We start from the raw sequence: 144179 nt of genomic DNA, 5'->3' as shown, positions 1-144179 counted from the left end.
AGTGGAGCTGAATTTCAGATAAATTCAACATGTTCAATTTATATTATTACATGCATCTGCAAATTCAAATCGGTCAAATTTTTCAGAGTTTGATATTTTACATTTGACAAAGTGATGAAAATGTATGTAACTTGTAAGTTCTGGGAAATCATTTTGAAATCAAAAAAACATTTGTATAAATTGACTGAATAGCAGAACAAAAAGTCTGTGCAACACCCATTTTATTTAGTTTATACCATAAAATATCCCTTTGTATAGAAAATAAATATTTGACGACCTTAATGTAATCCTACATGTATCTTATTGTAACATTTCTTTTGGATATCATATTTTTGAACATGCATGAAATATTTCCCTCTGGATGTTAAGCAACCAACAACCAATCAATTAATTGGATATTTCTGAAAATATTTTGACCCAATAAGCACATAGAAGTTCAGACTTTGGATCCATATAAATTACTTTTTAACTGGTTTTAAATGAGGGTTTTAGTGAAAATTTGTACATGTATATAAGCTAAAACTTCAATTCAGTATCTCATGATTTCATTATACCATTACAACAACAACCATTTTGGCAGCTAACTAAACATTTGGACAATCTGACCTGAGCATAAATGTTATAATGATGAACCTCATGAAATTTTGGTTGTTCCTGTATATATGATACAGCTAGCTTAAGTCACTTTTCAAAAGTTGTTGCAAAAGATTCAAACAATTTTGGTAAAAAATGACTATGATAGAAATTAAGAACAACATCGACAAGTACTTTTTGTTAATTAATGGGGAAAAAAAAGTTTCAGGTTCACAATAATATATACACAATGTACTTGTATATATAATTTCTTTATAAAATTTTTTGAAATGGCATTGATTACATTTATATTTGATAGGTTCGCCAGAGGTCAAGAATTAACAATAATAAATGCAAGCTTTAAGTTCTGAGTTTGCAGTAATATATATATTAATAGTGATATTAAAGATCTGTCTGATGGTCATTTTGTTTTAAAATGTATGACACAAATTGCTAGACGAGAATCAGCTATGTAATATTTGGATTTAAAGAATCTGTCAAGTACTACTGGGCCCAGTTTTCAAGTTGGTCCAAATTGGGTTCCAAAATTAAACTTTGTTTGATTTAAAAAAAAATGAATCCTTGGCGTTCTTTGATCATTTGATAATCTGAATCTAAACATGTATTAAGATTTTGCTTATGGGGCCAGTTTTCAAGTTGGTCCAAATCGTGGTCCAAAATTAAACTTTGTTTGATTTCAACAAATATTGAATATAAAGGGTTCTTTGATATATATGCTGAATCTAACCATGTATTTAGAGTTTTGAAATTTGGGCCTGGTTATCAAATTGGTCCACATTGAGGTCTAAAGTGTCCAAAATTGAACTTTATTTGATTTCATCATAAATTAAATTTTCTTGGGGTTCTTTGATATGCAGAATCTAACCATGTATTTAGATTTTGGATATTGGACCATAATAGGTAAATGTCCAATTTAAAATTTTTAAGTTTAAGTTCTTAGACCACTTTCATTCTGTGTCAGAAACCTATGTTGTGTCAACTATTTAATCATAATCCAAATTCAGAGCTTGAATGTTGTGTCCATACCTGCCCCAACGGTTCAGGGTTCGAACTCTGCGGTTGTATAAAGCTGCACCCTGCAGAGCATCTGGTTTAAAGCATGTAACCTTAAACAGACATGACACATATATATTTTTTTTTTGCCTTTCGCAAAACATGAATATTTTTCATTGAAAATGTCACAATTTTCAAGTATATTACCTGCTGAATTGTTTTACAAACACCTGGTGGTTGGTCAGAAGTGAGCTTAGGACCATACAGATAACTTTAGTTTGCCATTTTGAATTTAAAAACAAATTGTTGCAATGGTAACTTTGGATGCTGACTATCCATGACCCTCAAGGGTAGTCAAGGTCATTAAAATTAAAACTTCATCGTCGTTGCTTTTACTTTGATTTTTATTTTGATCGGCATTTTACATTTTTTTCAGGTGCTGTTGAGAAGAACAACTGCACCAGTATATTCAAGACTCCAGAAGATGGATAAGTGTAGATAGAATAACAACAGCTCAATTCACAGCTGAAACCAGCCAGACTGGCTGAAAGTGGATAGCTACAATGTCAGATAATGGAATGCTTAGTTTATTTGATACTGATGGAGGCTTTCTTGAAGATTTGGCCACAGATAATGGTTTGGCAGGGACTGGATCGTTGTTGGATGCAGGTGGAATTTTGGGTCAAATGAACCCAGTAATGAATACTCAGCCACAACAGCCACAAATGTTTAATCAGCAGATGGGTGGCATGCAGACAAACCAATTCAACAACATGCAGATGCAGCCTCCAAATGTTGCTCAGCAAAATCAGTTCATGACAAATACTTTTAATCAACAACAGAATCAATTTAATACCACCAAACTACATCATTTTGGTGGTCAACAACAGCAGCCAGGAACTGCAGCTCATGTCATGGTTCTTCAACAAAACAACCAATCTATGGCACAACGGGCACCGATGCAGGTTATTCGCACGAACATGCAACCATCACCTGGATTTCAAAATTATGGAAGCATGACCACTGCTAACGGTCCACGGTTGCCAAACCCACATCAGCAACAAATTGGAATACAACAGAACATGCCAAGAATGTGGAACCCTAACCAGAACGGACCTAGTCAACAAGCTTATGTACAACAACTGCCAAATCAACAGCCCAGATTGCAAAACATACAGCAAATACCAGGGAATGGCTTACAGACAACCTACCTCACTCAACACAACTATGCCTTATCTAAAGATAATAATATCCCACAGAATCGATACCAAGACGGTATGCCCTCAACACCTAATGCAAATGTGTTTATGCAAGGAATGAAGTCCCCGACAGGTAACATGAGACCAAATGTGCCAATGTCCAGTCCAAACAATAATTTGATAAAAAATGTAACCAATATAAGTCAGAGTCCTAGGCCTCCTCAGCAGCAAATGATGATTAATAGGACTTCGACATTCCAGACCCAACAAAATATTAACTCTGTAAATATACCAAACTTCAGCTCTAGTCAACAACAAGTTCAACAGCCGTTCCAAAACAGTTTCAATCTACCAAATATTCAAAATGTAGGACAGATAAATGCAGGTAGTGTAAATGTTCCAAGTTCGTCTTTCCAGCAGTTCACATATCAACAGCCACAGCAGCAAATGCCAAATCAAAATACAATGGCAAGTGAAATGCAAATGTCTCAAAATATTAATGATAAATCGTCAAATATGATTCCATTCCAAAATACTAGTCCCAACCAGAATGTACAGTTCAGACCAACATACACAGTTGGTACACCTCAGAGGACAATAACGCCATCAGCTTCTCCTAGACCAACCCCTTCTCCAGCTCGCACGCCTGATTTGAATGCTCACACTTCTCCAAATTCTCAGGGAAATTTAAATCAACTTGTCTCACCTACGATGGTCTCTAGACCCAACACAACACCTGCATCTAGTCCGTTCCATGTACCAAACAGGTCTGATGCTAATATTGCAGTTAGTCAGGCACAGATTCTTACAAATTCGTTTGGAAATATAAGCAATACAAATACGGTATCTGTAAATAATCAGAGCAATACATTACCAAATCAGCTTGTGTCTGTGAGTGTAGGTCAAACTAATTTAAATAGTATGGGACAGATGAGTCCAAGTGTTGGACAAGTCAAAAATGTAAACGTAGAAATCTATCAGCTCCAGCAACAAATTCAACAGCTGCATAATCAGCCTCAGACACAACAAACTCAGCAACAAATGTTAGACTTGCAAGAACGTGTTAGGACATTACGAGCACAGCAAGAACTGAACAGTCAACGTCAAAAACAACAGGCCGCACAATCATTTCCAACTTATCAGATTCAAAATCAGCAAATGCAACCAAGTCCTCAGAGACCAGCTATAATTCAAGTTCAACAGCCCCAGTTGCAACCAAGACAACAAATTGTTCAGATTCAGCAGCCATTTCCAAACCAGCAGCAACCCATTCAACAACAACAAATGCAGCCTCAAGGACAGAGAATTCTGCTTGTATCCAATAACATGGCAGGTCAGCCTCAAAGATTCCTGCAAACCATGTCACAGGCTCCTGGTCAACAGTTTGTTCAACAACCACAACAAAAGGTTGTATTGATTCAGGTAATGACTTTACCCTGTGAGCATGTATTGTCTAATTTTCTTTTATAATGAAATGCCTTTTACTTTCAATTTTTTTTTTCTCCAGATAGTCAGTCTAGTTAAACTTAAAGACCATTATAGCATTTTTGTCCTAACTTAAAATTTACAGTTTTGTTGATCATCAGATTAGTATTCAAGCCAACATAATTATTTAAAAGGTTTATCCAATTTCCATTATAAATTGTGAGATTTGCTCATTGTTGAACCCTGAATGCACATAATGTTCTTGAAATGTTTAAAATGATAATTGGCATAGAGATAAATTGAAATGTTAAAGAAGGATATTGCATAGGTTATTATGTATTTTATGGTTGAGAAAGGCGACTGTTCAGTGATGTCTTTACATTATGTGAAATAAGAAAGTCTGTTAATAAAAGTCTTGATCTGTACTCGTAAGTGAGTGAATTTTAATCAAGAAAAGTATTGTCAATTGCTATTCATTTCAAACGTTTTTTTAGCAGCAACAAGCACAGCCTGGTCAGCAGATCAGATTGATTGCCCAAGGACAACCACAGAATCAGATGCCGCCATCATCTATGGCCATGGGAAGTGGTAATGTTCCAATGTCTGTTGTACAGATCCAGTTACCACAGAAAACAGACATCCTACCTAAACTTGAAGATGACGAAGAAGGGGGAGACAAATCAGTACAGAAAGTGAAAGCACAAGAGAAAGCAAATCAAATTGTGGCAGAAGCTGTGGCCAAAGCTCAGGCTGCCGGAAATACACAGATTCCAAAGGTGATGACGCCACCACCGATTCCCTCAACTGTTGGGGATGCTGAAGCACCTGGTAGTGAGGAGGATGGTAAGAAAAAGTCAGCAAAGAAAAGACCGAAGAAAAAAGGAAAAGCATCAAAGGATAAGAAAGAATTTGATGATGATGGTGAATCAAAGGAAAAGAAATCGAAAGTAGAGAGGCCAAAGTCTGTCAAGAAAAAGAAAAAGTGAGTACAAATTTTATTAGACACAAGGAGTGACATTCTTACAGTCTTCAGGCCGAACTGCTAAATCTACAGGCCCGCAGCTCAATTTTTGAAAATTTTTAGTTAGATTCTGTTGGCCTGTAGCTCTAATTTTTACAGGCCCGAGAGCAATTTTACCAGCCTGGGCTGCCTGGGCTGCCACTCGTCGTGAAGACTGTTCTTATTCTGTAAATCACCAAATCAAGCTTAGTAAATTATCTCTAAAAGCTATCTAAGCCTTAAACAGATAGTTTTAAAAAAGTCTTTATTGATGTGAAATCAGATGCTAGGCTTAAAATGTTTTAGTGTTTAATATCCCCTGTGGTGGGATCCCCAGAACGTAAATAGAAATGTACTCCTGCTTACCCAGCTGATCCCTCTATTTTATGGAGAGAAAAAACTATATATCAATGAGAAATCTGAACTTTGCACTGATTTTAACTTTACATTGTAACAATGCTCAGCTTGTTTAGTTGAAAGAACATTAACTACAGCCAAGTTAGTTTCTTGTCTGGGTCAGCATGTTAAAGACCTTTCAAATGTAACTGACCAAAGGAATACATTGTCCGACAAGGACCAGTGTTTCCCAAAGTCTTCTGAGTTACTGGACATTCAGTCCATATATTATATGCAAGCAAGGGCATCATCTGTGTGCTATGGACTCATTCCATTCGTCCCGCTTCTGGTTAAAGTTTTTGGTCAAGGTAGTTTTGATGAAGTTGAAGTCCAGTCAACTTGAAACTTAGCACACATATTCCCCATGATATGATCTTTCTAATTTTAATGCCAAATTATAGTTTTGACCCCAATTTCATGGTCCACTGAACATAGAAAATGAGAGTGCAAGTGGGGCATCCATGTACTATGGACACATTCTTGTTTTTAATGTAAACTACTAGTAATGCATACAGTCATATAGAAATTGGGGACCAAATTGATGATTCTTCAAATTTTTTAGAAAAGTATTACAAAATTAAAACAGAAATCACCAGGAATGAAAACAATGTAAACCATGTCTGATAAAGCAGATTGATTGATTTATTGCTGTTTGAATGTCCAGTGGCAACTATTTCATGAATATATATGTACAAAAGAGAGAGTATACACATGTTTGTTATATGTGTTATACATACTATAATTTAAGATTTCAGGTAGTTATATGAGCATGCCAAATTTGGTGTAAAATATGGAAAGTTCAAAATGATATTTCATGGTTCAATTATTCTGAATTTTGTTCTCTTTAAGCTGGTTTTGGGAAAAATTGTGCTAGTGTCTTACATTGATAAACATAGCTTTTAAGTCCCAATACTATTACTTAAACTTGTAATATAGGGTACTTTTGGTGTCAAACCCATATTTATATATATTTAGGGGGTATATTAGTGAAGAAAATCAATCTTGATATAACTGTGAAATAAAAATAAAAACTTAAAAAGACTAACAAGTAAATGAGAATTAGCATGAATTTAAATTCTGACAAAGATGAATTGATAAAAGTCATTTTACAAGTAAAACTGCCAGGTGTCTGTTTCCACATGTTCCAATTAAAAAATAATTGATGTCATATTAATAAAAATGTCAAAAACTGTTATATTTTGTAACAATTGTTTGGTTTTCTCTTAATTTTGTTGCTTAGTAAGCAGCCAATAGCAGTGTTTAATATGTAATATAAATACTATCTTACTAATTATAAACTTGACTGACAAGTTATTAAGACCTATAATGTGAAGAATAAATATTTCTCTGGTTGTTTATACAAGAATGATGTAGTGCATTCACTTTCCTATCCAGATGTAATATATTTTATAAACAAAGTGATCGTCCATTTATCATGCATGGTGTGAAGGAAAAGTTGTATAAAAGTTAGATTGGTCTGCAGATTATTTGTCATTTGCTATTTATTATCAATCTTCACGCTGAACCACAGACCCAGAAGCCCAGACTTGTAAAATTACTTTGGGCCTGTTAAAATCATCCCTACAGGCCAACAAAATCTAACAAAAATTTTCAAAAATTAAAATCTGGGGCTGAAGATTTAAAAGTTTATTGTGAAGACTGTATTATTGTCATTTGGAAAATTTTAACTATGTTTATAAGACTAAGTAAGGAGATTTCTTTTCTTTTCTTTTCACAATAGTTCTTGATGTTAGCACAGGTCTGACATGAAATGTCCTGTAAAATTATATATTCTGTCCTGTCAATTTTTGTTAATTTTGTAATACATTTCTAAGAAAAACTTGAAGAAGCATCAATTCAGTCCTGTAATTTACATGCTTAAAAAAAGGTAAGCGTTTTTCAAGTATGTAATAGTCTCTAAGGCCTAAATTAATATATTGTTTTTTTCCCAAATACCGAAACTGCCAAGCCAGGTGTGAGTTGGTAGGTGGGGAAATAATTTTATTTTTTTCCAAAAAGCTGGAACAATATTCATTGATAAGGCAAGCCTAAAATCAAAAAATGAATAAAATAATATTTGACTTAGTTTTGACAATCAATTTTTATGAGTCAGACTGTTTTTGCAGGGTCAGTGGGGATTGGGGAAACAAACGATATTTTATTTTAGGCCTAAAGAAATCCAACTAATATCTTTGCATTGACATTCTGCTTTAAACATATTAATGAAAGTGTATTGACTGTTTTAGTGTAATGTAATGATAAAATGTTAAATAATGTATGATACATGTATTCACCATGTAAATTATAAAACATCTTGTCACACCTGACTTATTAAAAAAAATACATGAATTGGTTTATATAAGTATATAGGTCATATATGTATCATACCTTTATTGACAGGTTTTTATACACCTGCTGAAAGCTATTGTCATACATGTGTCTTCTCATATTCAGACTTAAGGTCATTGCGTATAAATGTCTTCATGTTCAAGGTCATATGTAATTAGGATAAGTAAATGGGACAGGGGACTTTTAAAACTGGCTATGCTATGTTGGGTCTTGATCAATGTTCATTGTTGGAGAGCTTGCTATACAGAATTAATTGTAGTGTTGATTTGTTTGCAGGCAAAAATGGGTCTTGCTCATTGTTGTAAGCCAAAAGATGACATCTAAATTTTCCCCCAAGGATTATGAAAGATTTTGATTGGTTGGGGGAAATGCTTTTACTGGTGTAAAGATTGAACAGAAAAACAAGAAACTCTAAAATACTTTTACAAACCTTTCTTGGGTAATAAGAATTTCATAATAAATATTCATGACACATGCACACTCATCAGAATATGTTGCTAAAGCAGATCTTTACTGGGTAATGGAGTTGATGAGCATGAAAGATAATTATTTGAAATTTTAAAAGAATTGCTCATTCTCATGAATGAAATTGAGAATGGAAATGGGGAATGTGCCAAAGAGACGACAACCCGACAATAGAGCAGACAACAGCAAAAGGTCACCAAAAATAGTCTTTAGAAATTAATATATAGCATCACCACATAGTAAAATGTGCAATAAATGAAATTGTTGCAATTAAATTAAGGATTGTATTTTACTGGTGAATTTTTTAAATACCTCAAGACATCAGGATAATGATTCCTTTGATATCATTTATCTCTGTTAAAGGTTGTCCTTTTTGCACATATAAATTCCTTTCCTGATCTTATAACAGTGTCTTGACTGAAAAGAATATTACAAGGGCTGGAACATAAGTAAACAGTTAAGACATTTACTATTGCTACTTTTGTCATATCATCTTGGTCCTAATGTTAGAATTTAAAACATTTAAGCACAGTAAGAAGACAATATATCTACTTGTTGTTTTATTTTCAGACCACCAGCAACATTCTTGAAAAGCAAGAAAAGGAAACGAAATGGATCTTCAGATGGATCAGATGTTGAAATTAAAATTACACCGCCACCTTCACCTGAAAATGATGAAGATAGTGGTATACAGGTCAGTGATATTGTTTGCCTTAAAATAGTGGAGAATAAAGGCTTTTTCCCCTGGAGAAGAATCCCAATTTGAAAAAAAAATGGCTTAAAATTTTCCCAAATGTTGCAGTCTCAGTAGTAATTGTGCATGAATACAAACTGGAAAACACTCATTTACACAATATTTTGCATAAAAATGACTATATGTGCACATTTGAGGGTCTATTTATGTATCATCACTGAAAAAATGGGGTCTTATTTTAAAGCAGGGTTTGACTCTTGAAAATGGGTCTGTAAATTGAAGTTTCAGTCAAATTCAGGGTTTATTTTAAATTTCCCAATTTGATGAAAATGACACATATTTTCCCAATAAAAAAGGGTAGAGGTAGTTTTGAAAAAAGCCAACAATATCACTGCAGGTATAACTAATTTTTATGCTATGTCTAAGGTAGGAGAGGAGCAATTAGTTATCTAAAGTCCTGTTTGTCTGTTTATCCGTCCCATATTATGTTAAACTTTTTGGTTCATCATGGAAAATTATTAGTTTAGTTTAAACATATTTCTTTATAGTGGATTGGGAAACAAGTTTTGCAACTTATAGTAATCCCTTTCCACTTTGCGGGTGCGAGTGCTGCAGTGTAGCGGCATTAGCCTACTCTTTTTCGAAATCTACAAGGGTGTCTTTAACGTGCAAGAGATATGGCTCTCTCTTAACAATGGTCAGCCATTTATCGTCCCCTTCCGACGGACTATCATCGTTTCCTCAAGACCATACTCGCAGATGGTGTCAAGGGAGAGCCGAAAACTGAGTTCCTGAAATTTTCATCCCAAACGGGAATCGAACGAGGAACCTTTGTGTTAGTAGTCCGATGCACTAACCACTACACCACGGCTCTCTGGAAAATTATTACAGATGAATATTATAGATAACATGCCAAATAAAAATTTTCACTGTAATTTCATGGTTCAACTGAAATGAAAATGTGAAAGTGCAAGCTAGGAATTATGTATTATGTATTAGATACTTAAAGTATTGTGTTATTTATTATAAATTATTATTGCTGTTTTAAGCTGCCTTGTTGAGACAATAAGATGAGCAGTTTTAGATATACATAACTTTGTGACAAAATTGAAAACACAAGTAGAAATTAAGACATTAGAAAATGAATGTTAAAAGACCAATCAAGATTTGTGAGATTTCATAGAATGTTTTGATCTTTTGAAGAGCAATGCCATATCCATTTTCAGAAAAGAAGATCAGCTAGAAATACCAAGAGAAAGAAATATCTTGATGAAGTTGACCTGAACCTTTCAGATGATGATACTTTAGATGTAGATACTGAGGCGGCAGTTAGTGCTACTGTTAATGCCACAGGAGGAGCTGTAACTAAACCGGTACCGTTTCTGTCGTCTGTGGTAGGTGCATGCTGCATGTTTGTTGTCTAATTCACCGATTGATCTTTAAACATAAGATTAAAATATTCCCAATAAGGAGAGGGTTTTATGTGACATAAATTAAAGGCATTTTTGGCACTACTTTGTAATTCATTAAAAAGTATGCAAGAAATTAATAAACAAAATGCTATAGGACCTACAAGGTTACTTAATGATACGAGTACACAATTTTTAATTAATTTATTTATTAAAGAGAATGTTGTTATTCACTGCAACCTAGATGTTACCTTATAGAAAGAGCAGAAACTCAAAAAGATTAAAATGAAATTGGATTTTTTTACTATTTTTTTTAGAAATTTGTTTGTCTGTGCTTTTAAAGCTTTGAGATGACCTTGATTTCTGTCAGTTAAAAATGAAATTGCTGGCCAATGATATCATATCTATTTTGGGAATAAAGTATAAAATAGGTTTTGATTGACTAAAATTACCTTTTCCTTATCAAATGTTGAAATTTCAATTTATTAAGAGCTGAATTCTCGAAAGTTATTAATAGGTTGAGGAAATGTAAGTTGCTCTTCTAAGTTCAGATTTAGCAATTAGTATTATTGACTTTGTATGTGTAGCATATGATAAATCTTCTTATCTTATAGATCAAAATTGTAGAAATATTCATTTAAATTTCATCTCTACTTAGTACATGTGAATTGGAATTTTCGAAATTAACTTCTAATAATATATAAACATTCTGGTCATCATGTTTATGGTCAGTTTAGATGCAAATAGGTAAACTCAAATTTACAGTATTAAAAAAGTATTAACTTTAATTTTTGAACTAAAAATTATTGAAAATCTGTTAGGTTTGATCTTTGTTTTGAAGATTATCATTACCTCTACATTAAGTCAGTAGTCAAATAACACTTGCACATATGTATTTAGTTCAACACCAAGTCAGAATTATTTAACTATTTGATGTTGTTTAGATGTTGTAATAATTTGCATCCACATAACAAGTTAATGTTATCATATTGTAATGGCAAGAGAGTTGATATTGAAAGACAATTTTTTTTGGTGATTTTAGATGTCAGATTGAAGTGTTTAATATGATTATTTCCTAATCGTTGTGTGGGTCAATTTGACTTCGAATTAGATTTTTTTCATTCATGGACATTTAAAAATGTTTACTGTTATAGAGTAATACCCCTATACAAATGGAAAAAAATTGAAGAATTATTCATTTCCGTTCGCTAACTTGGGCCACGGTTTTTTAATTTGTTGGTTTACGGATTTTCTCCATGAAAAAGTCGGGTCGGTCGGTCGGGAAAAAAATAAAATAATATCTTTCAAGACAGAAGACTGATATGCAAAATAAATATATATTTCACCTTTCTAATAATATGTTTGTTATCCTATTTTGTCATCATTTTTTAAATTTTAGTTTAATGAAATATTATTGCTCAGTTGTAATAAAAATTGCATGACATTGCCTAATAATTTCCCGTAAAAAAGGCGGTGCACGGACAAAGACGTAATTAAATTTCATAAAGGAAGACAAATTCACATAGCTCTTAATCAATTCCAGAAAACTTGGTGAATAATGATCTTCAAGAACGAAAACTGATAAAGAAATAAATGTAAAAGCGTGGTAAGAAAATAATTTTCAACACACGCGTTAAAAACGTAATAGACTCGTCCACTGGAAAAAACGAGAATATCGGGTTAATCTGTTGTCACGCATTCCCGTTTTTATCCAAATGGACGAAAAAAAATTATTATCTATGAAACAAGAAAATTTTAAATGATCTGTTAATATTCAGTACTTTAACTTGATGTCCTGAACTTCCACCTGTCCACATTTGGACAAGTCTATTTCAATGAGAAGATGCATCTTACGGACTGTTGACAAATAAGAGAAACGAACTTATTGTGTAATTGGTTTTAAACACGGGTTTCGTTCCACAAAAATATTTGTCCAAACGACATGTCAAGGTCATTAATAATTGATTTATCTATTTTTAGAAACGTAAACTGGAAGTTTCATTTTTTCACAACAGAAAGTGTTATCAATTCTGTTAGTGATTAATGCATTTCATTTTATAAAAAAGGATAATTTATTTATTTTTCAGGGATAATGCATTTGTTAGGGTCGGCGGGAATGAAAAAGCATGAAAAGTCAATTTTATTTTTATTCTTGAAATAGGCAAAATCAGGTCTGTGGATCCGTAAACCAACAAATTAAAAAATCCTGGCCTTAGTTTAAGAATTTAAGAATTTCATTGCAAGTTTTCGAATAAACATTTGACTAGAATAGTAGTACATTTATTTTGAAATAGAAAAAAAACATGACTAATATGTTATATTTATTCCAGGAGACAACTGTTGCTGTACCTCTAGAAGAAGAATCAATGGTTGTTGAGAAAATTCTTGGCGCGAGGATGAGAAAGCTTGATAAAGATGTAAATACTATTTTGTTTTAAAGACTTTTGTGTTATTTGGGCTGTTCCAGAAAATACTATGTCCCTGCAGGGACGGCACTTTATTTAAACTCCCATCACCCATAGAAAAAAAAAATTAGAACAACACTCCATTTGTATTTTGCTATTTCAAATACAACAACCCACATAAAATTTTAAAAAAGCCTTCCTTTGGGGGGGGGCATACAATTATTTGGAACAGGCCTTAATTAGCTATCTTTTTATTCTTGTGAATTTCATAAAATGTAGCTGCTATTGAAATAACAGATACTGTTAACGAAATCATTCTATCAAATTCTTTATTCCAAGTTTCAGTCATTTCAAGGAATTTTGCAGTGATTTATTTTGGGTGATTTCAATTTTTCTGATGTATTTATATTAGGGAACATCAAAGTTTTAAAACAAACAAGTTCCTTTACAGTCAAAACAGAAATTATCCAATTGTTTGACTAAACCAAAGAAACAAACTTTGTAGTTTTATTAAATGGAATGTTGAACTTACACCACTATAGAAATTTGTATTCAGATATTCAGCTGCCTTAATTTTTGTAAACAAAAACACCAAATTCTGATACTTATGCTTGTAAACAATGGTAAATTAAAATTTTATTTTAGATTGATGTGGTCAATGATGATGAAGAAGCTCGACCAGAGGAAGAGGTGGAAGAATACTTTGTCAAATACAAAAACTTGTATGTCATTTTAAATTTAAAGTTTTGATTGTAAACTGATGGAATAGGAACAATTTTGATTTTTTTTTAATAAGTCTCTTACCAGAAATACATTACTGCTTCTGTAAAGATTTGCATGTCAAATGATAAGGTTCAATTGTGGATTCATTAATTTGTGGGATACCTATTTTCAAGGGTTGAGGTTAACCAAGATTTATAGTTCAATGAAGGGGGAATTGTATAGTGGATTGTATGCAGAATTTATAAAATCTAATGTCCTAGAAAAAAACTTTTTTACTCAATCCATGAAAAAATTAATGAGTCCACAGTACACTTCTTTAATTTTAACATATGTATGCAAGTAAAAAACAATAAATCAGTAAAAATTTTAAAACTGACTACCCTGCTACTCTAGCCAAGTTGTTGTCTCAAAAAAAAAAATTATGAGGAATTTTGTTTCTGAATAATATGATACTCAAAATTCATGTAATTGTTTGAAATTTTCAGTTTTGAGAATTGGTTTATTTGTAATTTCAGCTCATACTTGCATTGTGAATGGAAAACAATAACAGAACTAGAAAGAGACAAAAGAATTCACATGAAACTGAAAAGATTCAGGGCTAAAAGGGAGCATTTGGATCTTTTTGAAACGGTAAATTTTATTAAAAGTTTTAACTACTTCACTTCTTTCACTGAAACTTGTTATACTTAAGTGCTTGAGCCTTGAGGTCATAGGCTAGATTAAGACAAGGCTAAACAAAAGACTTTAGAATTGATAGTTTGATATTTTTAACTGACTGAGATGCATTTAGAAGGAAATCAAAGGACTACTGATATTGTATTTAGAACAGTTTGTCCAGGTATGATGACTTATCTCCCTTTAGACTGCACCTTTTGAGCTAACCCTAAATAAGTCAACTTTTTATGTTTGACTAGTAGAGACATGGTTATTTACATGATCTTTTGTATACTGTTAAAAAATTACACTCTAGGCATTAAAAACATTCAGCAATTAATTATAAAAGTGTTGTAGCTGTTTTGTCAATACAGGGTGCATGTGAAAAAAGGTAAAAATTTAAATTCTTCTGCAAATCGTTGTTTCCTATATAGTGTATAAATGAGCAACACATATTATCCCCAACCCTTATCTCCTTGTGGCTAACAGAAAGTGGTGGTAGTGGAATTAATCCTTTTCTGCAGGCAGTTCTAGTTTGTTTTTGTACGAGTGCAGGAATTATGTACTTTAAATATGCAGGATGCATTTGACTATGAAAAGACCCTCAGTTTTAAAAAAAAAAAAGGAAATATGACATGATCCCCAATGAGACAACTGTCCACCAATGTTCAAATGAAGTGGATGTAAGCAATTATTTGTTATGTAGAAATTTCTGTATGAATGTAAAGTTACAATGAAATATTACACATATTTCAGGTGGATGAGGATGAATTATTCAATCCAGATTATGTAGAGGTTGACCGTGTTATGGAAATCTCTGTAACGTCTGATCCAGTAACGGAGGAAGAGGTGACTCACTTCCTTGTAAAATGGCGAGGTCTGCCGTATGAGGACAGTACGTGGGAACTACAGCAAGATGTTGATCCAGAAAAAGTTAAATTGTTTTATAAATTCAGAGATCCTCCACCTGAGGAAGACCGAGAGGTAAATATATTGTTTTCAATCTTGTTTAATCTTGACATGGTAGGCCTGACGATTTATTATGTTTTATGATAAATGAGAACTATCACATAAAGAGTCGGATTGGTGCATAATATATTGTTTTCAATCTGGTTTAATCTTGACATGATCTGCCTGAGGATTTATTATGTTTTATGAATTGTGAGAACTTCCACATAAAGACCTGGACTGGTGTATAATCCCAGCTTAGTAGGTTAGAAAAATTTGTTAATCCTTTCACTGATGATTTCAAATCTGTCAAGACTGTACTTCTTAATATTTATGAATGCAAAGTATATATTTTTCATCCAAAAACATTGTCAAAATAACTATTGTTGTTGTTTGTACTCAGATGAAATACAAATAGCCATACCATTTGTTGAAAATGAAAAAAATGTGGATTGGAGATATGAATCCAGTGTTCTCAAGCATTTTTATAGGCTTTTGGCTGATTGCAGACATGATTTTCTTCCGCTTTAAAGTGGAATTCTGCTTTTGTCTTGTCCGATTCCGATTTTTTATTGAACTTTCTGTTTTTTTTTTTGTCAGATCCGTTTTTTACACAAGTCTGCTCCGTTTCCGGTTTAATATTTTACTTCAATCTGTAAAAAGCGATATGATTGGTTAAAATATAATAATGAGATACAATCTTTAGTTTGAATAAGTTTTTTGGCAATTTTTACACCAAAAGTAAAGAAATCTAAAATCATTTTATGTGAGAATAAGTTTGCAACAGAAGCAAAAATGTCTGATGTAAATAGAACAAAACCTGTTAATTTTTATTTCACACATAATTATCTTTACCATCAAGGAATGTGAGGAATGTATATATAAATTTGTGTGTTGTTGGGTTGTTGTTTCATCAAATTCATCCCATTTGTTTTTGCATTATTTATATTAAATAAGAATACATTTTGATATTTAGGTTCCTGCTAGACCTAGCAGAGATGAATGGGTACAAATTCCAGAAACTAAAACCTACAAAGGAGGTAACACTTTGAGGGAATATCAATTGGAAGGTGTAAATTGGTTGACATTCAACTGGTATAAACAGTAAGTTTACTGACAAATATTCAATTATTTCTTCAAGGATGGAAATTCTTTAAAATATAGTGTTTAAGAGATGTCATGATATAGAAAAGAAATGAAAAATTTGGTTTCTGAATATTATGTATGAGGTGTTGATTATTTATTTGACATATGCTATTCTTTTGTATATTGTTATCTGGTTCAAGCTGCAAGGTTCTAATTCAGTCAACCAAGAATGGAATGAATGTTTGGTGATGAATTTTATTAAAGATAAATCGATTTGGATAAAAACGGATCCAATTAATTAATGTGATTTTCATGTCCTTTTTTGATAGTTTGTTTTTCCCTATTTCAAAGTGCTTTCTCCTGGCACTTTGTATAAATATCATTGAAACTGCCCATATGAGAAATGCATTAAAAATTGTTTATAAATGTGTTTTTCAGTCAAAACTGTATATTAGCTGACGAGATGGGTCTGGGTAAGACCATCCAGAGTATAACATTCCTACATGAGATTGTGGAATATGGAATAAAGGGACCATTTCTAGTGGTTGTACCACTGTCAACTCTGGGTAACTGGCAGAGAGAATTCGAGACTTGGACTGATATGAATGCTATTGTATATCATGGAAGGTAAGTTGTTTAAACAACAGTATTTGACAGCAGTAATGGAGTATCAGAGGGGGGGAAGTTACAGGATTATTGTAAAAATATTTTTTGGAAGAGATTAATTTATGTTTTCCTGCAAAAGTTCTAAGAAGACCTATGGAAAACATTGACTGATTTTTATCCTTTATTTTTTTCTTAATAATTCTGGAAAAAAGGGCAATAACTCCTCCTAACAAGGCCGTATAAATTGTCTCAGATTCCAGGATTTTGCATCTCATTTTTCAAAATTTTCTTGCAGGGGAAGTTCAGGAAAAATAAAATTGATTCACTGAATGTTAACTTTTATCTAAAAAAAAAACCAATATATTTTCAAAACTCAAATGAACATTTGAGGTACTCAGATTGTAGGAAATTGCATCTTATTGTGTAAATTTTTCTTGGTAGTCCTGTGGACTACATATCAACTAATGTTAGTGTCCAACCCTGATTGATTCAAATTTTAAAATGATAACTTTGTGAACTGTTCAGAATTTTAATCATATAAGTTAAACGTCATGTTGCATGAACTAGAGAAGGAGAAAATGCTGAATGCCCTAAAAAAATGATCAACAACATGTTCAAGTTTGCCAAAAGGCCCTTATGAATATAAGAATAATTTGTAATGACATTACCATGATTACAAAAACTGAAAAGGTCAACATAATGAGGACAGTAACTGTAGACCGCAGCAATATGTGAATCAAGAAAAAGTATTTCAAGAGCATTCCAAAAACATTACAGCTAATTTCCTAATGCTTGTAAAGTAAAACTTTGGTTGGCTTGCTTGCTTTTTTGTATAAACGTTTACTCAAGCTTTGTAATCAAGATGGACATCTTCAAACAATTTATACAGGCATAATTAAACCTGTATATATATTATATTTAAATTTAATTACAATTTACAAACAAAGCAAGCAAGCTAACCAAAGTCTTGCTTTACATGCATTAGGTAATTAACTTTATAACGTTTTATTTCTGATTGTTTGAAGAAGAGAATTTTTGGTCTTCATTATTCAAATATTTCTTGTAAAACACAGAAATAATTAAAAAAATTTATGTCAGAGATAGATTTTATAAAACATTATATTTCCATTTTCAGTAACACCAGTAAATTTATGTTACAAGAATATGAAATGTTTTACAAAGATGAAGAAAGACAAAGAATACCAGACTTGACTAAATTCACTGTGTTAGTTACAACATTTGAGATTATTATATCTGACTGTGAATTATTAAGTTCTATAGACTGGCGATGTTTAATTATTGACGAAGCACACAGGCTGAAAAATAAAAAGTGTAAATTAATGGAAGGATTAAGATATGTGGATTGTGTAAGTACTTAGCAGTGCAAAACTGTGCAAAATATATTAGAAAAAGAACTGTATATTAGATTAATCTTGTAATGTTTTACTCTATGTTTTATAGACCTTTTTACGGCTTGAGTAGTGATACAGAAAATTTTATTGGTAGATGTTATAATTATCAGGACAGAAAGTAAAAGTTCTCTTGAAGATAAGTGTGGACACCGGATCTATTTTAATCAGATAGAAAAAAAATCAACATCAAGGAATTGGAAAAATCAATAGAACTTTTATTTTTTCAATTGATATTTACAGGGTGGTGAATAATATATTCTTTCTTATCTTTCAGGAACATCGAGTGTTACTGACAGGAACTCCCCTACAAAACAATGTTGAGGAATTATTCAGTTTACTCAACTTTCTAGAACCTGAACAATTTAATTCTTCACAAACATTCTTAGCAGAGTTTGGCAATTTAAGAACTGATGATCAAGTCGACAAGTTAAAAGCACTTCTGAAACCTATGATGCTTAGGCGATTAAAAGAAGATGTAGAAACCTCTCTAGCAGCAAAGGAAGAAACAATTATTGAAGTGGAATTGACTAACATACAAAAGAAATATTATCGTGCTATTCTTGAAAGGAATTTTACGTTTTTGTCTAAAGGTTCGACTACCTCTGCTAATGTACCAAATCTTCTAAATACAATGATGGAGTTGAGGAAGTGTTGTAATCATCCCTATCTAGTCAAAGGTTGGTAAAATTTCATCCTAGATCTAGCAAACAAACCACATAAAATATTACAACAGCTGCATCATGTTTGTAAATCCAAACAGGACTCATGAATATTGTCTTTATTTATTAACCCTTTCGCCGATGAGTCCCGGTTTACCGGGATTCACGCTTCAGACAGCTGACGATGAGTCCCGTTTTACCGGGATCGGAATACCTCTTTTATATTTCCCGCTCAAAACAGTGCAAACATGAGTTATCTTTCTTTGATGAATACCCGGATGAAAGTGTAAACATGACGCTTCCGTTTGTTGAAAACCGTGTCAAAATCAGACGAAATTTACGGAATTTACGAGAATTTGAAATGAGGGAACATTTTTTTGAAAGAATATGGAAGAATTGAAGCCAAGCTAGTATACTTTTTTGACATAAAATGTAGTTTTATGTACAAAACACTTGAATTGGACATCGTTCAGTGTGAGGAAATTGTACAGCCTCATAAAATTTTTCAAAATTTTGCTGTTTTGGGTTAAAAAATTACGATTTGGGGTCTTAGAGCAGAATTTTGAGAATTTCACCCGGATAATGCCGAAAATTTGAAAATTTGAATATTTTATGAAGAATAAATTATCAAAACATGAACAAAACTGTGAACATGGTGTTAGTGAATGAAATAAATACACAAATAACTACAAACAAGTTTTTATTGACATTTATTGTGAAGATCTCCAACTTGAGTAATAGTAGCCAGGGAAGCCATCGTCTCAGAGTAGCTTCTGTCTGGGCAGCAATCGGTGAAAGGGTTAAAGTTTGAAATGTGAGTTTGAAAATACAAAATGCAACAGTGTTTTGTTTAATGCATCAAAAACCAGTCTAAACCAAACCCTGCAAAAGCTGGAAAAAATTCTGTGTAAACTGAATTGTTGTGTCGAAATTTCAGTGAATAACTTCAGTAGAATAAAAAAAAAGTTATGTGAACAAAATCTGAAGTCATAAAAAGGTAAGGTTAAGACAGGGTGGTGGAGGGGGTATTAAATGTTACCCTTGTATGTCTCTCATATACATATGTCTTAGTTTCAGTTCTCAAACTTTAGTTTGCCTCAAATAAATGTTATGACAACATAGATCATGTTCTAATTTTGGTGGAGTCATTTTTATTGTTCTCAAGTTATGCCCCTTTAGTAATGGAAAAAAATTGCTGAATTTTCATTTCTGTTCTCTTACTTAAGTTTGCCTCAACCAAATGTTATGAAACTTAAACGCAATGCTTATTACCACAAAACACAGATCAAGTTCAAATTTTTATGCATCACTTTATCGTTCTCAAGTTATCTCCCTTTATATCATTATTTGCAAGTGGTGCATAATCTGAATCCCATGGAAACATTCTCTATTTATATGGTATTGAATATATACTGATACTAAAAGTTTGGAAGGCAGCCAGCTCTGTCTCATTATTGCTCAGAGAGGAGTTAAAAAAGTTTTCAGTAGCCATCATGTTTTAGTCGACATTATTATAGAAGTTTCAAAATATAACTTTACATGCTCTATACACCACCAGACAGGTGAATATCTTGAAAGAAGCTGATTTCTTGTGTCAAAGTTCTGTTCTTAATATCAAATTTTGAATACTACAGGTGCTGAAGACATGATCATAAGGGAAACTAAAGAAAAGGAAAATAAACCAGAATTGGATATGTTTGATATACATAGATTAATGGTGCAATCCTCTGGAAAACTTGTACTAATGGACAAACTTTTACCAAAGCTTAAACAAGGTGGACATAAAGTGCTGATATTCTCTCAAATGATAAAAGTGCTAGATATTTTAGAGGATTATTTGATTCAAAGAAGGTAAATGCTCTGATTCTTATCAAATTAATAGTAGGATCTGATGTTTGCTGTAGAATGCTACTACGGTAGCAATAAAAAGCTCAAAAGACAAATCGTGTTTGAGCATTACACTTCTTTCAATAGACAACGATTACATCTTCCTTGATTGTAGATGATAAAAATAGATTCTTGTTGGCCTTGACAGTAGTTTTTTAGTCCCTAACCGACTAACTTGAAGGGGACTAGGTTTGCAATTCATCTGTCCAAATGGCTGTCTGTCAGTGCAGTTGTCAGTCCAGCAAATCAGTTTTCCACACTTAAGTTCTTTATGATTGATGAGAATGATTTGACATTTTATATATAGTTTAAAGTGAACATTAACCATTGAATTTTGTTACAATCTGGTGATTATTTTGCAGAGTCTTTAAGTTAGCATTTTTAACCGGATTTTTGTGACAAAAATGTCGGTTATTGATTTGGGGATGTACGGCGGGCGGGCGGGCGGGCGGGCGGGCGGTTGTCCGTGCATTAACTCATGAACCGTTTAACCGAAGCTTTTAAAATTTTAATATGTTGTTACTGACAACTAAATGAAGGTCAAGTTCAATAATGGCGATTTTTACTTTTACCGTTCAGGAGTTATGGTTCTTGAAAGATTGAAAAATGGAGTTTCAAGTCGTGTACGTGCATAAACTCATGAACCGTTCAACCAAAGCTTTTAAAATTTTAATATGTTGTTACTGACAACTAAATGAAGGTCAAGTTCAATAATGGCGAGTTTGACTTTTACCGTTCAGGAGTTATGGTTCTTGAAAGATTAAAAAATGGAGTTTCCAGTCATGTCCATGCATTAACTCAGGAACCGTTCAACCAAAGCTTTTAAAATTTTAATATGTTGTTACTGACAACTAAATGAAGGTCAAGTTCAATAATGGCGATTTTGATTTTTACCGTTCAGGAGTTATGGTTCTTGAAAGATTGAAAAATGGTGTTTCGAGTCGTGTCCGTGCATTTTCTCATGAACCATTCAACCAAAGCTTTTGAAATTTATATATGTTGTTACTGATGACAAAATAGAGGTCAAGTTCAATAATGACGATTTTGACTTTTACCGTTCAGGAGTTATGGTTCTTGAAAGATCGTAAAATGGCGTTTCCATTCACGTTGTTGCATTTACTCATGAACCATTCAATCTAAGCTTTTCAAATTTTAATATGTTGATACTGATGACAAAATGGAGGTCAAATTTGATATTGACGATTTTAACTTCACATTCATCAGTAATGGTTCTTGTGATATTGCCAGGACACAAATAAATGTTAATAAATCCGGTTTGCTGTCGTTGTGACAGCCTCTTGTGTTTCAGTACAATGAATTTTTAACTGGTAAGGGACTATGTATTGCCATGCTATACTCTAGAATACTTGTTAATTCGAGGTTTTATGCAAACAAAACCCTAATGCTACTGACTTAATACCTATTTCTTCTTCCAGGGTTATAACAACTTTTATAGTTAAAACAACATACTCAGAGAGGTTAACATTCTTTAGATCCATCTGGCGAATGTCATGTGTCTTAATTATAATAAGTTATACTTAGAAGTTACAATGTTATTTGTATTTGAACCATCAAACTTGAAAAACCTGTTTTATAAAGTTTACATAAGTTGTGCATAGCATATAAATGTTGTGTGAAAAAAAGATCAACTTGCTCATTTAATATGAACAAAGGAAGATAACTCAAATTCAAAATATATATATAGATTGCTAAAATAAGTTTGTGTCATTGCTAAATGTCACATTGCCAAATAAAAACAATCTTTATCCTTCATTACTCACAAGCTGTTTGTTTTTCTAGTTTTCTTCAATATTTGAGACTTATAATCGAAAAGGTAGTTACAAAATCAGTAGAAGTCAAAATAAAAAATGTAAACGCAAATTGTTGCTGACAATGATAACATTCTTTTGTAGGTATTTATATGAAAGATTAGATGGTAGAATTACTGGTATAATGAGACAGGAAGCCATTGACAGATTCTCTAAGCCTGATTCAGATAGATTTGTATTCTTACTATGTACAAGAGCTGGTGGTTTAGGTATTAATCTGACTGCAGCCGATACTGTTATTATCTATGACTCGGACTGGAACCCACAGAATGACTTGCAGGTATATCTTTTGAACAGGGAACCCAAACTTCTATATCAGTTTTTATTTTAACCAAAAATGTTTTGTTCCGAAAAATGCTTGTATGAAGTTACTAGGAACGTTTGGATGTAAGAATAAAATGACATATTTAGTTACTTATTTTATATGGTAATTGACCAGAAATAAAGACATGAATGATCAAGTCATTGTTTTAAAATTAGTTTGTTACAGTCAGAATTGTATTATGATCTTGTTTTTATAGGCCCAAGCTAGATGTCACAGAATTGGACAGAGCAAAGCTGTGAAGGTGTACAGATTAATCACCAGGAATTCCTACGAGAGAGAAATGTTTGACAGAGCTTCTCTCAAGTTGGGTTTAGACAAGGCTGTATTGCAATCTATGGGAGGAGATAAGGCTGCCAATCCTGTAAGTTTGAACTGGACTTTATTGATTGGGTAAACGTTTTTTTTTTAATATGTTTGTTAAAGACCATTCAACTTCTGCTCTGATGACATTGTTAATGTGAAAAAGTCAGTAGTAGCAAATTGTTTTAAAAGTCGTAGTGTCAATAACTATTGATATTCAGACTCCAAAATTTCAACTAAATAGTTTGTGTTATAAAAGTAAGATGACAGAAAAGATTATTAATATCATGAATATAATGATGAAATTGATGATCTTTATTTTTGTTTTTAGAGGGAACAGTTAACAAAAAAAGAAATAGAAGAACTATTGAGAAAAGGAGCTTATGGTGCTTTAATGGATGATGACAAAGCTGGAGACGATTTCTGTGAGGAAGATATCGACCAGATTCTACAGAGGAGAACCCAGGTTATACAGATAGAATCAGAAGGCAAAGGATCCACTTTCTCCAAAGTAAGATAATGTTAATTGTAGTCAATGAGATATGCAGATTTTCAGTCTGGTTGTGATTAATATACTATGTGATAAGGGTTTTGCTTTTAGTGGTATTCTAAAATGAAATGTATAAAGTTAGTTCTGAAATAGTCCTTAGATAATTTTATGTGCAAACTTATCTCACATTATTGAAGAGAGTTGAATTGTTTTATAATGCCCGATTTATTATTCAATTGTAATGCCAAATTAAGAGTTTTGACCCCAATTGCACAGTCCACTGAACATAAGTAATGATAATGCGATTAGTGCATCCGTGTACTATGGACACAATCTGGTTTAAATTAAAAAAATATATAACTATATGTGTTTTAATAGGCAAGTTTTACCATGAGTGAGAACAGAGATGACATTGACATCAATGATCCAAACTTCTGGCAAAAATGGGCAAAGAAGGCAGATGTGAATGCAGATGAGGACAAGGTATTGTATTTATACAAGACGATGTGGTATCAGTGCCAATGAGACAACTCTCTATCCAAGTCTAAATTTGTTAAAGTAAACCATTATAGGTCAAAGTACAATCTTCAACACAGAGCCTTTGCTCACACCGAACAGCAAGCTATGAAAGGTCCCCAAAAATGATGTTAAACCATTCCTAAAAATCAACGGTCTAATCTATATATATATACATATAAAAACCGAGAAACAAGAAACACTAACCACATCAACAAACAACAACTACTGAACATCAGATTCCTGACTCTATCATACAGTGATGATTTCCTATGTTTGTGAAATTAAAAAGACAAATTCATATGCCAGACTTTTGATCATTTACAGAATCGTCTTGAGGTTGCATATTTTTTAACTTTTAAATATTAGTTTCAGACATATCAACTATCTGTCCATTGTTATATTTTTTAATTACAATACATTGATGTAATACTAAAAAAGAAAACCTTGTATTTTCTATTTTCTTCAGAATGAGCTGATAGTTGAGGTGCCAAGACAGAGGAAACAAACTGCTCGTTACGGAAATGATGAGGCAGCCCTGGAAATGTCTGAATTAGAATCCTCGTCAGATGATGAAGAGGGAGGAGGAAATGATGAAGATGGTGAAGGAAAGGGGCGTGGTAGAGGAAAGAAGGGCAAGAAAGGTCGGCGTGGTAGGGGCAGAGATTCAGATGATGATTTTGATGCTCGTGGTGCAGCAGGAGAGATGTATTCAAGATCAGATTGTTTCAAAGTGGAGAAGAATCTCTTAGTTTATGGGTATGTATAAACTTAATTCTAAGTCTGTACAATTGTGGTGCATGTTTGTATTTAATTGTATACACATAAATTAAAGTCAAGAATTTAATGTATTTTTGCTTTGAAGCATTTATAGTGCACCTAGTATTCAAACAACTTTAGTACTTTTCTGAGATGAGGTAAAGGGCCTTTCCCCTTGAGGGTAAGATAAGCCTCAATCAGCATATCATTTTCCATAAGATAGATGTATTGATATATATATAACACCAAATGCATGATTTGTCTTTATATTTTCATTCTCATTGAGTTTTATTTTTTAGATGGGGAAGATGGACAGATATTGTTAGTCATGGCAGGTTCAAGAGAATACTAGCAGCTAAGGATGTTGAAACAATTGCAAGAGCTTTGGTAAGAATTAAACTAAGGTGTACCGTAGAAAACATTATATGAATTCAAAAATTATGAATAGTACCTTTCGTACCTTTGTACCAATGTAAACACTTGGTTTTGCAGACTTATTGTTCAAAAGATATGATAGCCGGTACTGTCATGTAAACAGATAAATTGCAGTTGTCTGCCAAGAAATAAACATTTATTAGTGACTGATATTTAATTATATCTAGTTTTACAATAATTACTTTTCATGTCACTTTGACGGAAAATTGTCAACTTCAAATTTTTCTCTATAATGTATTCACATAAAATAATCTATAGGTCAGGTGCAATAATCTATTAGGTAAAATATTGAATTAAACAGGTTTGTCTGGCAAATATTGCAGTTTTTGGAAACTTCCTGTAACAAATATTACGTGCAGAAATTGTCTACATTTACATAAGATACTATAATTATTTGAACAAAATTTGTTTGTAATCATTAAGCAGTATATAATGTACATAATGCAATATTAAACTGTGAGATTTTTTTCAGCTTATGTATTCATTGAAAGTTTACAAAGGAGATGAGAAGATCAAAGAATTTATATGGGATTTAATATCTCCTGCAAATGATGGTTCCTTGAAGAATCATTCAGGTACATTGTATTCTCTTGTGTGTCAGTTACTTTAGTAGAATGTTATATGAGTTTCTTGCTGATGTAGACCATATTTATTGAATATCTATTTAACTATTAGGTTTTGTACAAGTGAAAAGATGAATAAATTCAAACTACAAAAACTGCTTCAGTTCTATGAATTAGAAATACAAGATACAGTACACCATAGATTTGCTTTGTGATGTTGCATTTTAAAGATTAAAGTAATGAATCAAAGCACTTGCAAATCATTTTTTTTTAATTTTTTTAATTTCAAATAATGAGTGCTTCAATATAAAGTATTATAAATTTAAGTAGTGATATGTTTTAATTTTATTTGTAAGGTTTATCTGCACCAGTTCCTAGAGGAAGAAAAGGTAAAAATAAACCAACAAAGAAAGAGAAGGAGTCAGAACATGAAATAGAAATGGCTAAATATCACATTGATCCTGAGTCTGTTCTGAAAGACACTGGTTACAAAAGACATCTGCATCGCCATGCTAACAAGTAAGTCGGTGCCTTACTGAAAGTGACAAATAATATATGTATACTTTTGACTGTATACATAATTGATAATGAACTAATTTCATAAGGGCTTTTCCAGAAAAAAAAATGTATGGGGGGGGGGGGGGAGGGGTTGGAAGGCAGTTTTTGTCAGCACCCGCCACCCAGACAGTTGTAAATAAGAATTATAGTGTGAAAAATTATTAATATAATGTGCCTTCCAACCCCCACCCCCACTCCACCCCCCCAATACATTTTTTTCTGGAATAGACCTAATATGATCTTACAGATTTCTTTCTTGAAAAAAAAGTTACATTGACAAAAACAATCACACTATGTTGGAGAGTTGTCTTATTGGCAATCATAACACATCTTATTTTGGTACAAGATTATTTTTTCATGAACAAGAAACTAGATTTGAAGACAGCTTTGAAGTTGCTAAAACAGACAGTAGCTCAGCCAAAGATGGACAAATGATAATGCTTCTGAAGATGTGACCTGTTAGTATGGCATATATGCGAAAAAAGGAAAAGAAATATGCATTCTAAGTTGTTTCTATCTTCAAAGCCCACATGTATGTTTGGAAATTAATTGTAACCTATATTTATTTACAGAGTATTATTGAGAGTTAGGCTTCTGTATTACCTTAGAGAAGAAATCATTGGTCATGCTGCAGACAAAATAAACAAAGGACTTGATGTCAGGTAAAGATTTTATTCGAAAAAATTAAATCTGAAAATAATTTATTTTAAACTTTCATATCAGAAAATTTTGCAATGCTTTTATTAGCTCACCTGGCCCGAAGGGCCAAGTGAGCTTTTCCCATCACTTTGCGTCCGGCGTCCGTCGTCGTCCGTCGTCCGTCGTCTGTCGTCCGTCGTCCGTCGTCGTTGTTAACTTTTACAAAAATCTTCTCCTCTGAAACTACTGGGCCAAATTAAACCAAACTTGGCCACTATCATTATTGGGGTATCTAGTTTAAAAAATGTGTCCGGTGACCCGGCCAACTAACCAAGATGGCCGCCATGGCTAAAAATAGAACATAGGGGTAAAATGCAGTTTTTGGCTTATAACTCAAAAACCAAAGCATTTAGAGCAAATCTGACATGGGGTAAAATTGTTAATCAGGTCAAGATCTATCTGCCCTGAAATTTTCAGATGAATCAGACAACCCATTGTTGGGTTGCTGCCCCTAAATTGGTAATTTTAAGGAAATTTTACTGTTTTTGGTTATTATCTTGAATATTATTATAGATAGAAATAAACTGTGAACAGCAATAATGTTCAACAAAGTAAGATTTGCAAAAAAGTTACCATGACCGAAATGGTCAGTTGACCCCTGTAGGAGTTATTGCCCTTTTTCGTCCATTTTTAACCATTTTTCGAAAATCTTAGTAATCTTTTACAAAAATCTTCTCCTCTGAAACTTTTCGGCCAAATTAATCCAAACTTGGTCACAATCATCTTTGGGGTATCTAGTTTAAAAAATGTGTCCGGTGACCCTGCCATCGAACTAAGATGGACGCCAGAGCTAAAAATAGAACATAGGGGTGAATTGAAGATTTTGACTTATAACTCTGAAACCAAGGCATTTAGAGTAAATCTGACATGGGGTAATAGTGTTAATCAAGTGAAAATCTAGCTGCCCTGAAATTTTCAGACGAATAAAACAACTGGTTGTTGGGTTGCTGCCCCTGAATTAGCAATTTAAAGGAAATTTTGCCGTTTTTTGGTTATTATCTTGAATATTATTATAGATAGAGATAAACTGAAAACAGCAATAATGTTTAGCAAAGTAAGATCTACAAATAAGTCAACATGACCAAAACTGTCAGTTGACCCCTTGAGGAGTTATTGCACTTTAGAGTCAATTTTTAACAATTTTTCTTAACTTTTTTTTTATAGTTTACAAAAATCTCCTCTGAAACTAGTATGACAAATTTAACCAAATTGTTCACTATCATCATAAGGGTATTTAGTTTAAAAAATGTGTCCGATGACCCAGCCAACCAACCAAGATATACGCCATTGCTAACAAAAGAACATAGGGGTAAAATGAAGATTTTGGCTTATAACTCTGAAACCAAAGCATTTAGAGCAAATCTGATATGGGTTAATATTGTTTATCAGGTCAAGATTTATCTGCCCTAAAACTTTCAGATGAATTGGACAACAATTGTTGTTGGATTGCTGCTGCCGAAATTAATCAACAACACGAGATCTAAAACTTAATAAATATTGTTCAAAATATCAATTATCTATTAAAAGATGTTTTTGGTCATTAAAAAAATAAAGTTCTTCATTTTATCAAGGATTTGTACAGTTAGTTTAACTATACAAATCCTTGATAATGATTTTATAGTTTCTTAGATGTTTAGGAAAATATTTTTTCAATGTACAGTAATAGTGTCCCTTGTTCTCACTTTTCTGGGATAAATCTAATATAAAGTATTGGTATTGAATTATTATTTAAGAAATATTTGAACCATACCATTTACTTTACAAAAATGAAGACTATATATTTTCAGTGTAATGAGTTTTAGTTAATTGTACTTTGTTGTTTAAAAGTTTCTTTGTGGTAATAAGATAAAGCAAACAGAAACTCTTCAATGAAAAGTTAGAATATTCCTTTTCCCTGTTTTTGCAGTCTGTAGGTGAGTTTGCATAAGTTTAAAAATATAATGGGGACCCACAAAGTGCTTAGTATTTTTGATATAATATCATATATAGATACATAGGATTAATATAATTAAATGAAGAATCTGATTAGTTAGCATTCTAAATTTAGAATGTAAAATTAAAGTGTAAAATAAAAATGACCACATGAAAGTCATGAAAGGGAAGAATACATTACAGATAAAGGACAGCAAATAATATTAACCTGATTGAAATAGCTTAATTATTATTTTGCTGGTTATATTTATTTCACTGTGTTGTGCAGTTGAAAATAAGGTAGCATACAATTAAATGTATCTAATTTGCACACTTGTTAATTTAGCATTGTTTTTGCATGTTCCCAACAATGTCAATGTTGTTGTGGAGAAAACATTCTTGTAAAAGAGAAGGATGAAGTTAAAACAAGTTTTTAATGGATTAGAATATATTTAAATGTTTGATGAATAATCATTATAATTGCATTTAAATTAATAAAATATTTGAAGCATTTGTGCTCTGTTGTAACTTGTGAACTGATATAGTTGATTTGTAGTTCTACAAACTAAAAATTGAAAGACGTTCTCACTATTATTTTTAGCTCACCTGGCCCGAAGGGCCAAGTGAGCTTTTCTCATCACTTGGCGTCCGGCGTCCGTCGTCCGTCGTCGTCGTCCGTCGTCGTTAACTTTTACAAAAATCTTCTCCTCTGAAACTACTGGGCCAAATCAAACCAAACTTGGCCACAATCATCATTGGGGTATCTAGTTTAAAAAATGTGTGGCGTGACCCGGTCAACCAACCAAGATGGCCGCCACGGCTAAAAATAGAACATAGGGGTAAAATGCAGTTTTTGGCTTATAACTCAAAAACCAAAGCATTTAGAGCAAATCTGACATGGGGTAAAAATGTTTATCAGGTCAAGATCTATCTGCCCTGAAATTTTCAGATGAATCGGTCAATCGGTTGTTGGGTTGCTGCCCCTGAATTGGTAATTTTGAGGAAATTTTGCTGTTTTTGGTTATTATCTTGAATATTATTATAGATAGAGATAAACTGTAAACAGCAATAATGTTCAGCAAAGTAAGATCTACAAATAAGTCAATATGACCTAAATGGTCAGTTGACCCGTTTAGGAGTTATTGCCCTTTATAGTCAATTTTTAACCATTTTTCGTTAATTAAAGTAATCTTTTACAAAAATCTTCTCCTCTGAAACTACTGGGCCAAATTAATCCAAACTTGGCCACAATCATCTTTGGGGTATCTAGTTTAAAAAATGTGTGGCGTGACCTGGTCAACCAACCAAGATGGCCGCCACGGCTAAAAATAGAACAAAGGGGTAAAATGCAGTTTTTGGCTTATAACTCAAAAACCAAAGCATTTTGAGGAAATCTGACGGGATAAAAATGTTTATCAGGTCAAGATCTATCTGCCCTGAAATTTTCAGATGAATCAGTCAATCGGTTGTTGGGTTACTGCCCCTGAATTGGTAATTTTGAGGAAATTTTGCTGTTTTTGGTTATTATCTTGAATATTATTATAGATAGAGATAAACTGTAAACAGCAATAATGTTCAGCAAAGTAAGATCTACAAATAAGTCAATATGACCTAAATGGTCAGTTGACCCGTTTAGGAGTTATTGCCCTTTATAGTCAATTTTTAACCATTTTTCGTTAATTAAAGTAATCTTTTACAAAAATCTTCTCCTCTGAAACTACTGGGCCAAATTAATCCAAACTTGGCCACAATCATCTTTGGGGTATCTAGTTTAAAAAATGTGTGGCGTGACCTGGTCAACCAACCAAGATGGCCGCCACGGCTAAAAATAGAACAAAGGGGTAAAATGCAGTTTTTGGCTTATAACTCAAAAACCAAAGCATTTTGAGGAAATCTGACGGGATAAAAATGTTTATCAGGTCAAGATCTATCTGCCCTGAAATTTTCAGATGAATCAGTCAATCGGTTGTTGGGTTACTGCCCCTGAATTGGTAATTTTGAGGAAATTTTGCTGTTTTTGGTTATTATCTTGAATATTATTATAGATAGAGATAAACTGTAAACAGCAATAATGTTCAGCAAAGTAAGATCTACAAATAAGTCAAACATGACCTAAATGGTCAATTGACCCCTTAAGGAGTTATTGCCCTTTATAGTCAATTTTTAACAATTTTCATTAATTTGGTAAATATATGTAATTTAAATTTTTACCAAATATAGTTCTCTGTTACTAATGGGCAAAGTTCATTATAGATATAATTGTAAGAAGCAAAATCGTCCAGTAAAGTAAGAACTTCAAACACATCACCATCACCAAAATACAATTTTGTCATGAATCCATTTGTGTCCTTTGTTTAATATGCACATAGACCAAGGTGAGCGACACAGGCTCTTTAGAGCCTCTAGTTATAAGATATTTGCAACAGAATCGATTCCCCTTAAATAAAAATGCATTTATAATTTAACAACATTGCAACAATATTTCTTAAAATTTCAATAATAGACCTCACATTTAGGTCCTCTGTTGCTATAACAAATGTACACAAAGATTTCTGAATTTACAGTATCTTACTCACATTTCCACATTTGTCTTCATATGATTTTAAATTTTAAGTTAAAGCAGTTTAGATCCATAATCACATATAAAGTGATGTTTTCTCTGATAAAAAAAAATGATTATTGTGCTGTATTTCACTTTATGTTTTGATAGTGAAACAGATGATGAATATATCACCAATCCGATCTGACAATATTTAATGTTGATCAATTTAGTCTGATGTTTCACTGTAATTAAATGTCAAAGCAATACACATATCAAAGCAATAAAGTGATTGGAAGGGGGATGTATGACATCTCTTCACTGTATTTTAGCAGTGAATTATAAGTAAAGTGTTAAGGCTGCTACAGGAAAAAAGACAGATTTTTTAAGGCCATAGCCCACCACCAATATAATTTATCCCTAAGTGACATACGAAAGTTTGGTCAAACATATTCAGAAATAATATTTTTGATGTTCAAAGTTCATTTATGTATGTTTTACATTTACAGTGAAATAGACATACCAAGAGCAAATGTAGAAGGGGATCCCCCAACTTTATGGTGGGATGGATTATCTGACAGATCCTTGTTGATTGGTGTATTTAAACATGGTAAGAATATTTACAACATATTAAAAAAATTAAAAAAGGAATTATATTGCCAGCTTGACAAATTGTTTTGTATACCCCCCAAGTAGCAGAGTTGTTGGGGAGTATAGGAATACTAATGATTCTCTGAACGCCTGTCTGTCTGTCACACTTGGTTTTCAGGTGATAAATTAAGTTCAGCTCTTTGTAATTAATTGAAATTTTAACAAAGTTTGAACCGCTAAAAACAGGATATATTTGATTTTTGTTGTTTTCATTTTTACTGTTCAAGAGTTATGGTACTTGATAGTTAGACCACAATATCAAGAAGTTTTTTTTAACATATTTATCTGTAAATTTTCATCACATGATATTTTAACCAATGAAAAAAAAATCAAATAGAAAAGTTGAAATATATATCAAACATAGTAAACATGTGACATGTTGACTTGAATATGCATGAAATGCAAGTAAAGGCCATTGTCCATTACTTATAATTTTTCTTGAAATTTCAGGTTATGAGAAGTACAATCGAATGAGAAATGATCCTTTGTTGTGTTTCCTGTCACGTTGTGGACCTCCAGCTGGGGCTGCTCTGGCTGCAGAACAAAATGATGATGATGAGTAAGTAGGGGGCTATTATTGGTAGGGGACAGACATGTATGTAATGTTGATTCAAATTTTGATGTAGACAGTCCCAACAGACTGAGTAATTTGTTTAATCATTGAATTTTGGATAAGAAACAAGACAGTTTCTCATTAGTTCAATATGTACATGTATAAGGAACAGTGTCAATTCAAGTAAAGCAAATTTGCTATCTAAACCAAATAAGTGCTGATGAGGATTAAGCATATATGGCTTCCCTTTGAAATGACACTGAAAATGAATGTCAACTTTAGTTTCAGTTCACTGGTCTGATAAGTGTTATTCTGTTTATGCCATTTCAGCAATTTAAAAGCAAGGGATGCAAAAGAAATTGTGTGATAAAAATTGCTAATATGTAAATATTGTATTACAGTGATGACATGGATGATACTAAGGGTAATATAAGTACATTGAAGGACGAGGATGAAGACACATGTACCTCTGTGATCTCTAATCAGGACAGTAACATGGCTAAGGAGACACCTAATGTTACAACTGAAGGAGGAGATGATGATGGGGAGAAGTTACCATGGCCTACCATGTCTGATCTTAATACTAGACTCAGGAGAATTATCACCAGCTTCCAACGTAGTCATAAAAGACAAATGTTGAAGGATGCACAAAGGGCAAAGGTATTTAAAAAAAGCTTGACATTTAGTTAGATAGTTGATTTTTTATTCATTCAATGTCCAGGTGCAAACATTTATGCACATTCACATCAACGACAAGTAAACAATTTATCAATTAAAAAAAGAAGATGTGGTATGATTGCCAATAAGACAACTCTCCACAAGAGACCAAATGACACAGAAATTAACAACTATAGGTCAGCGTACTGCCTTCAACAATTAGCAAAGCCCATACCAGTCTTATAAATGTAAGAGCTGAATCTTGCAGTGTTTGGCAGAGAATGTTTTTACTACTTTTATATGTATTTGTTATAAAAGACCAAATGTCAATATTTAAGGAAAAAATGACAAAATTGAAGAGAATTATTGCTACAAGACACGCATGTTTCTGTTGAACTATTAATACGTTAAATTATGTGTGGATGTTTTACAGTATAACCCTGACTAGGTGATTTTATTGCATAATTATTTAACATTATAGAGAAAATCACATTGTTTATTTCAGAGAATGGAAAGAAGAGAGAGATATGATGTAGTAAGCAGATACAAGGATGAAGAGAAAATTCAATATCAACAAAGGTTTGTTTGTTCAAAACATTTTAATTTGAGAAAAGTTATTGAAATAAGTGCTTTAGGATTCTGTATCATATTTGATATGCGGCTGCTTAGATGATGAAGTATAAAATATGTAACCATAAAGGAAAGCTTTTAATAAAAAAAATAGTACAAATGTCAATAAAATTCATCTGAATTATTATAATTTAAATTTTGTCCATAGCAGATATTTTTTCATAACACTACAAATCTTAATATGGTACAGTTACCTTAAGTTCTGTAGATTCCGTGCTGCAGAATTTTGTGGAATTATAGTTTTTTGTTTAGTTAATTATTGGAAATTTCTCTACAAGTCCATTGGAGATTTGTATTTTTTTATCTGATTTGTATTTTGTTTGGAAATTTCTCTACAAGTCCATTGGAGATTTGTATTTTGTTATCTGAATTTATTTCAACACAATTGTTAGTTGTTTTTCCATTTATTTTTAAAAAGATGAAATGCTGACAAGTAAATATTTATCTTTGACAGTTTTTTTGGATGTTGGGACAGGTAGGCAATTTGACAATGCATGATCTACATGTGTAAAATGTTTTATTTTTATTTAGTGTAGAATATGTGGCATTTATAATCTTTCCATTATCCTTATGTAACTTTTTACTGCTTGTTATGTGAATTAAAACGAAACTACAATTACACAGGTTATATATGATCAATGAATGACAAAAGGAAACATTAAATGATTATATCCCCACCATAGGAGTGGGGGGTATATTGCATTCCCCTTGTCTGTCTGTCGATTGGTTCAACATAGAATTCATAAGTTTTTGTGTTCATGATGATTTGCCATGCTAATACTGAAAACCTGATATTTACCAGATGTGCTGGTCATTAGGTTTAATGCGTTCAGATTCTGCACATTTTCTGATAGAACAAATAACAAAAGGAAAACCATAAAATGATTATATTCACATTAGTATTGGGGGCTATATTGCATTCACCTTGTCTGTCTGTTGATTTGTCCAACAAATATTTCCTCACACTTTTCTCAGGTGATTTTATTTTGTATCTGTCAGATACCTACTTCATCAATACTTTGAATTTTTCAATATATTGAATTAGATTACAAATTTTAGTCTCATTTTCCGCCAATACTGAACAGAACTTCTTCATATTTGGTTAGCAGCTTGTTATTGATGAGTTAAAACATGTTACAATTTTGGGATGTGTTAGTCATTAGCACAAAAATACATACTTTCCTTTCTTGTACAGAATTTGTTAAGAAATTAAAAACTAAAATTTGAAGGCAGACTAATACATACATTTTAAAATAGAAGAAGCAATTCATTTTTATTAATTCTTTTTTATTTTTTTTTAATTTGGCCTTTGAAATTTTGACCTATTACTTGTAGTATTAAAAGTTTTTGTGTTCATGATGATTTGCCATGCTAATACTGAAAACCTAATATTTACCAGATGTGCTGGTCATTAGGTTTAATGCGTTCAGATTCTGCACATATTCTGATAGAACACGTAAAATATTATAAGGCTTTTTATTTCTTTATTGTTTTATGTTTATTTTGTGAATGCATGGATATACAAATATATATATAATAGCTTATTTTTTATTTTGGGCAAATAAATTGCATGAAATGAACTGGTAACATGTGTATCCATAATTTTATTTTTGTAAAATGTTGCATGCACAAAATTTTTCTAATACCAGTTATATAAGTTCTTAAACTCTAAAATTTTTAAACACAAAAATCATTTTAATATTGTTTACCTTCTTTGAAAGTGATTAGTCGAGATCAAGGAAAAACTGACTCGAGACAGCAAAATGATTAATCTTGCTTCCCAGTGCCTCTTTTGTCTTTTTAAAACCTGAATTGAGGGACCATCAAGTATAATTGACATTAACAAAAGAAATAAGTATATCAAACTGTGAGCACAAGTGTGAGATTTTTTAACCTGTTGTATATATTTTCTTTTGCCTCATTGAAATCTGGTTGAACTTGTTGTAAAATGTTTTATAATATATAAATTAAAAAAACGATTAAAAGAGAATAGAAGGACAGAATTCAAAAATTAGAATTATAGTTGATATGTTAAAAAAAAATGTATTATTGTTTATATTTTTGCAGTCACTGGACGAGGAGAGAGGAGTCTGATTTCTATCGTATTATATCTACATTTGGAGTGGAATTTGACCTGTTTACAGGCAGATATAAGTGGGATAGATTCAGGACATTAGCTAGGTTGGAGAAGAAACATGATGACACTTTAACAGAATATTTCCAAGCATTTTACCACATGTGCATGCGAGTCTGCAAGAAATTCAAAAATGATGATGATGGTAAAATTTGTTTACACCGGTATAAAATGATTCTAAGTCAAAATTGTTTGTGTTAATCTTTTTCGTGTTTATTTCAATTTGAATAATTCTTAATAAAATTTGATTTAAAAAGTAAAATCACAAAAATACCGAACTCCAATGAAAATTATTCCTCTGTAGATGGTGTTTAAAAGTTTACTAATATCAAAATTTAAAAAAATCAGTAAACAAATTTATTATATGATATTATTACCTGTTGTATAATGCAATTTACATCTAGGTAAAAACTAGTCTTTTTGACTTTTAGAAAGGTCTACAAGAATTTAAGTTTTGTATTTCAATATCTTAGATGCTTTAGGAATAGTGTATGCAATTCAGAAATAATATGACCTTTAATTTCATGTGCTTTCTGTCTTTTTAGCACTGCCTCCGAATAATATTTATGTGGAACCAATATCTGAAGAGAGAGCTAGTCGTAGTCTTGCCCGAATTGATCTCCTGAATAAAATACGAACTGAAACTTTGGCACATCCTAAATTTGATGAGCGTGTCAAGTTATGTCAAACGTCCTATGATCTTCCATCATGGTGGATTTGTGGCAAACATGACAAAGATCTACTCAGAGGAGCTGCTAGGTAATACTTTATAAAGGATAAAATTTTATTGGTCATGTTTAGTATGTATAACAAATTCAAAAAATATAAAACAACATGAAACTTAATTTATTTTTAAGAAGACTAAAAAATTATTTATTTGTCATATTGATTGAATATTTATATGTGAAACAACATAATACAGGTTTTGATTCTTTACTCTATTTTTTTTTTTTTGCAGAATGAATTGTAAATATGTAAATTTAACCCTATTAGAGTTGATCGTTACAATTTCAGGCATGGTGTAGTGCGCACTGATGAATTTATACTTAATGACCCAGCATTGTCTTTCAAAGATGTGTTCAGGAATAAACGTCCATATGTAAATTCCCCTCATTTTATGCAGTCACCTGGTGCCAGCCAGACACCAGTCAAAGTTAAAAGTAAGTTATTGACATCTAACATACATTTTAAGTTTTATATATGTAGAAAATGATATGATTGGGGGAGGGGATACATAGATGAAAGCAACTAAAAGACATCAACAGGATAACATAACAGCAAAACTATTTTGCCAAAAAGAAATATTTAAAAGACAAAACTTAACTTTATAAGCTTTATGATAAACATGAAACTTAATATCTGAATTAAACTTCCTTACACATATACAAATTTATTTGAAAATAATTTAATTTTAGAAACAGATTGTTTACAAACTGATAAAGATTTCCAGATGAAAAAGGTTGAAATTTATTACCTGTGTTTCATGTATACATGTTGATAGTTTATATAATGTTTAAGAGGAAACATTTTAATTCTATGAATACTAAATTGGTACTTGGAACATAATGATGTTTATTGAATATTCTTATAGATAAGGAAGAAGAAACTGAATTGGAAATAAAAGCAATGATAGAGAAAATCAAAAGGGAGTCTAATAAAGATAAACCAGAAAGTGATCCTCAAGATGTGAAAAAGGAACCAACATCTCCTGATAAAAAGTCTGATGATCTTGAACATGACTTAGACAAAGACGTGAAAAAGGAAGTGAATTCTCCTGATAAAAAAACTAACGACAATGAACAAGATGAAGAGGACGAAAATAGAACTAGTAGTCCTGATAGTAATAAAGAACTGAAGAAGGATATCAAAACTGAAGTGAAAGTAGAAAATGAAAGTGAAAGTGACATAAAAGAGGAAGCCAATTCTGACCAAGAATGTCAAGAAAAGAGTGATGATTTGTCTTTAGTTAAGAAATCTGTTGTAGATAATGATGATGATGAAGCTACTGATATTGAACATGATGTTTCTGATAATGAAACTGCTAATGACACTGAAGTCAAATCTGAGGATCAAAATGATAGTGAGAAATCTCCATTGAAAGTCAAATCAGAAAAATCTCCAGAAAAAGTTAAGTCTCCTGGAGAAATTAAAACAGAGGATGAAGAAAAGGATGCGGAAGATCTATCTACAGAAGTGAAAAAAGAAAAAGTGAAAGAGGAAGATAGTGAAAAGTTCACCAAAGAAGATGTGGTATGTTTAACTGTCAAGCTTTAAATTTCAATGATGATTAATTTATTTAACATGTGCACCAATATAAGTAACATGCATTTGATTTTCTGCTCAAAAGGGCACCATATAAATAAAGAAATCACAATATTATATGTTATTCAGGCCTCAGAAGCTCTAAGCCAGGAATGTCACAGTATATACCCTGTATGAGACCTGAATTACACATATATTACGGATTACCCCTGACTTAATGTTATTTTCCAGTGCAGGTATTTGTTGACAACACATATATATTGAAAAACCCAACCTGATATGTTCAGCATACATGATGGATTTTCTAATTTGCTGTGAACATAATTTTATCGTGTATGTAATAATTTATAATAACACTTTTAACATTAAATTAAAGTATTAAAAGTGTAAATTGCGTGATTTTGTATAAAAAATGTGTTATTGACTGAAGCACGTCATTATTTTCCCTCTGTGAGCCCTGACAGTCTGATAGCTTATGATGACGTTTTTGAGGTTCTAATTGGGGATAAAAATGTCGTATATACCCCGGCAGTTTCCTGAATATATACTGACATCTCTGTGTTGTTATCCAATCACAAACCTCGACACATTTGTAATCCGTAATATATATATATATATATTTACAGATCTAACATTGTTGGATTGATGTTTAGACGAGTTGTATATCTATATGTATGTGTGTGTTTTTCAAAGAACAATGTACTTTTCAATTAAAAAAAAATCTTTCTGTCTGAATTAAATTGAATATATCAGTTATTAGTGAGTCTGAATTCTCTTATGTAAACAATTTCAAAACTAACTGTCTGAAAGACCAGTCAAATGTATTTCATGGGGGAAAGCATGATTTGAAAGACTTTTAGGTACATGGATTTTACATAATATTTTATGGCAAATATATTGAATATAGTATATAAGTATGTAAACAAAACTATGAATTCAAGATTAATAGATCATTTTGCAAACTACAAATCAATATAATCCATAAATTTAATGCATATAAACAATATTTTCCAGGAGTTACAGAAGCTTATAAATGAAGAAGATAATTTAGATCCCAGATTGTCAGCCATTCCAGCAGATTTTCTACAGTGGCCAAAGGTTAGAGTAGAGTAAATAAAAATAATATGAATGGAAAAGCACACAATTATCATATTATTCTCAGTGTCAATGTAAAAAAAAAAATCAAAATGTTTTGAAACTTTAAACTGAGGCTTCCAACATATCACATTGACTTTGTTTGCTTACAACCTTAAATATCTTATTTTCTTAATTTTTCTTTTACCAGTCTCCAATCTTGGCAAGTGAAAATTGTTAATACTTCGTTTCTTAATTCTGTCTCTTCCCTAAAGCTAGGATTGGCAGTTTTTCTGCTGTTAAAATAGTGGGGGTATACTGATTTACCGATGTCTGTCCCATGAATATTTATTGTCACATCTTTCTTTGGAACTACATTACAAGGATTTTGGAAATTTTATTTCGGGAATTATATTAGTCTGCTATATCATGTGATGCGTTTAAGGATTTATCACTCAACAACTTATCACCCAACAACTTCTATTTAACGAACACTTACATCATTTTACACATGACATCCAAGTTGGAAATTTTCATCAAAATTTTCTCAAGACCTACATTACAAGGATCAGAATTTATTGATTGTATAGATTTTAAATGTTTGTAATGACTGAATCAAAGTTATAATATTGAGAACCAGTGTAATCATGAGCACTGGAAGTTGGAACACAAGCTAATAATGACCCATAAACTTGTATTGTTGTCTACTTTATAATAATGGATGTGTATTATATGTTTTTAGGACAGAGTAATCTTCCATCGTCTAGAACATATATGTTACTGTGTTGAGACTGGAGAATGGCCATTCCCGAAGAGGATGTCGAACATTCCTATGAACTATGACTCCAGAAGTGCCACGCCCCTCGGATCATCGACACCCAGAGATGACCAAGATCTGAGCCAATCAGACGCTGGGGATTCTGTCTATGATGGGATCAAGGTGAACACGGTGAAAAATGATATTGATAAGGATTTTGAAGTTCAATTTACAGAGGTAGAGTAAGATGTGGTTGGGTGTATGAGCACAGCAGCTTTTCTGGTCTCTGCTGGGTGATGTGGTGTTGTTTTTGTCACTTTAATTCAATGTCATTCCTTGGATGTGGACACTTCCATTCAAGTTCATTTACACAGTAAAGACATTTGTGTGAAACCTGTTGCAATTAAAATGTGTAGGAAAAAAGATAATCAATAATGAAATTTCTATTCAAGTATTAACTTTAATGTTGTAAAAAATCATTCATCATTCTCATATTACTCTACCAAGCTGTAAAATGTTCTTCTGTTTGCAGAATATAATAAGCCTTCATTAGGTCTTTTGAAAAAAAATGTTGAAAAACAGATAAAACATTTTAATACATTTGTAAATTTTAACAATGCTGATATGATTAAATGATTTTAGCTCAGAACTATTATAAAAAAGCATATCATCTTCATTATTATTTCACCTTGATTATTGTTAACATATCTTTTTTGATGTTTCTTAAATCTGTCTCTAGTGTGTTCTTATCATGTAACGTTTTGAAAGTGAAGTAAAAATAAATGTAAAAATAATAATATAAAACCTTGATCTTGTTTTCTGTATGTCTTTTAATCAAGTGTTTCAATCAAATGTCTGAATTTGAAAGTATTGCCAAGACTTATAGGTAACAACTTTATTGAAATTTTGTCATTACATTTGATTTCCTACTATTTAATTTATTTTACATTTACATGTAAATGAAAGAAATGTGTTTAAACAAGGCTGACCTTGTGAACTTTTTTACCAACCAATGAAATTTCTATTGATGACATTTTTCCATAGTAATGAGTTTGAAAATAAGTAAATGCATGTACCAGATAAACAATTATTTTTAAGGAAAAGTAACTCTTTTTATATACAGATCTCTTCACATTATTATATTTTCTTATTCTTCTATTTTCAGGGTGATGGATTAAAAATGACATTCCACAAACGCAATGCTAAAGAACAAAAATTTGATGGTAAGTGTGAAGTACTATAATATGACTTTGGAACATATGATGAACAAGAGATCCAACACTTACAGTTGATGATGACTTCTCTATCTGATGTTTCAGCAACATGTACTGTTGGAGGATACCAATTTTTGGTGGATTTCGTGGGTAAATGTAAAGGCTGTTATGCAGACCTCGGCAAAACCATGAAGTTGATAAAACACGAAATACAAATTTCCCTCAATCCATGAAAATTGGTACCCACAAAAATAAATGAATCCCCAGTATTTGACTTTCTCATATTCAGTAAATGCCCAGCCCCTACAATCACCTCTTTTCCTATTCAAACTGAAGGGACATAAGTAATTGATCATTTATCTGTTCTTGTATATTGCAATTTTTTACTTACACGAAGTACTTATACTGTTACAACTTTATAGTTGAGATAAGTTAGTCCTTTAATAAAAAAATTTATATATTAATAGATCTCTTGACTTGATAACATAAACCATTATTAAAGGAAAAAATCTAATGTCAGGGTTTTCTTTGGCTGACTTCAGTTTATTGATTAAGACTTGATATGAATCATGCTTAATGTATCTTGCATCCTATTTTCACTGTTTATGTATTATATATTATATCTGACGACATTTGCTCGTGGACTTTAGAAACATGTGATGAACAAGAGATCCAACACTTACAGTCGATGATGACTTCTCTATCTGATGTTTCAGTAACATGTATATAAGTTTTCCATACTCAGCCAGATCATCTTGATATAATGCCTTGTCCCTATATCCGCCTCCTTGAATGTATAAATCAAAACTCTTTGTTTATCTTCAATTAAGGGCCTCGGGAGCAGAGTTTTCAAATTATTCTATCTTCAGTAGCTTTAGCCTCTCAATACTCTGGTTGTGATTTCCAACCTTTCACATGGCAGGTGCAATTGGTGCCAGATTTAAATGGTTAAGGATTGCCAGTTTTCCTACAGATGGTTAGTTGGTCTCTCCTAGCACTTCACCTTTCTTCGTCTATAAAAACTGGCTGCCTCGAAAGAGCAAATAGTCCTGAAAGTGGTGTTTAACCCTTAATAATCATTCAATAGAATTGAGAATGGAAATGGGGAATGTGCCAAAGAGACAACAGCCGAAGGTCACCAACAGGTCTTCAATGCAACTAGAAATTCCTGAACCTGGAGGCGTCCTTCAGCTGGCCCCTAAACAAATATATACTAGTTCAGTGATAATGAACGCCATACTAAACTCCAAATTGTACACAAGAAACTAAAAGTTAAAATGAATTTATTTGCTTTTCCCTTTATCACTATTATGCAATATATCATATTTAACAACTTTTATTTTGTGGTCTTAGCTATATATGAAGATTAACCTGATTCTAAACTAAGGAACATATGATGAGCAAGAGATCCAACACTTAAAGTCAATGATGACTTCTCTATCTGATGTTTTAGTAACATGGATAGGACTTTCATATTCATGTATTTTTCCCTTTCAAATCCAATGTCACAATGCAATGAATGTTATTACCTCACTGTAAGAGATTGTACAATCTCATTTATGCCAATTGACCTTGGGTCAGCTTAGGTGACTCATTCATGGCAACATAATTCAAAATTGGTCTATTTAACCATTTCACCTTAATTTGAGTCTTCTCCTGTATTCACCTATTTACTACTCAAACCAAATGTAAGTAGACATCCTGAATAGATGGTGCAAATCAAAACTGTTCTTATCTACAGCAACTTATCATAGCTTGCCCAGAACATATGATGAACAAGAGATCCAACACTTACAGTCAATGCTGACTTCTCTATCTGATGTTTCAGTAACTTGGATAGAACTTTCCTATATTCTGCCATATCCCCTCCCCATTTCACATCCTCCATGTCCTTGTACCTAATCATTTACATGGCAATGATTATTTTTCTTTATAACACTGAAGACATTTTCTGAAACTTTACTTGAGAACATATGATGAACAAGAGATCCAACACTTACAGTCAATGCTGACTTCTCTATCTGATGTTTCAGAAATGTGGATAGAACTTTCCTATATTCAGCCATACCCCCCTCCCTATTTCACATCCTCCCTGTCCTTGTACCTAATCATTTACATGGCAATGATAATTTTTCTTTATAACACTGAAGACATTTTCTGAAACTTAACTTGAGAACATATGATGAACAAGAGATCCAACACTTACAGTCAATGATGACTTCTCTATCTGATGTTTTAGCTATATATAAAAGAAGATGTGGTATATTTGCCAATGAGACAACTGTCCACAAGAGACCATAAATACAACGAACATTAACAACTATAGGTTACTGTACTGCCTTCAACAGTGAGCAAAGCCCATACTGCATAGTCAGCTATATGAATTTCCCATATTCAGCTAAATTTCTTTAATATGAATTTCTGCCACTATAATCACCTTGTCCCTTATCAAATTAAAAGTTAAGGTCTCCCTATCCTTAATCCCTTCTTTAACATGGCAATGATTAATTATATTTTAACACAGAAGTGATTATCCTTAAACTTGACCTGGGAACATATGATGAACAAGAGATCCAACACTTACAGTCAATGATGACTTCTCTATCTGATGTTTTAATTAAATGGATATTAGTTTCCCTTATAAGTCAAATCTCTAAAAATGCTAGTGTCTTAACCTGTTACCAACTCCTCTCTATTCAAACCCAAAGTAAACAAGAACCCTGAATTGATGGTTAAAATCAAAACTGTTTTATCTACAACAATTTTTTACAGCTCAACAAGTACCTATACCATGTGAAAAATCTTTGTAGTTGACAAGTTTAACTAATAAATTTCTTCATAGTTGCAAAAGAAAACTTTAGTTAAGTGTGGTTACAAATTGTTGGTGTAGAATTGATAAAAAAAAAATACTTGATGTGTCTTGCAATCACTGTTTACACAGCATTTTACTTAAGACATAATTAACTTGGTAAACAGAAGTCTTTACATGTAATAACAGAAGAAAATATTTACCTGATATTAACTTCGGAACATATGATGAACAAGAGATCCAACACTTACAGTCAATGATGACTTCTCTATCTGATGTTCTTTTAATATAAATATAAAGAGATGATTGCCAATGAGACAACTCTCCAAAGGGACCAAATGAGATAAAAGTTGTAAACATAACTTGGGAGTTTTAAATTGTATGGAATTTCAGGCTGTTAAATTGAGAAAGCCTACAGCTATACGAAATGATTTTAATATCTTTAAATGTTGCTGGGACCACAATACGATTGAGCATATGCTAAAAATGTGAAATTGTCATACGCTACCTTTTCTATTGTTATAATACTGGTGCAGGTGATAAACTTTGATGGTCCACAATTTGAATAAAAATATTGAAATGCTAAAAATTAATTTTTTTGATTTCAGGTCGAATGGCCCATCTGTTGAATCAGTCTGCAGCAGGCTCTAGTGATAACGACAGTCAGTCTGAATCTCTGACACCACGATCTCAGGTACCCGGACATTCCCCACGACATTCACCTCATCATTATTTCTTCTCACAGGTTCGTTCAATTATTGCTACACACATTTAATGAAAACCAAAAGATTTTTCTTTCTGTATTATGCATCTTCTTCATATAGCCAGTTTAAGAATTAGACATTTTACTCTGAACAAAAAAAACAGGTTCATTGAATCAAATTTTTGCATGAACATTAGCACACCAGGTATCCTGGTCCAAAATCCATGGATGAATTTTATTCCTTAGGAGCAATTAATGCACAATGTGATACTGGACGTTGGGTCAGTAAAATCTGTCACTGAGCATAGTCTCTGCATGGGAATCCAATCAAAATATTACTTGCTCATTGTTACACATTGTTTATTAATTACTACTCAGGATTTGGATCAAGATACCTAGTGTGACCTGTTAAGCTTTAAATTATATCTGCTTATCTTTTCTGTTCTTTATACTTTTTTATTTCTTTTCGCATATGCATGATTATGTTTCTTTTCTTTCAATATAAACAAGATTTTTATTTAGAAATGTGTGTGTAGCTTTAGTTTTCCCATTATTCATATCATCCAACTTATTGCTTCAGTGTGTAGTTTTAAAAGAAAGAAAATCCTTGATTTTCTTCTTCCATAAAACAAATGTTTGTTTAATTCTTATTTTTCATTTGATTAAAATGATGGAAAGTTGAATATTATATAAACATTGAAGCAATGAGTTGTTTTCCTTCCCACCTACTCACAAGAGCCTTGATTTATTACATTTTGTTTTTTGGTATTGTTGTGAGACAATGCTTGATTTTGTTTGCAGTGTTGTTTCTTAATACATAAGAGTTTTTTCTAACTGTAGTTGCGAAAGGGGTCAAATGCAAATATATATTCACGGTTAATTTTAAAACATAAAGAGACACACAACACTTTTTAAGTATTTCTCAGATGTTGGTTGCATTTCATCATTGTGAATTCATGTCATACCATGTTTTAAATTGAACATTAGAAATAGCCACAGTATACAATGCACAACAAGAGACATTGGCACTCCATGGGCATGGTTATTGATAAAAAATATATTAAATGTTTTTGTAAAAAAAAATTGAATTGCTTTAACATGTTTAAAAATCAAGAGATTTTAAATTTCATCAGGATAACTTTCTATTGAACCATTGTAAACAAACTAATTTCTTCAGCTGGAAATGCAGTTTCTATAATTGGGAAATAAAAGAGTTAAACAAAATATTTTCCAATTTAAATGAAAAGTTTTCATTCCCTATTGTTAATTTTAATCTCACAGTTACTAATACCTGTTGTTTTAACTAATGGGCACTGGGCACTCTTTTGTTTTTCTAACAGACTCCTGCTGATTTACTTTCCAATGGATCAGGTCCAGAATTTGATCCTGTTCTCCTTCAAAGGAGTATGGTAAGTTCACTCTCCTGTTGTATATAACCTTACACTAGTAAATAGTTCTCCATTACTAATACAAACATTATAAAGGGATTTGTCTAAATTATATTTCTCCTTTTGTAGTTTGTTTATATTGACGATGAGGCTGTTATGTATAAATGTGACACTCAGAAAAAATGCTATCACTTATGTTGTACTATTTATTTTTGTTATCCTCAGCCATTGTCAGCAGACAAGCACTATTTCTGTGTTGACAGTTTTATTGTTGGGTTCAGGTTTTTACCTCTGAAAACACTTGATATTACAAACTTGAACAATAAGTTTAAGTTCAGATGGATCTGACAAGGTTCTCAAATACAGAGCATATTATCACCATACTAATATAAAGAACGGAGATGTAAAAAGAAAAAAGAATATCAAATAAACAATAGTTCAGCTCACAGAGTAGGGATATACTGCAATCATTTTGACTAGCCATAGCTTAAGTACATTTAACACAGCTTCTGTCTGGTAATTGGTTGGGAACTCTTGAGTTAAATGATGTAAGCTAAGTCATGGCTGTCAAGCAGTCACTTTCTTTTTGATGATACTTTAAACTTTTGATTTTACCCTCTGAACATGCATTTTTTTCATCGTCTTTTTGTAAAGATTTATTTTGCATTAAATTGTGTTCAACTTCTTTTAAATGTCATCATTTTAAAGGAATGAATGTGGTTCCAAAATTATTTTTTTGAAAGAGTAAGAATAAGATTCACCTGTAATAGCTTTAAAGTGATTGATTTTCTAAAGGCTTAATAGGACTTTCATAGTCTTTTTCTTGTGTTGTTGAATTTTGTTTCATAAAAGGATATAAATTTGGATTAAGGAAAAATGATTTGTTTTTCTGATTTTCTGTAGATGTCTTTGCAGATGGAACATGCTTTGATGTTCCCAGGCAGCAGACAACGGAGGGGACGGAAAAGGAAAGCTGAGAAGATGGCTGAACTTGCTATGCAAGAGGCTCTTGCACGAAGGGAACACTCAAAGAATGTAGTTGGACATGATCCTGGTTAGTTTTTGCCTCCAATGAATATCACAGAACCAAAATATTGATTGTCATGCTTATTATGGCATCTGCAATGTCAACACAAATGCTAAGTTTGTGATAAGGTCACATGCCAGACATGAGTCTGTGTTTACAGTTAATGATAATGCATTGTGGGTTTATAGGGAATGATAAAATGTTTAATATTGGTACAGACATTTGACTTCAAACTATTCAAATAATAAGACATTTATCCTTGGCTCTAAGTTGGAAATTCATAGATCAAACCCCAATTGTGTCAAACCAAAGCTTCATGAATAAGAGAAAGGATTAATTGGAACAGTCAGAATAATATGTTCAGGTGAGGTGACATGTCTTCTTACAGACTGTTGCCTTGTGAGCAAGCACATTAACAATCAGATCTAGTGTGTGGGTTCAGTATCAAGCAGAGTATATTTCTATAATATAGTTATATTATCATTCTTTAAACAAGTAATTTTTGCAGATGAACATGAAGTAGCCATCAATATACATTTGGGCTATTTTTCACTTCCTTGTGTAATGATATGTTGCATTCTCTAAATAAATTAGGATTCGTAATGCATTGCCTCTATTCCACTTTTGGTATTTAATATGTATTCTTGACATATTTGCAGGCACTATTGCTAGAGGAATGGATTTTGGGGTTACTGTAATTTTGATATTGATCAATTGAAAATTGGTATAATTGGTATATTGAATTAATTTTATTTCCCAGAATCCCGAGTACCTGTGATAAATCTGGAAGATGGCAGCCGATTGTCAGGTGATGAAGCTCCACAGAAAAAAGATTTAGAGAAATGGTTGGACGAACATCCTGGATACATGATAGCTGATTGTGAAGAGGATTTTTATGATGCAAGTTTATTTCATTAAAAATGTGTTTATTTGATGCATAAGTTAAACATTACTCTGATGTAAAAAAAAAATGTGTAATATTCTGTGATAATGTAACTCAACAATGAACAATATCTTGAAAAAAAAAAAAAATAATAAAAATAAAAAAGAAGTGTAAAATAAAGAGATATACGAATCAAAGATTAAAAAAAAGAAGTAAAAAGAAATATGTGTTACATTCATTTGTAATGTATCTCAACAATGAACAATATATTAAAATCTTTATCGAAAAGAAGAAAAGAAATGAAAAATAAGAAAAAAAGATGATCAAAGATATAAGTAATAAGTAAAAAGTAAAAAGAAATATGTGTTACATTCATTGAAAACAAATTATTGAAACTGAAAAAAAGTGCCAGAGATACACATTATATCTGTTGTGTTTACATCTATACCTAAACTATTCTAATAATTGGGATACAAAAAAATAAAGTTATTTTATGTTCAATAAGAGATTGATATATATGATGTCCTAATTGTTTAATAATAGGATATACCAAGACGTGGCAGAAAGTCTCGTCTAGATCCCTCTATGATTGATCCTATGATGATGACTGGTGAAGAAAATGTCTCCGTTGTAAATAGAATCACAGGCAAAAAGGTAAGTTGTTTATTTATTAAATTTTTAAAATTTCTTTGAAATTTGTAAAAGAGAAAAGGTAGATTACAATTTGGGAGTCAAATTGGCCATTAAATGAAAAAAATAAAAATTTTCTCAACTTTGTAAAACTGATTTTTGTTCTTCAGTAAAACAAGTTGATTTCCATTGAAATATGTCTTTAACTCTTGGTTACAAAGCTGTAGTAATACCAAAGAAACAGTGAAATGGCAAACTTTCACATCATATTGACAGTGATGTAAAAACAAATGTACACTAATAAAAAACATAACAAAGAAGAAATGTTTTGTGATTATCTACTGGCTTACAAAAATCATGTTAGAAGACACCTATTTGCTAGTTTTGTTACCAAAATGTTCTGAGATTGGCCATTATCAGTGAATTGTCTTTATTGACACCAACACAGATTCACTGGCAGTGTAGCAACAGTAAATAGATAAAAAAAAAAGTATTAAGATAAGATTTTGATTTGAAATTATGCCATTGAAGGTGTTTCAAATTATGGTATTGTTTTTCAGATTACTGGTGCCAAAGCCCCACCATTGAAGTATTTAACAGAATGGTTAGAACAAAATCCCCTTTATGATGTAGATTCCAAATGGTCTGATATTGTTCGTAGTAAGGTGTGTATTTTTCTTATCATTTATATTTCTTGTTTAACATATAAATTGTAGAATTGCTTTAAACGTTGATTGGATACATAGAAGTGTAAACAGAGGAGCAATTTTACTTAATAGAACAGCTATGATCTCTTTTCCTTGTATTTCAAGAAATTTCTAATGTAAATATTCAAAGATTGACTATTTTAAAGTTGTTTTAAAGACTAAAATTTACTATTTCTTTGTAACAGTATTATTTGTGTGACACTTTGGTTGCACAAAGATAACTATATCATTTGTATCATTTTATAGAAGTAAAAGTTCACCTATATTAAGTTCCTTTACCATATAATGAAATTGACTAGTCTGGGACAGTTGATTGTACATTATATCTGTTTTGTTCTTGTAGGTTAATTTACCAAAGTCGTTACAGAGTCGTGTTGTGACACCCAGCAGAGGCAGGAAACCAAAGGACACTTTATCATCGTCAATGATGGGTTCAGACATTCCATTCAGTGCTGCATCATTAGCTGGGCTATCAGGATTCCATAGTCCTGGTCTAATGTCTATGTCTGGATTACCAAAACTACCTCTAGGAATGCCATTTGGTGCCCTGCCTAATTTTGGCCTTGGGAACCCACTTCTTGGAATGGCAGGCTACTTACCTGGCTTGACAGCATCTCATTCAAAAGACACTGAATCATCATCAAAAGACAGAAAATCACCCAAATGTAAAGAATCAAGTAAATCAGAATCAAAATCACCTAGCATACCTCATCCTTCATTCCCATTCATGTACAATCCCATGCTGCTTAACCCATTGTTTGCTGCGCAAGCACAAAGTCTGGGATTTTCACTGCCAACTAGTCTACCAACGTCATTTGGAGCTTTAGCCCACTCTGGGTTGATGAATGGATCGACTGCCGATTCTGATTTAGAAGAAGGTGAAATCAAACGTTTTAGTCAAAAGGAACGCAGAGGAAGTAGTAGTGGACTACAGGATGCTCCTCAAGATCTCAGTGTTAAAGCTAAGCATCACCACGAAGGTGGTTCAAAACATCGTCGTGAGAAAAAACATTCATCACATTCCTCTGATCATCATGACAAATCGTCGAGTGCCTCCAAACAATATAGTGCTAGTATACAACAAGACGAACCCACAGACTTGTCAATGAAAAGCAAGCCAAGTACGCCAGATTCTGCCAAATCAAAACCAAAAATTCAAAGTTCTTTTAAATTGAGTAAGATTGTAGACACATTAAAAGACAAAGTTAACAAAATGGAGGACAGATCCCGGAAAGATAGGAAATCAAAATTAGACAGTATTTTGAATAAATTGGTCGAAGATAAGGAATTAGGAGGCCAAGATAGAAAATCTGTAGATGAAGATGGGTCTGTTGATCTTAGTATAGGGTCAGACACGAAATGTGATGATATTAGCAAAGACGAGGAAGACAAATGTTAACATGCTCTATAATGTTGTACTGGCCAGTTTGTCCGTAAAGTCATTCCCCCTCTCTTGACCACCACCATATCTTGTTTGTATATAATTTATTGACCATTGTTGATGTATGACTTGTTTTGAAGCTTGTACAATCTTATTTATTGTATGTAAGGTACTTAAAAAACATTTTTGGAATAATTGTGATTTATATTGATATGACTTCGATTAAACCTGCCGGACATTTTTTCAGGTAATTTTTATGTACATAATTTATTTGTTGTTGTTTATTTAATGGACAGAAAGGGTCTGAGGAGCGTGATGTTACACATTTGTACATTTTTGTAATACTAATGTATAAATTTTGACTACAATTGAACAACATTTACATGTTATTGTTGAAAATAACTTATTCCTGGATTTTTTTCTGTTTTTTTTTTGTGTATTCCAATTTGAAACAGTCAAGAATTAATTGTAATGTGTTTCCTATAATCATCACACTTTATCATATTCATCATTTGATAGAAACAACCTTATGTAAAACAGTACAACATGGTGCTTATTTAGAAATTTGTTTTGTTTGAAGAAAAACAGGGCTGGTAAAAATATGTATAATTACCATCATCAATGTAACAAATAAAACGAAGCAAAATTAGAACTTGAAATTTTAAATTTCAATAGTTGGGGAAATTGATCTGCTAATTATGTCTTAGTGCACTTGTTTGTCTAACAAGAAATGGTTAAGTTAGATGTATTGTAGATAGTACCTTTTAATTATGTATTGTTTTGTATAAGGAAGCATTCTATCAGATACATCATCACATTTTCACAGTAAAACTAGTCTCATCATTAAATCATAGTGCTTGCCTTTATCCATATTGCCCTTTGATAGGGAATTCTAACAATAATATATTATAACAAAATATTAAGGAACAGATTAATGATTTCCTACTTTAATTAGGAAAATGCTGCTAAAATTGTATATAGTATAATAGATCTCTAAATTATTTACGTTGAACTTACATTGAAAACACACCTGTTACTATTGCTAACATTTCTGGTTAAGCAATCTTTAAATCATGAAAGTATTTCAGGCCAAATGATCATCCGTTTTTATACACTGCTACAAAAATCTATTATTAAATGTCTGTTCTAGTTTAGACTAACAGACAGTGAAATTGATATGAAACAGACCTTTTTCATTTAAGTAACTTAAAATATTAGAGTTTAACATGTGCAAGGATTTTCAAAAAGATTTTATGTAGTGAGGCTGATTTTACTGTGAATTTGTGATCTTCATTGTCAGATATGTTTGTCATAAGATATTGAAGATTAATAAGAAATCTCAGGGGTTCAAAGTATTACATTTTACCGCTTTATTAATATTCCATCTTAATTTATTGACTTAAGTAGTATGGAAGTAGAACTTTAGCAATAAGATCACAAACTATATTTAGTAGTTGATTATTTATTGATGCCAAAAACAAATGTTTTACCTGTTGTGGCTATGCTTTTCTAATGTTTCTAAATCTGCTCTACTGCTAGGCGTATGTGCTTCAGTGCAGATATTTTTACAGTGAAATCGGTAGGGAAAATTAGGTTTAATTGTGAGGAGATCGCATGAAGCAGAGATATGTAAGGAGAAAATATGATTTATAGTTTGTTTAATTGAAAAGATTTAATTGAAAAACAGTTTTAATGTTGAGTAATGGTTTCACGACTATATCTTTTAAATTTTAAATTAGAACCCTTATTTTAATGAAATTATTTTGGCTATCAAATTCCAAACAAGATTTTTTTTTAAATGAGTTATTTGGAATTTTCATATACAAAAGTTGAACACATGAAATGGACGACTACAGTCATTGAATCTTAAGGTATATGTCTGAATTGATAATTTATTGTTAATTTTATCAGGTTTTACTTACTGTATAATTTATTAATTAACTGGAAGAATTTGTTTATACCAATTTTTTTACACATGTTTTATTTATTAACACTGTGATTGAAATATCAGTATAAATAGTAAATGAATTTCTTTTTACAGTAAAGTTACATATTGAATCTGTTTTGCAATGTATATATGAATGAATTGTTGACAAAACAGTATTATTTCTTTTCCATTTTATTAGCTCACCTGGCCTAAAAGGCCATGTGAGCTTTTCTCATTACTTGGCGTCCGTCGTCGTCGTCGTCGACGTCGTCGTCGTCGTCGTCGTCTGTCGTCGTTAACAATTTTTCAAACATCTTCTCCTCTGAAACTACTGAATGGATTTGAATGAAACTTAATATGATTGTTCCTTAGTATATCCTGCACAAAATGTGCGCTTCGATTTTTGATCCGTCAAAAAACATGGCCGCCGTTACTTAAAATAGAACATAGGGGTCAAATGCAGTTTTTGGCTTATATCTCAAAAACGAAAGCATTTAGAGCAAATCTGACAAGGGGTAAAAATGTTCATTAGGTCAAGATCTATCAGCCCTGAAATTTTCAGATGAATCAAACAAACCATTGTTGGGTTGCTGCCACTTAATTGGTAATTTTAAGGAAATTTTGCAGTTTTTGGTCATTATCTTGAATATTATTATAGATAAAGATAAACTGTAAACAGCAAAAAAGATCAGCAAAGTAAGATCTACAAATAAGTTAGTATGACCAAAATTGTCAATTGACCCCTTAAGGGGTTATTGTCCTTTAATGACAATTTTTCACAATTTGTTCATCATATTTGCTAACTTTAAAAAATCTTCTCCTCTGAAACTACTGAATGGATTTGGTTAAAACTTAGCATGGTTGTTCCTTAGATTATCCTGCACAAAGTGTGTGCTTTGATTTTTGATCCATCAAAAAACATGGCCGCCGTTACTTAAAATAGAACATAGGGGTCAAATGCAGTTTTTGGCTTATATCTCAAAAACGAAAGCATTAAGAGCAAATCTGACATGGAGTAAAAATGTTCATTAGGTCAATATCTATCAGCCCTGAAATTTTCAGATGAATCAAACATCCAATTGTTGGGTTGCTGCCACTTAATTGGTAATTTTAAGGAAATTTGGCAGTTTTTGGTCATTATCTTGAATATTATTATAGATAAAGATAAACTGTAAACAGCAAAAAAGATCAGCAAAGTAAGATCTACAAATAAGTTAATATGACCAAAATTGTCAATTGACCCCTTAAGGGGTTATTGTCCTTTAATGACAATTTTTCACAATTTGTTCATCATATTTGCTAACTTTAAAAAATCTTCTCCTCTGAAACTACTGAATGGATTTGGTTAAAACTTAGCATGGTTGTTCCTTAGATTATCCTGCACAAAGTGTGTGCTTTGATTTTTGATCCGTCAAAAAACATGGCCGCCGTTACTTAAAATAGAACATAGGGGTCAAATGCAGTTTTTGGCTTATATCTCAAAAACAAAAGCATTAAGAGCAAATCTGACATGGAGTAAAAATGTTCATTAGGTCAATATCTATCAGCCCTGAAATTTTCAGATGAATCAAACATCCAATTGTTGGGTTGCTGCCACTTAATTGGTAATTTTAAGGAAATTTGGCAGTGTTTGGTCATTATCTTGAATATTATTATAGATAAAGATAAACTGTAAACAGCAAATATGATCAGCAAAGTAAGATCTACAAATAAGTCAATTTGACCAAAATTGTCAATTGACCTCTTTAGGAGTTATTGCCCTTTAAAGACTTTTTTCACAATTTGTTCATCATGTTGACTTACTTTAAAAAATCTTCTCTTATGAAACTGCTGTATCAATTTCAGCCAAACTTAGGCTAAATGAGTTTCAGAGTTTCAGAGTATCTAGTATAAATTTTATATTTCATTTCCTTGTATGTCAAGAAACATAGCTCCTATGGCTAAAATAGAACATAGGAGAAAATGATTTTTTTTTGCTTTTGAAGAAAATAGGACGATTCAAAGAACATTTAAATAAATTGAAAAGCCAAAATAATCATTGATGAGAGATTAAACCAAAAAAATTCAGGTGAGCGATTCAGGCTCTTGAGAGCCTCTTGTTGTTAATCTAATGGAGATCAAAACTTGTTGGAAACATGATTTTTCTTCATCATCAGAAATAGCACAAAGAAGTCTTTTGTACATGTACTATCATACCTCATTGTAGTCTCATCTTTCATAAATAAGAGTTGCTTTCTGGGTGGTTTCAGGAAAACTAAGTGAAATTAACTCTATTCATAAAATGTTGTGATAAATGAAAACTTGGAGATGATTGCATTAAAAAATTAACAATAGTCTTTGGTTGTTTGGCGGTTGTGGTTAAGTTTTTAAAAAAAATGTTAATTCATTGTTTTCCTCAGAAATGACGTTGTTTCATTAACTATAGTTTACGGTAATCAGTCATATTTTATCAACACAAAATTTCAAATTGAAGTAATTTAATTACTTGGCTAAGGTTGTTGGTTCAAATATTTGTAAACTTTTCACCAAATTTTAATGCAAGTTTTTGAAGATTAAATATTTAACTTAATCTCTTAAGCTAATGTAGGTTTTTGTTTGTACTTGCAACAGAAGTGTACTGGTGATTGATAGTAGAATTTGTGAGTTAAATCATGATGTTTAGGAAATTATCATAATCATTTTCATTTGTATAGTTTTCTGTTAGAAATCTCTTGACTTTACTATGGCCTATGTGCTAGTTAAAGTGTGTAGATATTTATTTTTGGATGAATTTGAAATCTGACATTTTCTCATTGATTGATGTGATGGGAATTTTCAATAAATTAATTGACATTTTCTGTAACAGTTGTTTCTTTCTTTCTTTATCAAATACATGTAGTTATATAAAAAAGAAAATGTGGTATGATTGCCAATGAGACAACTCACTCACCACAAGAGACCAAATGCCACAAAAATAAACACCTATAGGTCACCGTAAGGCCTTCAACAATGTGCTAAGGTAGCAATTAACAGTTAGGAAAAAATATTAAAATTTGCCCTTATAAATTTTACCATCCCCTTTTCATTGCTTTCTTGCAATATCAAGCTTACTGTTTGTGTCATATATGGGCATATTTATGTAATCAGAATCTTCCATAGATTTTATATCCAGTATATAAAATGGTAAAATATAATTTCTTTTGGGTGTAACCATGGCAACAATCTGCATTTATTTGTTATAAAATATATTTTCTGTGTTCTGCTAGCTAAATCAAGCAAAATGGTCTTTTATTTTTGAAAATTGGTTGAGTAATGAATATTTTATGAAGGTTAGTAGTTGACACTGAGACGCTACAAAAACTGATTTTAAAGAAAGGTACCAAGTCAAAGTGTAAAATCTTGTCTCTACCTAGATTTTTAGCAAAATCTTAAAAACTATACCTCTTTTGTCAGTTTTTTAATGTTGAAAATTTTAATAAGATCTCTGATGATGCAAAATAATACAAAATTTAGCAATTTCAAGCATAAAAATGTTAATCTTTATGCTTATTGCATACCAAAGACTTGATTAAAAAAACTTGTAGATAGGAATCAATTTCTTACTTCTGATTTAACTATGCATTTAAAATATGCAAAAATGTAACATGAAATTTTGATTAAAACAATAATTTGATGCATTCGCAAGAAAAAACACCAACGCTTTCAATACTAAGGCTACTACATGCAGCCCAATCCATCAGAAGCAAGAGTTAAGCCGATAGAGTACAAATATAAGCCTTGTGTCAAAATGTCTAATTTTGGTTGCTAAGGACTGTAAACAATAAAATTAACATGTATTGTCATTCTTAAACACTAAATTTTCTCAGAAGTTGATTTTGAATCAAAATATCAATAGATTTGTGGCATGAAAAGTCTTAAATTATACAATTCTGAGCTTGGTAAGTATGCCATAAGGTAGCAATTAACAGTTAGGAAAAAATACTAAAATTTGCCCTTATAAATTTTACCATCCCCTTTTCATTGCTTTCTTGCAATATCAAGCTTACTGTTTGTGTCATATATGGGCATATGTATGTAATCAGAATCTTCCATAGATTTCATATCCAGTATATAAAATGGTTAAATATAATTTCTTTTGGGTGTATTCATGGCAACAATCTGCATTTATTTGTTATAAAATATTGCAAAAAGGGGGGAAAGGATGTCACATATTTCCCCAAAATTTGGCTAAAAGTAGAATTTCAATCGCTTGAAGTAATACCTTTTCTGAAACTGTGTACATATATCATTCAGCAAATCCAATGAAAATCATATGTCTTTCGTCTCATTTTTTTGTCGAGCCTGCAACTTTTGTTGCAGAAAGCTCGACATAGGGATAGTGATCCAGCGGCGGCGGCTACGGTGGCGGCGTTAGCTCACTTCTTAAAAGCTTTATATTTTAGAAGGTAGAAGACCTGGATACTTCATACTTTGTATATAGATGCTTCATGTTACGAAGTTTCCGTCAGTCACATGTCCAATGTCCTTGACCTCATTTTCATGGTTCAGTGACCACTTGAAAAAAAAGTTCAAATTTTTTGTAATGTTGAATTCTCTCTTATTATAAGTAATAGGATAACTATATTTGATATGTGCGTACCTTGCAAGGTCCTCATGTCTGTCAGACAGTTTTCACTTGACCTTGACCTCATTTCATGGATCAGTGAACAAGGTTAAGTTTTGGTGGTCAAGTCCATATCTCAGATACTATAAGCAATAGGGCTAGTATATTCGGTGTATGGAAGGACTGTAAGGTGTACATGTCTAACTGGCAGGTGTCATCTGACCTTGACCTCATTTTCATGGTTCAGTGGTTATAGTTAAATTTTTGTGTTTTGGTCTGTTTTTCTCATACTATATGCAATAGGTCTACTATATTTGTTGTATGGAATGATTGTAAGGTGTACATATCTAGCGGGCAGATGTCATATGACCCTGACCTCATTTTCATGGTTCAGTGGTCAAAGTTAAGTTTTTGAGTTTTGGGCTTTTTATATAATACTATATGCCATAGGTCAACTATATTTGGTGTATGGAAATATATTATGATCTTTATGTCAGTAAACGCAGGTTTTATTTAACCCTGACCTCATTTTCACGGTTCATTGCACAGTGTTAAGTTTTTGTGTTTTGGTCTATTTTTCTTAAACTATAAGTAATGGGTCAACTATATATGTTGTATAGAAGCATTGTTAGCTGTACATGTCTGCCTGACATGTTTCATCTGACCTTGACCTCATTTTCAAGGTTCATTGGTCTTTGTTTAGTTATCTTGGTTAATGTTAAGTTTATGTGACAGTTGTAAAAAAGCTTAGCTTTATACCTAGGACTATCAACATAATATCAATGATTAGTATAGAAGGCGAGACATTTCAGCGTGTGCACTCTTGTTGTAAAATTGCGTCAAAAACTTCGTGTAGAAAAAAAGTGTTTGTAAACATTACATTAATTTCTGGACCGATGGCCGGTCTAGCTATGAAAATACGGATTGTCAAACAGAAAACAGCCCATAAAACATGTAAAAAATAATCTTGATGCTCTTATAAACCATCTTTGAAGGTTAAATTAAGCACTCAGCTGTCTAAAAATTAATTTTATTACACAATAACTTTCCTTTTTGAAAAATCCACAGGTGCCAAAATGCGAAACTAAACTCCTAAATGTGTATTGCTACCTAAGCCCATACCACATAGTCTATAAAAGGCCCTGATATGTACAACTATATTCAAAGCATGTTATGTTTGTAAGGTATACATGTCAGTCTGACAGGGATCATCTGACTTGGCCTTATTTTCTTGGATCATGTTAAATTGATGTAATAGTTGTACCAAAGCTTGACATTTAAAGTCATGAAACCTCAAAGTATAAAAAAAAAAATGTTTTTTACATAAATGGATAGTTTTCATTATAAAACTTACGTACATATACTTTTTTCTCCAGAAAATTCTTTAAATAGATTTACTTGGAATTCTAGCATCTTCCATTGGGTATGAGAAAGAGTTAAAAATTTGTCTGGAATTCCAGCATCTTCCATAGGTTATGAGAAACAGTTTAAAATTTGTCTGGAATTCAAGAATCTTCCATAGGGTATGAGATAAACTCATCATAGATACCAGAATTGAAATTTCCTATTTATGCTAGACAAGCTTTTGTCTACAAAAGACTCCTCAGTGATGTTGAATCAAAAAAAAGTTTAAAAGACCAAATGAAATACGAAGTTGAAAAGCAATCAGGACCAAAAATTCCTAAAAGTTTTTGCCAAATACCGCTCAGGTGATCTATTCCTGAGCCTTAGTATTTCAAAAATTCAAATCTTTGTAAACTAAATTTATAATTATAAACATATCAATAATAACTCGAGTCAACACAGAAGTGCTGACTACTGGAGAAAGAATTAAAAAAAAATCTGGAATTCCAGCATCTTCCATAGGGTATGACAAAGAATTAAAAAATTGTCTGGAAATCCAGCATCTTCCATAAGGTATGAAAAAGAATTCAAAATTTGTCTAGAATTCCAGCATCATCCTTATGCTATGAGAACGATTTAAAAAATTGTCCGGAAATCAAGCATCTTCCATAGGGTATGAGAAAGAGTTCAAGATTTGTCTGGAATTCCAGCATCTTCCATAGGGTATGAAAAAAGAATAAAAAAATTTCTGGAAATCCAGCATCTTCCATAGGATATGAGAAAGAATTAAAAATTGTCTGGAATTCCAGCATCTTCCATAGGGTATGAGAAAGTTTAAAAATTGTCCGGAAATCAAGCATCTTCCATAGGGTATGAGAAAGAGTTCAAAATTTGTCTGGAATTCCAGCATCTTCCATAGAGTATGAAAAAAGAATAAAAATTTGTCTGGAAATCCAGCATCTTCCATAGGATATGAGAAAGAGTTAAAACATGTGTCTGGAATTCCAGCTTCTTCCATAGTATGGTATGAGAAAGAATTTAAAATTTGTCTGGAAATCCAGCATCTTCCATAGGGTATATGAGAAAGAGTTAAAAAATTGTCTGGAATTCCAGTATCTTCCATAGGGTATGACAAAGAATTATAAAATTGTCTGGAAATCCAGCATCTTCCATAGGCTATGAGAAAGAATTAAAAATTTGTCTGGAATTCCAGCATCTTCCATAGGGTATGACAAAAAGTAAAAAAATTGTCTGGAATTCCAGTATTTTCCATAGGGTATGAGAATAAATTAATTATTTGTCTGGAATTCCACCATCTTTCATAGGGTATATAAGAATGAATTAACAATTTGTCTGGGATTCCAGTATCTTCCATAGTGTATTAGAAATAATTAAAAAATATGTTTGGAATTCCAGCATCTTCCATAGGGTATATGAAAAAGTGTTTAAAATTTGTCTAGAATTCCAGCATCTTCCATAAGGTATATAAGAATGAATTGAAAATTTGTCTTGAATTCCAGCATCTTCCATAGGGTATATGAGAATGAATTTAAAATTTGTCTGTAATTCCAGCATCTTCAATAGGGTATATAAGAATGAATTGAAAATTTGTCTGGAATTCCAGCATCTTCCATAGGGTATGAGAAAGTTTTAAAATTGTCCGGAAATCAAGCATCTTCCATAGGGTATAAGAAAAAGTTCAAAATTTGTCTGGAAATCCAGCATCTTCCATAGGATATGAGAAAAAGTTAAAAATGTGTCTGGAATTCCAGCATCTTCCATAGTAGGGTATGACAAAAAATTAAAAATTTGTCTGGAAATCCAGCATCTGTCATAGGGTATGAGAAAGAATTAAAAATTTGTCTGGAATTCCAGAATCTTCCATTAGGTATGACAAAGAGTTATAAAATTGTCTGGAAATCCAACATCTTCCATAGTAGGGTTTGAGAAAGATTTAAACATTTGTCTGGAAATCCAGCATCTTCCATAGGGTATGAGAAAGAATTAAAAAATTGTCTGGAATTCAAGTATCTGTTATAGGGTATGACAAAGAATTATAAAATTGTCTGGAAATCCAGCATCTTCGATAGGGTATGAGAAAGAATTAAAAAAGTGTCTGGAATTCCAGTATCTTCCATAGGGTATATGAGAATGAATTTAAAATTTGTCTGGAAATCCAGCTTTTTCCATAGGGTATGAGAAAGAATTAAAAAATTGTCTGGAATTCCAGTATCTGTTATAGGGTATGACAAATAATTAAAAATTCGTCGGGAATTTCAGTTTCTTCCATAGGGTATGACAAAGAATTATAAAATTGTCTGGATATCCAACATCTTCAATAGTAGGGTTTGAGAAAGATTTAAAAATTTGTCTGGAAATCCAGCATCTTCCATAGGGTATGAGAAAGAATTAAAAAATTGTCTGGAATTCCAGTATCTGTTATAGGGTATGACAAAGAATTATAAAAAATCTGGAAATCCAGAATCTTCCATAGGGTATGAGAAAGAATTAAAAAAAAAGTGTCTGGAATTCCAGTATCTTCCATAGTAGGGTTTGACAAAGAATTATAAAATTGTCTGGAAATCCAAATCTTCCATAGTAGGGTATGAGAAAGAATTAAAAATTTGTCTGGAAATCCAGCATCTCCATAGGGTATGAGAAAGAATTATAAAATTGTCTGGAATTCCAGTATCTTACAAAGGGTATGACAAAGAATTATAAAATTGTCTGGAAATCCAGCATCTTCCATAGGGTATGAAAAAAGAATAAAAAATTGTCTGGAAATCCAGCATCTTCCATAGGGTATGAGAAAGAATTAGAAATGTGTCTGGAATTCCAGTATCTTCCATAGGGTATGACAAAGAATTATAAAATTGTCTGGAAATCCAGCATCTTCCATAAGGTATGAAAAAAGAATAAAAATTTGTCTGGAATTCCAGCATCTTCGATAGGGTATATGAGAATGATTTAAAAATTTGTCTGGTCTTCCAGTATCGTCCATAGGGTATATGAAATGATAACAAATGCGTTTAGAATTCCAGCATCTTCCATAGGGTGTGAGATATAATTAAAATTTTGCCTGGAATTCTGGCATCTTCCATAGGTTATGAAAAAAAAAATTAAATGTGTCTGGAATTCCAGCATCTTCCATAGGGTATATGAAAAAGAGTTAAAAATATGTCTGGAATTCCAGCATCTTAGATACGGTATATGAGAATGATTTAAAAATTTGTCTTGTCTTCCAGTATCTTCCATAGGGTATATGATAGGATAACAAATGTGTTTGGAATTCCAGCATCTTCCATAGGGTGTGAGATGTAGTTAAAATTTTGTCTGGAATTCCGGCATCTTCCATAGGTTATGAAAATATTTTTTTAAATGTGTCTGGAATTCCAGCATCATCCATAGGGTATGTCAAAGAATTAAAAAAAATGTCTGGAATTCCAGCATCTTCCATAGGGTATGACAAAGAATTAAAAAAATATCTGGAATTCTAGCATCTTCCATAGGGTATGAGAAAGAATAAAAAAATTGTCTGGAAATCCAGCATCTTCCATAGGGTATGAGAAAGAATAAAAAATGTGTCTGGAAATCCAGCATCTTCCATAGGGTATGAGAAACAATAAAAAATTTGTCTGGAAATCCAGCATCTTCCATAGGGTATGAGAAAGAATTAAATACTGTCTAGAATTCAAGCATCTTTCTAATGGTATGAGAAAGAATTAAAAATTTGTCTGGAATTCCAACATCTTCCATAAGGTATGAGAATAAATTAAATATTTGTCTGAAATTCCACCATATTCCATAGGGTATATGAAAAAGTGTTTAAAATTTGTCTGCAATTCCAGCATCTTCCATAAGGTATATAAGAATGATTTGAAAATTTGTCTGGAATTCCAGCATCTTCCATAGGGTATATGATAAAGTGTTAAAAATTTGTCGGGAATTCCAGCATCTTCCATAGGGTAAATGAAAGAATTAAAATTTGTCTGGAATTCCAGCATCTTCCATAGGGTATATGATAAAGTGTTAAAAATGTGTCAGGAATTCCAGCATCTTCCATAGGGTAAATGAAAGAATTCAATTTTGTCTCGAATTACAGCATCTTCCATACTAAGGGTTTGAGAGTTAAAAATTTATCTGGAATTCCAGTATCTTCCATAGGGTATATGAAAGAATAAAAAAATGTGTTTGGAATTCGAGCATCTTCCATATGGTATGAGATATAGTTAAAAATATGTCTTGACTTCCAGAATCTTCCATAGGTTATGAAAAAGAGTTTTAAAATGTGTCTGGAATCCCAGCATCTTTCATAGGATATATGAAAAATTAAAAATTTGTCTGGAATTCCAACATCTTCCATAGGGTATGAAAAGAGTTGATTTTTTTTGTCTAGAATTCCAGCATCTTCCATAGGGAATAGGTAACGGAATTCGATGACACTGTTGTAAAAGTGAGAGGTTTAGCGCTATAAAACCAGGTTCAATCCACCATTTTCTTCATTTGAAAATGCATGTACCAAGTCAGGAATATGACAGTTGTTGTCCATTCGTTTGTTTTGTCATTTGATTTTGCCATTTGATTATGGACAATTGCGGGCTGACAAAAAAAAACCCAGAAAATAAAAAAAATAATTGTTAAAATCATTCATTATTTATTAAATAGCACTGGTTCTTAGTTTTACCAACAAGGTGATTAATCATAATGGCAGCGTGTTTTCGATATTTAAATCGGTTAAATCGGTTAAATATCTCTGAACGGTACCCAACTCCATTGCACACGTTAAGCCAATGCTTTACAGATTTTACTTGCTACCATGGTATTTTTGTAACTTGACGGAGACTCTATTGATAATGAGTATAAGAATGATATCCCATACCTTGGTGACTTGTCGCAAGAAGTTCACAGATGGAAAACTTTTACGTCTTTTAAGGAGATTGGGTCAAAATATACAATAGAGCAAGCAATCAAACACATGCAGTTCTAACCAAATATAAACAAATACTATCGCTTCTGCTAGCCTGGGTCTTGTGGTTGTGAGAGTTCGTTTTTTTTGCGCTACGGCACCTTAAAACATGCATGGAACAGGTCAATGACTGAAGTCAGATTATGTGGTCTTGCTATGCTACACATACATAGAAGTGACAATGTTGGCAATGTACAGAAGTGTTAAAGAGATGGGATTCGTCCGGTCACAGAAAAGAATCGCCTCTGCATTTGACAAAGCCTAACCGAATAAAACTTTCAGTGTGAACAAACAGTGTTACGTTATTAACAGCAATTAACGGTTCTGAACAGGAGGCAGTATAACTGTTGCAATTTGTAATAGCACCAGCTTGTTTTGCCAGGTTAGCGATACCTTGCAAAGGTCCTATGAGCTTGTTTAGGTTTAAGCTTTTTAAAGGATGCTAAAATTGCACTTGCTTGTAACCTGGTTAAATTGCGGACGTATTTATTGTTTCTCTCAAAAGGTAAATGGCTATATGGTTGTATTTTTAGTGATGTTCAAGAGGGATAGTAAACACAAATAAACAATTATTCTATTTATTATCATCTTTCAAACTGTGATTACAGATTATGACAGTTATGAGTAATTAAGATAGTTGTATTGATTCACATCGGATAGGATTCAGTAAAATCTACTGTAAATCATTTAAATTACAAATTTGTTATATTTCATCCTGCTTAATTATGTCTATATCGGAATAATCTTGAAATCACAATAAAAAAGTGATAATGAAAGATTGAATTAGGGATTACTGACTTTATTTATCGGTTATATGATACCCAAGTATAAATTAAATGCTTAATAATTCAGAACTAGAGTCTCCAAGGAGTTGTTTTATTTCGCTCAAGTTTTCTATGCATAATATAGACCCAAGCAACCATTGAAACAGTTTTGGGTTTTCTCAATTAAAAAAATAATACTTGGGTCTGCATTGGCACTCTCCTTGAATTTTGTATTGGAACTTAAATCAGTTGGCAAAGAAATACATTATAAGTTATAACCATCTTTAAATAGTACAGACTTAATCTGTAAAACAATATTATCGTTTAAGTGTCTATATATTTCATACCAGTGATATATAATTAGTTGTATAATATGTCTCTGATCACACATATAGGGATTGAACAGGACAGAAACATATGATATATAGTTACATAGATTGTCTCTAGACAGGAACAAATGAATGAGGGGACACGAAGTTGGAGTTGGGAGCTACCCGGGGAAAGGGGGAGTAAAAATAGAGATATACTGAAAAACTGAGACTACTATAACAGTGCTGTACATAGTTTCAATAGAAAAGTTTCTTTGATCGATTTTCGTTTTTGAATAAATGGAAGGGAATTAAAGTAGCAGGGGGTCTGGAACCAGGGACCCCTGTCTATCCTCCCCATTCACATGCCAAGCATTTAAAAAACACTGACATATCTTGATTGAATTCATCTATTGTTTCACACTGTGTATACTCAAACTACACTACATACAGTAAGATGTCAGCCTAAGTCATCGAACATTTTTTTCAATAGAGACATGAGACAAAAAGGCTTTATTTAGAGTCGGTATATGCAGTACAAGTACAAACAAGAAGGGCCGTAACTAGCCTCTTTTGATAGTGAGGGAAAATATATTTGCCGAGCGTAGTGAGGCGAAAAAAATTTTGGCGAAGCTCTTAGAAAAATAACGCAAAATCGTGCATTCTGAGCGTTTTCTAGACTCTCCTTGCATTGAAACGGCTTAATTAATTTTTGGCTAATTGTTTTGGCTATTTTTTTTTCGAAATTTTCTGGTCCCAAAGCAAAAACATAGATTCATTGTAATTTAAGACTTTAAGGTTCTAGATACAATATTGAAAGACCGATATGTAGGATAAAGCAAAAATTGTAATTCTCATAATTATTAAATACCGGATCTGTCTGTCTGTTCTTGTCTTGTATTGTGCTTAGACTTTGGTGATTTTTTTTATGACTAGATTTAAATATAGTGACAGTGCAGTATTATGCTTTAAGTACTAGTTCTGCTTAAGTCCACACTAGGGACAATTCTTCACCTTGTTTTACGGTATTAATGATTCTCTCAAAGTATTGTTGAAGACCCTCCAGCAACTATCAAGATGAAGAACAGGAACAAAAACTTTGACTATTGATCATTTGTATTTTTTCTATGCATTGACTTTGTGTGCGATTAGGTCCTCTGAAAGTGTACTCCATATTCCTTTATTTTCTCAACACGACTTAATGCAAGTTTAACCCTTCAATGTAAAAGGTCATATATGGCAATACCTTGTTGTTTTTTTTTTCAAATTATTTGATACCGGGTAATATGTGACCTTACTTTAATTCAAACCATATCAGCTATCTAGTTTTATTTACAAAAAAAAACCTATTTTGTATTCTTTGATATCAATTATCCATGCAGAAAGGACCATTTTTTTTTGTGTCCAGTAGCCTCGTATATTCTAAAAATATTTTCTCGCACAATGTCTGAACATCGGTGGACATGCAACATTGCAAAACCACGTTTACAAATGAAATCAACACTTAGACTATAGTCATAAAGTAGGACAATAAATGAACAAAAGACAAACCCGGGACACAGAAGTACAAACATTTGACCATTAACTCTGAAAACTCAAAGGAAAATAGAAACATGGATATAAAAAAAAAACATGCAGGGGCGACAACAAAGAGTGAAGAGAACTTGCGTCTTGAAAGACACTTTCCGTGAAAAACAATTTGATATGAAGACAATCTTTTGTTTCAGTTTTTTTTTTTTTTTTTTTTTTTTGGGGGGGGGGGGGTTCTAACATGAGGCATTTGCCTCATTTGCCTCAATGTAGTTACGGCCCTGACAAGACGCTCTTCAAAATTGGACCAAAGTATTAAGAAATAATGTGTACACTATCAAATGCATAAAACAAAAGTAAAAAGATATAAATAGAGGGCGATGTGTGTATGCCATATACGACCATGAGACAACATCCAAACAAGGAAATCAAAATTTATATATTGTGCACCAGTCAAAACCAATAAGCCACAAGTGCTGATAAATTCGTGAATAAATCCACCAGGCGGTTAGATATTTGACACCACTATCAAATTTTGAAGAAAAAAAAACCTGGGGAAAACATATCGAGCGTGACAAAGGTAACTACTGACGAATTTTCCGACAGACTGCTCTGCTCTTTTTGTCGAGTCTTCGACTTTTGTCGAAAAAGCAAGACATAGCGATCCTACATTCTGTCGGCGGCGGCTGCGTCCACAAATATTCACTTTGTGGTTAAAGTTTTTGAAATTTTAAAAACTTTCTTAAACTATATCCTGGATTTCTACCAAACTTGAACAGAAGCTTGTTTATGATCATAAGATAGTATCCAGAAGTAAATATTGTAAAACCAAATCCATTTTTTTCCGTATTTACTTATAAATGAACTTAGTTTTCCTGCCAGGAAACGTCACATTCACTCTGTGGTTCAAGTTTTAAAAATTTTAATAACTCTTAAAACTATCCTCGATTTCTACCAAACTTGGACAGAAGCTTGTTTATGATAAAAATCTAGTATCTAGAAAGAAATTTTGTTAAAATTTTGTTCTTGTTTTCCGTATTTTATTTGTAAATGGAATTTAGTTTTTCTTCCATTTAACACTACATACAGTCTGCAGTTCAAGTTTTTAAAACATTTATTAGATTTATTAACTATCCTGGATATTTACCAAACTTGGACAGAAGCTTAATACGATTAAAAGATAGTAGAGAGAGGAATATTTTTATTATTTTTTTCCAAATTTTTGTTGAGCCTGCGATTAACAGTAAAAGTAGGCCGAGACACTGGGTTCCGCAAAATTCTTACGAATTTGTTTCTGTGAAAATACCCAAATATCTTCGGGTCAGTCATTTTTTTCCATTATCAAAATAAAAAAAAGAATCTTTGATTTTTTTTTTATTTCATGCTGTCAACTACGATCAACTAAAACAATCCAATGATAAAACTTCGTGGATTTTCGACATGTTTTAGGAGCAGGTATTTGTTTTCAGGTACAAGTATAACTTATTTATCTCCCGTGAGATGTTTATTCCAAACATAAAAATAGCATCGATAATCTTCAATTTGAACAATACATCTGACATTAATTTAGCTATGTAAAACCTTGGAACATATGTCAATATATATGTTCCTGGTAAAAATTGGTTCAAGCCTTACAAAGAGAAGTTATGGCATGTTTGGACTGACCATAACAGTTTGAAGTCTTTAGAGCCATGTATGACACGAAAGTCGCAGAATGTTTTTCACTTAACCAGAACCAATTTTTCTGCCCAGTAGTAGCAAAATAATAAACGGAAACATTCTTTTCTGCACCAGATGCGCATTTCGACAAAAAAGTGCCCTCTAGATGTCTTTCGATTAAATCTTCTGTAAGCGACTTCACGAAATTACAAAACGATACGCACAGCAGGGACTATCTATACTAAAGTCCCTGGATACAGATATATACAAAAGAAGATGTGGTATGATTGCCTATGAGACAATTCTCAACAATAGACCAAAATAATACAGAAATTAACAACTATAAGTCACCGTACTGCCTTCAACAATGAGCAAAGCCCATTAGGCATAGTCAGCTATAAAGGGCCCCAAAATGACAATTCAAACGAGAAAACTAACGGCCTTATTTATATTAAAAAATTAACGAAAAACAAATATTTTTTAATTACACTTAAACAAACGACCACTGAATAAAAGGTTCGGTTTGCTTGCTTGCTTTGTTTGTACGAATGTTTGCTCAAGCATTGTAATAAAGATTGACATCTGAAAATGATATAAAAAGGCGGAGCTAAACTTGTATAAACTATACTTTAAATTTGATTAGACATTTTCAAATAATCAAATTTACCTATATACATGTTTAACTCTGCTTACGTATATTGTTTACAGATGTCATTAGAGAATTAATTATAGTATTTCGCTACCAAAACTACAACAATTTTATTATTATGTTTTAATTTATTAATTGACTCCTTCATTTTGGTAATTTTGAGATATCTACTATAGTCATTCAAGTTATGCTTTTAAGTCCGTTTTCTTTTATCATAGAGAAACCAATTTGTAAATAACCAACAGAAACATATCGAAATTTAGTTGATTCAACAGTTTTTTTTTCTAACTCTACCAATCCATCATGGTATTAATAATCCTTAACGGACTTATACATAGTGTAACTTTCTCTAATAAGATCAACCGACCCGGAATTTGATAAACCTCAAACAGGTGCGCGCTGGTCATAGTCTTTAGTGCGTTTGAAACAAGTGTAAACAAAAAGGTCAAAAAGTGTTTGACCTTTATGCATCCGCGTATGGTGTATAATTCATTATATACCATTTATGATATCTTTTAGTCAAAATATTTGCAATAAATTACTTCCTTAATGAGAAGTTGGAAGTAATTTAAAGCGAAAAAATGAAACTGATAATTGATGAATGTATCTGATCGCAAACTATTTTAAGTGTAATGTTGTTGGGACCGATTTTTAACCCCTGACCATGTCCCTTTTCCCGCCATAAGCGTGTGTTTGACCTAGATTGAATTTGACGGCCATTGTTGATGAAATTTACTACGACCGGAAGAGTTGTAAATTTTTAACCCCGAAAATGGGTCTTTCAGAGGACGGCGAAGATGCCGTAGAAAGTCAGTTTGAAGAACTATGCCTAGATCTTAACATGGACAAGAAAGCAAGGGACGAAGCGTTAGAAAACTACCAAAAAATATTAGAAAATTATTCCTTAGAGGCATGTTTTCTTAGCGCAAGTTTAGACAAAATATTTATACACCCAGACACTGCTTACTCTCACACACACCACAAATCATCAGAATATTTTCATTAAATGGTCAAGGAACATGAAAAAACGATGAATTCACACAATGTAAGGTGGATACAGAGAATTTCATAGCTTATTCTGATTGTTCTTCCCTTGTATAAAATAGTACAGTATGAGTAGATCTATCCCCTCTCCATCAACTGTGGTGTACTCCCTCACCTCAGTTGATAAAGCGTAGGCTTGGTCTGCTATGGTCCAGTTTCAAATTCAAGCATTTTGAGGTAAATCATACCACATCTCTTTGTAAGTCCTGTGCAGTTGCATAAGGAAGCAAGTTAACTCGTACCAACGGAAACTCGTACCATGTTAACTCGTACCAAAAAAGTGAACTCGTACCAACGTAAAGTCGTACCACTGGGAAGTCGTACCATTAAAAATATATTAAAAAATACGAATGTTTTGTGGTGTTTTTTCTTACTAAAATTAATAAAAAAAAAGTTGAATTACTGTAATTTTATACTGGATTTTAATGAAAACTTGGACAAAAATACGTTTTTTTTTAGGTATCATTTACTTTCCTCTCAAGGTGTCACTACTCTTTATTGAAGCAATGCATATCTAACACATTAAATAAAAAAAAAGTAATCTTTATTTAAAGTCGGGGTTTGAACATGACATTATTTGAAATGTTAAAAGAAGTTGTCATATTTTGAAAACAATACATAGAAGTTACTAACGACCTTACTGGCTATTGCTCGGTCGGTAATCATAACCTTGTGCAAAATATTATATATAAAAAAAATCATACTTTTAACATGTTGGTCTTAAACAATTTACAACCTTTAAAACACACTAAATTAATTCTTTCAGTGAATAAAATTCCTTTGAGAAACAAAAGAAAAGTACCCAAATCTATTCAATGTAACTGATTTAAATGATTAAAAATTAAATCCAATGGTTATCAGTAGAAATTTAAAAAAGAATGATTCAAGGGAGACAACAAATCAAATCTGCCAAGGTATTGTCTATATCTAATACACATAGAACATTAGCTACAGATTGGTCATTGTACTTTCAAATTATATACATTTTACAGACTTAAGAGGTATTGAGAAAAATAACAGTATATATTCATAATTAAACACCAATCAAATGCAACTTATTTAAGTTGGTACGAGTTAGCAGTGGTACGAGTTTTTTTTTAGTGGTACGAGTTGACGTTGGTACGAGTTTACATTGGTAAGGGTTAACTATAATTCTTGCATAATACAGACTTGGTACCTCTACCATCATTTGAAGAGGATCTCTGAAGCTTATTTTATCACATGCTCTGATGCTTAACATCTTTCTATGTGCAAAAACACTATGAACACAGAAATTGCCATGGTCTGTCACCGTCATACATGTCGATCACATTTTATCTGATGCAAAACATTAACATGTCTCTCTGACATGAATGACTAGAGAGCATGAATTTCATTACAAAGTTGCTTGTCTCCACTGGGAATAAAAGCTGTGACCTCAGTGTTTTAAGGCAGCGCTTACACTAACTGAGCTAAAGAAGAACTTACTAAGCTCAACCCCTTATGGCTGACTAAGTTTATAATACATTTACTAAGTGTCAGATCAATCCCATCACACTTTCCCCATCTCAAGAGTCATCATACCATTATGACTCTCCCACACATACCCTAGCGTGAATACCTTGTGAATACCTTTTAAACCACCGAGGGTTTTTCAGTTCGGCCCACATGTAACTAGAGAGCTTGAATTGCATTACAAAATTGCTACATTTACTAAGGTATCTGACCTTGACCTCATTTGTCTATGAACTTGAAAAATGTTGAGTTTATATGATACTAGAAGTAAAACCTTCATCTTCAAGACTTTGAACATTAAATCATGTCATTTCAGCATGTGCAATCTTGTTATAAATATAATTAATTTCTATGTCTTCATGTACATGTATCTGTCAATTTTATAAAACTTGAGATGGAATTTTATTTGTGATAGAAATCCCTGTCCTCCCAAATCATTCAAATAAATGCTTTTTTTAATGGATCCTGATTTATATAGTTTGTTATAAAATGCATAAGTATTTTGTATGTAATTGTGAAGAAAACACATTGATATTAGCTTCATGCATATATTTTATTAAGTTCAACCTGTGGCTTTATAAATGTTCTTTTGTTTTGTAGGGAAATCAGTTACATTGGTTGGTGTGTGCACTCTATGAAGCATGTAGAAGGAGCGTTATTCCTACAGTAGGAAGAGGAACTGTGGAAGGAAATTGTGTGTCACTTACAAGGCTATTACGTTCTTCAAAATTCAGGTAGTTATTAATTGTTATGAATTATAAACCTATGGCTTCCTTTTACAAAAAGGTTGTTAGCAATTGTTTTAAAAAGGACATTAGCTGTCAAATTCTTGTTCACTTATTTGACTCAAAATCTCATATTTGATTTATAACATGCTGAAACATATATCCAAAATTACAATAAAACCGAAATAAACAATCAACAAAGCATGGACTTGTTAAAATATATCTGCATTTTGTGTGTATTTTATTCTTGACTCCATCTAATTAACCATAGAGATGACCTCTAAAGACTGCCGTTGGTCATATAGATTGATATAAACATAAATAAAAATAGTGAATCTTGTAATTGGATCTGTAGTTCCGTTTGATTTCATCTTGCAGGTTAAAATAAGTTAATCATTGTTTATAACTGTATGAATATGATTTTTGTGGATCGTATCAGTTAGCGAAATGGTTGTTTAGACATTCTTTTCCTCCTAATCATAGCCTTACAGAACTAATACATGTGTAAATTATCCAATCTCTAACTAATGGGTTAAATTTAAGGTACATTTGTAACATGAATACAGATACAATGAGGATGAATGATTCTCTTTCAAGTGAATATTTCATCAGCAATGTTTCTTGGCTTATTTTGACAAAATTGATCTAAATATAGGGCTATTCCAGAAAAAAATGGAGGGGGGGGGGGTTGGAAGGCACATAATATTAATAATACATTGGTGATGGGTATCAGAGCAACTTTTCACACTATAATGCACTATAATTCTCAATTACAATTATCTGGATGGCGGGTGCTGATAAAAACTGCCTTCCAAACCCCCCATACATTTTTTTATGGAATAGCCCTTACTGTAAAAGTGAAGCATTATTTCACTTATTCACTTTCATTAATGATTGATAAAAAACTCATTTGTTTAATTTCGTAGAAAATGCTCCTTCAATGAATCAAAATTTGTTAATTTATTGGTGTGTATTATAAAGACAAGTAACTACTATTTTACAAGAAAATGTGAAAAAAATAATTTGTTAACTTTTAGATTACATTATTTTGTAATAAATAATTGTAACCTTGAATTTTATTTGCAGTCTGATACAGTTTTTTAATAAGATGAAAAAGTGGTCTGATATGGCAAATTTAAGGAAAGAGTTCAGAGATAAGATAGACAGACTGGAGAGAAATTTTGCAGTTTCAACTGTTATCTTTAAGAAATTTGAACCAATATTTTTGGACATATTTAGAAATCCAATGGACGAACCTGCAAAGCAGAATAGAAGTCGAAAACAGAGGTAAATTCTGAAATAATAACTATTATTTAGAAGAAAAGGTAATATCAAAATATACAACCCAGCTTGACAAATGTTGGAAAAAGCTTTGTGGTTTGGATGTTATATTTTTGAAAAAGAATGTTTTGTGATTTATTGCTCATCAAATAAATCTGATAGACAAGTACATGTAATACGAGTTGCATTTTATGATACCATATTCTTCATTTAACATAATTACATATAAAATAATTTCAGCATTTTGAATTTTTTATTTAAACAAAATTAAAAAGTTGTTGTGCTTATAGCTTTATTTTTTGCATTATTCTTTTTAAGATTGGATGCATGTCACTCTTTGATTATTTTTCCGTTTGCATAAATATCTTAAAATCCAACACCAATGGCTTCCTTAGAATGAAGAAAAATTTGAATGTCATAAAAGGAAGTTTCAATAAACTTGTAAGTCGAAAAAAAATGAAGTACATTGACGAAAAAACAATCAAAAGACAAACAAGTCTAAACTTCAAGTGCAAAGCACGACATGGAAGCTTAAAAAAATAAACAATTGTTTATAACCTATGATTAAGTGGAGTTATGCCCCTTATAACAATTAATAAAAAATAAAATCTTTGAAATATCTTAATTAAATATCTTTGAATTTTGGATACTCAGTGCTCTTCAACTTTGTACTTGTTTGGCTTTATAAATATTTTGATATGAGCGTCACTGATGAGTCTAATGTAGACGAAACGCATGTCTGGTGTACTAAATTATAATCCTGGTACCTTTGATAACTATTTACAGACTATTTTGTTTTTAGGAGGTTACCATGTTCCTCGTCAGAAGTTTTCAACTTTTGTTGGACTATGTTTGTTCATGTTAAAGGTAAGTTTTGAATAATAAGCATAACTATTGAGTTGATGGATGAACAAAAATATTTACTACATGTAGTTGCAAAATATAAAAAAAATTGAAAATCTGATACTGTACCATTATTTAGATACCCAATTGTCTTATTAAGAGGTGATCCTACTTGCAGAGGCTCATAGTCTGTTGAGGTTAATAAAGTGGTGTAATTTTGTGGAGCTTGCAAAATTTTTGCATAGTCATCCAACATTCAGTCAGTTTGTTTATAAAATTTAGACAAAAGACATTTTCTAAACGAAAAAACATATTTTAAATTTTCCCACTTCCCACAATTGGAAAAGTATATTTCCCACACAGCTTTTTTTTGTAAAATTAGAAAAAAAAACCGACTTCAAGAGGTTTTTAGTCAAGAGTAAAATCTTGACCCTTTAAATTGTTTTAGCATTAATACCGATTGCTTATCAAAGTTGAGGACAATTATTCCCAAATTCTTGTTGATTTTTGTTGTAAGAATAAAGGAAGTAGGAGGAGAAGTGTTGCCTTCAACTGCATCATTGTTAACAGACGGAACAAAACTATCCATACCTGTTTCATTTTTATGCACCTGTTCTAAAAATAGCATAAAGACAATCAAAGCTAAGATTGTGCAGCTAGGCCTGAATGAATTGAAGATTTGACTTTGGTGCATTTCAAAAGATTTTTTCAAACAAAAGTATGTTTTAAATTGCTCGCAATTGTGTGTAATAAAATTAAAGTGAGAACCCTTAAAAAAAATAATAATTGATAAGTAAATTAAAATATGTTGCATACAGATTCTCTGTCTTTCATTGGTTAGATCAAAATTAAAAAAAATATATATTTGTTCTTTAACAAAAATAGGAATTCAGGAATAGAAACTGTTGGTCTCTTTTTGAAAACGTTTAGTAAAAATCATGTGCGATTGTTTGCTGTATTTTCCTGAATAAGGTGGTTTTCCTGAAGCAAGTTGCATAAAAATAATGTGAGAAAACTTCAACAGTGTTTAATTATGACAAGATCACAAAAAAAAAAACATTGGAAAAGTTGTATTTTTTATATAACTGGAAATTGGATATGTACTAGTAAATTGAAAACAAAAACGGTGTGAGTTGGCAAAAATTTGTATGTCATATTTCACAAAAATATAGGACTTTGGTAGTAAATACTAAGTGCCGTTCTTTAACATTAGGCTAAAACAAAGCAAATGTAGCAGTCTGTAACTCAAAATCCTGAACGAAAAACCGACTATTGTAGCTGTGCTGGTTCCTTGCTAACAACTAAACTATGTACGTAGTTAAAATACAAGCAGATTCCAGTTTACTTGTGCATTATTTGAAAAGAAGTGAGAAAATTTTAATGAAGCATCAAATATTGTTATCCATCAGTAAATAAAAGATAATCAGAATTAGAATTGCAGATTGATTCGGATTAGGTGGAAAATTAAAGTTTTGAGTTAGAGTACCTCCTGTCAAGCAAATTTAATGTTGGAGTATAATATCACGGATAAATCAGTACTGAATTAGAGGAAACATGTTTTGTATTTTGTCAACCATCAGGTCGTTTATATTTGGATTTAGAATTTCTCAAAAACAAGAGGTGACATTGGGGAAATTTACTAAAAGGTGAGATCAACTTAAACTTCTCCCTAGAGTGAAGTGGGGAGATCTAAAGCGACTTTGTCACTCACTTGGCCTGGTGTGGTAACCCATACACCTGTGATATCTTCTCCCTAGAGTGAAGTGGGGAGATCTAAAGCGACTTTGTCACTCACTTGGCCGGGTGTGGTAACCCATACACCTGTGATATCTTCTCCCTAGAGTGAAGTGGGGAGATCTAAAGCGACTTTGTCACTCACTTGGCCGGGTGTGGTAACCCATACACCTGTGATATCTTCTCCCTAGAGTGAAGTGGGGAGATCTAAAGCGACTTTGTCACTCACTTGGCCTGGTGTGGTAACCCATACACCTGTGATATCAAATGTTTTCTCTTATTTCTTGCCTGTTGTACTGTAGTCCGCACCCCTGTCTGGCAGGTTAAATTTTGAAGAATAAAGCCATGGACTATACAAGCCTGAATTTGGAACCCTTAAAAAATTACACCCTTAAAATCCCTGATCAGTTTTATTGTCGAGCCTGCAACTTTTGTTGCAGAAAGCTCGACATAGGGATAGTGATCCAGCGGCAGCGGCGGCGGTGTTAGCTCACTTCTTAAAAGCTATATATTTTAGAAGGTGGAAGACCTGGATGCTTCATATTTTGTATATAGATGCCTCATGTTACGAAGTTTCCGTCAGTCACATCTCCATTGTCCTTGACCTCATTTTCATGGTTCAGTGACCACTTGAAAAAAAACTTCAGATTTTTTGTAATGTTAAATTCTCTCTTACCGTAAGTAATAGGATAACTATATTTCGTATGTGCGTACCTTGCAAGGTCCTCATGCCCGTCAGACAGTTTTCACTTGACCTCGACCTCATTTCATGGATCAGTGAACAAGGTTAAGTTTTGGTTGTCAAGTCCATATCTCAGATACTATAAGCAATAGGTCTAGTATATTCAGTTTATGGAAGGACTGTAAGGTGTACATGTCCAACTGGCAGGTGTCATCTGACCTTGACCTCATTTTCATGGTTCAGTGGTTATAGTAAAGTTCTCATATTTTATGCAATAGGTTTACTATATTTGTTGTATGGAATGATTGTAAGGTGTACATGTCTAGCTGGCAGATGTCATCTGACCTTGACCTAATTTTTATGGTTCAGTGGTTATAGTTAAGTTTTTGTGTTTTGGTCTGTTTTTCTTATACTTTATGCAATAGGTTTACTATATTTGTTGTATGGAATGATTCAGGGCTCGACATTAACGCTTGTCCGATTGTACGGGACAAGTGGACACAGGTGTCGGGCAAGTAGATTCACCATACTACTTGTCCGATGGGACAAGTGAAAAATCAAGGTCAGATAAAAATAGATCAAATTCAAGACTTATACATTCCCAAAAATATGAATGATTATTTTATTGATCATACTAAATGAAATAATTATTCATTGATTGAACTAGAGACATATAAAACTTGTATAATATGTCTCTGATTTGGAGTATTTGAACATGCTGGCAGCCATTGACCAGGGGGATATAAGTAAGGGGAAAGAAACCAATGTTAATGTATCTTCTTAGTATAAGCTTCCTTGAATCAGGAGCACCTCCATATGGAGTTTTACCTAAACTTTAAAATATTAAATTAAAGTATGTTTCATTTGATTTTGCTTTTATGCATAACAATACATTAAAAGAGGTTTTATTTGATAAGATCTATGATATAAAAATTTAAGATGAAAAAAATCTAAAAAGGCAGATTTTTTAGTGAAATGTGTATGTACTTCATGATCATATATCAATGTATATACAAATCAAAATAAATTGTAAAAGCTTGTTTTGACATCATCAATAAATTAAAAAGGTTTACTCATATACATGTTCAAGGTGGCCAGGTGTATATACATCCTTGGTTTAACCCATACCACTACTTAAAAGAATGAATAGGTCCATAGGGGAACGTAGTGCTTTGGGAAGAAATGATGATTTAATGATTGACAAATGATAGTGACATTGAGTCAGAGAACACAGTCTTGCAAAAAAACTTTCATTCTGAAATAATGAAATGTATTTTGATGTGGTATTCATATAACATTACAAAATGCTCTTTTTATTAGGTACAATCAAAGCCCAAGTGTTATTACTGTATAAATCATCAATATGTTTGATTTTCAATTATGAATTCGGACAAGAGAGTTAAGAGTTCGGACAAGTTGATTTTCTTGCCACTTGTCCGAAGGGACAAGTTAGAAAAAATGTTAATGTAGAGGCCTGATGATTGTAAGGTGTACATGTCTAGTGGGCAGATTTCATATGACCTTGACCTCATTTTCATGGTTCAGTGGTCAAAGTTAAGTTTTTGAGTTTTGGTCTTTTTATCTAATACTATATGTCATAGGTCAACTATATTTGGTGTATGGAAATATTTTATGATCTATATGTCAGTCGCACAGGTTTTATTTGACCTTGACCTGGTTTTCACGGTTCATTGCTCAGTGTTAAGTTTTTGTGTTTTGGTCTATTTTCTTAAACTATAAGCAATAGGCTCAACTATATTTGTCAGGTTTGTTGTATGGAAGCATTGTTAGCTGTACATGTCTGCCTGGCATATGGTTCAACTGACCTTGACCTCATATTCATTATTCATGTTAAGTTTATGTGACAGTCATAATAAAGCTTTATATTTAGGAGTATCAACATAATATCAATGATTAGTAAAGAAGGCGAGACATTTCAGTGTGTGCACTCTTGTTTTCTTTGGTATCTGGATGATAATTATAATGATTATGCTTCTTGATTACATCTTTTGAAATTTAACAAACATTGTTTTGTACTGTTAAATACATTTAAAGTAGGATTTTGAGGTTCACTATTTTAAGAGTTATTCCCAGAGTTACCTTCAAGTTTAGATATTTTGTGTTTCAAGATGAGAATAAAAGTGCTATTTGTTACATTTGAGCTGCATTGGATAGAAATCGACCTAATGCAAGTGCATGTATACATGAACATGACTCAAACATTCAAATACGAAATAAAAGATAAAAGTTGTTCTGTTTCTTTGTCTATTACGTTCTCCTATTTATTTGTATTGTAGTTCTGTAATATTATGTTTTCATTTCAATGTTATATTTAACACTGACATTAAAGTGCCAGGTTTGGCATGCCACAAAACCATGTTTTTTCTTATATTTGAGTTTGAATTCACATTACTATAAGACGTGTCACGGTACTTTTCTATCCCAAATTCATGTATTTGGTTTTGATGTTATAATTGTTATTCTCATCGGATTTTGTCTAATGTTTAGTCCGTTTCTGTGTATGTTATATTTTAATGTTGTGTCGTTGTTCTCCTCTTATATTCAATGCGTTTCCCTCAGTTTTAGTTAGTTACCCCAATTTTGTTTTTTGTCCATAGATTTACGAGTTTTAAACAGCGGCATACTACTGTTGCCTTTATTTGTAGCCTGGTTCTTATGACAGTTCAATTTTTAAACAATTACAGACTCCGTAGAAATTATTTCAATCTGCTAAAGATTAACAGATGTATTGATATTCATTTGCATAAAGTCAATTTCTATCCAACTCCGCTCATTTGTAATTTGTACTTTTGGAATTTACTGGTATGGAGTTCTTCTGCTAATGTGCTCACTAGTTTTCTTAATTTTAGTTATTATGTCTCAAGTTGCCTGATGATTACCATCTTAAAGACTACCACAAGGCTTATTTGTATTGGCAGAAAAGGAAATTTGATTAATTATGTGTTATTGGGTCTTAAGTTTCATCAATGTTTAACAAACATATTTTTGGAAAGTTTGCTGTAGCTTACTATAGCAATACTTTCCTAAGGCATCGGCCTCAAACCGGAACTGACAGAATATGTTAAATGTTCAACTCCAAGATAATGTAGTACTAGTTAACATTTGATTGATGTATAGTCATGTGACCTGTTGTTGTACAAGATCCTGGATATAATAATAAATCAACCAGTAAACGGTATCAGTCTGTTTATTTTTTTTTTGTGAAGTGAAGTGACTAATCCCTTCCCAGAGAAAACCTGATGAAACTGGGGATAGAAGGGGTGATTGGCGAAATAAGGAATACAAGGGGAGTGATTGATGAAATATTTAAGCGCAGCTCGAAACAAAAATTAAAACTTAACACCATAAAAAAATCATGATGAAAAGTTACCAACCAGTATCTAGATTAGTATTGCCATCTTAATTTTGAAAAAGAATTTGAGCTGATGGATGTTATGTTATGGTGAGCAATTCTTTTTTTATGATTTGAATTTTCAATAAAAGTTGGATCTTCTAACAATAATAGAGGACCTTTATGTTTCTTTGGTCAAATCAAAGTTACTGGCCTTTCATCGTTTAAATTAAATTTGAACCCTTGTTGTTTGAACCAAATACTGAAGTTGAAAATAGAAATCTTAGAGAAAAAAAGGCAATTTTGAAAGTGTAGGATGTCCTCTTATCTCAAGAGGAAACACTATTTCCTAAATGGACCTTAACTCCAAGTAGCATAAATGTAATGTGTGTCACAGGCTATTATTTGAACTTGGAATTATTTTTATACCACCGCAAAAATTGAAAATTTGAAAGTCGTCCGAATACTTTTAGTTTTCGCACTCTAACTTTAGTAAAAGTGAATAGAAATCTATGAAATTTTAACACAAGGTTTATGACCACAAAAGGCAGGTTGGGATTGATTTTGGGAGTTTTGGTCCCAACATTTTAGGAATAAGGGGCCAAAAAGGGCCCAAATAAGCATTTTTAGGTTTTCGCACTATAACTTTAGTTTAAGTAAATAGAAATCTATGTAATTTTGACACAAGGTTTATGACCACAAAAGGAAGGTTGGGTTTGATTTTGGGAGTTTTGGTCCCAACAGTTTTGGAATAAGGGGCCCAAAGGGTCCAAAATTGAACTTTGTGTTCAAAAATTGAATAATTGGGGTTCTTTGATATGCCGAATCTAACTGTGTAATGTAGATTCTTAATTTTTTGGTCCCGTTTTAAATTTGGTCTACATTAAGGTCCAAAGGGTCCAAAATTAAACTTAGTTTGATTTTAATAAAAAATGAATCCTTGGGGTTGATTTTGGGAGTTTTGGTCCCAACATTTTATTGGCCCAGTTTTCAAGTTAGTCCAAATCGGGGTCCAAAATTAAACTTTGTTTGATTTCATCAAAAATTGAATAATTGGTGTTCTTTGATATGCCAAATATAACTGTGCATGTAGATTCTTAATTTTTTGGTCCCGTTTTAAATTTGGTCTACATTAAGGTCCAAAGGGTCCAAAATTAAACTTAGTTTGATTTTAATAAAAAATGAATCCTTGAGGTTGATTTTGGGAGTTTTGGTCCCAACATTTTATTGGCCCAGTTTTCAAGTTAGTCCAAATCGGGGTCCAAAATTAAACTTTGTTTGATTTCATCAAAAATTGAATAATTGGTGTTCTTTGATATGCCAAATATAACTGTGCATGTAGATTCTTAATTTTTGGTCCCGTTTTCAAATTGGTCTACATTAAAGTCCAAAGGGTCCAAAATTAAACTAAGTTTGATTTTAACAAAAATTGAATTCTTGGGCTTTTTTGATATGCTGAATCTAAACATGTACTTAGATTTTTTAGCTCACCTGGCCTAAAAGGCCATGTGAGCTTTTCTCATCACTTGGCGTCCGTCGTCGTCGTCGTCCTCAACAATTTTTCAAACATCTTCTCCTCTGAAACTACTGAATGGATTTGAATGAAACTTAGCATGATTGTTCCTTAGATTATCCTGCACTAAGTGTGTGCTTCGATTTTTGATCCGTCAAAAAACATGGCCGCCGTTACTTAAAATAGAACATAGGGGTCAAATGCAGTTTTTGGCTTATATCTCAAAAACGAAAGCATTTAGAGCAAATCTGACATGGGTAAAAATGTTCATTAGGTCAAGATCTATCAGCCCTGAAATTTTCAGATGAATCAAACAAACCATTGTTGGGTTGCTGCCACTTAATTGGTAATTTTAAGGAAATTTTGCAGTTTTTATACGACCGCAAAATTTGAAAAATTTTTCGTCGTATATTGCTATCACGTTGGCGTCGGCATCGTCGTCCGAATACTTTTAGTTTTCGCACTCTAACTTTAGTAAAAGTGAATGGAAATCTATGAAATTTTAACACAAGGTTTATGACCACAAAAGGAAGGTTGGTATTGATTTTGGAAGTTTTGGTCCCAACATTTTAGGAATTAGGGGCCAAAAAGGGCCCAAATAAGCATTTTCTTGGTTTTCGCACTATAACTTTAGTTTAAGTGAATAGAAATCTATGAAATTTTGACACAAGGTTTATGACCACAAAAGGAAGGTTGGGATTGATTTTGGGGGTTTTGGTTCCAACAGTTTAGGAATTAAGGGCCAAAAAAGGGCCCAAATAAGCATTATTCTTGGTTTTCGCACAATAACTTTAGTATAAGTAAATAGAAATCTATGAAATTTTGACACAAGGTTTATGACCACAAAAGGAAGGTTGGGATTGATTTTGGGGGTTTTGGTTCCAACAGTTTAGGAATTAAGGGCCAAAAAAAGGCCCAAATAAGCATTATTCTTGGTTTTCGCACAATAACTTTAGTATAAGTAAATAGAAATCTATGAAATTTAAACACAAGGTTTATGACCATAAAAGGAAGGTTGGGTTTGATTTTGGGAGTTTTGGTCCTAACAGTTTAGGAATAAGGGGCCCAAAGGGTCCAAAATTGAACTTTGTGTGATTTCATCAAAAATTGAATAATTGGTATTCTTTGATATGCCGAATCTAACTATGTATGTAGATTCTTAATTTTTGGTCCCGTTTTCAAATTGGTCTACATTAAGGTCCAAAGGGTCCAAAATTAAACTTAGTTTGATTTTAACAAAAATTGAATCCTTAGGGTTCTTTGATATGCTGAATTTAAAAATGTACTTAGATTTTTAATTATTGGCCTAGTTTTCAAGTTGGTCCAAATGGGGGTCCAAAATTAAACTTTGTTTGATTTCATCAAAAATTGAATAAATGGGTTCTTTGATATGCCAAATCTAACTGTGTATGTAGATTCTTCATTTTTGGTCCAGTTTTCAAATTGGTCTACATTAAGGTCCAAAGGGTCCAAAATTAAATTAAGTTTGATTTTAACAAAAATTAAATTCTTGGGCTTCATTGATATGCTTTATCTAAATATGTACTTTGATTTTTGATTATTGGCCCAGTTTTCAAGTTGGTCCAAATCAGGATTCCATATCAAGTATTGTGCAATAGCAAGAAATTTTCAATTGCACAGTATTGCGCATTAGCAAGAAATATCTAATTGCACAATATTGAGTTTTGGTCTTTTTATCTAATACTGTATGGCATAGGTCAACTATATTTGGTGTATGGAAATATTTTATGATCTTTATGTCAGTCGCGCAGGTTTTATTTGATGGTGACCTCATTTTCACAGTTCATTGCACAGGGTTAAGTTTTTGTGTTTTGGTCTATTTTTCTTAAACTATAAGTAATGGGTCAACTATATATATATGTTGTATAGAAGCATTGTTAGCTGTACATGTCTGCCTGGCTTGGTTCATCTGACCTTGACCTCATTTTCAAGGTTCATTGGTCTTTGTTTAGTTATCTTGGTTAATGTTAAGTTTATGAGACAGTTGTAATAAAACTAAGCTTTATACTTAGGACTATCAACATAATATCAATGATTAGTATAGAAGGCGAGACATTTCAGCGTGTGCACTCTTGTTATACAATAAACAATGTATATTCACTTTTACTACCAACCAATCTTTACCATTCAGTGATAACAAGCACTTTATTTTACATTTTAATATTTTATGATGTATTTAAAAGAGTAGTTATTGTTGCAAACTCCATTAGAAATTTGAATTGATATCAGTTTTGGAAAAAGGGAAACGGGGATGTGAAAAAAGGGGGGGGGGTTAAATTTTTCTCATTTCAGATTTCATAAATAAAAAGAAAATTTCTTCAAACATTTTTTTGAGAGGATTAATATTCAACAGCATTTGTTTTGTGTAAAAAAAACCATGTAATGTCAAAAATTTGATCACAATCCAAATTCAGAGCTGTATCACGCTTGAATGTTTTGTCCATACTTGCCCCAACTGTTCAGGGTTCGACCTCTGCGGTCGTATAAAGCTGCGCCCTGCGGAGCACCTGGTTGGTCATTATCTTGAATATTATTATAGATAAAGATAAACTGTAAACAGCAAAAATGATCAGCAAAGTAAGATCTACAAATAAGTTAATATGACCAAAATTGTCAATTGACCCCTTAAGGGGTTATTGTCCTTTAATGACAATTTTTCACAATTTGTTCATCACATTTGCTAACTTAAAAAATCTTCTCCTCTGAAACTACTGAATGGATTTGGATGAAACTTAGCATGATTGTTCCTTAGATTATCCTGCACAAAGTGTGTGCTTCGATTTTTGATCCGTCAAAAAACATGGCCGCCGTTACTTAAAATAGAACATAGGGGTCAAATGCAGTTTTTGGCTTATATCTCAAAAACGAAAGCATTTAGAGCAAATCTGACATGGGGTAAAAATGTTATTAGGTCAAGATCTATCAGCCCTGAAATTTTCAGATGAATCAAACAAACCATTGTTGGGTTGCTGCCACTTAATTGGTAATTTTAAGGAAATTTTGCAGTTTTTGGTCATTATCTTGAATATTATTATAGATAAAGATAAACTGTAAACAGCAAAAATGATCAGCAAAGTAAGATCTACAAATAAGTTAATATGACCAAAATTGTCAATTGACCCCTTAAGGGGTTATTGTCCTTTAATGACAATTTTTCACAATTTGTTCATCATATTTGCTAACTTTAAAAAATCTTCTCCTCTAAAATTACTTAACCAAATTCAACCAAACTTCAACTGAATGATCAGTAGGGTGTATTAAATAAAGTTTGTGCTTTATTTTTTATTTCGTCAAAAAACTTGGCCGTCATGGCTAAAAATAGAACACAGGGTAAAATGCAGTTTTTGGCTTATATCTCAAAAACTCCAGCATTTAGAGCAAATAAGACAAGAAGTTAAAGTATTTATTAGGTCAAGGTCTACCTGTCCTGAAATTTTCAGCCGAATTGGGTAACTGGTTTTTCAGGTATAATGCCCCTGAATTGATGATTTTAAAGAAATTTTGCAGTTTTTGGTTATTATCTTGAATATTATTATAGATACAGATAAACTGTTAAAGCAAAAATGTTAAGCTAAGTAAGATCTACAAATAAGTCAATTTGACCAAAATTGTCAATTGACCCCTTAAGTAGTTATTGCCCTTTAAAGACTTTTTTCACAATTTGTTCATCATGTTGACTTACTTTAAAAAATCTTCTCCTTTGAAACTGCTGTATCAATTTCAGCCAAACTTAGGCTAAATGAGTTTCAGAGTATCTAGTATAAATTTTATATTTCATTTCCTTGTATGTCAGAAACATAGCTCCTATGGCTAAAATAGAACATAGGAGAAAATAATTTTTTTTTTGCTTTTGAAGAAAATAGGACGATTCAAAGAACATTTAAATAAATTGAAAAGCCAAAATAATCATTGATGAGAGATTTAACCAAAAAAATTAAGGTGAGCGATTCAGGCTCTTGAGAGCCTCTTGTTTATTATAGGCCCAGTTTTCAAGTTGGTTCAAATCAGGATCCAAAATTATTATATTAAGTATTGTGCAATAGCAAGAAATCTTCAATTGCACAGTATTGTGCAATAGCAAGAAATTTTCAATTGCACAGTATTGTGCAATAGCAAGAAATCTTCAATTGCACAGTATTGTGCAATAGCACATATTTTCAATTGCACAGTATTGCGCATTAGCAAGAAATATCTAATTGCACAATATTGTGCAATAGCAAGAAATTTTCAATTGGAGTTATCTTTCTTTGTCCAGAATAGTAGTTGAATCAACTTAAATCATTGTTTTATACAATATACAATGTATATTCACTTTTACTATTTTTCTCATTTCCGATTTCATAAATAAAAAGAAAATTTTTTGAGAGGATTAATATTCAACAGCATAGTGAATTGCTCAAAGGCAAAAAAAATATTTGAAGTTCATTAGACCACATTCATTCTGTGTCAGAAACCTATGCTGTGTCAACTATTTAATCACAATCCAAATATAGAGCTGAATCCAGCTTGAATGTTGTGTCCATACTTGCCCCAACCGTTCAGGGGTCAACCTCTGCGGTCGTATAAAGCTGCGCCCTGTGGAGCATCTGGTTAATTATGGAATTTGCTTTATTTCTTTTTATTGAAATTTTCAATAAATTCCACGTTTATTCTGTACTGAAATGTTCTGTGCTGCGCACAACACTTTCTATTACAAAGAAAATAGTATTTTTCAATAGAATGTACTGTGCCGCGCACAACACTATCTAACCAAAATACATTGTATGGAAAGTGTTATTAACCGCTCAAAAGATCATGATACCAAATATTACATGGAATTTATCAAAAATTTTAAACACAAGAAATTAAGCAAATTCCATAATTAAAAATAATTCCAAGTTCAAATAATAGCCTGTTAGTAAAGAATTAATTACCCTTCTGGAACAACTACTTCAAAAGTGCGGATTAAGATAAAAAAAATCATGAACTGGCTGAATCAGCCATTTGCACACTGCCATACCCAGATCTCTTTTTCTTAATGGTCATTGTGGGGATTTCTGCGTCCTCCTTCATTAAAAACTGGCTACTTTGATATTGTTAAATCTGCAAAAAGTGGTTTTAAGCACTAAAAATCAATCAGTCAACCCCTGACTTATGAAGTTCATGTATTCACTGTGGCCTCCTGTCTGCAGGCTACAGAAAGCTACACTCATAAGCGTATGATATGTCCTGCATGGCAAATATGATATAAAAATGGCATAAAGTTGTCCATGTAAAATCCTAACCACTGATCAACATGGCACCATTTTCACCTCATCCACCCTGCCCCATTATTCACTTATATGCTAGTTTTATAAGTACCATTAAGCCCCCGCAGCAAGGTTTTACTTATTTGCTTATAATTTTGAGAGCTTTAGAAGTAAAAGAAAATTTTCAAATTGTGAAAAACATTAAACATGTACAAAGATGATGATTAGGGGTGCTAATGAAAAATTACTAAAAAATTATTATTTACATTGCATATATCATGGTGATAGAAAGATTGACCATGTTTCATAAGATGAAGGTCATCTTCAGTCTCTTAGGATGAAGATTGTTATCAATTTAGGTTAGTAGGTGAATAATCAAGACTAAAAATAAGATAAAAAACAAATCTAGGGACATTATCCTAAGTGATTTTATTCTATTTTAAACAGAACCCTAAGGGCTCTCTAAAATGTTTTGTTTTGTATTTACTCATAAATAGTACCCATACCTTAAGGGCTCTCTAAAAGATTGTTTGTTTAGCATTTACCCATAAATCAGGCAGTACATTTAAAGTGAAATTTGTCAGTATAAATACAGGTATAATATAAATCTTAATGGTATCAATCAGCCCCACTAGACTCTTAATTGAATGTTAAATTCATGCAAATGAAATTTGTCTTATCAGCCTAGTAAATCAGGGTATGAAATTACAACTTATTTGGTATGAATGAAGATAGCGACATGAGGGAATTTCTTTAAGAGCATGCTTGGTTGATAAAACCTTGTTGATTTCCTGGGGACAATCAATGACTTGGTTTCTGTTGTGGATACAGTTAAAATATTGTCATCAGCGACTTTATAAACATATTGATTTGCTATTTTAAATGATCTGATATGTGCAATTAAATGAGAGAAAATTTTCAGTGATGGAAATTTTCCAAGATGTTAAAAAGTATGTCATTTGAGGGTAATACCTAAGTTATGTAGGTGAGCAAGGATAGATGTTAATTTGCAATGGAAATTGTTCTGTTTTTATACAGATTTGAATAATAGAATTGTACTTTTGTTTTGTTTTCTGAACCAGGGAAAGTACATACATTTATTGTTTATATTAACCCGATGTAGGTAACTGTGCCAAATCATTCCTTTATTGTTCATTTGGTGAATGAAATAATAGTACACAGCCAAAGCCTTTAATCTGATTGATGAAAACAGGACTTTATTATTTGTCTGAACATGGAATTGAATGATAAAATGAAAAAAGTTTTGTATAGTTAGTTGTCCTTATAAGAGAATGGGGCAAAGCAAGAAACACATCTGATCCCAGTAATCCAGTTACATATACAGATACTAAAAATTCAGAAGTGTTTAGATGCATTAATTATTGTGAATGCTGAGCAGCGTTTACCAATTCTTGATGAGTTATTGCAATTTCACAAAATACTGCATACCCAACAAGAAAAAAAGCTTTTAAAATTTGTATGCAAATTTAAATATTTTAAACACCTATATTTGGGCAGTTTATGATATTGCAAACAAATACATTTTTTTGACAGAAACTGGATTGTACCATTCTTGCTATACAAATTTTTAGTGTAAAGTTGAATGCACTCGACTAAAAATATCTTTCGATATTATCAGTTGTCAACTTGTGGAATGAATATTGCTTGTGTCAGAATACCACAAAATTTGCTTAGAATGTTTTTTACAGAATTTAAATTCTGATCCGAGTGATAGTTAAGATTTCCCATTTGTTAAGCACAACGCTTTAATATTTAGACTGACAGATTTTTTGCAGAATATTTTATTTTTATGCCCCACCTACGATAGTAGAGGGGCATTATGTTTTCTGGTCTGTGGCTCTGTTCGTGCGTTTGTTCGTCTGTCCGTTCGGCTGTGCGTCCGTTCAGGTTAAAGTTTTTGGTCAAGGTAGTTTTTGATGAAGCTGAAGTCCAATCAACTGGAAACTTTGTACACTTGTTGCTTATGATATGATCTTTCTAATTTTAAAGCCAAATTAGACTTTTGACCCCAATTTCACGGTCCACTGAACATAGAAAATGAAAGTGGGAGTTTCAGGTTAAAGTTTTTGGTCAAGTTAATTTTTGATGAAGCTGAAGTCCAATCAATTTAAAACTTAGTACACTTGTTGCTTATGTATGATATGATCTTTCTAATTTTAAAGCCAAATTAGACTTTTGACCCCAATTTAACAGTCCACTGAACATAGAAAATGAAAGTGGGAGTTTCAGGTTAAAGTTTTTGGTCAAGTTAGTTTTTGATGATGCTGAAGTCCAATTAACTTGAAACTTATTACACTTGTTGCTTATGATATGATCTTTCTAATTTTAAAGCCAAATTAGACTTTTGACCCCAATTTCACGGTCCTATGAACATAGAAAATGAAAGGGGGAGTTTCAGGTTAAAGTTTTTGGTCAAGGTAGTTTTTGATGAAGCTGAAGTCCAATCAACTGGAAACTTTGTACACTTGTTGCTTATGATATGATCTTTCTAATTTTAAAGCCAAATTAGACTTTTGACCCAATTTCACGGTTCACTAAACATAGAAAATGAAAGTGTGAGTTTCAGGTTAAAGTTTTTGGTCAAGGTAGTTTTTGATGAAATTGAAGTCCAATCAACTTGAAACTTAGTACATATGTTCCCTATAGTATAATCTTTCTAATTTTAATGCCAAATTAGATTATTACCCAATTTTTACAGTCCATGAAACATTGAAAAGAATAGTGCAAGTGGGGCATCCGTGTACTTTGGACACGTTCTTGTTTAAAGATTTTATAAAGATTCCAATAAAAAAGAAGTGATTATAACTACAGTTGGTACAGGAGACTCCTAATACTTGATCTTTTATTTTGATGTATAAACTTCAAATGTATTTTCTGTCTATATTTGTAAATAAACTTAAATTTCATATCAAAATATAAAAAATAACTAATTGAATTCTTTCATCAGGTAATGAAAGATGTCTGATCTGTACTTTGTAATGTAAGACTTTTCATGAGTTAATTATGGTAATCTTTATCAGGAATTCTTGTACATGTGGAATTTCCAAGTTGATTTCAGATGATGCAAATAGGTTTATACTTTTGTCAACCTTTATAATTTCTCAAAGTCATCCAAATGTCCTTTTGAACGCTGATTCAATGTCTAAAACTATAGATTAATTTCTATGCATCATTATTTTGATGCATTAATATAATAATTTATATTTTGAAAAAAATATGTATATACTAATAGATTATTGTTGGTTATCTCAACGAGATTGATTTTCTCGCTTGAGCCGGTTACGGCGAAAGCGAGAAAGCAATCGAGTTGAGATGACCAATGATAATCTGTTTATCGCTATTTTACCTATGACGACCTTGTCAATTTCATTAGCAACGCCACGTGGCTCCTTAGTTTCTTGCGATAATTTTCCATCTCAAGTGAGTAGCATGATATGAAAAATGATCACAAAAAAATATCAAAGGAAAAATGCACAAAATATCGATAAATTAAAATTTTGTTCCACGCTTTTAAATCTCTTTTTTTTTGTGTGGGTGGAAATTTTGAAGCTTGTATCGAACAATTCTAAGTCAAATTTAAGGTACATGTATATAAAGTATATATTTAAAAGAATTCTTAATAATAATAAATTAATAGTATAAACAAGTTACTGTAATGAACAATAGTGGGTTTCATTTATCTCTGGTGAAATCAACTATACTTTTTCAGGAAAATAACATGCATGTGAATTCATACTATTTTACCTACATCACACATACGTACAGGGTATAGTGATTATCTAGTGAATAGTAAGCCATATACCTATCATGATACAATATTTGTCATGATACAATATTTGTATGTATCATGTATGTAGCAATTTTGTATTTGTATGACAGTCCATCTGTAATTTTATTCAAATTCTTTTCTATTGTTGCAGGTCACTTCCCAGCCATTAGTGATGATCTGGTGAACTCTTACCACTTGTTGTTGTGTTGTATAGACTGGGTATATGCCAACAGTATACTGGGTGGAAGGAAAGATCTATTAAACTCAGATTTTCAAGGTGATTATTACACATTCATTCTTCTCTGCATTTCTCTTATAGCATAACTTGTCACCTTGTTTGAATTAATTCTACATTGTCTGTTCAAGCACAGCCAGAAAAAAATCATTCTAAGATCCTAAACATTATTGAATAATGTATTTAACTTTTACAAAAGTCAATCCAACAAATGATAGGAAGATAATATTTAGTTCAAGTAGAGTTAGACCTCAGGTTCCTGTTGTATCCATATACATGATATGTTGAATGATTCACAATACTATTCAGTGTATCAATATAGGGTAATCATTGAAAAAATATAAATAAGAATGATCTGTTACTTTGTGATGATGAACAGCAATAAAATTACTATTATGTTAAGTGTGTGTAAGGATCTTGTCATTTTATGGTACGTATGATTGTACCTTTCTTTTCTGATGTTTACTATTGACATTGGGAAAACAAAAAAAACAAATTTTTATTATAAGTTAGTCTTAAGTCTTGGTTTCAGTGAGCAATAGCTATAATGTCATAGTAGGCCACTGTTTCAGAATTATTTTTTTTTAAATGGATTATTACAAATTTTTTGTTAATACAAATTGTACACATTATATACTTCAGCATTGCCAGAAGATTATGAATCCAAAGACTGGAAACCTCCTGTAGACCCCCCTTGTATTATAAAACTTCTATGTGAGAAACATGAAGGTTTGGAAATAGAAGCTAAAGTTATAAAAGAACATTGGTGGAAACCACACATAAGAAAACTTTTTGAGAAAAAGGTGGGTATTCATTGTGTGTTATTTCCCTTAAATTCATTATCAAAACGGTTTTAATGATACCATGAAAATATTTTCGTAGCTACTTTTGCAAACCAGGGAAATATATTCATAAAACCTTTACAATCTTGAAAATATAATGAAGTAAGTTAAAAATGGTTGCAGTTTTTTTTCCTTTAAAAACTTCAAATAATCTGGTAATTGCTTTTAGGAAATTGTGTTTTAAAAAAAAAGATCTCAAAACTTGACAATTGACTCTTTTGTAGGTTTTGAAAGGAAAAACAGACACTTTGTCCGCAGTATTAGAAATTGGTAATTTTGAATTTAATAGGTAAGTTCAAATACATGGATATTTATTTTGATATACATTTATGTAGTGTGGATGTTTTCTCGTATTGTTACAGTAAAACTCTTTTTCAGTAAATGTAGTAATTCGCTTGTAGTTCATAGATTGCACTGCATGTATCAAAATGTATTCAAAAGAACTCCATAATTTACTATAAAAAAAAATGATTGTTTTCAAATACTGTAAAATTATTCATATTACAGCTAATTTCCTAATGCTTGTAGAGTAAAACTTTGGTAGGCTTGCTTGCCCTGTTTGTTTAAATGTTAATTCAAGCTTTGTAATTAAGATTGCTATCTTCAGATGATATTTATAGGCATATTTTAACCTGTATATATTACAGTGTTCTAGGATTTTTTTGGCACCTTGACTTACCACGGGTAAGATCAATAAAAAAATTACTTACCCACATCTAAAAGTTAAATCCGCCAACCAATGCGGACGGCGCAAAGCATACCTCCTGGTCCTTTTTTCAACATCATACAGTTTGTCTCTCTGCTTTTTGTCAAGTTTGGGCTTTTTGGGTGGGGGTGATGCTTGATTTATATCGTTTAGCCTTTTTGAAGTAAATCCAAACTTATGCAAACTCATGATCTACAGATTCAGTTTGAATTTTCCGCCATAATAACTTTGAATATTGTAATTTACTGAACAAAGCTGGATTCGGATACGATTGAATTTTGTACAAAATTTAAAAAAAACGATTTCTTACTAAATTTGACAAATATGTTATTGTTATTACTATGTCATTTATTAAGAGCTATAATAAATGCAACTGTAAGTTTATTTTCCTCCGATGACAAGAAAAAAAATCGTTTATGTCCCGATTTAAGCACCAGTTATCAATCCGGATTTTCCGATTTTACCGACACCGTGACCGACTTTTAGAATGATAGGGGAAGAATGTGGTCTCTTTTGCGCTTGATTACACCTAGTAAACGAGTGCTTGAATAAAAGCGCCGATAGACATCGACAAAATCTTCGATCTTTTATCAAAGTTTTTTCTCGTGATTTAATAAAAATAAAAAGCAGATATGGGAAAATTGAAGAGGACCGGGAAATTTCAAGAGTTTTTTTTGTCAAAAGATTTTATTTATTTATGTTTTGTATGTTTTTGTTATATCAGTATTTAAGTCTAACGTATCTTGACACTATAGTACGTATTTGTATTCTCCATCCCTTCTAAATATACTTTTCAAATATTATTTATATTTAACATATTGTCTTGAAAGGTAGAAATTCAGATAATTATGTCTTAGTTACTGAGACCCATGGCTGTCAACTAATAAAAAATCGTTATTTCAGAATCCAATTCCTTTGTAATATTTCAAACAACAACACTTGGTTGGTTGAAAATGTCTTATATTTGTAAACTATGGAATTCGTCCATTGAGGCAACAATGCTTTCAAAACAATAAAATTACCAATATTCCGAAAGATTCTATAATTGGCAATTAAGCAACAACTAACTTGCAGGCATTGCAGACATTTAACGTCTTAACAACGCAGCTTGCATGTTCATGTTGCTCAATTACAAGCTCAGTTGGTCTTTTTCTGTCGCCCAACATTGTAAACTAAAAAAAAACTCTTCTCTAGAAACTACTTGTCCAAAGTTAACCCTAATGTTTCAACAATTTAATATAGCCAATTATCATACGGGTGATAGGATCTATTGCCATTAAATGGTATGTTTTCATCTAAAAAACATTAATGGATAGGTACAGTGTAACCTGCCTAATCCGACACATTTTCATGGTCCAAACATATGCCTATCCTTACAGAAAAAAACAAGCATTCTGACACCCTGCTCAATCCAACATTATTTTCTGGTCCCCCAGCGTGTTGAGTTACACAGGTTATGCTGTATAAACTAAAAAAATAATCCTCAATGCAAGACCTACAAAAAGGTCATTAAATAAGATCTTCAAATAATCCAACATAACTAATTTCCAGAAAGGAAAAAAATAATAAAAATCAAAATAGCATGTTTTTTATGCCCCACCTACGATAGTAGAGGGGCATTATGTTTTCTGGTCTGTGCGTCCGTTCGTCCGTCCATCTGTTCGTTCGTTCGTCTGTCCGTCCCGCTTCAGGTTAAAGTTTTTGGTCAAGGTAGTTTTTGATGAAGTTGAAGTCCAATCGACTTCAAACTTAGTATACATGTTCCCTATGATATGATCTTTTTAATTTTAATGCCAAATTAGAGGGTTTACCCCAATTTCACGGTCCACTGAACATAGAAAATGATAGTGCGAGTGGGGCATTCGTGTACTGGGGACACATTCTTGTTTTACTAGGGTCAGGAATTCAGGGTCTTTGGAGCCTCTTATTGATTTTATAAATAAGAGTGATTAAGTCAATTTGGAAATACTTGAGTAAAAAAAGTTGATGAGAGAAGGATAAATTATAACCAACACTATTTGTATATAATGATAACTTCCTTCTTTGTGATCGATAAAGTTTTTTTATAAAGGGACTCTGACCCGTATAGAATTCAATTTTTATAGCATAACAATAAATATGTTGCCGCACATCCTTTGTAGAATTAGGTTTAAAAACTTTTTATATACAACAGGAAATTAATTGTCGACAATGCTTTTTACCTAATACAACTACAAAGTAAAATTATTTGATGTCAGAGGAAGAAAAAAACTTTGATCTGTTGACTGCATTAACAACATTAAATAGAGCAATGAAAATCACACACTTCATCAGGTTGATGAAAAAGTTTTTATTTGTTTATATTTTTTTTTATTGTTATATAGATTAGAAACTATCCATTTTAATGGGCTAAAGATTGCTGAAGCAATTAGGGCATAAGTTCAATATGTAGATTTTATCTGGATGGATAATTTTTTTCAAGGTTAGGGAAATAAATATTGGTAGAAATCAATAGATTTTTGTTTGAATTGTCTTCAGTAATATTACACAAGAGCTGCTTGAATTATTCCTCGATGGCATATTAGGTTGCTGATGAAAACATTTGGTTTCTGATAATGAAGTATTCTTCCAATTCCAGTGCTTTGTTGAGATAAAAATGTTATCTTTTGTTTGCTTATATAATTTGATTGGGGAAAAAACAATTTTATGACCTCAGTGTTCTCCCCAGAAATTTTGGATAGCATCACATTTGGCGTAAAAAAATAAATTGTATTTTTTTCAATGTAATTTGTCGCATCGTGGCAATGCTCTATTTCCTTTATGTTATATACGCTATTGTTTATTACAAAATGTATTATATTGTTTGTATGCTATAGGTCCTTATTTGGTTAATAAAATATTCTATTCCACCCTATTCTTTGTGTCTATATTGTTGAATTCATAACTGAGAATACAATTAAACTATCACCATGATAACAGTATTTTCATTTTATTTTTTCTATATTCATTTATAGTTCCAGAATTATTTTTTTCCTCTTGGGCCAAATAAAAATATATGTGTGGTTCCAGTTACCCTACCTACCCAGCTAAATGAATGAATGGTTTATTATAGTGCAACCTGTATAGATACAATTGCACTAAATATGTAGGAAAAAACACTGGTTCTCATAAAAAAAAAAAGGGAAGAGAAAGTATCATATAGCAATAAAAATTAAAATTAAAAAGTGTTTCTTTAACATGTCTATGAAATATATTGGTTCATGGTACTCAATGAATTAGTCCTAGTTGTTTCTTTTTATCAAAATGATACATATTTTTAAAAAAGTTAACAAATAGTCTGTTAATGCTTAGTTTTCTCTTTAGGTATCATTGTTTTCCGTCTACTGTGCCATTCGTGCATATGTAGTTATTATCGTAAAATGCGGATTTTTTCATATCTGGTCCGGTCCCGATCAGTAGTTTACACTAAAATATTCAATGACCGTCGAAAGCAATGAAAAATATGAAAAAGAAACAATGTTTGACAAGAGATTGGGAATGAATATGGCGTTTTTAATGCATTAAATGGATGAAACATAAATTAAAGCCAATTATGATCACTTTCTAAAGAAAGTACAAAACTTATTTAGCTCAAAATCAAAATTTTAAAGTAATACTAATATTTTGAAATTCATAAAAAGATACGACTCAACCTCTTTTTAAAAGAGAAAAATTGTTTGTTTCTTCGAATTTTCATTTTGCAAACATATATTTCGATTTTTTTTTATGATTTTCTGATTACATTTTCTCCTTGCGATTGCAGACCATGTGGTATTAATCATGTCTCACAAGTGACATCTTGGGGTATTGGTATCCAAACAGTTATCACCCAAAGGGCAAATTAACACCTATTTCATCACTCTAAATTGCCTCTATTGTCCAACTTGAGGGGATTACATTTCAAGGTGATAAAAATGTCCGACTTGAGGGGATTACATTTCAAGGTGATACATTTTTTTTATGATCACAAGCGGTAATTAGATGAAAGTTCAAAGTTTAGGACATGGCTTTACCATATAGAAACGAGAAAAATAACATCGTGAACATAATTATAGCGTCGAGGAAATTATCATAGCGTCACAGGAAGAAAATATAGCGGTACGAAAACGGCCTGGGGAGAACACTGGACCTGGTTCGATTTATGACCTGGTACGATCAGTGCGTTATGTTATTATCGTTATTTTGAAATTTGAACTTTTATTGTCAATTTATATTTTTGTTAATTTGAAAACTAAGAAAGGGTAGTTAAATAAATGGTCCATCACATCACCATAAAATGAGTACAGGAGGTAAAGTGCAACTCCTCAACAAATAGAGAGATGTTAATGAAACTTTAGATATAAGTAAGAGGTTGAGCTAGCTATAAAATCAGGTTTAGTCCACCATTTTCTACATAAGAATATGGCTGTACCATGTCAGGAATATGACAGTTGTTATACATTCATTTGATGTGTTTGAGAATTTTATTTTGCCTTTTGATAATGGACTTTCGGTTTTGTATTTTCCGCAGAGTTCAGAAATTTTGTGATTTTACTTTTTACACACTAGTAGAACCATACTTGAATTGATGAAAATGGCAGATCTTTGATTGTTACTGTCTAATTTAACCAAAATTTATATCAAGTCAGGCTTATTTATTATTTGTAGTTTGACATTGTATAGACTTTGTTGCCCTCATATATGATTTGTTTATTTGTATTTTTTTATTGTTGCCACAATTACTTTCACGACACATCTATTATTCAAATCTATCTCATTGGCAATGATGATGACCTCAGGTCATAAGGAGTGCATGCCTAATTTGAATTTTCTTTTGATATTAGTGCCTGTCGACCAACAAATATAACCTTTAATGATGGACCTGAATTTACATGATTTTACAATTACATGTATACTAAATATGATGACAAATATTTTGGTATAGCAATTTTTTTTTTACTGTTGTGAGAATTATAACACTAGATAAAAAAAATCAAATATTTGCAAAGCACTGACTTTGAAATAAGGAGCTGCTTGACAACAACAACAACAACAACAACAACAACAATACTTTATTTTAAGAGGGTTACACAGTTAGCTATATAACTAATCTTCCCTGAGGCCCTCGTAATGAAAAATCAAACAAAACACAAACATATACTAGTACATTGCATACATACATTAGCATAAAAAGTCAAGTGTGATAATAATGTTCAATACAACTTGATAAAATGTGATGAAAAAATAAACATGATGACATGATCAGTTTTTTATATTATTTATACAGCTAGGTTGATTTCAATAAATGATCTGTTATTTTGTATTTGAAAGAATTAATATTTGTAATATTTCTTAACGGTATTGGCAAATTATTCCACAAGAATGGTCCAGAATACATAAAAGATTTTTTGAATAATTCTGTTTTTGGTTTAGGGAGTATGAGGTTTCCTTGAACAGCATTTCTCAAGGGGTACGGATTTCTGTCTGAAACATAATGAAACTTGTTAGTAAGATATGATGGGGCATCATTATTAATACACTTAAATGTCATCACTAACTTATGATATTTTATTCTCTGTTCAACTGTCATCCAGTTTAAGTGTTTGAATAAGGGTGCAGAAGGAGCGAATGGGTCTGTTTCTAGTATTAATCTAGCAGCCCTCTTTTGTAATTTTAATATCCTTTTTAAACCCTCACTGCTACAACTACTCCACACTATACAACAATAATCAATAAGTGGCAAGATATAACCATTATAGAATAATTTTCTGCAGTCTAGATTTAGAAATTTTTTAATCTTTAATAGTAGATATAGTCTAGATGATATTTTTGAGCAGATCAAGTCAATTTGGGTTGTCCATGTGAGGGAAGGGTCAATTTTAATGCCTAAAAGACTTTCGCATGTGGAAGATTGTATCACTTGATTGTTAATAGTTAAACAACTCTCATTGTAATGTGGCATTGCTCTTTGCTTCGTTCCAATAATCATATATTTTGTTTTATTTTTATTGATGAACATATTGTTATCATTGCACCATGCCTCTACACCATGTAAATCTTCTTGTACCTTTGACTGAAGAGTTTGATAACAATTACCAGAAAGATGTAAGGTTGAATCATCGGCATATAAATCAGTGCAACAATTTTTCATATAAATAGAAAGGTCGTTGATGTATAATATAAACAGAAGGGGGCCTAATATGGAGCCTTGGGGAACACCATACTTGATATGAAGTTTTTCAGAATGAGCATTACCAATTTGTACTTGTTGAGTTCTTTCATTCAAATACGATTGAAAAAAAGAAACAGCAGTATTATCAAATCCATAAATTTCAAGTTTTTTACAGAGGATATCATGATCTACTACATCAAAAGCTTTCTTAAAATCCAACAGGACTGCTAAGTTGATATTACCATCATTCATATCCTGTATCCATTTATCTATGATATTGATAAGGGCAGTTTGGCAAGAGTGTTCTTGTCGAAACCCAGACTGTGCTGGGTGTAAAAGATCTAATCTTTTAAGATAGGCAAACAAATGTTTTGAAACATGCTTTTCTAAAAGTTTTGATAAAACTGGAAGTACAGAAATTGGTCTATAATTTGTTGCCATGAATTTTTCACCAGCTTTAAAAACAGGGGTTACTCTTGCATTCTTTAAAACACAGGGAAATGTACTTGTATCTATTATTCTGTTAAAAATGTAAGTTAAAGATGAAGTTATGAAAGGAGCACTCAATTTTAAAATTTTTGGTCCTATGTTATCAGATCCGGTGGATTTATTAATGTCAAGTTTGATCATCTCATTAAATAGACCATTTATTGTGACTGGTGGAATTGAAAATTTTACTTGTTCTGACTTAGTAAATTTCTTTTGTACAAAATTATTTAATTTTGCATAATCATTATTTTTGCTCATACATCTGTCAGTCCTCAGGTTTTCAACACAAGATGTAAAAAACTTATTAAAAACATTACAAATGTCCCTGACATTATTAGTTTTAATACCATCTTCATTTAAAAGTTCATATGGCTTTTCTTGTTGGGATGGGTTAAGACTGTGAATACATTTCCACAAATCTTTAGATGCTTTTGAATCTTTTACCATCTTTGAATAAAAATTTCTTTTTGATTCATCGATTATGTGCTTTGTCCTGTTTCGCCAAAATTTGAACTCGGACCACATTTCTAATTTATGGTATTTTTCTCTCATTTTTCTGGCATATGCAATTTCATTATTGAACCATTCAGGTTGTCTGTCTCTTTTTACTCGTTTAGTAACAATTGGTGCATGCTTATCTAGAGCTGCATTAAATATGTCATACCACATCTGAATACATGTATTTGGGTGACTTTCATGTTCAATTTTATCAAAAGGTGCAATAGCTAAGTCACTTAGAAAATTAGCCTCATTGAAATTTTTAAAATTTCTGTAAGAAATGGTAGTATGAATATCTTTTTTGATATAAGTGGAATTTTTTTCTTTTCTAGTTAAACAAACTGGATAATGATCACTTATTGAAAATTTAGCAACATGTGATTCTAGTATCAAATCTTTATTGGTGACATAAACATGATCAATTAGTGTACTAGAATCAGGTGTAACTCTTGTTGCCTCTTGAATTATCTGGTTGAGGTTGTAGGTTTCTAATAAACTTAGCCATTTTTGTGGTTGTTTATTAGGTTTTAAAAAATCTATATTAAAATCACCAACTAAAATAATATCTGAATTAGGATTAATAGCAGTTGTAATTTCTTTTTCAAATTCATCAATCCAATTAATTAGTGAATTAGGAGGTCTGTATACTGAACATAATAAAAATGATTTTTTGTGAACTGGTTTTATTTCAAACCACATTGTTTCAATGTCACTTATTTCAAATTCAGCTTTTCTATTAAATGTTACTTTTTCTGAAAAATAAGCAACCAAACCACCTCCACCTCGTAATAGTCTATCTTTTCTGTTTAAAATGAACCCAGGAATTTGTATAAAATTATCCTGGGTGTTAATGTCCAAAAATGTTTCACAACAACAGTATATGTCAGGAGGATTTTCAGAAAACATTAAATTGTATTTGATTTCATCCAGCTTGTGTTCAAGTCTGTTGACATTATGTGAACATATTTTTATACCCTTTGTTGAAGAAAAGTCATAAACATTATCCTTTTCTTCAGATGTTTCTTGTAAATTAGGTAATAATTCATAACAATTATTATTAAATAAGGCATATAAACATGCTATCAATAATACACTTAATCCAAAAGAAAAACAAAGCTTTAGATCAACAGGTGATAAGGCCTCAGGGGGATTGCATAAAACATTCATATCAGTACATTGCAAATTAATTACCTCATCATTAGATTCATAAGTAACATTATCAGATTCTGTAACGGCTACACAAAGATTGTCATTCACTGTAAAATTTCCAGCATTAGTCGACACTGGAAACAGGGCTGTTAATTAACTGAGTGAAATATTCTATGCAGGTTCATGTTAGCCTCTATTTGTTATTTCTTAAATTGCCAAGTAAAATTTGTATTGCTTATAATTTGATATTTCTTAGGCAAATCAGTTATTGTACATGATATTTACGAACCTTCCACTGCTTATCTAAACTTGGCTTCTAAGTATTTTTGATAAGATTTTGTAAAAATCTTGCAGGATCCGTAGGCCTGCCATGGGGCTCTATTTTCTAAATGTGTTAAAATCCTAAATAGATACCATACTATCATTGGTAAACAGCTTTTTCTTAGTTTATTTAAAGCACTGTTTACAAAACATGTCCTTAAGAACTAGCAAAGAAAAACATTGTCTGCAAGGGGGGCAAACATTTGGTAATTATAATTTTTTGAATTTAAACCATCTTGAGTTATGTCCCTTAAACAATTTACAAATTGCACTGTTTATATTCCTTCTGATGATACTTTAAAGTATTTCTGTATTTGTGTTATTATTTTATTCTCCCCTTTCAATTTGAAGTCACATATCTTATAGGAAAAGGTATATGCATTACAAACAAATTTCTTCAAAAAAAAATTCTGGGGTGTAGCTATGAAGTTAAATGTAAAAGCAGGACAAAGATTATTATGAGATATAAAATAGAAATTGTAGAAAAATAATTCTTGCTCAAAATAAATAATTGAGAGGTAATTTACACAAGTATGTTGAGTTTGACATCGAGGGAAAATGTTGACATAGAACCAAATTACTTCATAAAGTTTTTAAAACAGACAAGAAAAATTATTTGCACCAAGGTGAGACATTTTAGTAAATGGTCCAGAATATATCTTTTGTATAAAAGTGATGGATATTTTGAGAATGAGCCTTGTGATAAAAGTTTACACCCTCTTTATAAAGTCAGATCGTAAATATGTCTGTAAATTAAAATAAAGCAAATAAAATTGTATAACATTATTTTTGAGACAGATTCTTTGGTTTTCGCAGCCCTAAGGATGAAAAGAAAATAGAAAAAGGATTGCATGCTCACATGAATTGCATCATAATTTACATTGAAAGATGGGAATGAATATACTCATCTTTAATTTGTAAAAATCAGAAAGCACTTTTATACCTATCTGTTAAATGAAGTTTTAAAATTAAAATTATCTTGAGTACATGTTTACATTAAATTCTTATTGTTTCTTGTCTTCCTTCCAAAATAAATATAAAGAGATATCTATTTATATTGTGTATTCATGAAGTCTGTTCTCCCATATATATACTATGGTCTTGTATCTCTAGTACAAAAATGTTGAATATATAATGTTTATCATCTGAAGGGTAGTTGGGTGTAGAAAATTAGGAATACTCAGTTTTGCCACTCATCTTTGATTGAAGCCCATCCCAAAGAGGTGGATCAGTTCTGTAGAGATTAATTTGATTGAAATCATTTACAACCTAGTCTTGAGGGAAAAGGGTTCATGATAGAGATATGAAAATATTATGTCCATACAAGTTTTTTTTATGTTTTCATTGTTTAATCAAAATTACAATTCTTCTATAACTCAACCTTTCAGTCGTAGAAGAAATTTGTAACTTTTTTTTTCTAGTCCATTATTTTAATTTATGATTTATTGACTTTTGTTTATCCTGAATATGGCCAAGTTAAAGAATTCATCATTTAGTTAATCTATCTTATCACTAAATGCTGATCTGTGTGAATAGGTCCATCTGTCCATGTTTTTAATAAAAATTTCACTAAGAAGAAACATGACGCAAAAAGACCTGTTCTACATACTGGATTTTTGTGCTCCGAGCACTGAGCAAAGTTTTATGACTTCAACCCCTGTTCTACATCCTTTGTTTTCATTTTTTCTAAGTCTCTCTGTTTTTAATTTGGAGATTTTGCCCAAAAAAAAAATCTGACCTTATTTAAAAGTATATCAGTGCTTTATGATTTAAAGTATATTTATTATTATTACAAATCAGGGTTTTATAAATATTTTTTTTTTCATTCATATATTATGAATAAATTCTCGTGTATGTTGATACTTACATAGAATGGAAATAAAAACAAAATTGTAAAATGATAATTATGTCTACATTTAAACATAATCAATAATATAGATCCTTGCAAGAGAAAAAAAGCAAGTCATACACCGTGTATAATATATATTGACAAAACTCTATCCAAAATTATGAAATAATACGCAAAATTATTAACAATTCATTAAGTAGTTATATTATTTGGATTGTAATACTTGTGTCAACATGCTCATGGTAAAGAGAGGGAAAAAGATAAATTTTCTTTGTTTCTACAGTTGAGAGATTTTGGCAAGGTTACAATCTTTAATTTTACCCATGAAGTAGGATCTTCAAAAGCCTTTCTAATTAAGATAAAATTTAAAAGGATAGAAATATTATATATACATGTAGTGTAGACACGTCTTTGTTAAAAACAACATACTGCTGAGTTCTAGGTTAGGTCAAGAGTCCGCAGTATCATAACAATGAGAGAATTAGGGTTTAAAGTACGTGAAGAGAATCATTGTCATATAGATAGGTAATGTCAATTCTCAGTCGGTTCTCAATGGGAACTGAACTAAATTTGATAGGTGTTTTAAACGACGGGAATCAATTTCATTTGAGAAATGCGCACTGTTTGTCAATTGGATTAATTCTTTGTTCAGCGTTTAAATGATCATGAACATGCATAGATCATCTTTGAACCTGCCTTTCGTTCTTTGTCGTTCCTCTGTCTTCTCTTCAGATTTCTATCATAAAGATGTAAAAATGCTATTAGAATTTGAATACCAAGATTTAATCTATCACTTATAGTGTTTTCTTTGCTCATTTACAGAAATTCAAATCTGCCAGAAATAATTAATTTTCAATTAAGAATTCTAACATATGTATATCATTCTTTAGAAGTTACTGTCTTCCAAAATCATGTAAGTCTACAAAATGAACTGTAATAATGAAAGTAAGAATTGATACTAAGAAATTTAAGCCTTTTGAATTCCTAATATATACAATTACAAAAGATGATATCAGTTCCAGCAAAATTGTAAAATAATCTTACATATACTGTAAACAAGTATATTTTTCGTGATTTAAGTGCAAGAACTTTGCATACTGGGGTAAAATTTGTGCATTAAACAACAAGTTCACCTTTCTCATCAATAGTGTTGCTTTCTACAAACTATTCATGCAGGGCATATCTTTGCACAGCTCATATGCTCGCCAAATAAGCTTATATAACCCTTAAATCAAATATCCATATCTAAAAAAAGAAGATGTGGTATGATTGCCAATGAGACAACTATCCACAAAAGACCAAAATGACACAGGCATTAACAACTATAGGTCACCGTACAGCCCATGTTTTCTGTAAGTATGAAGGTTATAAAAATGAAAATATCAAGATTGTGGCAAGCTTTTGCAGTTCTGCATATGACCGACTTTGTCTTCAGGGGAGTAGTTCATTAGGTGGAAAGGATTATTAGGAATATTATGATGTGAATATGAATGAGAATAGATAATTTCACTCTTCCCACCAATAGTGTTGCTTTTAACAAACAATTCATGCAAGGGATATTTTTTTGCACATTTCGCATTTTCACCATATAAGGAAATCAGCCAATATAACCCTTGAACCAAAATTTCAACATTCTCAGTCAATCTGAAGGTCATTATAAGTACCGATTTTCAGGTTGTCTGCATGTTGATATCGTAAAATATCAGCTGCGAGACATAATATGAAGCTTTTTGTCGAGTAAGCGCAGCGAACGAGATCAAAAAGCCTTCATATTATGTCGAGCAGCTGATATTTTCCAATATTAATATGCCGATAACCTGATAATCGATTTATCGGGCTATATTTGCGTCTTTTGGAAGTATTGTCTTAGTTTCACCAGCAACGGGAAGTTGACTTGATAAGTTCGGGTCAAACTTATCAACGTCAGTTCAAACATTATGACGTCGCTGATATGTCCGGGTCAAAGTTATTAAGGCCAAGTCAACGTATTTGACGTTACAAAGCCATGATATGGAGTTTTTTTAAGAGCTGAGCAGATTGATATAGACAGTTGGACGACCGATAAAGTAAAATATCAAGCTTGTGTGCAGCTCTGCATATGACCCACTTAGTCTTCAGGGGAGTAGTTCATTAGGTGGAAAGGATTATTAAGGATATTTGATTTGATAATGAATGATAAAAGATAAGTTCACCCTTCATGTCAATAATGGTACTTTCCATGAATAATTCATGTAGGGGATATTTTTGCACATTTCACATGCTCGCCAAATAAGCTTATATATCTCTTGCATAAAAAAAAGTCTGAAGAACATGGAAAAAGTAAAAGATCAAGTTTGTGCAGCTCTGCATATGACTGACTTGGTCTTCAGGGGAGAAGTTCATTAGGTGGAAAGGATTATTAGGGATATTTTAATTGATGATAAAGTAGAAAACAACTAGGACAAGAGAAAACCAATCCTTGGTACAATATAAAAGAAAAGTATTATAATGACATAATTTTGTAAGATATGTGCCAGTTATTTCCTTCCATACGAAGAACATAAGTATCTATTTGATAAGTATGGATTATATTACTTTAAATCACATTTCTATTTTATATGCTGTATCATCTTTAAAAGTAACAAGTCTTTGACTGACAATAAGATTTTAAATCTAAAAGTACCGATCAGTCCCTATTGTCATGTATTGTCATGTTAGTTAAATATTCTGTCATTAAAGTTAGCTACCTTCAAAGGATAAACTGCAAATTATCTTTAATCAACAAAACGTTTGTAGTATTTGATAATGATGTGACTTTAAAAGATATAATAGTCAGTGGTATTAGCGAAATATTTGAATAAAATGGTTTTTAAAGAAAACATGACTAGCAATGATAAGTCACAGATTATTTCTCTGTGAGAGGTGAATCTTTTGTTCTGAATTTCTATTGTCATTCTTTTGCACTAATCTTTTATTTGGTGGCGTAATTGTTTGATCTGTTGATCAGGTCAATAGATCATTTTATTGCTGTCAATAAGAAATTTTAGTGCTCCTTTTAGATCCAAATTCATGTCACTTGAAAATTAAAATTGTTGAAGTAAGAAATAGTGGAATTGATCAACCCTTTCTTTTTTGACATAATTAATGAATTTAGAAAGTTTCAACTATTTTTTTTTTTGCCTTTTAAGAGTATAATTTGAGTATTTTTAATTCATGAATTAATTATATTCATATTATTTCTTATCTAGTAAAATATTCGAGGTCAAAATCAAAATTTGGTTTATTATTGTGAGTGTGTAGCAGTTTGATTGCAGACCTATTTCCTATAGTACTTCAGCTACATTGACTCATTAAAGACTTTGACAACCTGACACATTTGAAAGGTATTTAATTGGTTCCAAGGTATGCTAACCTTTTTGGAGCATCCTGTGTCACTCATAGTTTGATAAGAGTTTGTGTGTTGCCTGACGCTGTCGTGTTATATATAGTTGAAAATTGCACGTCTTTTAGTGTTCACATGCATTGAGCCAGTTCCTCTCATAAGTGTTTTCTTGTGAATTTATTTTTTGCTTTCCCATGCAAGTTGATTCTATATATTTTACCTATTTGTTGTACCTTGGTCCCAGGTACAGAAATGTATATTTATTTGAGATAATTAAGGTGCTAATTGCTGTCTATTACGATACAAATTTTACTAATAGATTTTCCGTAGATGTTAAAAACAACGATTAATAAATTCTTTTCATCTCCGATTTCTAATTTTCTTTTATTGAAAGAAGAAAATACATCAATAACAATTTTAAATAAGTGTGCCTTTGCAGAGGGTGACACTGCATCGCATTTTATTTATCCATCAAATAACTTATTGATAAAGTATAAAAAAGGTGATCAATTTTAATGTATTTAAGCTGCGATAATGATGAAAAATGCATTCAAAGGAAGTTGAATATAGATTTTACCTTGATAACAATAAATTATAGGAATATTTATGATTGATCTAATATCAAACTGCTTAAGTGATATTTATTACTGAATTGTCAGAAATGTAATGAATAATTGTGTAAATCTGCATGCAAAGAAATATTATATTTGCAATCAATTTTGTCAGTGTCTTAAAGTTATTAAAACATATCAGTGGTATAAAGGTCAATATATACAAAATTTAATTTAATTGTTTAATTTTTTTTTTATTTTTTTTTTTTATATATAGTTTTCCATTTCTGTAAACAATAAAAAATTAAACAAAATGTTGCTGAATGCCTGCATTTGATTTTTTTATGATTATGTTATATCAACAAACTAAAGACTTGACCACTTCTTGCTCCCCTTTCTCTAGATTGTAACATCCACCAGAACTCCCTTTTAAAATTTTTGGGATTGGCATGAATGCTGAAAATTCAATAAATTAGCTGGAGACTGGAGTTGAATAATTGTGTCAAAAGGAAAGGGCAAGCCAGTTTTCATTTCATCAATAAAACTCAGGCAGAGTATGTAAAGCTGTGGTAACATGAGAAGGCTTATAGTAACACATGACATATGACATCATACGTCACCACAGTCTTCTTCCTAGCAGAAAAAAATGTATGACAAGTTGACAGCATGAAATGACATGTTGACTCAAGTTTCACAGCATTACAAAAGAGGAAAACGCAATACTTTAATAATGATAAAAACTAAATGTTGCATTCTGTATGTGTCTGTTCCAAGTTAGGGGCCTGTTATTCAGTGGTTGTCATTTGTTCCTGAATATCAAATTTTTTTTTTTTCGTTTGCTGGTATTTACATAAATCTGGCCGTTTGTTCTCTCATTTGAATTGTTTTACATTTTGTTATGTCTGGGACTTTTGAAGCTTTCAATGCAAGTATGGGCTTTGCTCATTGTTGAAGCCTTTATGGTTTACATCTATGATTGGCAATCCTGGGCCTGGGGTCACAAACTACTCAGTGCTTGAAGTACAAATTTGTGCTCGAAACTCCAAAACCAGTCTTTTGATTGGTTGAAATCTGTGTCTGAATACGATAATTGTCCTCCAAATATTTATGGCTGCATGGCCTGATCATACCACATCTTATTATTCTTGACTTGATGGTTAAAAAGTTTTTTGCAGATGAATATATTTCTCGTTAAGGTCCAGATCTATGATGGTGTCTTTATTTGGTCAGAATTTTGTCCTAGATGGAAGTGTGTTTATCAGATAGCATTGTTATTTAATTTCCTTGTAAATGTCCTTTGATAGTGTTTTAATGGCTTTGCTGAAATATGGGCATTAAGCCATCTTTTATTGCCAAGATAATGTTCAATTGATGATTGTTAGGATGTTTAATTTCTCTGACTGTTTTATCTGGGATGTATTTTATATCTTCCGTTGATTGGAAAAAGATTATATTTTAAGCTTATATGATGTTTACTTAGATTTTTATGTTTGAGAGAAGTTGCTTGTGGGGGGTTTTGGCAAGTGTCCCATTGAAAATTCTCAATTGCTGTTCACAGAAAAAACAAAGATGTAATTGACTTTTCCGACAAAAACTGCTGACACAGCAGTATTATTATCCTTGATGCAAAATCGATAAATTAGTCATCATGAAATGTATTCGTTTAAATCTAAAAACTTTCAAATTAAACGTAAAATAGTATTACAAATTTTATGAAAGTTAATGCAGATCAATTATAGGTGGTAAAAAATTTCGTGCCATTTGAAGGATCTAGTTATAGCTTGTTGGTGTTGAATTGCATACAAGTTTTATGGTTTGTTTATGATTTTTGAGGCATTTCATATCATTATTGACAGTAACTTTTAAATGTAGAAAGGTAAAATCAATTTTATAGGTTGAAGACTTACAAGCTTATTGCATTTATCCACATGATTACTAGAATGGGATGTTTAATAAAGTGTCATAAAAAGTATCTATCAAGATATTTTATTGAATATTGTAATATCGTCCAAATTGAAAGGTATTCTTAAGTCGATAAAAAAGATATTTATACGTTACGTAGCAAAAGAAAAATGTACTAGACATGTAGATTTATTTTTTGCTTAATCGTCATCTTTTTTACAAATATAAATATCGCTAAAAGGTATTTTATTATAATCAAAATAATCCTCAACTTAGTCAATTAATTTAGTGGTTGCTTTATATCAAGGCTTTATTTGACGTATTGAATCTTTGTTAGGATCAAGTGATTGTTGTTTGTTAAAATAAACATTTGGATGAACTGTGAATTCATATAGATTTTCCCTTTGTCCCTGCAGGTTTCAAGAAGTTAAGTGAATAAAGAAGTGATATATTACTTGCATTATATGCCATGTGCCGTAATATTTGTTTCGTAATTGAAGTTTACCAAAAGGAACAATGTAACCCTGTATCCTAGTAAAAAAAGTAGTTCAGGTGTGGGCTGAATTCTACTTGTTATTGAGATGTGGTGCCGGGATACAGTAGCTTAATTCACTTTTTCGTGTTCTATGGAATAAAGAATGAAATATCTGAAAGACTAGTATAACAAATCCTGTATAAAAATAAATACCCATGTATTGAAAGGTCTTTAATGAGTATTGTTGGTCTAAATAAATTGCCGAACCTCAACCCTTAGATTAACATATATATTAAATTTAGAAGTTTCGTATTATCTTTTAATTTTGCTGTACATGGATACAGTATCGTTTTAATTTCTAACGGATTTGAAATCTACGTTGTTTGTGATGTCTATGACTCTATCATTTGTTTACGTTTTGCAAGGAACTACTACCAAGGACATTGTCATTATTAAATAAGAATTCTTTTTAATCTTGTAATTTGAATTTGAATGTAAGAATTAGACTAAAGTCCCGTAGAAATATTATTAATTCTGGATTACATCTTGTAATCTGAAGCAACATTGTCGGTGAGGAGGGAAATTAAAATAATGGACAAAAGTTGATGCTATAATCACAGCAATTTGACAAAATTGACCTTGACTTATACATGGTATAAGACTTCATTAGAATTTATACAGCTGTTTTATTTATGTTTTTGCATGTTTGAAAAATAATCTTTGAATTGGTGCTCTGCATATTATACCATATTGCATGAGAGTTCACTAAAAAATGGAGAATTGTTAAATTTACAAGAAGTCATGGATGTAAATTGTTGGCTCTTGGTCATAAAACCATACTTGGTACTAACTTTGTGCTCAACTCAGAATCCAGTTTATTGAGCAGTTGAATTCTGAGTCTTGGTACAAAATTTAATTACAAATTTATGCTACCAGAATCAAAATGTATCATGGTATTAAGACTTTTATTTTGTACCTCAAGCTGGGTCATTGATATTTTTCCCCTGGATTGAAGATGATCCTTCCAGCATCAAAATAAAAAAAATCATATCATGTATTTGTATGTTGTACTCTGCTGTCTCTTGTCTCTTCTTCATTGCATCATACTCCTGCATTTTGATGTTGTTCATATATATCATCATTGAGTTTTCACCTGCCTTATTTCAGTCTGGCCATCAACAAAGAACATCAAAAGCTAGCCAAGAGATTAGTCAGGTTAGTTAAGGCATGATGGTTCATTGCTAACTGTTCTCTCCATATTAACATCATCTTCAAAAGTGTACGAAAATAGCTAACATTTGTTACCTTCAGTTCATTTCATTTTGAGATATTGGACTTTTTCAAAGCTCTTCAACTTTGCACATAATTTGATTTTTTTTATTCAAGGGTCATTGATGAGTCTTTTAAAGAAGAAACAGGCGTCTAGCGTACAAAATTTTAAGCCTGATGCAGGTTTTTTTTTAGAACTATTTAAGACAAACAATAATTGAATAAGCCACTGTGTTGTAGTTGGTAGTTAGCCATATCTCATCTATAAAGATAAATGTTGGTAAATTCAAGATTATAATAATGAAAATAATATTCCATACAAGTTACGATTTAACATTTGTACTATTTTTGTACACATTTGATAATGTTGACAATTTTTGCACTAAAAATACCCAAGTTTTCACATGTTTTGTTAGTATTCCAGACTGCAGCAAAGAGGTTTCTGCAATTGGATATTTCACATGATATTAAAATGATTGTTTGATTTGCATTTCAGTAAAGCTGTGAATAGCGAGTATGAAGAGTTTGTACTTAGTGTCGGAGATTTTGACGAAAGGATTTTCTTAGGAGACGACGCTGAAGAAGAGATAGGAACTCCAGCTAAATCTAAAACCGTTTCTGAAGAACTAGATGAACGAATAAAACTGAAGCAGAATTTAGAACAACATTTTGAAGAGGTGAGTTAAAATTCTAGTAGTGTTACACCACAGAAAATATTTGAATTATACATGAACATGAAGGTAATTAAAGTATCACTTGACCAAATCTTCTTTCTTAAGTTGAATGCAATGTCATGAATTATAAAATACAAGTAAAGTTCGATTTTGATAGTTTTGACTATCACAAATTAAGAGTTAATTCCCTTAGTTACAATAAATTTTTAATTTTTTGGGGGTTGCCATAGGATAATGAACATATTGTTTGATGGGTAGATAGATGGCTGTCCAATGCACCATACTAAATTTCAGGCATATTAGTCATTTTTTGCAATTTTTGTTAAGACACATTAGAAAAATTTTGGAACATTTTGTTTTGGACTAGTTGTTTGAAAAGATTTAAGTAGAGACTAAATTTGAACATGTATACGAGTTCCCAAGATAACAGTATGCAGGAAGACATGTCACTATACCCAGACACTTTATTCTTCAAGCTAATGCAGTTCAGTTGCAAGAAGTAAATTTAGCATCTTGATTTTTTTTTTAGCATTCACTCTCAAATGAAATGTTAATCCTTATGAATAAAATGTTAAAATACAAATATCTGTTTACATAGAACAAACAAGAAAGAGACATCAAAGGAAAGGTCAATGTAATGGATATGAGAGAAAATTAATTAACATATTTCATCCGAACTTGTTCTCCTTTAAAAAAACTATTCACAATTTTCTGTGTTTAGCTTTCTTATTAAGGATATCAAAATTATTTTTTTAGAATGTACTTGAAAATAATGATCTTATTTAATAAAGAAAAAAAAGCTGCCTTTGATTAGGTCAGTTTATTGTTCAAAACACACTTCATGATAAAGAACTTAAAAATAACCTCTTTATCGTGACTCTAAAGAGCAAGGATAAAAAGCATTTTATCCACTTGTATTTCTGTTTGTCTTTTTCAAGTTGCATGAACAAGTATTTTAGAGTCCTTTAAGTAGATAATGAAGTTAGAAATATTTTTAGTGTTTAGAGAGTATAATGTGAAGCCTAATTTTATGACACTCAGACTGAAAAAGGAGAAATATATATAGCCAGTTGAAGTTTTATTAAATATTATTATATTTTGGCTCGAGAACCTTGAAGTATAGCTTACTGTAAGCATTGGAGCTCTCAATCAATTTAAAATGAAGATAAACCCACATTTTCAAAACCCACAAAAGGAAATCAAGAAGACATTAATATATGATCAAAAGGTTTTTGTTTGATTTGGCGTCTGACAGTTGAAATATGACATGTATTTTGTCCACTCGTATTTGTTGATTTATAAACAAATACACGTCTTTATCATACAAATTTGATTGAGACCTCCGACAATTAGAGAACAATCGAATTGGTAAGATTTGATCAAGTGCCAGATAATCAGCTGATTTTGTAATAGTCAGTTAAACATAGCAGGTATTATCTTTTTATCTCCGCTGAAATCTCTAACAGTGTCAATATTTAGTTAAACAGATATTGTCAAAACAACAGTTATAAAGTAAACTTTATATTTGAAGAGAGTTTAAAATGTATGATTTGATAAATGATATTTCATTTTTGATTAAAAAGTTTTATATTTTGTTAATCTTAATAATTCTATGATCCAAGAGAATATTTTCCCTCCTTTATTTCTTTCCTGATGATTTTGACATTAATCCTCTTAAGATCTTCGAAGATCTATCACGGTTTGTTTAACAATGATAAGGCTAATTGATATGTATTGTGTTTTTTTCTCACTGGCATCAAGCCAGCACCTGACTTTTGCCTCCTTTTTCCATTGTAATCTATTAGACAAGCTTTTACTAGTTTTGGCGGCTAGGACCTCAGTCAATATATTCACCTGTTCTATATATTAGAAACGCTAATTTAGATCTGAATTGATTGCACTAATTCTTTTGGCAATATGTGATATTGTCTATTTTTGGCTTTTATGATTTACAAAGGTGTTTGATTTAGTTATTAATTGTAAATAATAATCATGTTCGATAAATCATGCACGAATTTATAACACCTTTCTTTTTTGCTCACATTTGTATCGTTTATGTTGAGATCACATAAATGCAACGTTTATGTGAGATCTCATAAATGCAACGTAATTACTTTTTTGTTGAATTAATGCCTTGTACCTGAAACTCGCTATAAACCATGAAGAAATTGATCTGTGCCATACATTATGTCATGTCAATATGACATCAGGTTGTTACGACCAGGTGATAGAAAGTCCTCAAATAAAAACAAAAATAAGAGAATACAACCCAGGTGTTTGATAGATTTATTTTATAAGACCACCAGTGAGTGTCTCAGTAATGTAAGATTTAGTAAAGTAGATACTTTCATAAAGGTCTAATATAACACTTTCTACTAATCTTTTAAAATAACAACTGAAAAATTCTTACATTTCGGGAATTGACAAAAGTTTAAATTTGGTTTTTACCAAAACATATTGATCCACCCTGGTGAACAAAATTGAACTGAATGCAGAGGCTCTGCATCTGAGAGGGAAAAGGGGAGGGGTACACTTCCTATATACAAGGTGACATGATGGCCACTTGACTAGGTAATCTTTTCAAGCTTTGTCTGTCATGTTTCTTGGTATTTTGGGCTGTGTTTTTTATGAACTCAATTTTCTCTATTTTAACACTTTGGTATTCCACATTACATTTCAAACCCCCATGAAATCAAATTAATATTGGAAAAGGTATACTATATTTCTCAAATCCAAATTATGTGAAAAAATGGTGTACTGTAGATTCATTATTATATGTTGGATACCAATTTTCGTGGATTTTGTGTGTAGACGAACCATGAATTTATAAATTTTCTGCAGGCTTTGCATGTACAGATTGGTAAAACCATGAAATCAAATATCCACCAAAATGCAAGTTTTTTGCAATCCACGAAAAATTGATACCCAGGAAAATAAATGATTCCTCAGTAACAAAAGCCCAGCGTCACCCACCCCTATCAAGTATTGAAGATGACAGTTTTTAGTGGGGTGAATCTCAACTATATTATCTGTATGGCATATATCAACCTAGCTATATCAATAATATTAAAAACTGATCATGTCATCATGTTTATTTTTTTTTTCATCACATTTTATCAAGTTGTATTAAACATTATTATCATACTTGACTTTTTATACTAATGTATGCAATGTATATGTTTGCATTTTGTTTGATTTCTCATAATGAGGGCCTGAGGGAAGATTAGTTATATAGCTAACTGTGTAACCCTCTTAAAATAAAGTATTGTTGTTGTTGTTGTTGTAGTTCCAGATTTTACGAAAATGCATTGATAAAAGTTCTGGAACTGTAGCTAACGTTTTCTAAATGAGACCATATTGTTAGGTGGGTGTATCATTACAGTCCTACATACATGCACGCTTCAGTAGCTGTTATTAGGGAGCAACCTACTGAAATTTGACAAAAAATGTTGATGATTGAATAGAAAGCGCCTGTACTTATTATCTTGCAAGTTCAGTTTTAAAAGTACACAGGTTTAGACTAAAAGGAATTTCTCCCTACACATATTATAAAGTTTTAAAGTAATTTGATATTGTGTAACATTAGCATGGCAAAATTAGTTTTAATATCTGTTTATATTGAATAACATATTTAGACACAATTTAATATAAATTGTTGTTATATTAAAGTGCATGCGAACTACATTTAAGTATTAATAAGCTATATATATATTGATTGCACACCAACAATTGAGTATATGTAATAAATAATGTAACTATAAATTAAAGATTCATGTTAAATTTCTATAGTTGATATGCCATGGTTCAATTTTTCATTTGGTTATTATTTAGATATAATATGTGCATTCAGAAAGTTCAAATACTGAAGAAACAGTAATGTATAGTTTTAAAATTTAAGATAGACGTAAAAAATCGGTCAATTGTATTTTAAAAAGAAGAATGAATTTAATACTTCTATATGAGTAAGGATTTAATCAGGTGAAAAATTAGATTGAACCATATTTTTTTTTAAGGTGCACAGCATCCTACGCTGTTGAATACTGTCAAAATTGTAAATGGTTGTAATCTGCAACATCAAAAAAATTATATGCGTAGTTTAAATATGTGAAATTCAACAATTAATAAATTAAGTATAAAAGTCCACTGCCCTGCCACAATAAATGTAACAGTGGTTAAAGCATGATGACAACAATTTGGAGTGTAGTTTCCAATTGAATGATCGATGTGCAAATACTAAAATATTCTTTTGTTTTTTTATTTCACAAATTGCTTATAAAGCACTTTTTGGAGTGGAATAAAATAAATACTACTGTAAAATTTTGATTTTTACTACATCTTCAATTCAACAAATAAAATTCATTTCCACTTTAATTGAATATCAAGTTTGCAATTTGTACAACCCACAGGTGCCTCTGTCGCTTAGTGGTTAAAATAGTGGAACTACTTTATCACTGGCTGGTAAATATTTTTCAAATTTTGCATGTGACAGTTGTGTTTTTCTCAAATTTTAATTGACTATGATTGTCAGTAATTATATCAAATTTTAGTGGTTCCCTCTCCAGCCACACCAGTTCCTCAACCAATAATAATTGACAGTCACTGAATAGTGTAATAGTGGTGTTAAACACCAACCAATTAATCTATCAATCAATGTAAAGCCCCTCTCCCCCAAAATTTTTTACATTTCTACAAAATATGGCCCACCCCCCAAAAAAATCAGATTCAAATGTACAAATCTTTGATTTTAATATATGTTTAACTTTAAATAATACAACTTACAAATTTCCTTCAGCATTAAATTAACAAGAGTCATTTTAGTGGTAAGATATTGCTTTAGGAGAATACAGAATCTGCCCTTTTCAATAATAATATTGAGAATTTTAATGCATAAATGGGTCCTTCAATTAGAAAAAAATGATTTAATCAGTAAAGATCTTAAGAATGACCTCTTAATATAAAGCAAACTTTAGTTTTAAAATAAAAGTTCCATGTTAGACATAGACTACCTGTGTAATGTAAAAAAATGTTTAATTTTTGTTAGCATTGCATAATGCTATTTATAGATTTGAGGATTCCTTTGATCATCATGGCTGTCATATGCATTAGATAGATAAATATATATGTCAGAAAGGAGAGTCTGCTAAAAACTATAAGTCATGATGATTAAAATAGATACAGAAAAAGATAGATAAAATAAAACTATTAATAGTTAAATTAAGTTATAATTAGGCAATACACTAAAAAATCAAAAATGTATTTCTACTATTATTAAATCAACACAGATAACATGTTGAGTAATCAGATTTGATATTTAATGACGATGTAGCACATTTAGAGAAAGCTACCTAGGTGTTACAAAGAGAAAGAAAAATAACAAGTTGTAACTTGTTTCTAGTTTCCCTCAATACTTTGTATATATAGTGCACTGGAACAAAGAAATACAAGTAAATGGTTTATATCTGTGATCGTGAAGGGATTTAAATCGTAGGGAAGCTGAAATACAATGGATAAATAGTGGAAAATTAAAAAATATATCTGTATAATTTTTTATGAAGGATGCATGATTAATAATTTGGTAACATATGGACTGGATAATGAGATTAATAGGAAGAAATGTAAACAAATTTAAATCCCTATGTATGAATGAATGAAAACAAATTGGTTTCGATTGAACATTAAAAATTGATTATTTGAGACAATTATGTGGATATTCCTGCTAATTTGTGGTTTGAAAACAGGACTTAAAAACTAGGACTTTGAACAATTAGTCATTAAAAAATCAGATGGATAAAAACAATGCTAGTGCACCCGATAATGCGAAAGGTTTATTTTCGTAAACGTGACTTGTGTGTATGCCAACAGAAAAACAACTGGCCTTATAGTAAAAGTCCATGTTATTCTTTATTTTTTGATCAGACCAAATCATTGGCACCTCTAACGCCGCTGACGGGGAGAAGATATTTGAAAGACAAAGACCCTTCGATAACACCAGTGTCAACAGCCACTCAAAGCGTGGGTAAATTACAGTTGTTATTGTCTGGCAGGAAGACTAGTCCTTCGGATGCACTTATAGAAATGTTCAGGTAAGCCAAATTAATTAGCTGTCTGTCCCTTTTAATTCCTCTTTATGTGAAAAGTAAAACAAATAAAACGGGTGAAGATCTGGTATGTAATAAGGAAGTTAAGACTCCAAATTTTGAAGTAGTCTGATGTGGTCTTATATAAATAAATATATAACAATGTTCAAAAATGTCATTATAAAAAAAAAAGATGTGGTATGAGACAACTCTTCACAAGAGACCTATTGACACAGATATTAAAACAACTATAGTAATTAGTCAATTAAACATATAAGCATTTCAAACCATGAAGAAGTTGTATTACATCAAATATCATATCTGCAAGCATAGTATATTTGAAAGGCAGGGTCTAATCTATAGAGAAAGGGACAAAATACATTTTATGTTGCTTTCTCATCCTTAAAGCTTTTGGAGGAAGATTTTACGAAGGTTTATACAATAGCACTGCAAGACTGAAAAATCCCTATTTCATATACAGGAACTCAGTGTACTTTATACAGAAGAAACATGAAGTGACAAATTGCAAAATTTTTCTTCTTTTCTTTAACCATTGAAATAAAAAGTGTGGAAAAAGTCAGTCTCTCTAAAACCCCAGTTAAAAGATGCAATTCTACAATTCTCATTGTAACCTGTTAAAAATCAATATCAATTCCATTAGTTAATTGTTCAATCATTGTATGAAAGGTTGGGTGTCACTTACAGGATAGATTAGTATGTAAATCTAATGAAAGCAGGCGTAAATTTCTTCTTCAAATACATTTTTTCCCCCCATTTCTACAACTATGAGAGTCAGGATTTTTGTTACAAAGACTTAGGTTTTGGTTTTGATAACCTAAATGAATATTACAATACCCCAGGGGTTAAAAACCTAAATGAATTTAACAATACCCAGGGGTGAAAAAAATCAATGTGAGATCAAAGGTCCTGAAACTTGTATAATCTTGTTTAAGTACATTTCATCTTTATTACATGGAAGGTCAATATACCTTTTGAGTTTTGAACAGAGATTGATTTAAAACTTTGATTTTAATTTTTGGTGAAAAAAGTAAAATAACAAAAAATACCAGTCTCTGAGGAAAAATTGAAAACAAAAAGTCCTTAATCAAATAAAGAACTGAAGAAGGCCAATGGTCGAAAAGTCTTGAAAAATTGGTTTATTGATACAATTATATATAGTATGTTCCCTATTGGAATTTTGAAAACAAGGCCTTAATCAAATGGCAAAATTAAGCTCAAACACATCAAACAAATGTCATATTCCTGACTTGAACTAGGCATTTTCTTATGTCGAAAATGGAGGATTAAACCTTGTTTTATAGCTTGCTAACCTCTCACTTGTAAGACAGTCGCATGGAAAATGGAAATATCTTTTGAACAAAGATGTATCCAGAAACTTTGATTGAAATTTTTGTTAAACTACAAAAATTTTGCCATTGATGCATATATATATACAGAGTAAGGTTTTCAATAGATTTTTTTTTTGCATTTTCCATTTTTTGTACAATTGCAAAATAAGACTTTCTAAAACTCCAGGAACAATTTAAAGTTAAAAATGAATTGATGCAGCCAACACTTTCAATTTCGACCTTGATACTGGTGATCATTGATATCATCATTCATATTATAGATTCGGGAAAATGCCTGGGTTAGACGGGAAAGTAAAATTAACATAGGAATTTGGTTCAAATCTTATACACTATTTACTTTTATTTATATACATGTAATAAGATAAAGATAGTTAACTTTTTGGTTTTAAATGTTTGTAAGATAGTCATTTAAATTTACAATTTACAAATTATAGTAGGAGTATGAAATTTAAAAAATCAAAGGATAGGATGTATTTATGAAAAACATTAAAAAAAAAAATCTATATTAAATATCTTATTAAACCTCCTGTTAAATAATCTTCTTCTTTGTGTAAACTCCTGATTAAAGCATTTAATTTTGTTCAGACTAAAAAACAATTTCCATCACTTTTCTAGAATGATATTTATTATGAAGGGACAACAATTTTCAGTGGGGATATTTTTTTTTTTTATCTTGCCTTGGTCATTTGGAAAAAAGGGATTATACAGTGTAAACTATTTGTATAAAGCTTTATATTTCAGAAGGTAGAAGACCTACATACTTAATATATGTATAGCGATGCTAAAGCTTCTGTCTGGCATATTTCAGGTGTCCTTCATCTCATTTTCATGGTTTAGCAACTGGTTAAAGTTAACAGTTATTCATAAGTCAAACATAGTGGTGATGTAGAGAATCATTGCAAGGTACAAAATATGTCAGACAAGGTTCACATGACCTTGACCTGATATAATTGATTTGTGATGACTTTTGATGAAGTTTTCATCATTAGTTAGGTCTGTTATTTTTTATTCCATTAGCAATATGTCAACTGTATTTAATACAAAGAATGATTGTTAAGAGATTCATATCTGTCTGTTTGAGTCATATGACTTGATCTCATTTTTATGGTCCATTGGTTACATTAAGTTTTTGTGATTTAAGTCTGTTTCTTAAGCAAAGATCAACTATGTTTGGTGTATACAAAGATTTTAAGGTGTGGTACATGTCTATTTGAAATAGTTCATGTACCTTGAGCTCACTTTCATGGATCATTGATACTTTTAAAGAATGTGAAACCTGAAGTATGAACAGGGTTCTAAGACTTTAAAAACATAAAATGCAATAAAAATCAGTAAGAGTATACATCATTTTCTTGTGTGAGCTTTTATTTTATGAATATGAAGGTCAAGGTCTTAACTAGTCAGTGTTCACACTATCTTCACAGTATCTTTTATGTTTAGACTACATTACATTTATGACCATTCATGGGTTTCTAATAGTGTTTATACCATTTTGCCTGTGCATTTTTTACCAGCACATTGTAGGTGTTTAATCAAACATGCTTCTCAAATTCATGTTGATTGAATGAGTAGAATTGACCCTATTTATTTCAAATATGGAGGTCAAGTGTATGTCAGTCCAGTCAAATGTCTATGTACAATATCATCTAAGTTTTAAAGTCAACAGAGTAGAGCTGTGTATTTTAAGGTTACAGGTCAAACTTAAGTTGAAGGTCTAGTTTAAACTGATTTAGCACCATTCTGACTAAACACTTTGGTGTTTTTTAAACTCAATATATGAAATGTCTCTGTCATGACCCTTTGATTGTTAAGATATTCATGTAAGAAAAACACCATTTGACATTGACTGCAGGTTCAAATTTTTTAGAGTCCTAAAATATTTCAAATGTTATAGCAGGTGGGACATTTTAGTGTTGTTTATTCCCAGCAATCTTTTAAATGGATGAATTCCGATAGAGTTGTATTTAGATATACAAAAGCCTTAGTAAGTAATGACAGGAGAGAAAGAAAAAAATTAAATCCACCCCTTGTCCTTCAAAGGACAAAAGTGAAAACATGAATTAGAATGCTTAATACAAAGTTTAAGGTTATAACTTTCATCTGAAAATCTTTATATTCATAAATATAAATAAATACAATTGTTAAAAAAATTTGAAATTGAACAGACTAATGTCCTCTATGATACAAAGTTGAATAAAACAGAACAAATATGTTTTTCGCTCAAACGTCAAAAAATGTCAACAATTTGTAATTGCCAAATTGTAATTACTTATAGTAAATTGAGATTAAAAAGAAATATCTGTCAGTTTTAATCAATTTCACTGTTTGAAACTTCTTAAATACTTTTTTTTCTTTTGAATTGTTTTGTTATAGTAGTTAATGGCAACAGGTGCAAAAATTAAAATTTGATTCAAACGTAAATTGCTACTTTCCCACCTGATTGAGGATAAGTGTATAAATCTTTTCAAATCGTTACTCAAAAGAAACAGTAAACTTAATTTCCGATTTCCTTGAGACGCTTGGAAAATTTAATTTCAGGCATATTACGAAGATGAAAAGAAGATAAACCTAATTTCTTTTATATAAAAGAAAATAAATGTATCTTTAATATACATTGATATAAGAATGTGATTAAATAAATGATTTGACAGTACTGTGTTAACAGTTGTAATAGTTCGCTATTGAGTAAAAGCAGTGTCGTTTTTAAAGCCCTTTGACAGTAGTTTACAGGAGTTCTTATTCAATTGAGAAGTCCTTTGTTAGATGTACATTTAAATTAACAGCATGGAGAAAAAAATAGTGATTTATTAAAAAAGAAATCGACTTGAATTGAGAAGAATAATAGATGATTATGACCTTTAGATGACATAACATTATATTTTAAATTGGTTACTCGACTTGTAATATGATTAAATTGGTGAATATTGGCTAGTTTAGCATTGTCTGATTTAAAAGATACTTAATTCGTTCAAAAATCCAAACCAGAAAGAATTCTTTATACATTTCAAATAAAAATGAGGTTTTATTAAATGGATTTTACAGTAATTTGACTGTGGTTGATTTTGTAGCAGTATGACTATGCCCTCTTTCCAATGTTCTAAAGATAAAAGATAAATGCTTTGGAAATATTTCCAAAAGATCAGAAAAAAAAAATCATATGTTGGGAGAAATAAGGAGTGATTAGTGCATTTCTGCAAACACAACAATTTCATTTAGAAAATGTAGAATGTGCTAAACACAATTTTGGTCCCTGCCCATTATAAAATCCTGAACCCATACTATCTCTTTGGCACTGATCATTTCTCCATGACAATGACATGAATTTTATAATTTTAATGTTCAGGGTCTAACTTTATTTGGTAATCTACCACTTGGTCTGTGATAGAAATAGCAGAGATCAGAGGTTCAGAAATTTCTATATTGAGTGTTCTTTTCTTCATTTGAGTTGGCTTTCTTGCACTAATGGAAGTTCAGTGAAACATTTTCAGCCGAATCAGAAAACATGAAATGGACTGTCTTCTCATATAATTAAGTCAAGCTAACAATTTTAAGAGGGCCTTTGACTTCTGATTTGAAATTCTGAAAGATTCTTGCAGAACAACATAGGTTTAGGACCTTTGGGCCACACATTTCAGAATATCTTATTGATGTAAATAGTCGCATCAATAATTACCCTGAGCACAGCCATAACAATATTTATATAGAATTCACATACAAAATTTTACTTTATTGCCAATGTTTGGTATATTTATATTTTTTATTGCTGTAGAGAGCTGTTTTAAAATCAATTCCCACTTGCTAGATAATTACTTGTATTTTATACAAACAAATTTATGGGGTAGTAGGAGGCAGTTAATTTATAAGATGTTGAAATGTTTCCAAAAGATGAAAAGGGTTTTGTATTGGGTATGGTTAAATGTTTTGTTCCATGGGTTTTAAATGATTTTTTAAGAGGAATAATTTATAGCTTTTCTCACAAGATGTTTTATTTTTTAGAAATGATTCTCTTTATGAAATATATACCAAAATAGATATTGCCTTCGGATCATAACTGTGAACTGAAATAATTTGTAATGGGGTTGTTAGTCTTCGAGACATGAAAATTTCTCACAGACATACAGGAAACGCCTGCTTTTGTTGTGTCTATGAATTGAAATTTTGTATCATCAAAATCAGTTGGTTATACTACAAAAATTTCCTCGATTATTGTACAAACTCAATGTTATCGAGCCAAATTTGAACCAATGCCTTATTCAAAATATATCTTTATTTTCTTAAAAAATACTTTTTTTCTGCATATTTTTTGCCATTAAAGGGTACCAGGACCAATTTCTTTAGTATTTAATTTTCATGGATACATGTTTTATTATGTTAATATAAATTTATCAATTCATGTTTATTATAAAAATTTGAGTGTAAATTGGTGAACATGAATTTTACAACTAATGCCCCTTTAAATTAAAACATTATCTTTATACTATAAAAATTACATGTATATACAGGTGAAACATATCCCTCTTTATTTTGAAGATTGCGTATATTTGGAAAATATTCACAATGGTGGGAAAAATATGCCTACTTAATGAGATTTGCTTAATTTAGAATCAAGGGTCATGGTTCTGTTTATATCAGTCAATAAATACATTGCTTGAATTTCAAACCATAGTATATAGAATAACAGTCATTGGCAACTAGAACTTTATATACCCAGACACAAGAATTGACAATTAAACTCCTAAAATAACATATTATAATTCAAGCAGTTATAGTAATGAAAAGAACACTTTAAATTCAATGAAGAGTTTTAGATATGCAAACATTTTTAACGAAACTGTTGACTTGAAATTGTTCTTACCCAAAACATACAGATATAAATTTAGAGATTCTGTGACCAGAAACCTATATGAGTATTTAAAAAAAAAAAAAGATGCTGTGTATACTGGTACATTATATAGACAGCAAACCAACAACTCAATAACATTATTTACACTTGCACAGTAAAAGATGAAGAACAACATTAAAAAATGCTATTCTATTGAGATATGGTTACTTTCAAATATTTTACTTATATTTTTGTAGAGCCTGCAACTTTTGTTGCAGAAAGCTCGACATAGGGATAGTGATCCGGCGGCGGCGGCGTTAGCTAACTTCTTAAAAGCTTTATATTTTAGAAAGTGGAAGACCTGGATGCTTCATACTTTGTAAATAGATGCTCATGTTACGAAGTTTCCGTCAGTCACATGTCCAATGTCCTTGACCTCATTTTCATGGTTCAGTGACCACTTGAAAAAAAAGTTCAGATTTTTTGTAATGTTGAATTTTCTCTTATTATAAGTAATAGGATAACTATATTTGATATGTGCGTACCTTGCAAGGTCCTCATGTCTGTCAGACAGTTTTCACTTAACCTCGACCTCATTTCATGGATCAGTGAACAAGGTTAAGTTTTGGTGGTCAAGTCCATATCTCAGATACTATAAGCAATAGGACTAGTATATTCGGTGTATGGAAGGACTGTAAGGTGTACATGTCCAACTGGCAGGTGTCATCTGATCTTGACCTCATTTTCATGGTTCAGTGGTTATAGTTAAATTTTTGTGTTTTGGTCTGTTCTTCTCATTCTATATGCAATAGGTGTACTATATTTGTTGTATGGAATGATTGTAAGGTGTACATGTCTTTCAGGCAGATGTCATGTGACCTTGACCTCATTTTCATGGTTCAGTGGTCAAATTTAAGTTTTTGAATTTTGGTATTTTTATCTAATACTATATGCCATAGGTCAACTATATTTGGTGCATGGAAATATTTTATGATCTTTATGTCAGTCGCGCAGGTTTTATTTGACTGTGACCTCATTTTCACGGTTCATTGCACAGTGTTAAGTTTTTGTGTTTTGGTCTATTTTTCTTAAACTATAAGTAATAGGTCAACTATATATGTTGTATAGAAGCAACGTTAGCTGTACATGTCTGCCTGGCATGGTTCATCTGACCTTGACCTCATTTTCAAGGTTCATTGGTCTTTGTTTAGTTACCATGGTTAATGTTAAGTTTATGTGACAGTTGCTTTATACTAAGGCCTATCAACATAATATCAATGACTAGTATAGAAGGCGAGACATTTCAGCGTGTGCACTCTTGTATATTTGTATTAGCAAATATGTGTTTGTAACTACTAGCTAGATCAAGTCTGAAAAGAAATTTTTGTTTAATTTCAGAGATCTTTTTTTGAAGCAATATTTTAAAAAAAAAAATTTAAAAGTGGAAAAATTTTGATCATTATAAAAGCCATTGTTTATTTCTGATATCAAGGTAAACTTATATTATACTTAATCATCAGATTTTATGTACATTGAAATTGAAGGTTCAAATTTCAGATCATTGTTCGTTTAAATTCTTTGTTTATTGTTGAACAATACATGTGCATGCACTTGTAAGTGGAATTTTATGATTTTACGTATTTGGCACTTTACCCATCACTCCTAAGATCACTTGATATGCAAATGTTTAGCGTGACTGGATCCACTTTCCAGTATAAAGCTATAACAATTTAAATTGTAAAAACGATTGAACATTTTTAAATTGTTTTAGACCACAAGAAATGTAGAAAACCACTTTGAAGTCATTAGGTTCATTAGGACATTAAGTAGGAATGCATCTAAGTTGCACTCAAATAAGTACAATTTTAATTGTTTTGTGAAATTAATTGGTGAACTAGATATTTTATTTTGCTGTCACAATCTCTTTCTGATTAGAACAAATTTATAATACATAAATATAAATGTTGTTTTATGCCTAGAAAATATAAATCCTTAGCAGACAGGACAACCAAGAAAAGGATTTAATCAGGTATCAAAAAAAAAAAAGAAAGGCAGCTACTTTATAAATTATTTAACAAATTAAATCATTACTAAATTCCTTTCCAAGTGAGCTATTTAAAAATGTTTCATATTTCTTCTTAATTAAAAATGTTGTAATTGAAAAGAGGAAAATTTCAATTTCAGATTAGAGATTATAAAATATAATTATGAGATGTTTAATCTGTATTATCTTTTATATTGCAGTGAATGTCCCAAAGATCCTATAGATGGCATTTTGTCACGTGTGCGAGAAATGGGAGAAGTTTTCTGTAACCAATATGTTCAGGTGATCTTGATATTTATAAAATATGTTATATTACTTACTATACATTATCAGATCTTTAAAAGTTGATATATAACAAGATGCACTGAATATACATATAAGAAATACAGAAACTTTTAAGGATGGAAATAAATGAAAACAAACAGCAAAAAAGGCAGACTTGACAGAATGAAGGTTGCATAAAATTCATTTCTTTTTATTCATCATCATATCTTTTGCAAAGAATTTTAAATTTATATTAGCTTCTTTGAAATCATATTCTTAGGTTTCCACTTTTTGTGGGTTGAGAAATTGTTTTTTCTTGGATATAGGATTTCATGGTTTAGCTAAAGTCAGCATACAATCCAATAGATAGTTTCTAAATCATTAAAATTGTGAATGGAAATGGGGAATGTGTCAAAGAGACAACAACCCGACCATAGAGCATCCATCAATGGGTCTTCAATGCAGCGAGAAACTCCAGCACCCGGAGGCGTCCTTCAGCTGGCCCCGAAAAACAAATATATATACTAGTTCAGTGATATGGACATCATACTTAACTCCGAATTATACACAAGAAACTAAAATTCAAAATCATACAAGACTAACAAAGGCCAGACGCCATTGAATATTTAATTTTATTTTTAACTTATACAATCCTCAATAATTGAACACCCTGTGAAATACAATGATCCACAGTATTTTTTCACATAGACTGTGTGGAAGGAAAGAGGTACTGCAATTATATAAATGTAAGTTCTATCATTTTTGTAGCCAACAGATGAAAATCCAGGTGCCCACATAGACTTTGCCAAGAGACGGTTACAGCTTGGAGAGAGTCTTTATTATAAAATATTAGAAAGTATTGTAGCTCAAGAAAAGAGAAGATTAAGTAGTAAAGAGGCTATATTTGTAAGTATAAGCACCTACATACAATATTCACAAAATTTGTAGATGAAATTGTCATAAAAAAACATGTCCGAGGTTTATAGATATCTGGTGTCTGTTACTTGGATGATTATTCATTCATTCAACTTAAGAAAAGGGAGAATTTTACTTTTAGTGTACATTCTGTAATACCTGGTGACCATGATTGTGAAATATTTCACTTGCTGGAGTGTTCAATTCTGTTTTCACAAGGACTTTGAGGCTCCTCATTTAGTACATGTGTCAGTAGTAAACGAATTTATGATGTTAATTTTGTACATAAATTAGGCCATGAGTTTTCTGGTTTGAATTTGTTTTACATTTGTCGTTTGGGTGCCTTTTATAGCTGACTATGCGGTATGGGCTTTGTGTTGTTATTATTGTTAAAATGCAGACATAATAGGTGTTGCATTAATAAAAAGGTTGCATCCTAAATTTTAATGACATTATTTGTATTTATCATTTCCTGAACTCACAATGATTAAACTGGCAGAACTCACAATGATTAAACTGGCAGTAGTGTTGATTGTTAAGAATAATAAATTTGCAGACAATAATTTTTGAATGTACCATATTTATTTAAAAATTAATAGTGTGTAATGAAAGTTCCTTTTATACCAGTGTTTAAATATATATTTACAGAATTTATTGGAACATGATGCCTTTCACAGATGTTTATTTGCTTGCTGTTTGGAAATTGTTATATTTTCTTATAATTCACAAAGGTAAGTTGTTATTAAAATATTTCCTGTATTTTATTCATAAAAAATACCATAAACGCCTATGAGGTATTTCAGGGCCTTTTCATTACAATATATTAGGTCATATTTCAACCTTGAAATTCTATATCTCTCATTAAAATAAGGAGATGTGGTTTTACTACATATCGGATAACTAGTCCAATATAGGGCCAAGGACAAGGATGGTATCAACTATAGGGTACCATACTGCTTCAACAATGAGCAAAAAATATACAGTACAGTAAGCTATATGACTTAAAAGGACTTAACATACACCCTAAAAAAATATGGCTTGACCATTTAGAATTACTTTTGTTTGTCCGCATATTTTACACTTATCATTCCCAGTTTCATTTCACTTCTGAACAAATTTTGTCTTATAAATTATAATTATATGGTTCTATATTTTCAAATACTTATATGATTTTGTAAACACTTAGTTGACATCACTGTGATGTATTTATACACAATACAGCAGGAATCTTGGGGTTCAACGAAAGTTGAAATTTATAGGGAAAAAGACCCAAATGTTCCGAGTATTCCTGATATATTGATGAGAGTAACCGTAATATTTACATAAGCTTAATTTAATGCTTGATCAGAAGATCTTAATATATATATATATATATATAATATATAAGGTCCGTCTTGTAGTGTTACTTCATATTTTTGTTTATAACTATCTCAGTTCATGTGTCTGTAGGTCGTTTGGGATAATAAAAAAAAAAAAAATGAGATGATTACAGCTGATTTCTTAATGCTTGTAGAGTAAAACTTTGGTTTGCTTGCTTGCTTTGTTTGTATAAATGTTTATTCAAGCTTTGCAATTAAAAGGGTTGACATCTTCAAACAATATATATAGGCATAGTTAAACCTGTATATATTATATTTAAATTTAATTGGACGTTATCCCATTATAATTGTACAAAATACAAACAAAGCAAGCAAGCTAACCAAAATCTTGCTCTACATGCATTAGGAAATTAGCTGTAAATATTCTTATTTCAATATATTTGCAGGAAATTTCCATGGATTGTAGAAATCTTTGATATTTGTCCTTATTATTTTTACCGAGTTGTGGAGATTATTATACGTGCTGAAGATGGTCTTTCAAGAGATGTAGTCAAACATCTTAACCATGTGAGTTGACATCAAAAATAAAAATGTCATTGTATAATTTTACACAAAATTGATGTGCACAAGGAAGGCCTAATGAAGTAAATCAATAGTATACAATTGACAAAATCTCATATTATCTTGTTATGCCAACTGCTTGATATCTCTTTGAAGATGAATTCTGCAATATTGCAATATTTGTATTGATTGGAGAAAACTTAATAGTTACAATATGACATAAGTGTTAGGATGAAGAAAATAAATTAATGATCATAAAATTAATACTTGATTGTCCTGAACATGCATGAAATATCTACCACTTGACGTTTAGCAATAAACAATCAAAAAAGAAATAATTCGAGAGGATTCAGAGACTCCCCAGTTTAATCTTTTCTATAAATTGTTATGTTGTTTACTTATTACATTAAAAGAATTATTATTTCTTATGAATTATGATTTCTTCTGGTACAAATGATGTGGAAATCATGGTTTAGGAAAGAACCTTGTGTATAATTATTAAAGTACAAACTTTCCTTTTGTCCACAAACCTTAAATTATAAAAAAATTATTTACTGCAATATGTAGTATTTTATATATCTTGATTTATTTTATTGTTTATAATAGGTAGAAGAATGTATTCTGGAAAGTCATGCCTGGAAACGGGATTCCCCTCTGTGGACAGCTATCCAAGAAAACAACGGAGTACCAGTTTGTGAAGAGGTGTTTATATTCTTTGATTGCAGTGAACATTTTGAATAGTACAATTTGAAAATTACACATATTAAGGCAAACAGTCCTTCAATTTATTATTCTTAAAAAAATCTGTTTCGTTGTAACTGAGCACACTATTGGACACTATATTCTAAGTTTTGATATATATTTATATTGTGTTTTAATCATTTTTATCAATGTATTGAGTTGCAAATGGATATTAAATTGAGAATGTGTTAAAGAGACAGCAACCTGACCAAAGAGCTATCCAAGGCCACTAACAGGGCCGTAACTACCTATGAGGCAGGGGAGGCAACTGCCTCCCCTGAATTTTCTACACCAATTTTTTTTTTTGAAGTAATAAAATGATATATTGACAATATGTACACGAAGAACTCGAGTTGAATTTATATTATAAACAAATAATTACATTAGATGTATGTTTCATTATAATATTTTATTCTGATTGGCTAACTGCACATCACGTGTTATTTCGTAAGCAGTTGCATTGCTCAATACAACTTTCCATTCATGATAACACGTGCTCCAACAATAAAGTGCACAGGTGAATTAAATAATAAAATATATAAAATTCGTGTTTTCATGATCATAGCTAAAAAATGTAATTATAAGTATTGAATGCTTCTTTTTGTAACTTTATAGGGTTGTAAAAGGTTGACCGTGCGTACATTTTTAGAATGAAGCGCTTCCGCGCTTCATACAAAATGTACTTCGGTCAACGCTTTTACACCCCAATAAATTTACAAAAAGAAGCATTCAATTCTTAACACTAGTTTACAGTTTGAACGGTGTAATCATGATACGTGATATATATCTGTCTTTTTTCGCATTTTTCATCGAAAGTGAACCGTTTCAGTATTTGTTTTACTTTTTTTTTTCGTGTAGCCGTCCGTCGACCTGCTATTCAGTATTCGAATGAAAACACATATGAAACTTTGCCCTCGACAGTTTTGAATAAAACTTAACTAACTATTCATATTTATTTAGGGGCTCAATTAAGCAGAGGAAGTTTCCTTTGTATTATGAATCTTTTATTTTATCGGAAATTCGTTACCGGCTGAATCAGCCGTTGGGTCGGGTTTTTTTTACCGTCTCCCTATCGTACGAGAACATTATGGTCATTAATGGCATTATGCCTAAGTAGTTAAACACGCCCATTCGTTGTAGCAGAGACTTTCTATACTAAGTATATACTAGTATAGAAAGTCCCTTATTGTAGTTATATACATGTCAACAATGGACATTCAACAATATTAAAATTCACGGTTCTCGATAAAAAAAAAAATCTTGCTTTCTATTATCTTGCTTTATATGTTTTTTTAACTAACCAGTTTGATTTCTAACAAAAATATCTTTAAATACAGATATTAATTGTTTGTATAAAAATTGCTTCAAGGATCCAGCAATACTTATGTTTCTTAAAGTTAAGGAAATCGAAGGAAAACAGGTCATTTTTAGCCATATTGAGAAAAAAAGTCTGCGGTCAAAATGTATTTAATGTTAATAATTATAGGTCAAAGTACAGCCTTCATGACAGAGCCTTGGCTCACCCGAACAGTAATCTCAGCTTGTTTTGCATAAAAATTGCTTCCAGGTTCAAGCAATACTGATGTTTCTTAAAGTAAGGAAAACGGGTCATATTTATCCATTGACTGAGAGAAAAAAATCGGCGGGGGGCTGCGCCCCCAACCCCCCTCTCTAATGGGTCTCAATCGGCGGCCCCAAAACCCCTGCCTCCCCTGAATTCGAACCCTAGTTACGGCCCTGACTAATGTGTCTTCATCACAGCTAGGAAGTCCTGCACTTGGAGGCAGACTTCAGGTTCTCCCTAACAATAATGTATACTAGTTCAGCGAAAATGGACTTCAAACTAAACTCTGGAACATAAATATGAACTAAAATTTAAAAAAAAACCAAACATACAACACTCACAAATGGCAAAGAATAGTTATAATTTGATATTTTGAAAATCGATAAAGAAAGGAAAAGGAAAAGCTACACGCACATTTCTATAAACTTATTTATCACACATTTATTTTTTTGAATATAGGTTATCTTGCCAAGTTTGATAGACAGCAATTTAAGTTCAGGGAATAAAGTGATGCAACATCCTGCAGTAAAACGATTGGTTGATGAAGGTCATGGGGGAAGAAAAGGTTTGTTCTGTTGTTATTTCATTATGCTTAATTATAATCATGATTTTAAATACATATGTCATGGAAACCGCAACCGAATAACAATTTTTTTTCCAAAAATAGATGTCTATAATTGAATGGTAATGCGTTTTCCCCCCATTAAGAATTTATTTATCAATTTTCTAAGTATTTATTGTAATCAGTTATTGTTTGAAGAAATTAATATTTCCTTGGAAACCTACCAAAGATTGATATGAACAAGAATATATTGAAGAATTATGTTAATAAGCAACCACCATAATGAAATAAGTATTTGAAATGGTTGGAATATGACATTATTTTAAGTCACTAGAAAGATATTTAAACATTTGAAGAAAATAATGACAACCTAATTGATGATTTTAATTTAGTATCCTGGTGTATTGTATTTTCGACCTACGAACATATTTTTCCGAATTTCCCTTTTATATGTTTGAACATAGACATACCTAATATTTTGAGAGTCACTAGTATACTTGTGCCTAAATTAATTGTATCAGAAATATATTTTGATTTTTAATTTATTTTTTAATTTGAGTTCATTAGCTCGATGGCACCTTTGTTGACAAAAACAAGCGTCTTATGTTTTCGACCTATCTAAAAAAAAAAAAAAAGAGATCAAAAGTCAGAAACGACATGTCGTACAAATCCAGAATTGGTTATAAATTTGATACCCAAGTTTATATCAAAGTGTTACAGGCGATCAAACTTATGACTTAATGAATTAAATGGTTAAATATACAACTATAAGATATAAAATATTATTTTGATCAAATTGTACACATTTCAGAATGAGGCACTTTGGAAGCCTTGCACGGTCATGTATACATTCATGTTTTGTTAAATACTTTGGTTAATGCATTGTGAAGTTAGGTTGGTGAGTATTGTCTGTAATTGCCACTGATAGACTGTTTTTTCTGTAAATAAAAATTAACTAATATTTTATTTTTTCGGTAAAAAGCTGGAACGAGCATACATATTTCCGTATTCAAATTAACTTTAAGTATTACAACTAACCACCTGACAGTCATGTGACTTAATGACCTTGAAGTTAACTTTGCGTGCAAAAAGACCTCTGCCATAAGTTTAGAAAATTTGTTTATTTTAGACCGATTCTTTTGGAAGGTAAAACAAGTATTAGTGAAAGGGTACAAAAATGTAATATCAAATAAAAAAACGTGAATACTTAATTATAATAACTTTATTTGAAAAATCTTCACCACACGTGGTATCATTTGCTATTGTTACTAAGTATAGCAGCCGAATATGACATCATGCAGGCATGCGCAGCATGCAGGAAGTGAAGGTAGAATTAGGTCGAAAACGTAAGACGGTCGAAAACACAATTTGAGACAATATGTTTCACTAGGAATGATGAAACATTTATTGAGGAAATTAAGATTTTTTTTTTAGCTTTCATATTAAATCTTCTCACAGAGTAACTACATATATTTAAATTACAGAAATTCCTCAGTCTCCGCCAGGACCATCAGCTGCTGACAGATTTAGTTCCCCATCACCAGGGAGTGCCAAAAGGAGGCTGTTTGGAGCAGGTGGAGGTACAAGTTCTGCCACAACACAGACAGGCAACCAAGACAATCAAACAGTAATAGCATTCCAACAGGCACAGACGGAAGATGGCAGACAGGTAAATATATTTATAAATACAGATTTTTACAGTAATTTTCAGTCACATTTATATAAAAATGAAATATGAGATACATAATAAGTTATTAATTGAAATGAGGTTTTTAGAAAAAAAAACAAAAACACTGAAAGAAAATTTATTAGTCTTGTTGCAGAAGGTTTTCAGGCAGTTAGTACACAGACCTAAACTGAATTCATCATATTTGATTTCTTTGGGAGGGTAAGATAGTTATTGTAGCAAGAAATGTATTTTATAATGTATAATGTATACTGTAGATTCATCTTTGAATTGATGTTGGTATTTGCTGTATCTCAAATGTTATTGTTTTATTGCTTTTTCAGATACTGATACCTCTACATACTACTGTTGTAAGGACCTCAAACAATACAAATAAACAGGACCAGAACACAGCACCTACAAATCAGACAGGGAATCAGTCACAGAAACCTAAGAAAACTGGTTCTTTGGCACTCTTCTTTAGAAAGGTAAATTAGTTGCTTTAATTTTAAATGAATTATTATTTGACAAGATTGAAAATTCTGACAATAACATATATCATATTTCAATGCAGTGACCTAATTTTCTGAAGAAGAAGTTTTATGCTCACAAGGCACATAACATAATTCAATATAAGACATTAACAAAAAAAAAGAACAGTCTAGTATACATACAAACAAAAGAAAAAAACATTTTGGAACACCATGAACTACACACATACAAGTATACGTTCAACAGTGTTTCCCTCCTTCTCAGGTTCACGCCAAAGTATAGACCTAAAATTTTGATAGAAATTTCTTGTTCTTGAACTGAATTAATTTGAAGTTTGTTGTTTATATTGCAGTTATATCATATGTCATCTGTGAGATTAAGAGACTTATGTGAGAGGTTACATATTGAAGAAGAGGATGACCTTAGGAGAAAGATATGGACTTGTTTTGAACATACACTTGTGAATCACACTGATCTCATTGTTGACCATCACATTGACCAAATTCTTATGTGTGCAATATATGTGATGTCAAAGGTCAGTTATTTTCCTTGGAATTTTGGTGGTCAGTTATAGGACAGAAATGACTGTCTTTTTAAAAAAGAAATAGTTAACCCAGTGTTAATTGTCAGTCAAAAATCAACAACCAATAAGTTGATTGCCTGAACTAAATGTGGTAAATTATAAGTGGAATTTTTTCCAAATTAAGCCGTTCCTTCATGATGAAATTTTCCTGGTCATGTTTAAATTATCAGTTATTATTAAAAGTATAACAAAGAAGGCAAAAATTTGTCAATCTTCTGATAATTGATGATGAAGTGATTGCTTATAACCAACCAGCATTTGTAAAAATAGTAACCACACAAAAGTACTTTTCAAAGGGAGATAAACTGTCTATTTATTATGAATAAAAAGTATCTGCCTATTCACTTAAGATTTGAAATATTAAGGTTGAGAAATATTTTTCCATTGGAATAAAACATGAACATGTATGAAATATTTACGACTAGATTTTCAGCAATCAACAATCAATCAATAAAGCTTTTACTTCATTTATTCCTCTGTTGTGGCTGCTTAAGGTTATCACTGAACTGAAAATATTATGTTTTGCTTGGTATTTTGCAGGTTACAGGGAACTCTCAGTCATTCCAGAATATAATGAAATGTTATAGAATGCAGCCACAGGCACAAAGTCATGTAAGTCAAGTAATTAATGCAACAATTGAATATTTAATTTTATCACTGCAGTTGGAACTCTTGACACAGAAAATGTGTTGGTGGAAGGATTTATTCCTTGGCACTGTTAATCTTCTGAGCAAGCATTAAAAAAATCTATATCAACAAGCAAGATAAGTACGAAGTTTCTTTGTCCATATATCTTTCTAAAATCTGAGAGAGGTGAACATTTTTAAGATTGAAGAAAAGTAAACTGATAGATTAATTATGAAAATTTATTGTTGTATTAGTTAACTGTGATGATATTTACATTATCTTACAATGAACCATCAACTTCCATTACAGGTTTACAGAAGTGTGTTGTTGACAGGTCGACGTAGACACACATCAGGTGGAAGTGATGGTAGTAAAAATGGTGCCAGTCGCTCATCATCGCCCACAAATAATACAGGTACGACAGGTAAGAACAACTTCAGATGGTTGATTGACTATTGTGTTTATTATTATTATTCTGTGGAAACTGTTTCAAGTTTTGGGTTACAAAGTAGTAAAGAAAATTATGAATCTACAGTGAATTAGGAGCAATAAAGCCTTTATTTTGGCCGAATGTTAGTGTAAATTGAAAAGTTCCCATACATATTACTAATTTTGTTCGAATTGCACTAAGGTACAAGGTATTCAGAAAATAAAAACAAATTTTTCATTAAACAAGTTTTTCTACAAACTACAACAATATTTGTATATATTATAAAATTTGTAGATTATCCTTGTTTTACATCAACTTTTAAGTGTACTTGTATATTAGTTTGGAAAAGTATATGCACACCTAAAAAACAACTATATTTGATCAGATGATGTCAATAGTTATAATAAAGCGTCACTTGCATTATTTTGTTGTATCCTGAATGTGCAAGATGTTTTCACAATGCCCCTGCTCACTACTTCAGAAGAGGAACTATTTTTCAAGCTACATATTAAATTGGTACAAGATTCAAACATTTACCTTGAAAATATAAATTTTCTGTTTTAAAATTGCTTACATGTAAAACTTTTAGTACTTGTATTTAAGAACCCACATGTTTTGTATTTTGGTATGTATAGTGCCACCCCCTTTTTGTCCCAAGAAACGAGAGAAAAAAAGTTTATTGGTCATATAATACTCCGACATTTTCTGAAAAGTTACAGCTCCAAAATCGACAAACAGGAAGTTTTTTAAATAGACACCAATGTCGGAGAATTCCGTACGGAATACGTAATTAATATAAAATTGAAAGTATTCTAACAAATGAGTAAGAATTTTATTAGATTGAGATAAATATTTTAATCCAAATTTAATAAATGGTTTGAGTATCAAGGACAAGATTAAATATCCAAATTATTGTTCTGAATCAACAATAAAATAATTACGAATCAGTCTAATAATTATAATAAATGTCATTAGTGCTGTAATAAATTGTTAAAATCTCATTGATTTTATTTTTTGTTTGATGATTCTAGCTGTTAATCCGGATTATCACACCTCAATCAACGGGTCTAATCGATGTAGAAAAAATGGTGGTTTATCTTTTCAAAACAAGCGTGGTTTATTCAATTTTCATACACTTTTCTTCAACTCTCTATGATGAACACATACAAGAACAGTAAGTTATGACAACAAGGAACACAGAGGCTTAATTTAATCGATAGTAAAAGCTTTATTGTGTCTTTATTAGGACTTGGCAAGTTTCCAGATTGCAAAACAGATGGACAAATTTACACAATAAACGTAACAACAAAGATATAAAATGAATTTTATTTGAATAAAACATGACAAATCAAGAACAATACGATATGTATTACAATTATAATATGTAAAACATCAAAACAATTGAGGTTTTAGCAAAAATATTCTGTACTCTTCACTTCACTTTAAAATTTCTTTGTCGGAGTTTGGACCTGAAAAAAAAAGACTAAGAAATTGTTTGTAGTCGTGTATAACACGCACTCCTCTTACAAGAAACATGACCTAGGGTATAAATGTGCGCGTTATACATACCAAAAGACAGTAATAGAATAAGTTTTATTCTTTGTTTTTTGCAGAAAAATCAGAAAACCGAGATTTGATAAGGTCCACAAGCACTTTACCTGTGCCTCACCCTGGGAGTCATCCTCCTACGCCAATCCACCTGACTTTGGGAGGGTCAGGGTCTGAGGCTGAGGAGGAAAGAGGGGATCTCATTATGTTTTACAATCAGGTAAACTTTTAAAATAACTTTCAAACTTGCATTCTTGTGCTGTTTTATCTGTATGATGTTAATTTCGTTCAAGGTATGGAAAGTTGGACAGCCTTACAGTATTTTTTTTCTTCTCTTTAAAACATGATCTTTGAAATACAAATTTTGTAGGCCTTTTTCTTTAAAATATTATTGTCAAGGTTTCATTCTTATTTTTGAAAACAATGTTATTGTCACGTCTATTTATTATATTTATACACATTATGAAAAATTAGACATGAAATTGTGATTTGAATAAAAATGTCTGAAGGAAAATTGGATATTGATTTGGGGATGAACAGCGAACGGCGGCTGCAAAACAGTGTCCATTCATTAAGATGAAAATGCTTTGACATAATTTTTCAAAGTTAGATATGTAGTTTCCTGTGACTATATGGAGGTCAAGTTTAATTTTAAACTTTTCATGATTTAAGCTTTTCTCATTGTTGAGTTATATCTCTTTCTAATAGTTGAAAGTGGTATGTATTATGTGTGATTGAGTTATTTCCCTTTGAACAGCAATGGTTGATTATATCTTCACTTACAGTTGAGTTTTATAGATTTTTATAAGACATTGATAAATGTCATTTTTTTGGGGGAAAAATCAAAGTTGGTCCAACTGTGTTTGATTTCAACATGAATTAAATATATATTTTGTTCTTTGAAATGCATAACCTAAACCGGTATTTATTTTCATTATTAATTCCGTAATACCAAATTTAGTTTTAATCTATCAGAAGTTTAATTCTTGGGGTTCTTTGATATGCCGATTCTAACAAAATATTTAGTGGGTTCTTTGATTCAGCTCTTTGACCACATTCATTTTGTGTCACAAACCTATGCTGTGTCAAATATCCAATCACAATCCAAATTTAGAACTTTTTTAAGCCAAAATGTCTTATATAATATAAGGAAAATGTTTACATGTGTAGCTATTATGTTTTGCAGATTTATATATCAAGATTGAATAGTTTTGCAAAGAGATTTTCAGCTACAGTTCCTTCTAGGGTAAGTAATTTACTTGAATACTTCAGGGCAAATAATTGATGGTTAAACATTTTGAAACAGTATTTATCCTTGATATTTGGATTATTTCCGTTATTTCTGTTTAGTTATATACTTTAATTCTATGTCATCACCTGGTTTTTTTTTAACTTTCAATATATGTTAAATTTTACCTTCACCCTTATGAAATAGACTAGTGAATATTTTTGTTAATTAACAAATATTTACTGATTTTAAAAAAAATGAAAAATTGAGTTGCTGCATGAGTAGAAAATATATCATGAAAAACAAATGAAAAATGTTTTATCCGTTTTTGTATGGCTTTTTCAAATCAAGTAAAATGAATCATTTTAGGATTGTCCAGCTTTGTCTCCCTTACCGATGATGAAACCTCAGACATTGTCACCAAGACGAGTATCCTCGAAATATCCAGTATACATATCTCCACACAAACAGATTAACCTGAAAGCAACTCCTGCTACAGGGAGAATGCATTATTGTTTTAACCGAAGTCCGGCAAAGGTATGTAAAAAAAATTATCTTGCATCTCTTAGGCAATAACAAAAATCCTACCTAAGAAAATTAGATTGAACAATTAACATATATAGAGAGTTAATGTTTTACTACATGATGAAATCTTTTCCCTAATGCTTGATAAAGGTGTTTTATTACATGATGAAATCTTTTCCCTAACGCTTGATAAAGGTAAAGCAGACTGTTTTGTAAAGCAACTTACCTACTGTGGATATATTTATTTTCATTGGTATCAATTTTCATGGATTCAGTAAACATAGCATTTTTATGGATATTTAATTTAGTGGTTTTGCCAAAGTCTACATACAAGTCTATAGAACATTTGTATTTCGTTGCACATTTCAATTCAGTGTTTGTCTAAACCAATGAAATCCACGAAAATTGATATCCAACGAATAAAAATGAATCCAGAGTGTGCAAAATATACAAGTAATTCAATAGAATTTCTAAGAGTTTATGACCCATAAACATCTACCACACATCCATATTACTGTCCTATTTATTTAGATGCAGTTCAAATTTCCAATCCATCATCGGTCAGAACTTCTCTCTGTGATTTATTGTTCAATTTGTTCTTGTTCTGAAGAGACATGAAATTGCCACTGGACATTACACAAACAACAATTAATCATGAAAAAGTTTTCCAATAGTGTAAAATAAAATTAATTTAATTTATTTACTAAATCTAAATATTCTACAAAAAATTATAAATAAAATTGAAAATGGAAATGGTGAATATGTCAATTAGACAACAACCCGACCAAAGAGCTGACAACAGCTGAAGGCCACCAATGGGTCTTCAACACAGCGAGAGAAAAAAACGTCGCCATCTAAAAATGGATAATTAACAATGGGAAAAAAATCATCACTTTTATCAGAAATTCATGGTAAACATTTTGGTACATGTTATTGATAAAATGTTTTGCCTCTTTGAAGGATCTGCGTGCAATAAACAACATGATAAAGATGGGTGATAAGAGACCATCGTTTCTGGGCAAGAGAAGTTTAGGGGCACTTGATGTAAATGGCGATGAGGAAGGAAGTGAAAGTCCAACTAAGCTGAGACGACAAGGTTCCTCACCGATGTTCTTGAAGAAACTACAGTCTCTTGGTGTTGAGAGGAGAGAAGCCAATGGGAGCATGTAGCTTCAGTGAATAAATAGTTAACTTAATAATGGATATTTTAAAACATTGTTGTTGTCTTTCAAAAAAAAATATCACTTAATTATTTTTAAATTTATTCATAAATCATTGTCTAGTTTACATTAACTTAAATTTGCCATGTTAGAACTATGAAATGAATTTATATATTAATCTGTTTAAGAAGGGGACTTTTTGTCTTTCTTATGGATGGAATTTCAATTTTCCTTGGATCACCTGCTATGAATTTAATTACTAAAGTGAAATAGGCACTGCAAATTTAGTGAGACTAATAATTTGTGAAGGTATGACTTTCACTAAATTTCAGATTTAATTGTAAATTTCAATATTTTAAAATCTTATTTATGTATAGGTTGGATTAAAATGAATTTTGACCTGTAGTTTTGACTTACGCTGCTGACGATAATGTGATATACAGAAGATATAGTGCTCATATTTATTGTCTATATACTTAAAGATATTCCAATTTATTGAAGTTGTATATTAAAATAGTAACCATAGAAACCAATGTAGCACTATTTATTTACTCAAGGTCAAGGTGTTTCGAGCTGACAGAAAGAACTTTTTTCTGGTGCATTAAACTTTAAAAAAACTGTGATAGATATGGCTTCCATAAATTTTTGATTAAGTTAATGAGTGATTGTCAGTAAACTTTACAGTATTAGTTAAAGATACTGTTGTGAATGTAGAAGTCAAGCATTTCTTTCTAAAATTCTGTATGATCTGTAGCCAAAACTGTTTTTCTTGTAGTTTCAATTATTTAGATTTATATGGAATAGAAAAGTGATAGAATACTGGTAAAAAGTTTATTATCTAAATTTTATTCTCGTTTTCACTTTACAAAAAAGCAGACGTATTGCTAACTGGTTGATGGTATTGAGATGATAGTAAAAGCATTAACAATCAATTTATAAACAGACTGAAGATGATGAAAAATTGCAATAATTATTTCACAAGGGAAATAAAATATTGTTATTTATTAAAAACAATTGATAAAAACCACACAGTAATTTTATTTTATAAGAATATGTTTTCATCATATGTTCTTTTTTTTTTTTATAAGAAGACAATTTTTGGTATGTAAAACATTTTATATTTATTCTTATTGAATCAAGAGTTTCTGGAAATCCACTCATTTTCAGAATTCTCACAAAATGGAAAATATCACCATATTAGAACCGAGTAAAGTTTCTATTCTGAGAAATTATGCTTTTTAGATTTCATATTATGATTTGTAATCGTAAGCGTTAATTTTTATAAACATTCTGAATTTTAAAAAACTTTTATATCTGCTTGCTTGTTGAATGTAATATTTTAGTATTTTATTTTTTTGATAGTGCAATCTTTTTGTAAATATCAATCTATGTGTAAATATCTATTGATGACAGATAGTCACATTTTTACAGCCTCTTTGTAACCTTACTTTTACTTGACCTTTCACCTTTAGATTAATGTTTTACAACTTTCTAATATCTGATTTTCTTTTAAGCAGATATATATTTTAAGACTTTATACTGTTGTTACACAAATATTGGCATTCTTATATATAGGTATAGTGAAAAGGTGACTTTTCCCAGGATATTGAAATTCGTATAATATTTGAAAAAGCAACTAAAGATTTTATTCTAGGCAATATCAATCATGTTAAAATAAAACTTTATCAACATCATATGCATTTCATATATTGTAAATTCAGAAATTTTTGCATGAAATTATTTTTGCAATTGTTGATTTATAGACAAAACATGGGAAATTAATTAATTTGACTTGAGAAAATGTATTTTTCAAACAATAAAATGAGAATCTAAAATGTAAGATATGATAAACAAATTCCAATCCAAATCAATTTTCTACCATGTTAAAAAACATTGCAGCAGTTTTTGAATTTACAGTACTTAGATGTTGTTACTTTAGAACTAGAAATTTCTTACTGACAAAATTGCATTGCAATTTAATAAACATGGTCAGCTTGGAGGGGGCATGTGAATGAAAGAAATGTCTGAAAAATGAAGAATGAAAAATTAGTATTACCAAATTTTGATGCCTTTATATTAAGAAAATGTTTCTGGATTTTTATATGAAATATAAGGGAATAAATGAATTTTAATATTTTTTACTGCAACAAGATATATCCCTAGTGAACAAAAAATAGGCATGCAATATTTATATATGCACTAGTGCAAATATAGCTTAAAGTGATCGACACCATGAGGGAAAATATTTTTTTAAATTTTTTTCTAGGTTTGCTATACAATATTAGGTTTATTGCTTTGATTTAGTTATGAAAATTAAAAAAAAAAATATATGAAACAAGAACGAAAAAAGAATGGCAACTAAATGGGTTATTACAGTTAGTATATAAAATTTAACTGAAAGAATGAATTAATTATCACTAAAAGGAAGAAACCATCCAAACTGACCCAAGTCTTATTAGGGTACTTTGTTAATCTTTGTAACAATCTAGTCATAATTCATGGTAAACAATGTTATTTGTTGTTTGTTTTGTAGGATAGATGAATCATATCAAAACTTATTGTTATGTAAAAAAAATATGGCAACTGAAATATAAAGGAATTATTAAGATAACACATTGTGAATTTTATAAAATTTGTAATTTTGTAGATTTTAAAATGGGTTGACGAATTGTTTACTATCGTTGGTCAAGTTTGGGAGGTTGTTGATTAAATTTACAGAGAAAGTGAAAATTTGACATTTTATAGATCAAAATATTTTGTAAATAAGAAGCACATGCTGGAAGATTTTTTTACCGTGGTAATATGATGTAACGAATTGTATTCATTGGTAATCAGCAATTTTTTTAAAAACTTTTTATTTTGCTATCATTGGTGTGAGAAAAAAAAACACACTGAAAAAAGCAATAAGCACATTATGTAACAAAATTTAATCAGTGAATATGGTATATAAGTAAGGATCTGTAATATAGAATGTTTATAATAGACTACATTATAAATGTAGATTTAAATATATATTTTGTGATGTCTGTATTGGGGACTTTTTGTCCCCAGTCTGTTAGTGTCAAATTTTTAGATGCCAAATTTATTATTGTACAGTGGTTATGCATGCCAGTCATATTATGTACATTATTTTAATTTGTACAGATATAAATGTTGAAATACATGTCTACACATCAAATCTAATAAAAACATGAAAACTTATCTGGATTTTATTTTTCAACTAAGCATCTTGTTTAAGCTGTTAATCCTTTGTCATATGGTATAATACCTTACTTTTGATAGAATAATAGGTCAATTCTTATCTGGACTCTTTTATCTTCAATTGGAATGGGTGACATAAACACTGCCTAAAATGAGAGAGGTCTTGGGTTCAACCCTAGGACAGAATCAGTAGAAATTTCTGAACAGTTGTATTTGTTGCACTGTTGAGTACAATACATTTGGAATTTATATCAAATGACATTTGGCTCAGAATTGGAATAACGAGTTCAGGAAGGGTTACATGTACTTCAGCAGATTGTTACCTAATGGGTTAGTATATTAAATATCTGACCAAACATGCTGTCTAGTACAAGTGAGGAGAAAGATACCATAGGAACATTCAAACTCACAAGTCAAAAACAACAAAAAAAGAAGCCAGTAATTCATTGTTTGGAGGGGAGATAGTAATTCATTGTTTTGAGCAGAGCTTGTAATTCATTGTTCAGAGGAGAGCTGGTTAATTATCTTTTTGAGGAGAATCAACTATTTATCTGAAGAAAGTTGTTATTAGGAGGAAAAGTTTTGATGAGAAAAGACCTTGTAAAATTATTTCTAGTAGATCTTGTTAGCAATTGCTCAGAGAATGCAAATTGAGTTTTGTGCAAAAAACTTGCAAGTTATTGTTTGGAAATAACCTAGTAGTTGAGTGGTATATATGGGAAAACGCACTCACTTTAGGGATCAACAGCCATACCTGTCTACTTGAAATCAGCTTTTATTTTGAGATTTAATACTTGGCTCAGCATAGTGAAGAGAAATCCTTGTCAATCAAAGTTAGAGAGGACCAGGTAAGTTATTGAATGAAAACACTAGCAAGTTTTTAGGTAAAGATTGCATGAAATGCAATCAAAACCTTTTGGGACTGACTTGATATCTAAATCATTCAAGGATTATCACTACCTTATTGATACACAAAATATAGTGCATTGATCATAACATTGTATACATCCTATCCATGAACATTTCCGTGAATTATAATCGATGTAATATATGCTCAAGACACAAAATGATGTTACACTTGTCAAGAAAACTACATAACTTTTGCAAGGTGCAGGAATCTTCTGTTCTTAAAATATGATGTCATTGTTAAAGCCATTTTTGTCGCAGAAAGCTCGACATAGGGATAGTGATCGGCGGTAGCGGCGGCGTTAGCTAACTTCTTAAAAGCTTTATATCTTAGAAGGTGGAAGACCTGGATGCTTCATA

At 31.3% G+C, this 144179-nt stretch overlaps 2 protein-coding genes across 16 annotated transcripts in view; both read left to right on the top strand.

Moving 5' to 3' along the window:
- Positions 1-53080, top strand: part of LOC143080310 (chromodomain-helicase-DNA-binding protein 8-like) — a 54543-nt gene extending 1463 nt beyond the window's left edge. Inside the window, exons 2-42 of one of the 13 annotated variants that reach the window (XM_076256077.1) lie at positions 2024-4208; positions 4709-5193; positions 8992-9115; positions 10342-10509; positions 12855-12941; positions 13575-13651; positions 14168-14282; positions 15063-15290; positions 16231-16358; positions 16779-16967; positions 18082-18313; positions 18633-19035; positions 20652-20868; positions 22818-23013; positions 23255-23419; positions 23690-23869; positions 24227-24331; positions 24834-25123; positions 25423-25510; positions 26031-26133; positions 26478-26640; positions 27252-27341; positions 32338-32438; positions 32930-33038; positions 33434-33692; positions 34195-34268; positions 34774-34794; positions 36387-36598; positions 36999-37212; positions 37468-37613; positions 38045-38703; positions 39730-39813; positions 40532-40783; positions 41712-41769; positions 45178-45314; positions 46613-46681; positions 47564-47714; positions 48448-48587; positions 49114-49224; positions 49761-49865; positions 50251-53080. In XM_076256077.1, coding sequence (XP_076112192.1) covers positions 2151-4208; positions 4709-5193; positions 8992-9115; positions 10342-10509; positions 12855-12941; positions 13575-13651; positions 14168-14282; positions 15063-15290; positions 16231-16358; positions 16779-16967; positions 18082-18313; positions 18633-19035; positions 20652-20868; positions 22818-23013; positions 23255-23419; positions 23690-23869; positions 24227-24331; positions 24834-25123; positions 25423-25510; positions 26031-26133; positions 26478-26640; positions 27252-27341; positions 32338-32438; positions 32930-33038; positions 33434-33692; positions 34195-34268; positions 34774-34794; positions 36387-36598; positions 36999-37212; positions 37468-37613; positions 38045-38703; positions 39730-39813; positions 40532-40783; positions 41712-41769; positions 45178-45314; positions 46613-46681; positions 47564-47714; positions 48448-48587; positions 49114-49224; positions 49761-49865; positions 50251-51306 — 9849 coding nt within the window. In that variant the 5' untranslated portion in view covers positions 2024-2150 and the 3' untranslated portion in view covers positions 51307-53080. Of the gene's footprint in view, positions 1-2023; positions 4209-4705; positions 5194-8991; positions 9116-10341; positions 10510-12854; positions 12942-13574; positions 13652-14167; positions 14283-15062; positions 15291-16230; positions 16359-16778; positions 16968-18081; positions 18314-18632; positions 19036-20651; positions 20869-22817; positions 23014-23254; positions 23420-23689; positions 23870-24226; positions 24332-24833; positions 25124-25422; positions 25511-26030; positions 26134-26477; positions 26641-27251; positions 27342-32337; positions 32439-32929; positions 33039-33433; positions 33693-34194; positions 34269-34773; positions 34795-36386; positions 36599-36998; positions 37213-37467; positions 37614-38044; positions 38704-39729; positions 39814-40531; positions 40784-41711; positions 41770-45177; positions 45315-46612; positions 46682-47563; positions 47715-48447; positions 48588-49113; positions 49225-49760; positions 49866-50250 lie in introns of all 13 variants that reach the window. The other 12 variants (XM_076256081.1, XM_076256084.1, XM_076256082.1 and 9 more) reach the window with 12 other exon arrangements.
- Positions 53081-69707: 16627 nt separating this feature from the next.
- Positions 69708-142913, top strand: LOC143080309 (retinoblastoma-like protein 1). 3 transcript variants are annotated; one of them, XM_076256074.1, is made up of 25 exons: positions 69708-69927; positions 72156-72289; positions 73367-73567; positions 74364-74428; positions 90876-91001; positions 91602-91762; positions 92026-92090; positions 110439-110486; positions 111037-111217; positions 117131-117297; positions 125728-125809; positions 126560-126697; positions 127355-127437; positions 128472-128592; positions 129193-129288; positions 131351-131456; positions 132938-133122; positions 133464-133607; positions 133964-134146; positions 134735-134806; positions 135131-135236; positions 136865-137019; positions 137986-138045; positions 138397-138564; positions 139513-142913. In XM_076256074.1, exons 1-25 carry the CDS (start codon positions 69790-69792, stop codon positions 139720-139722), a joined length of 3195 nt encoding a protein of 1064 aa, XP_076112189.1. In that variant the 5' UTR covers positions 69708-69789; the 3' UTR covers positions 139723-142913. The 3 variants fall into 3 exon arrangements, with proteins under 3 accessions (XP_076112189.1, XP_076112188.1, XP_076112190.1); XM_076256073.1 differs by having other exon boundaries at positions 69709-69927; positions 135131-135245; XM_076256075.1 differs by lacking the exon at positions 110439-110486 and having other exon boundaries at positions 69709-69927; positions 135131-135245.
- Positions 142914-144179: the final 1266 nt, after the last annotated feature.

Source organism: Mytilus galloprovincialis, chromosome 6, assembly GCF_965363235.1.
Source record: "Mytilus galloprovincialis chromosome 6, xbMytGall1.hap1.1, whole genome shotgun sequence".
NCBI classification, from domain to species: Eukaryota; Metazoa; Mollusca; class Bivalvia; order Mytilida; family Mytilidae; genus Mytilus; species Mytilus galloprovincialis.
The sequence above is the reverse complement of the archived record's forward strand: the minus strand, read 5'-3'. Positions and strand labels throughout refer to the sequence as shown.

Excerpts from the sequence above, each read along its gene's own strand:
- LOC143080309 (XM_076256073.1), top strand. The coding sequence starts at position 69,790 with ATGGGTCTTTCAGAGGACGGCGAAGATGCCGTAGAAAGTCAGTTTGAA. Across the intron at positions 91,002-91,601 it reads ATTAAACTCAGATTTTCAAG|CATTGCCAGAAGATTATGAA; the intron begins GTGATTATTACA and ends TATATACTTCAG. Across the intron at positions 133,123-133,463 it reads AGACGGAAGATGGCAGACAG|ATACTGATACCTCTACATAC; the intron begins GTAAATATATTT and ends TTGCTTTTTCAG.